We start from the raw sequence: 144179 nt of genomic DNA, 5'->3' as shown, positions 1-144179 counted from the left end.
TCTACAGTATGAGTACGACGGGTACTGTGGTCTGTTGTTTTTGTATGGCCAGACACAGTTTATGCATTATAGTAGAGCACAATTTATGTATTATATTAGAGCACAAGCGGGAGATGGTGCCTTCATTGCATACGACACGAGGAGCTGCAAGCCGGATGTGATTGCAAAAGGAGCAGGGATTTGGTACACCACATTTTTATGCTATAGACCAACCTTGTTTACTTTGAGTAAGAAAATATGATCAAAATGTAGGATATTTATCTCACAAATACAGGATGCAGATTCATATCTCACAATTTTCTTTTGGGATTATTTGTTAGTACAATGAATGCTTCTTTCTTGTCTACAACGTCTGCAGAAAAATAAAAAATTAAAAATTGAGCTTCAGAATTATGGGATGATCATGGCAATCGCATGATAAACTTTTAAGTGTAAACAGTGTCCTTTCATTTTATAAACCACTTTTTTTTAATTTCTTGTATCCTTTACGTTTAATTTTATAACATTGCATTTATGACAATGAGTAGAATTTGATAAGGTTCATGCCTTCTTGTAACAGCCTTATGCATTGCGTCAGAATATTTTGCCAGTAATTCCCTCAATTGTTGGAAATTTGCGGAAGTGTTGATATAATAATTTGATAGAAAAATAACAAAGAAAGATATTATGGGTAAAGAGGAAGCAATATTCATTCACAAAAAAAATCACTACTACATTTGAAGTAAAAGATATGACAGTATATAATGTGGTCTTGAAAACCACACTCACATTTGACACATTTTTTTCGCTCACTCTTTTTTCTTCACACACTTTCCTATTTGTATGAATGAGCTCCTTATATATAGGGCCATTTGGCCATTTGATAGACCACCTTTTAAGCTGGTTAATTTGGCGGTTTTACCACCACCTTTCTACTTAGCTTCATGCACCACCTCTCATACAAAGTAAGCGAAGATTCTAGAGAGAGAAGAGATGAGATGGAGGTGAATGTAGACAAATTATTATTTTAACATCCCTCTTTAATTTGTCACTCTCATATTATCTCTAAATTGGATAAATTTATCAGTTGTAATTGTCTTGGTAAATATGTCTGTAAGCTGGTTATTTGTAATGATGAATTTCGGCTCTATTTCTCTTTTCTCTGTCAGCTCTCTGATGAAATGATGTCGCATTTCTATGTAATTTGATCGGCTATGAAATACTGGATATTTTATCATTGCAATGGCTAACATGTCGTCATAAACAATTGTTGTGGGGGTATCATGCTTTTAATTCTGAGCCAAACTGTTTCATATGCTGCACTTGTTGCTAAAATGTATTCGGCTTCTGCTGACGATAGAGCCACAATATTTTGTTTTCTTGATGATCACGATATCACTTTTGTTCATATGTAGAATATATAGCCGGAAGTGCTTTTTTTATCATCAATAGAACCTCCCAATTACTATCAGAAAATCCAACAAGATTAATATTATTTTTAGAAACATATTTGATATTTTGTTTCTTTGTTCCTTGGATATATCTTAAAATCCTTTTTGTTATTATAAAATGCATTTTACTTGGTTCACTCATAAACCTAGAACTTGTACTGACTGCATACACAATATATGGCCTTGTGTTACTTAGATAAATTAAATATCCAACCAAGCTTCGATAAATCGATGCATCAACATTTTATGCACTATCATATTTTGACAATTTCTCATTCACTGCCATTGGAGTACTCACTGGCTGCAATTTGACATTCTGAATTTTTTCAATAAATCTTAAACATACTTTTCTTGAGTGATAAAAATTTCTCCATCTGATTGTTTTATTTGGATTTCAAGAAAATATTTCATGATTCCTAAATCAGTCATTTCATATCCTTTCATCATGGCTTTCTTAAACTCTTCTACCATTTTTGGTCTGTACTAGTATAAATCAAATCATTCACATAAAGGCATACAATTAGGAAATAATTTCTATTTCTTTTTTTCATAAAATGAAGGTTCACTTCGGCTCCTTTCAAATCCATTTTTTTCGAAAATATTTATCAATTTTGCTATTTCAAGCTCTTGGAACTTGTTTTAGCCCATACAATGCATTTTTTAGATTATAAATTTTTTCTTCATTTCTTTTTTTAACAAAACTCATTGGTTGCTCAATATAAACTTCTTCTTCAAGTTCCCCATTCAAAAAAGCAGATTTTACATCCAACTGAAAAACATGAATTTTTAATTGGGCAGCTATGACCAAAACAGTTTGAATGGTTTCCATTTTAACAACAAGGGCAAAAGTTTCATTGAAATCTATTCCGGGTTGATGTGAATAACCTTTTACCACCAGTCAAGCTTTGTGTTTTTTAATATACCCATCTTCATTATATTTTGTTTTATAAATCCATTTCAAACCAATTACTTCCTTTCCTTTTGGGTGATCAACTAATTCCCATGTATTATTTTTCTTTAAAACAAAAATATCTTCATTCATGGCATTTACCCAAATTTTCTATTTAGCTGCTTCTTCTAAATTTTGTAGTTCACTAAAAAAGAAAGCACGATCACATGATTCATAAATATTTGAAAGAGACCTTACTTGAACTTGAACTTGGACTTTCTTGTTTTAGAATTGAAGGGCTTGGATTTGAACTTGTATTTAAATCATCATTCTCTAAAATTTTTGTTTTATGGCCAGAATTTTAAGTCCAGTTCCATTCATTTTTCTCATCAAATATAACATCTCTGAAAATTACCAATTTATTTGTTTTTAGATTGTAAAGACGATATGTTTTCGAAACTTCGTTGTATCCAACAAAGATATACTTTTCACCATTTTCATCAAAATTTTCTCTATTTTGAGAAGTACTTTTCTAATAAGCAATACATTCAAAAACTCTAAAATAATTTATTTTTGGTTTTCTCTTATACCATGCCTCAAAAGGTGTTTTATTTTGGATAGATTTTGTAGGAGACCCGTTTAGAATATAGACAACAGTATAAATGGCTTCAGCCCAAAATTTATTAGGAAAATTCTTACCTTTCAACAAACTTCGAGGCATTTCAATTATTATTCAGTTTCTTCTCTTTTCTACTCCATTTTGTTTTGTATAGGCTACTGTCAACTCTTTTCTGATTCCATTCTTTTTGCAAAAAATTCAAAAAAAAATTTATGTAAATTTTCCTCCTTGATCTGTTCTCAAGGCTTTCAATGGAAAACCACTTTGCTTTTCTACATCAACTTTAAACTGAGTAAAAACTGAAAATGCTTCTGATTTTTTAGCCAAGAAATATTCCCACATCATTCTTCTATAATCATCAACAATTAAAAGAAAATATCTTCTCTTATTAAAAGTTTATGTTTGATCAGTCCTCATATGTGTGTATGGACCAGTTCTAATGGTGCTCTTGCTCTCCAAGATGACTCTGAAAATAGCAATTTATGTAATTTTCTATCGATACACCCTTCACATATTTTTCTCTCTTCGTTTATTAGGGCTAGTCCGATTACCATACCTTTATGATTCATCAATTTCAAACTTTGAAAATTTAAATACCACAAGCAAGATTTATCAATATTTCCAGAACTCAATGCATAATTTTCACATGATGGCATCACTACAGGAAAGACGTTATTTGGGGTTCACCTTGGCCAGAGTCTATTTATTTATTTTTTATCAAAAATCACACATTCATCTTTATTGAAATTGACTGAATACCCTTTTTTCATCAATTGACCAACACTTAAAAGATTTTGAGTTAAGCCAGAAACATAAAGAACATCATAAATTAATTTAGGATTACCTCTTTTTGGTTTTACTGCAAGAACACCTTTTTCTTCAACATTTTGGAGCTTTCCATCACCTAGCTTGATTTGAGAAGTGATCTTTTCATCTATCTCAACAAAACTATTTCGATTTCCTGTCATATGATTGCTACAGCCACTATCCAGATACCAAATATCATGTGAATTCTGTTGAACATTCATACACAAATAAAACATATGACCTGCATTACTATATTTCATAGAAAAATATACTTCATTTTTCTGTATTTCATTTTTCTATTGAAACCAACAATCTTTTTTAGAATGATTGGGGTTTATATGTTTTTGACATTTATATCGACAATCCCTGGATTCAGGCCCTGATTTTTTGCTAATAATACAGTAAGATTCAGATTTACCTTTTTCATCTGGATTTTTGTGGCTATTGAAATTATTTCTACCTCTTTCTTGGCCTCTAAAAAAAAATTGTCTTACACGACCCCTTTGATAACTTTGAAATGCCCCCTTTTCTTTATTTTCTTCAATATTTTTCATTTCTGAAACTGTCATTTTTACTGAAAAGGTTGTTCTATATTCTGGTTTGAAAATCTGTTCATTCTTTGCTCATGTGCTTCAAGGGACTCATTTAATTCTTGTAGTGAAAATTTAGATAAATCTTTTGATTCTTTTATGGCAGCTACAACATAATTAAATTTTACAAGCAAGCTTCTCAAAAAATTTTGAATAATTTTTTTTCAGGAATATCATCTCCATAACATCTAATATGATTTATTATTCTAGCAACGCTAGTAAAAAATTCCGTAACAACTTTACAATTTTTCATTATCAAATTATCAAATTCCCTTTAGAAATTTTGGAGTTTGATAGAAATCACTTTTCAGATCTCTGAAATTCATTTTTCAAAATATCTCAAGCTTGTTTTGATTTTGAAGTAATTTTTTTCTAGAAAAGATATATTTACTTACAGCGTGCTGAATGAAGAGAAGGGCTTTTGCATATCTCTTTTTATTTTCCTTGAATTCATTCTGCTTTGCCTACGACCACATATCAAGGGTTGCTGCATCTTCTAGTACTGCATAACCTACTTCAACAATATCCCACATATCTTGTGAGATAAAGAGAGTATTTCTTTGGAGACTCCATGAGTAGGATGGGTATTAGAGTTTGGATATAATTCATATGAAAGTTGATGTCTAAGGTAAAGGTGTTGTTTAGGAAGCACAAATCTAGCTATGATACCAAATGTTTTAAAGCGTTGACATAATAATTTGATCGGAAAATAGCAAAAAAAAGATAATAGGGACGAAGAAAAAATAGTATTCACTCACAAAAAATTTCACTACTGCATTTGAAATAAAAGATATGACATATTAGAGTGATATAGCTTGGTCTTGAAGACCACACTCACATTTGAACGTTTTTTTAGCGCTCTTTTCGTCGCACCCACTTTCCTATTTCCATGCGCGAGCTCCTTCTCCTATAGGGCCATTTAATGGACCGCGTTTTAAGCCGGTTAATTTGGCGGTTTTACCGCCGCCTTTCTAGTTAGCTTCATCCACTGCCTCTCATAAATGTAAGAGATGATTCTAGAGAGAGAAGAGATGAGATGGCGGTGAATGCAGACAAATTATTATTTTAACATCAATCAGTTTAAGTTATATGAGACTGCTCCCGTTTGGTTGGTAATTGTTGCTTCAATTGTAAGCATTACTCTTTTTAGGTTGTTTTCCCATTGTTAACAATCACATTTCATTAAGATTAGAATTTAATAAGCACATCCCATTAGGGTGGTAATTGTGGTTCCGAATGTAAACTACCACTCTGTTTAGGTAGTTCTCCCTCATTAAGGATCAAGTTTTAGCAGTTCGCCGACTAGGCACTTGTTATTGATATCTGGATCCTCAGACATAACTTACTGGCTTAGTTCTTCAACCTCTCCCTTTTCCACATGTTTATTTTGTTGCTTGAAACCTAAGATTGAGTAGTGTCTAATTCTGGTACTATTTTATTAGATATTTCAATCACTTGAAAGGGAAATTGGGCTTATTGTAGGAATGATTATATTATTAAAGTGGCAGTATTCTTTTAATTTCTTCTATTCCGCATAGTTGATTTGGCCATTAGTAACTGACACATTTTTTAATACAAGATTCCCTTTGCGAAATCTCTATCTAGTCTACTGTCATCTTCATACGGCTAGTCATTCATGTCTTATGTGCTTCTGCTTTCTTGTGATTGTTAGGGAGCTTATAATGGTCTTTTGTTCATTTTAAAGAACATTTTTATTCTCGATGGTGTCAATTGATCAGGCAAGGAAAAAAAAAAGGAATCCATGCTGACACTTGTGATTGTTATGGAGCTTCTATTGCCCTCTTGTTCATTTTAAAGAGTATTTCTAATCTTGATGGTGTCAATTGATTCAATTGATCAGGCAAAAATAATAATTGTAACTATTGGTCCTAATTAGTTGATTCACTTTTGATGCAATCACTGTTGAAAGATTCGGCCGACTAGGGCACGCCTAAGCGTTTCTAAATAGGCGGCCAGGCAGCTATGATCTTAGGTGGCGCCTAGATGCAACAGTGCTAAAAAAAGTACTTTAAGGCTTGGATGATGATCATTGATAAATAGGTAATAGATACACACATCAAATATAATGATGCCCCACTCCTCTCACCCTAGGAGGTCGCCTCCACTTTTATGAACATTGGTTGCAATGTTTTACTCTAATTCAGTACTTTTTCTCCGAGTATCAAGCGTTTTTAGCATTTACATTTCTTGATTATATTTAACATATTTTGATGTCGGCATTGAAGTCACAAAGCTGCATCTCGTTTTTGGCTAGTGCCATTTTCATATGAAAAATAGAATACCCTCAATAAGGATCTTGCTTGGGATCTAATAATACATCTTTTCATAATGAATTTGCTACATAATGTCGTTAGATAATGGCATGTATTAAAAGGGACAAGTTCACTTCATTTTATTTTTCAACCATACGCCAGTAGTTTGGACAATTTTGACATTTAGATGGCATGTTTTTGAAGACTCATTTTGTTGCCAAGGATTCCATTCCCCAAGTGTTTACATCTTAAAACCCCCTCTGAATATTTTATGGCTTCCTTCTTATATGTGTGTTTGAAGCTCAATTTTCTTAATTACTGGTCATGGCAAATTCTCGCAGGGCAGCTCATTGAATAGTAATTCTTGGTCGTCTTTTTTATCAGTACTAGTCTTTGTGACTCCAGAGCAAAGATTTGCTCAAAAAGAAATGATGACCAAGGTTAACATGAAAGAAATTCACTCAATTGTTGCCAGGGGTTGAGTCTTCATGCCCTTCTTTAATTAAAGAGTCAGCTTATTGTGTGCTTCACATCCAACTTGATACTAACGGAGGCTAATAGCTGTCATGCTCTGCTGGTTGAGATTTCGTTACAATTTATAATCTAAAGGAATTTTCTTATCATTTTATGATTGTCCCTTTCTTTTCCTAAACTAGTTTTAAGGATATTGTCGTATAATTGTCTCTCAGAGAATTCAATTGCATGGTACTATGTCATATTGAAGAGACTAAAATGCATGGTACTGTCATAATTGTTATTAATGATGGAGCTTTTGCTTAGAGAATAGCACACCCTTCATCGAGACTAAAGGAGTAATATCTGCTTTGTCCTTGATTACCTCTTTTAACGTTTTGGATCGAAATGAGCGGTTAGGAAAGCTTGAATGCATTTCCTTGAGAAATAAGTTTGTCAAAAGCATTAGGAGAAGTAGAACTCCAAAACCAAAATTTGAACATTGATGAATTGATGCTTGATACATCAATTTTGATTAAATAGACTCAGTAGCATTCATAAAAGATGAATTTCTGCTTTGGTGATGATCTGATTTAGAACAGGATGTTAATCAACATAATGTTACGTTTCATATTATTAACTCACCAATTGATCAAGGGAGACGTCATGATGTTACTCTAGAGCATTCCTTGTAATATCTAGTGAGGGTGGGTGTTTTTGTGTAATTAACTAGTTTGATGATTACTGACTTTTCCTTTATAACATGCTTGTGTCCTTCATCTAATTGTTCTCATAGGTTGGTTGTCATTAAATATCCAAAGCAATTTACAAGCAATATACTAAGTCCTAATGTGGAGGTCAAATCCATAAAATTCAAAAACTTTTGATGATTATCGTCCTTTGCGATGCCATTTTTTCTTATGCCCTTTAGTGCTTTCTTGCATGTTTACTGAGCAGTTTCTTTTTCTTTTTTGTTGAAATGCATTGGTAAGTGTTCACGTAAATCTTAATTAGTTAAGCTAGAAATTATTGTAAGTTGCTATGAAAACATGAGATTTAACTTATTCCGTGATGAGTCTTATTCTCGACATTGAACTATGGTATTTGAGAACGAATTGTGAACATGACTCTGGCTAATCTAAGCTGGGGGATTGGTCTAGGTGCATGTGCCACCCAAGGAGCACCAGAAGTAAATCTAACTTTGTCACTAGAGAAAAACTTATTTTCTCAGGGTCCTTAATGAAAAGCCCCATTATTTATAGTAATGGGGCCCTGTTGACTTAGACTTGCATGGATCTTCAAAGTGTTTTGGAGTTCAACTTTCGCTATCTAATGGTAAATTACAGATTTAGGTACTCTATTATGATACAAGAGTTTCTATTGGTTAGGCAGCTTGTCCTCTAATGGTTTTGTAACATGCTCAAACGCGTCCATCATCCCATTATTTAATGATATATATGCCCTTTTAGGGTTACACATAGTCCTCAGAAGAATTCTCACTTTGTCATGGTATGAAGCCAATTGAAACCCCTTTTACATTTGTGACTGAGAGATCATCTAGATTCCATTTTCTCTGAAAATCATAGATCTGGACTTACTTTTCAAGGAACACATTGACGTCATTCTTTTCAAGATATGACGAGGTGTTCTAGAGTCAAGGGATGTGTTTGCATTGTCCAATTTTAGGAAGATCGCACTGGTTGAAACTAGTAGGACCAGCTGGTTCACTGTTCAAACTGGTTTTCAAAAAATTTTGTTTTGAAGTAGTTTTTCGATTGTCAAATTTATAAAAAAGACATTGGTTCATTCGTCAAATTCATTAAAAATAATAATTATTCAAACACGGTCCAGAGTGATTAGGGTTAAAATTCCCCCCAAAAAAATAAAAAAAATTTTGTATCTTTGATTTTAAAAGAGTATAACTTTGTTTTGAAAAAAGAAGCTTTAGATATTGTAGATCTTTCAAATAGGACAAGATCACGTGTATTTGGGACTAAAATGACTCAAGAGAAGCAAAGATTGATAAAACGATGGAAAAATCACTTTTTTGGACAAAAAAGGTATTTGTTCGGACACGGGAAATTTTTTGAAAAATCGTTTAGACATGAGGAATCAGCCGAGTTAGACAAGTAAATTGCGTGGTTCAATATAGTGAAGTGGGCAATAGAATTGGATTTGGGCAAATCTCTAGCCGCAATCCAGGAAACCCACTTGTTCCAATTCAAATTGGACAGTTTGGATTCGAATTATTAACCTTTCAACACGAGTTTGAACTGGTTGACTCAACTGGTCCAACTATTGATCCGTTTGTTCAATTCGGTTCAAACTGGTTTTGACCAATCTACCCATTCAATGATTGGGGTGGGCCAGTTATAATTCTGGTTCTTGCTCCATCCTGTTGGACTAGATGACCACACTTGTCTCAATAACATCGATACAGTCACATATTTGCGCTTGACTCCCAAATTTAGTTCGTGGCTTTTGCTCCTCTCGTCGATGCAAATACATGACACCAAACTTGGGTTTTTGGAGTACTTTTTCAGTATGTGTGCTAAACTGCAAAGCTTTTTGCATATGTTGGGGTTTTGCAAGCATCATTTGTGACACTTCAAAACTTTCAAACCAGTGACGACATTAGTTTTCTTTGGCTTACACAACTTATATAAATAAATGGGGTTGGGGCTATGATTCATACTAGTTGAGGTAAAGACTTTTGAGTTTTAGAGGTTGTGGGTGGATTGAGTCATGATCCCTTCAACTTACAAATGCAACGGTAGGATCCTACTAGATTCTTCGACTAGCATGTTTGCTATATGGATGATATAGGATTTTGTGAAGTTTGGCATCAAGATTTTTCTTTGATAAAATTAGAATTCTTATGGATGAAGGTTTGGTTTCTAGATGATATATATTCAGTAGAAGTTGATACATTTAGCCTTGATTGGACAAGTTTGTCCATTTTATAAAACAGGTATTCAATTCTTTCATTTAAAGTTTGTGATCGGGATTAGGGTCATTGATTACTAGATTCTTTTTTTTTATGGCTGCATAGTAGCTTTTCATCAGGTTAGATGGAAAGGATTATTCATTGTGGGCCAGTGATTTAAAATGTTTTCTCTAGGAGTGAATGTTTGTGATAGGGATTAGAGTGAATGTTTGTGAAGGGGATTAGGACCATTGTTTACTTGTTTTTTTTTTTTAATGGCTGCAAAGCATGGAGATACTACCTCAATTATTTTCATCAGGCTAGATGGAAAGAATTATTCATTATGGGCCAATGATTTAAATTCTTTCTCTATGATTGAAAGTAATGGGGTCACCATGATGGAGCAATCCCTATTCGCACATAGTAAAAATTTCAGAACAGTGAGAAGTGGTGGACATTTGCATTATGATGTGGATTTATATTTAGCTGACATTGATGTTAGATGGTGAAACTTCGTAAAGAACCAGAGCATGTTCAGGGAAACTATGATGCACTCTCCATCATCTGGAATGAGTTATCTATGATTGAGTCTTGTGGTTCCTGCCAACACACTTGATGCTGTTAGAAGACAAAACCAGGTTATTTTATTTTTTATGAATTTACATCTATAACTTGAGATTATTTAAGGATCAGAATTGCATCTTATTCATCTTCCATCCTTATGTTTGCTATCTAAAGGAACTCGCTTTTTCGTGCTAGGAAATTTTAAGCTTTCTTTCTCTATCCTGGATCATTCATTTTTTTCATCTACTACTATGACACGTGACTTTAGTAAAGTGCAATGCATGTTTTCTTGGAGTTGAGACATATTGCTTTGAGCTGTATAAAGAAATCCTTATCCAAGTAGTTTAAGATGTATGGATGGAATAATATATAAATAACTCTGCCTTGGCTGGCTACCAGCCGGTTATGTGAGTCCTAAGCCCAGTTAAAGGAGGAGGGTTGTGTTAGGTAGGGAAGCTAGCGTAAAACTTTGCCAAATCTTGCCGTGAATCCTGAACCTATCAACAGAATGGCAGAATAGGGTTCATGTAGCCGACCCCAAATAGTTTAGATGATGATGATGGTACTGTCATAGTGAACCATCATTGTCCAAAATATCTAATTTTCTTATGAACGTGGTTCGGGTAGGTTTATTTTATTTACACTCCATTTGTGACTTTTAGTCATCTGAAAGGCCCTTTTGTTGGTGTATTTGCCACTCTACGAATATGAGGCTCATGATGACTTTGGTTTTGTGGCTCTTTCGTAGAATAGTGAAAGATAATGAACAATATAGGTTGCCCAATTCTGTAATTTACAGTTATTCTTGTTACAAAGGTCAGTATCTTTATTAATTTTGTAGTTGTGTTGGTAGAATATAAGCTAAGCTAGAGAGTGACGTGGAAATTCGAACACAAGGGGATTGACATGTCCCATGTATTATGGGATAAAGGTATAAAATTTAAGGGGCCTCTAGGAAGACATTTGCATACACACCTTGTGTGACAAGTTTCTTTGACCACACACAGACTTTTCATGTTGGTGTTGTGGATAGTAGTTGTTTGGAATGGGATTGGAACGTTCCTTGCTAGAAGTTCCCAAGATGGGGAAGGCCCATACATTAAACCTTTTAGGCAAATAAATACTTTGAAACTATGATAAGCTTTAAATATAATTGAGATATTTTGAGATGTGAGTTGTTTTTCAGATTTGATCTAGAATTTTCTTAAAAACCCAAGACTTACCTTGTAATGCATTTGTGGATCCCACAATGGTGCCTGTCGAAGGAGAGGTGAGGCTTCCTCAACAAATATAGTGGAAAAAATTTCCTAGAAAACCGGGGACGCGATCCCAAAACACTAGGACATGGTCAGATAAAGTTTCTACTCCTAATTAAAGAGTTGTGCTTCAAGTTTGGAGGAACACCTTGGTTGGAAGCTCCCTGTAACCATGTCATTGACCATTATGTTAGTTGTATATTCAAAAGCCCCATATTTTTTTAGTTTATGATTATTCATCCTTCTCATCCTTGATCTTTTCCCCATTCATTGTGTTCCATTTTGTCTCTCTTCACCAAGATTGAGGAAGCCTTTTAGCACTTTCATTCTTATATCGTACATGGATGTACAAACTCCCTTTCCTTTGCCATGTACTGTTCTCTTACCCATATTTACTTCATGAAGATTCTTGCTAAGCGTCGATCTGATTTCTATACTCTTCATCTTGTTTCAAGGCTTTTCTTTTGGACTGTAGTCTCATTTTTACATATTCTCTAGATGATATTCAGTTTGTAATTCTACTATTTTTGGTATATAGCTAGTGGATATTAAATTAGAACTTGATGTATATGGAGCATAATTTGTTGTCTTACTGAAAATAATGCACTTGTGCTAAATAAGATAAGTAAACTACATGCATGATACCATTTCACCTTCCATTTAAACACATTACCAAACAAGGAGAAGCCTCGCATGCAGCTTTTGTCAATTCTAAATTTCCATGTCCTATTTTCTTATTGACAATACTCAAATTCCTTTCAGAAATGTTCCATTTCGATTCACCCGGACAGTTTGTGTTCGCATGCATTTAAGCATTTTTCACTCTGATTTGTTTGCCTTGAACCACCGAGACAATCCAAAGCATGGCAATCTGAGGACATGTTATATTCATGTGATGTTGTTAGCTATATTCTGAGTTGTCCTATATTCTTCCTCTTGACTACTCTCTCTCTCATCTATTTCTATCTATTTATATGTGTGTGTAGTCGCGAGTTCGAGTGGATGATGGTGTCATTGTGCTTGCTAGTGTGGACAATGTTTACTGCTCATTTGCATTTGGGCTTTTATCTGTAGAGGATGCTTAATAATGTGTTCCTACATGCCCACTATCTGCATGGCCTTACATGTTATGACTTGACTGCGTTGATGGACAGGAAACTATGTATCTACATTTCTGTTGTGTGCATTTGCGTACATCCTACCATCGTCGCAATTCATGGTAAGTAGCGTCACTATAGCATATCATGACATATGTGCTGAGACAACAAACTAATGAAATATGAAATACTCGCATATTTACCCAATGAGACATTGCCATACATTAAAGTACAATTTTCAATTATTATTTTGGTTTATCAACATAGTTGTGCTCTAGTGTTGATCTTAGGAATAATGAAAGTGAGTTAACTTTATCTCGTTGTTGTTGTTTACTCAATGTTGTGTCTTTTGCATCTGTTTTTGTGAATCATGTTATTTTACTTTTCAGCTTATGAAGCTTCTTGAGTCAAAGGAAGCAAACCACAATGAATTTTATAGAATAATAAATGCAGTTGACGATGTTATGTACATGCATGGAAATCAGTTGTTAACCCATTCTACAGTCACTGCTAGGTCCGACTTCAGTTGCAACTGGCTTGAAGATCGATTTCGAGTCCCTATTATATTTACGTCTACTTTTGTTGTCTCGGTCCTTTGCAGATGCATTTTAAGTTCTTAAAAGTAGGTGTAACTTTGTGTCGGATTTTTCTACGACTTGCATTTTAATTGTCACAATAAACATCGAGGTTTATACCATTTTAATTTAATAAGTTAGAATTACATGAATCATGTATGCTCTTCTAGTTGAAGAACATCTCAAAGGTGATTTTATTTGCTGCAAGAACCTCCATGATGTCCATAGTTGTGGGAACCATAGGGGTAAGGCCACGGTCCCACCTTAAGAAATTGATTTTGCGGCTCCTCTAAGGAATCTTAAAGAGACCTGGATTTAAAGAAATAGGTATCTTGCTCCCTATAAAATGAGATCTCGGTCTACATGCTTATAGGATCCCTCCAAGGATTGGAGTTATACTATCAATTGAACTACTGCTCCTCTCCTTGGGATTATAGATTTAGTTCTTTAGAAAATGATAAGTTGTGGTGTATACCACATCATAGTATACTACAATTTATGTTTGGGTGTGGTTTTTATAAGGTTGCATCCTTAAACAATCCAATTAAGGCACACCTCCAAATTTATTGTAACATATAATTTCGGTGTAAAATTTTTTTAGGATTATCTAAAAATTTATTTTCATATCTAATTATAAAATTTTAAACTCCAGAAATGGTTAAAATCAAGTAGATCTATGAACACATGAAAATCATGAAAACTGACGGTCTAGATAATGTGTTGCATGATGTGCTATTTTTGGGACTCAAAATCTCTTTTTTTTCATATTCATACATCTCGATGTCGAGATGATCAATTAGAGGGTTTTTCAACATTAAAACAACCTTTTCCGATAGAGGTTTTAGGAGCATATGTATTTATACATTTTAAAGTTGTAACCTTATATTATGTTATTAAAAACTACAGTTTAATATGATAGTAAGCCCATTATGATATTATTAAACTATATTATTATAGTAAATTGGGGAACTATAACTATGACATTGGTAATAGGTTAAGGTGTATGATAATGGATCAAGCAGGTATTGCCTTGATCCTAATTTTATCATATACTTCTAATTGATCTCATTTTATGTACAGTGGTGCTTAAATTCCTCCTAGTACAAACCTCAATTCCTGTGATATGGGATCTCGCTTCCAGATATCCTAGGATCTAGCTGCTTAAATTGTTGAATATACAAACGTCGATCTAACCCTAGGGAGCTTCCACCGTCTGATGGTTCCCTGAACCGATATCGCAATGGCCTCGAACAACTATGATGTTGTCCATATCTCTTTCATTACTATAGTTCTATTGATTATCGTCATTCCAAGAATCTTCATGCCATCCATGCCGCCTGCATTGCAATTATGTATGCTCTCTTCTCTATGGTGGAGGAACTTCTATATATTATATTTACTTAAGAAATGTTTCAACATTATAAGCAATAATGAAAGGTATATAGCCCTTTAATGATGTTCTTTCCATTTGTAGTATTATTTATATGTCCGTTATGTTATTTGTGGGTTCAACGAGATTCTTGTTCCTTTTGTATTCTTTATATGTACTCCATTGTCTTACATATAACCCCTAAGTGCTCTATTTGTCACATTGAATTGTATCTTTTTCTCATTCCTTGCAAATTCACATGATATCTGTCTTTGGTTAAGTTCACATACTTATCAGAAGTAATGCCAATTCTAGAAAACATTGATCTGTCACATTCCTGAGTTTCTGATAATCACCAAACTGTATTCCTTCAAATCCAAATAAATAAATGATCAGTCAGTCAAGTTCCAAAGGCCTAACGGGTGTTTGGAGATACATTCACTTATGTGACAAGGTTGTCATTGGCTTATTTTACCAATAGGTACTTAGTTTATTAAATCTGTTGAGATATGTGAAGCTCTTCATTCAGTTATGGCATATTATGGGAGAGGAATCTTATCAGTGGCCCACCTCGACTAGGTGAGTTCTGGAATTAGAGTTTCGATCAAGCTAGAATTTTATACGAAAAAGTTGCAATATTCAGTCCAAGTCTGACGTATGGGTGGGTTTTGTTTTCTTGGTTAGCTACATATAGGTTATAATCATCTTAGCTGTATGAGTTAATAGAATCCATCACTTTTCATGTGCCTCAGATTTGTAAGCCTAAATCACTTCTATGGATATGCAGCTAAAAGATGTGTTATCGTACTAGTTCAGATGTTATCTTATGAACCTTGTGTTTTAAGCACATGAATTGCTCCAATCCTCTGCTCTTAGTTCCTTGATAGCATCTATTAAAGGGATGACTCTTTCATCAATTGAATTGTGGTTGGATTTTTTTATTACTTGAATGATAATGAAATGTTCGTGTGGATATTTTTATCTTAATTATGCATGTGTGATTTGATGGAAGCACTCATTATCTTGCAGGGTTCTCTCAATATCTATCATTGTTATGCTGCATTTTAACTTGAAGCTTCAATCTTCAGTTTGAAGAGTTGTTTTCTATTTCATAATTTTCATAACAATATTGATTAGTTCTTGCTTCCTGCATTATTCACTTTACTTGACATAGATGTTGACTTTACGTGCATATGTCTCAGGTGAATGAGTGCTTATTGGTTTCACATAGAATAGGTGAAAAGATTTCCTTCCAAGGAGGAATAGATCAAGAAAAAAGTTCTTTCCCTTATATTCCAGGATAATTTTTTGAAGATATTGATCAGGAAAGGATTGTGTGAAGAAAATCCATATAGAAAATGCATTCCAAGAAGTGGAGAGGGCAGCAAAAGACTTATCTTTCATTGTAGGTTGCATTAAATCTTCTTTCTTACAATTCATTTGGAAGATTATTATGTTGTCTCTTATTATGAATTGTGTTTTTAGTTTTAACAACTGTCATGGAAGAAAAAATATTTATAATGTCTACAAAATTTTCTGTGTGCTGAATAATGCATGTTGTGTATCTGATCATCGAGTATAAGCTCCTAGATTGCTGATGTAGGAGCTTAGGAAGTTGTGTATCTGATCATCTGATGATTATGTTTCTGATTTCAATGATAGTTTTGATGATTTGGAGGAGAAAATGGTCCCATCACATGCCATCCAGTTAAAATTGCCCCCTATGTTTGAGCAACCTTTTCCAAACGACTCTATTGTGCAACTGACATCTTGTCTTTAGACTCTCCACGTAAAGAAAGTAAACATCTATAATAAGGAAATTATGGAGTTTCAGATTGAGTTTTAGCTTTATCATGCCACAATTATATAGAAAGTTTTGTGGCATGGTACCAATCCAGGTTGTGTCAAAAGATTTTATAGTCTTTTTTCCCATATAACTTACAGTTTAAAAACAACACTACCATGTAGTTAGTATCACATTTTACTAATTCAAGAGCCTTGCAATTAGGATGCTCATGTGATCGGTTCTGCTTGAGCTTATGGCTTTTGTTGTGGTTGTTGTAATTGCCTTTGGATGCTAAGGTCATAGGGCTTTCTAGTTGCAGACAAGACTCTGCCATTTCTCACTCCTGTTACCCTTATCGGTGGTAGTTTTAAGGGTGACAACTACTACATAATTCTTCAGTGCAACACCTCCCTCTCCCTCTTTATTGTATTTCAATCTCCTCATTCCATATCCCTATCCCTTCTCTGAGTTATGTATCACCTTTTCCTGTAGTTTTGTTTATCTTGTTTCTTCTTCCATCCTCTGTCTCTATGTTCTACCCTTGCTAATATCATGCTTGTCGTTTTTCCCCCTTTTCTTTCTCTTGATCTTACGCCTCTTCTTTTCTGTTGTATTATTTACGAGTTGAATACAAGTCAATGTGTGTTTCAAATGACGTAATAAATTGTTGTGTGTTTCAGCTGAGGTAATAAATTGTCATCCCAAGTAAATGCTAACATCTCAAACTTGCCAATGGTTAACATCCTAAGAGATGCCATTAATTTCTCTCGGGTACCCCTTGGAATCTATATGTGCAGAGATGGACAAATTTTGCAGGGAACCCCTATGCTGATATTTGTTGTGTTCATAACCATACAATTGGTTTGTCTTGTAAATAAATATGTGAGCTGAATTCTGCAGATGTTTAGTATCATTGAGAGTTTGTTTAACCCTAACTCTCCAGTCTGACATTTTGTTATGTTTAAAGTGCTTTACTTGTTGCGTCATTTTATTTTTAACATAGTTCATTTGCAGGCTCTAAAATACTTCTCTATTGTATTGATAATTGGTCATCTCTACATCCCATCTTTGGAGTAACAGCATATCGTGTTTCATTTCCAAGTTGCTGAATACTGATTTCCAATAGTTCAAAGAGTAAAAGTTGTCATGCCTCCACATGGTGGTCTTGGGAGAGGGGGGAGGTGATATAACCTATGCCAGAGAGCAAGAAGCTGTTTGGTTTAAAGGATAGCATTTCATATCATCTGTTTGAGGTGGTACTTCTGGTGAAGAACAAATTAAGAGACTAAAACCTGCCACTGATTCTAAAGGGAAAATTGTTGGAGATGGATGGTTTACAACTTAAAGGGTGGAAGTAGCACTGAATAGGTGATCATTGGACAAATTTGTAAAGAAGATCTTCATGTGTTTTGAATGAAACTTGATGTCTTCTAAATATGTAACCCCATGTAGTTATTAGAAACTATCTTCATTTGAATTTTGTTTGAGGCAATTTCCTTTGTCAAATTTGTTTGAATTTGCAACTAGTTATCATGAGAAAAATGCCTGAGCCAAGTCAATTGTCATGGATATTTTGAGAGGAATTTCTACCAAACTGCAAATTAAGATAAATGTTCTTGTCTACTCATCCATGTTGCCGGTTACTGTGAAGGCATTCTTTGGTCATGTCAGGCCTACTTCATACAGTGAGAGCCACCTTAATTTGTCTTCAAGATTTGAAAGGATTGCAAACAATTTGGCTAGTACCCGTATAGGTTATGGTGTGACTTTTCATTTGAGATGTTATGCTATGCTTGAATTTGCAAACTCATATGGAACTCGATACTAGCATATTATTATTTGTCATAGATTTTGATATCAGAAAGTGGATAATTCATCTCAATCACTATGCAAACAATTTGAAGAACAACACTAGGTCGATCTTATAGTACGATGTGATATGGTTCTGAAGTCCGACATATTGTTTCTAGGCTTCTTTGGCCAAGCATGTCTTAAATTCGGCATTTTACACCCTTATCATCATAATACTAGTTAGTTTCATTTCCTTTCTATCCCTTTTTGGCTTATCTGCATTTGGCTCTAGTAGATTCCATTACCCCTGAAATAGTTCTTATTCATATTTTATTTCCATATAACTTTATTTGGTTTTGTTACCTTAAAAGTTTTGCTTTAAGAAAATGGATATGAAGATATAAGTTTTTTGTTTTTTCTCTACAAGTAAACTGGGTATGAGCTTTCCATGGCAAGGACAACTATAGAGATACAAGCATGCCATTTCAAATATATTTATTTGTTTTGGTAGACATAATTTTGAAGTGCCCCAAGGGACTAAGTCAAAAGTACTCTTGTCTGATGAATCAAGATTTTTCTAGCTAATTCCTGTGATAGTCAAAACTAATGACTTGCTATTGTCATTGGATCAAACTTGAAGTCCTTTTGAATTTTCGGTAGTTAACAGGATGAAATATCTAATGAAATCGAGAGCCTAAGTGAATCACGAATTTTGTTGCTATGAGAGAAGACATGGTAATCCATCATAGGTGAATTAGGTTTAATTCGATGAGGACCCTTAACTCATTTGCTTCGTACTCACAATCACCAAAGTAACTTCTAAGCAGTGAAACTTGCAAACAAATGGGTGTATCCCATGTCTATAAAAAGTTTCTGAAATGTTTTAGATGGAATTGGCACACTTTCAGATGTCATCTCATACACTCATGATGTATCCGATTCTATGTCAATATTTTTTCTCGTATGATGTACATGTTTTTGGCATTTCGTTTACAAAGTTTTTTTAATCCCAAATAATGCAGCACATGCGTCATTTTCTCCAGTAGGCTTTTCTTCTCTAAATGTTGATTTATGTCATGACTAGGGGTATGGGCATGTTATTTTGTGCAAATTATGAGCAGTTTTAGCATTATTTCTAGATATGCTTGTGCAGTAATGTTATTTGTTCCATCTCAGCTCGCACCATTCATAGTGGAAGCCACAAGAACGTCTTCGTTTCAGTTGATATAATTAGGTTAGTTTTTTTGCAAACATTTCCCAATGCAATGCATACTGGTTCTAACTCCCTCTTTGGATTTTGCAACAAAGGGGGGAGGAAAAGGGTCTTCCCCACAGTAAGGAAGTTCTATAAATCTGCAGTAATATGTTAAAATTCACTCATAATTTGATAATAGCACAAAAAACTATTTAATATGAATATTTTCCTATTGAATGGAAAAGTGTCGGTTATCTCAGTTATTTAGAAATTGTTTGAGAAAATTTTTACTTATTTGTAAACAAATATAATTATGCTGGTGGTTATTAATTCGTAGAAATTTTGAGGTCCTAAGGATTGCCAGACATGTTGAATCAGCTATTTTGATTGTTGTGGCTGAACTATATCAAAGATCTCGAGTTTATCTTAGCCAAAGAAGAATTTGATGGTTTCCCCATTCTCATATTTTATATAAGTTCGTCTCATTTTATGAATATGGATATATGGAAGTTGTTTGTCATGGGAAAATGACTACATGGAGATCGCAGGATTATGCAGTTCAAGGAAATGCTATATAAAATACTATCAAATTGCATTCCTTATTTATGTTGATGGGGCCAAATGGTAGTGGTAAATATATTGCTTCCGTCAATTCGTCCTGCAGCATTACTTGGAATTTGTGATTTGATGGTTACCTGAAGCTCTATTATCAAAAGAGCTGAGGAGTTGATCTTACCATCGATGAAGCACATAGAGTCAAAAAAGCTTGATGGTAAAATAGGCATCAAGAAAAACCAACATGGAACTTAATGGATGGGATTAGTAGAGAAAGCCTTGCATTTGCAACAGCACAAAACGAAGGAGTCCCTGAAGCTGAGGAATTGTATCTTACCATTGAAGAAGCACATATAGATTCAGAAAAGATTTATGATGAAAATGGGCATCTAACTCATCAATCAGGCATTACTTGTTTGTATGATCTTAGTGATTGTTTGAGGCCTACATAAGCAATAAATCTGGTTCTTCAGAAAATGGGTTGATTAAGGGAACTGATTTGATGATTCAACTTGTAAAGGAATTTATAGATATGAAGATGATTAAGCCCCACATGATTCTTTGGAATTCCAAAGAGTAGGTGTCGCCAATGAAGGCTGTGGACAAAGTTCAACAAGTTCCTCACATGTGATGTCTCTGTTTGGTGCTATCTTCCAACCAAATGTTTCATACTGTAATATTCTTTCATGCATTCTGAAACTATTTTTGTGCATTTCATACTGTTATATTCTTTCATGCATTATAAAACTATTTTTATGCATTTCACATGTATTTACGTTTATATACAGCAGACTGACAAATTATTGGAGGATGTTGGAAGTATTGTGACCATGTGTCAGAGAAACTTGCACGAACCTTATGCACAGAAATGGATAGCTACACTTGTAGAGATCACTTATGTCCTTGTTAATTCTAAAGAACAATCTTCTCCCTCAAAAATAGGCACTTCAAGTGTATAATGTTAGTCTGACCCGATTGGAAGTTGTATGTTGGATAGGTATCCTCTCTCCTCAAAAATAGGCGTTTCAAGTGTTAGTCCCGATCAAAAGTTGTATGTTGGATAGGTATCCTCTCTCTCTCTCTCTCTTCATGTTCCATGCATGCACACACAAAGACGATTTACATGTTCTCATGGTTAAATGTTTTTAAAAAGGTCAATATCTTTTGGTCATAAAATGTACACCTATCCTCTATTGGAATTCACGTTTAGACAAAACTAGTTATCTAAGAATTCATGTTTAGACAACAGTAGTAGTCATCTGAATTCTCTACAAAGCAAGGGCTGACATTTATTGAGGCTGAAATGCATTAAATTCCTCATGATTATTGACCTTAATGTCATCATCTCCCCAAGAAATAATGAAAATTGTGACGATCCAAAATATATTTGCTATTATAAAGAACCCTGAGTGTGTTACCATTGTTATGGTACTATTGTTGTTGTGTGGCTTGGCAAGTATGTTGTGAAGCAAAGAAATTTGTCTATTGAGTGCAAAATGTAGAGATTTGTGAAGCTTAGGTGCTAAACTTATGGTCGAGTCCGTTCTCACTGTTCATCAGAAGGCATTTTCTTTGTGTTGTGGCCCCAGGGAGGAGTGTGGCTTGCCTATTAGAGAACCTACTCATTAACCAGAGGCTTTCATCTGGCTAACAAACCTAATGATAAACATTGCAACTTGGCAGTACATCTCATCTCCACATTGGAAGGTTGAACTTTGGCTCCCAATGGTGGCTTCTATATTAAGCCGTGCTGTTACGGTTGTATGTAAACAATTTTGGATCCATAATATATACTCTTTGTTCATGTAGAATATGTGATTTGAGCACAGCGAAAGCGCCAATTTTTTAGTTCTCGAGTTCAAGTCTTCTATTATTTATTTCATTATGTGGGAATGAAAGGGGCATAGAATGCAAGAGATATTAAGCTATTCGGCTTTAGTTTGACTTCATTCACTAACACCATGCTTCTTGTGATTGTTGTGTTACTTCTCTAGTTATCTGTCATTATTTTCTTTTCTTTCTTTCTCTTTTTTTGTTTTTTGGAATGTTATCTATCATTGTTTTTGGAGTTCATTGGCCTCGTCATTGATTTGAAGCTTAATTAATGTGCATGATCTACATAAAGGTCAAAACCTAGGGAAGAGAAGAATTACATTCACGATCCCGACATCCATGGTGCTTGTCCTTAAATCCTAGTTCATAAAGTTTTTAGGTTTGACAAGTTACTCAAAATTTGATTACCAAAACCTCTCAGGGAACAGAACGGCCCATCCAAGATCTAATTGGAATCGTTTACCCATAAAAAAAGATGTAATTGGAATTCATATATGAAAGCTAGAAAAATATTTGTAGGGCAACAAAACTAGAGCTCCGGGCACATTTTCTCATGGATCCAAATGGGTAATTTATGGAATAGGAAATCAATTGTCACTAATTTTTATGCAATGTTTTGCTTAAACAAAGTTCATAATCCTAGATTTTTTTTATTTTATTTTTTATATGAGGCCTAGATCACAATGGTTTTTTAGTTGTTGCTTGTGAAATGTGACTACTTAAAGGCTTTGGAATTTGTGCCTAATCAATGGCTCACCCTAATTGCTCATTTTACCTCCAATAGCAATGGATAAGTATGACCTTCTTATCAATTATCTTACTATATATTTTTATTGCTAGATGCCTTGTTGCCAAGGGAGTGTGATAAATTGCACATTCGTGCATAGGATTGACTTAAAAAGAAAGTACATATATATTTTTCTACCTTTTGATGAAGGAAAAAGTTTATACAAGGGTGATGCCCAAAACAATCTAATTAAGGTGCACTTCAAAAATTCACTAGAAAAAGTTTCGATGATGAAAAATTGATGTAAATAAAAAATCAGGTTATTCAGAAATTTTGATTTTGATTTTTTATAGATTTATTTTTTTTACATTTTAAGAGGTGGACGGTTTTTCTCTTGAGGTGAGTCTTTTTTTTCCTAGTGGGTTAATTTTTTCCTCATCGTGGTTATCCTCAAGGGAAGATCTCTTAAAAACTTGGAGAGGATATGTAATTGGAAGGAGAGAGACATGGGGATACGATAAGGAGGAAGCCATGTTGGATATTTTCTAAATCTAAGGATATATTATTTGATAGAGATATAGGGAGATTTACATGAGAAGGAAAGAGGGATAAAGATAAGAAAAAACATGGGTAGGATTGAGGTGAGAAAAAATAAGAAAACTAGGTAGAGATAGGGAGAAACCGTAGGATAGAGAGAGAGATAAGTGGATTTTTTTTTTTATTGCTTCTAATGTATTTCAAAGGGAAAGTTCCTTTTTTTGAAATGAGATTATTTGTGATTGAGTCAAGAGTTTAATATTGTGAATAGATCTTGAGTGCAATCCCTTGTAGATCCAGAGAGAGGGTATAATCTCTCAAATTTTTATTTTTATTGGTATGTTTCTAGTTTATTATGTTTTTTCCTGCATCAGTTGGTATAAGAGCAAAAAAGATCCAACTATTGCAATGCCATTGAAAGCTAATCCTGCTATGGATGATTATCGGGGACAAATTGAAGAAGTCTAGCAAAAGTCATGGAAGATACTTGAATTGAAGTTTGTGAAATGAATCAACGGTTGCAAAAATTGGAATACAACGCTCATCATAACCACATAGATTTTGCACTAGTAGTCCCACAACAAACTCAAGGTGCAAATCTCAACCGTAAAGAGAAAATTTATAGGCAAGATCCACGCCTTATAGAGCACCCATGAGATTTTGGTATTAAATTCAATCTCCCTGAATTTCAATGTAAGTTCCATGTTGAGGCGTTTATTGATTGGTTGAGTGCAGTTGAAATATTTTTTGAATGGAGTAAATTGTCAGAGGAGCGTAAGATTAAACTTGTTGCAACCAAGCTCCACGGGTATGTTACGACTTAGTGGGAGCAAGTTCAACAATCCAGATTTCATAGTGGAAAAGTAAAAATTACTGACTGGCAAAAGATGAAAAAGAAATTGGAAGAAATTTTCTTCTTATTGATCATGAGCAAATTTTTTTCAAGAACTCCAAAAGTTTCAATAGAAAGAAAAGAAAGTGGATGATTATACTGGAAAATTTTATCAATTAGTATATCGAACAATCTTCAAGAGATGGAAGGACAAAAGGTTGCTCGATATGTAAGTGGGCAATTTTTTTTTAAGAACTCCAAAAGTTTCAATAGAATGAAAAGAAAGTGGATGATTATACTAGAAAATTTTATCAATTAGTAAATTGAAACAATCTTCAAGAGATGGAAGGACAAAAGGTTGCTTGATATGTAAGTGAGTTTCAACTAACTATTAAAAACGAGGTTTTCCTGCATAGGCCATGTACTTAAAGTGAAGCTTTACAAATTGCTTTACAAGTAGAGACTAAATACCAATGGAGTACTAATAATCTATTTCACACTCAGAATGAGATTTTGCGCCGAACAAAATTTAATGAAGAAAAAAGAGATACTTTAAAGATTACTTACTGGTGCAACAAAACAGGACACCGTGCATATGAATGACCATAAAAGAAGGCGAAGGTATACTTGGATAAATAAGGGGATGAACTTCAAGAAGAAGATCAAGTTCCAAAAAGAATCATGTATGGTGATAAGGGGTTACGCCTTGAATCAAATTTGACTTCTCAAGCTCGAGATCAAGCTTCACCCAACTGTGGGAGATTGATGCAAATAAAAATTAGGTTATTAAATTATTTTTCTTGGGTCTATTTTTTTACAATTTAGGAGGTGGATGTGTTTTTCTTTTTGGGGTGAATCTTTTTCCTTCTTCTTCATGATCTTGGTTATCATCAAGGGAAGATCTCCTAAAAACTTGGAAAGTATACATAATTGGAAGAAGAGAGATATGGGAGAATGTGATGCATGGGGATAAGGAGGGAGACACGTGGATATTTCATAAATCTAATGAGATAACATTTGATGGAGATTTTAGAGGGATTTACTTGAGAACGAAAAAGGGAGAGATAAAAAAAAAAAAAAAAATGTGGGTAGGATTAAGGTGAGAAAAAATAGGAAAAGTAGGTGGAGATAGGGAGAAAAACTTGTTGGATAGAGAGAGATGTGCCTTTAATTTTTTTAATTTTTTTTGTTTCATATGCATTTAAAAAGGAAATATCCCTTCTTTGAAAAGAGATTATTGGTTATTGAGTTTGATATTGAGAAAAGATCTTGGGGTGGACTCCTTTGCAAACCCGGAGAGAAGGTATAAGCTTTCAAACCTTTATTTTTCTGGTTTATTTCTTTTCTCCCTGCATCAAAATCCCTCAAAAAAATGTGTGCAAATACACATTGGCTGATGGTGGTTCGTGGCAACATCCCTTCAAGGGATTTTTTATCACAAAATGAACCATTAATGGTCAAATGACCTAATCTTCCCATCCTTAGAGGCTCAAACAACTCCCACATAGACATATGGATCACTATAAAACTATTGCATCACAAAGATGCCTCCAAATCACTAAGATCCTCATTAGAGCACAAAGATCATTGGTGCCAAAAAGGCATCCATGCCACAAAGGTGGGTAATATTATAGAAATCATAATTGTCACAGTGGCACCAAGGCTACTCATACAATTTTATAGTCACAAAGATTTATCAACTGGCTCGCCAAGGCTTTAACATACCACTAAGGTAACAATCATGATGATCTATCAATTGATCTAAGCCCCATGACTGCTACACTCATTTTAAATGAGCCTATATTATTGCCATTCATTAATTGATCAGCAACTATCAACTGTGTGGAAGATAATTTAACTTCTACCTTTTTATTTTCCACAAATTTTCTTATAGAGTGATGTTTCTTCGTAATATGCTTTGGCTTGACATGATACACTTGGTATTTAGAAATGACTATTATTGTTTGCTTATTACAATTTATCATCATAAACCCATGCCCATACTTGGCTAAGAAATTGCCTTAAGAATATTGCCTCTCTTGAAATATAATACAATGCAATATACTCTACTTTTATAGCATAATGTGAGATGCACTTTTGCTTCTCACTGCCCCAGGAGACACATGTCCCACCAAAGGCAAATAACCATCCAAACGTTGATTTTAATTCATCAACTTCTCCTAAATTAGCATCGCTACACCCCTCAAGGATTAGATACTTAATGCCATAACATAGGCCATAATCATGTGTCCTCTTAAGATACTTAAAAATTCTCTTAACTAGTTTCTAATGACCAATACTAGAGTTAGTTATATAGCGATTAGGAACCCCTACTGCATAAGCTATATCGGGACTTATACAATTCCTCAAGTAATTAAGTGATCCTACAACTTATGCATAAGGACAATTTCGTATGATTTCTTTTTCCTTATTAGTTGTATGACATATTTTATTTGATTATTTATATTTTTTGTCAATTGGGGTAATTCTCTACACTAAATTTCTGAAGTAGTTTAATATTAGTAGTCTAAGAGTGTAGTGCACCTAGTCAAGATATAACAATTTTTTATTTCTATTTCTAGTAAGTTTATTTTCTAGAATATAGTCAACATGTCTAATATATTTCATTTCAAATTTAGAGGATAACCACACCTTACATTCCTCAATGGCCTTTCCATCGCTTTCGATTATAATTATTTCATCTATTTATAGGACCAAAATTAAATGAATAACCCCACTATCCTTAGTATATACACAATAATATGCAATGATTTTCTTAAATTTATACCCTCTAACTATATATGAGGATATCAAATATGAATCCCTTGAGGATTGTTTTAAACTATATGTTGATTTAATTAATTTTCATACTTTACTTTCTTGATACTTACATTCAAAACCTTCAGGTTGAGTCATATAAATTTATTATTCTAATTCAGTAATTAGAAAGAGTTTTAACATTGTTTATGATGCATATTGGAGAGATTTTCAGAGGAAGATCCCTAGGATCCGAACTATAAACTTATTTTTAAAAGTGATAGAAAGTGAGGACAACTCGAATTCTGATTTAAGGTCAAATTTACTCAGAAATGAGTAAATCTACTCTCAATTCAGTGGTAATATGTCTTGATGTTGAGCCTTTTGTGCCTTGGACCTATGTGTACTATTTGGATTGTTTTATGTAGTTTGGAACTTGTTTGTCCAACAGACTATGGTTATATATATTATGTTTTGTTTTTCTTTTTCTTTGTGGCTGGCTTGATACCGAAAATTCTTTCTTTTTCAAGGTGTTAAGCGCACCCAACCATAGTGGCACTCGCAACCTATGGTCATGGTCCCACGCCCTACGATCCTCAAACGGGCCCGGGCCTGGCCCTTTGTGGGTCAGGTGGGGATGGCAGGGAGTAGGGTCGTGACACAAATGATGCCAACAATAATAATAAAGCAAAATAATTTATTTTTTTAATATTTAATCAAAACATAGCCCTCAAAAGGAGGTTTTTTTTTTTTTTTCGGGATCTAGCTCGAAATGCCCTCCAAACTATTTACGATGCAGATCAGAGAGATCTTCAGAGGAAGATCCCTTGGATCCGATCGACAAACTTGTTTATAAAAGTGATAGAGAGTTGAGACAATTCGAATTCAGATTTAAGGTCAGATCTACTCAATTTAATGTCAGATCTACTCAGAAATAAGCAGATTTGCTCTTAGATCAGTGGTAGAGCCAGCATTGATTATAAACACAAACTATTAAAGTAAAATAGATGAAATAGACCTAAATCTAATAAAAAATAAAATAAATAACTAGAGAAGAGTTATAAACGTACCTGGTCAGGTCAATCGGCCCGATAAACCCGAGGCATCACCCGTATTAGGACCTCGAGTGTAATTTCTATCGTGGATCCTCCATGTCTCTCGTCAATGTTGACCAAGCCTTGGCTTGGTTGAATGGTTATCTTGGATAAGTTTGAAGGTTACAAGCTAGGGTTTAATGGCTTAAGGTTTTTCTCTCTGGGTCTTTGTATCTCTAAAATCTTCCCTGGCATACACGTCAAACCCTAACTATCTGATTATCCTAGCATACCACTATAACCCTAAAAGAGCCACATTAATGTTTTTTTTATAGACTCAAAAATAGTGTAGAATGGATAAATACTAAAAACCATAAGATTTACCAGGATATTGGATCACAAAATGGGAACCATAGATTACGGTGTTTTATGGTTCAAAGATCTTATAGAATAGTATGGTTCTAAGGATTGTCTAAGGTAGGAAAATCATGAATTTTGCCAGCTTTAAAATGGTATGTCTACAAACATTCATATGATGAATCTCAAAATCATAAGGAATCTCAAAATCGTAATGATTCATTATAATTTCATGTCTACAAGTGAACAAGTTTCTTTATAAGCAATGCCTTCTTTTTGGCCAAACCCCTTAGCCACAAATATTGCATTATATCTATTAACACTTCTATCAAAATTAAGTTTTTTAGAATATACCTATTTACAACTAATTGTCTTTCTATTTGTAGGTACTTCTGCTAATGCTCTTAAGAACTTATATTCAGCCTCCATCAAACTTATTGCTTTAGGTGAGTTAATAGCTTCCTTAAAACTACATGATCCTTCATTTATTTCACTATAATAAACATGATCATTTAAATGACTAGGTATTTTAATTTCCTTAGTACTTCTTCTAGGCTCAATTAATTGAGGATATTTTTTAATTTGAGAGGAGCTTCCTACATCAATTATGTTAGGATTGTAGTTCTACTTCTTCACTTTGTTCTAAAATTGTAACTTGTTTTACCTTTGGTGCTTCATAATCTTTAAAGAAGTAAGTCTCTCTACTCTCTAAAATTTCAGTTTCTTCATTTTAAAATTTATATCCCGTAGAGTTACTTGAATACCCAAAAATATGCACTTTGTAGTTTTGGGTCCTAGCTTATCACTCTTCTCAAAATGAATATGAACAGGTCCCATAGAGCCCCATACCTTAATATGGTCTAGAATGGATTTTCTACCAAACTATAGCTAATAGGATGTCACAATAGTTGATTTGTAGGACACTTTATTTAATATATGTTCCCGTTAAAATATTTTTTTTCAAACAATATTTTTGGACAAAAATGTCATTTCCTGTACATCAGAAATCACATTTGGTCAGACATTGACGTGGACAAGAATGCCGGAGCTACAACATGGTATTTTCGGATTGGGGCTGAATACTATCGGGCCCATTGCATGATATTGCCAGATTGGGGCTTCACAATAGTGTTGGACTAGAGACAAATAATGTAGGATCGAAAGGAAAAGTGTTAGATCTAGTGCAAAAAGTGTTGGACGACGTGAAAACTTATCAAGCCATAACTTCCGGACCAAGAAAAAATTATAAGCAAAGTTATCTTCAATCAATTGAGGGAAGTATTAGGGGACCTCATTGATCCTAAGCAAGCAACTTTTTGAAAGGGAAGATTGATCACAAACAATTTGAACAAGTTGTCAGACCCCTTGGTTAGAGTGCCAGACTGCAAACACATCACGTTGAGATGTCAGACCAAGGTAGGTGAATGTCGAACCAAGAGACGAGAGATGGTGCATGGGGCATGGGAGACTTTGGGGTGATAGGTGCATTTTTGTCCTAAAAAATATGACTTTTTGTCTTAGGGGTATTTGCTAGGGTAAAAGTTGTGAACAAAATTTGGTTTGGCAGAGGTTGTTTAGAAAGTCTATTTTGGGGGGAGGGAGAAAGGAAGGGGGGGGGGGAGGGGTGTCTGTAATTTTCCCTACAATTAACCATATCAATTAAAATCCAATTTTTCCACTCGGCCATTCTATTATGTTGAGGGGTGTAATGCAAACAGGTTTGCCTACCTATTCCATTATCATACAAAACTCATTAAATCAATTGGGTTTGTATTCTCCTCCTCTATCACTTCTAAGAACCTTAATTTTAGTACTTAATACCTTTAAAATTTATCTAATACTTTATCTTTATGAGAAATTTAATAAGTTTAAGAGTATCTAAAATAATAATCTATAAAAGTAGTAAAATATTCAAACCTATGCTTTTGGGTTTTAATCTATCGGTTGAATAATTTCAAGTAAATTCTCTTTTGGTTTTTTATGAATGTTTCTTTTAAGGAAATTTTCACATTTGAAAATCCTAGTTTCTTGATAAAGAATGATATTTTATTTTATTAATTTTAATTTTTTATAGCCATTATGACTAAGCATTTTATATCAAATATTAAAATACTCATCTTTTCATTCTATTTTCAAGATGAAGTTTATACATATTGCCAACCATTATAACCTTTACAAGAAAAACATCATTTTTCTTGATAATCATCTTTCAACCTCATATACAAACTTCACCTCCACCCCTATTAATCCTAGAGAGAGAAATTAAAGTATTTCTCATATTTGGAGCATACAAAATACTATAAGAGTCAAATTACCACCGGATAGGAGTGGAAGCTTAATTGTCCATTCTTCAAGAATGTTGATGCTAAACGAGTTGCCTATAAAATGTTTCTTAGCACTATCACCCTTTTCTTAAATTCCACCATGTTGTTCTTAGTATTAGTGATGTGCCTAGTATCTTCGGAGTCTACCACCAATCGTCAGGGAGCTTACCATCAACGACTATTCAATGATAAGTCCTTGGAGCCAGTACTTTATCTAATTTTCCTTTTTTTGGGTTCCTTACAAAATTTAACAATATGGCCAAATTTGTTACAATTATAACATCTCTTAAACATGCATGAATTTTTATGATGGAAAGGCTTCCTAAAATTCATACTAGGAGCTTTGTTCTCATTTTTTTTTGCCATTGCTAAATAAGTTTGGTTTTTAGATCTTTCATCTTTCTCTTTAATTGTGTCATTCTCTTCCATCCTTAAATGTATTCTAAAGTTATCCAAGATATAGATTGCTCCATTATGGTACAAGTTCTTCAATTTAGGATAGCAACTCTACATGAAAATCACCATTTTTCCACTTCGAATATTTTTGTCTCTCTAAGAGTTATAATATCATTAGGTTCACTTAGTTTCTCTTCATAACCACATATAATAATTCCATATTTTGAAGCAAGAAAAATAGTTTACTTTTCCTTGAGAAAAATTAGATCCATCAAGCCTCTCATTTTTTACTAGCTCTGAAAATATGCTTCTTGTAATAGCCATTTAACCTAGGCTTTGATACTAAATGTTGAGATTGATTTCAATTCAGCTACTAATATAAATTAATACAAAATCAGATTTGGATCAAAATCTCCCTTTAAATTTTACTTGAAAATATTATTAAACACTTGATATGCATATAATACAATCACATAAATCATAAGCATACATCTACAGTTAAGGGCCCTTCAAAACTCCAAATCAAATACCCAATTTATCATCCAGCATTTCATGTTTTATTTTAATCATAAATCATATCAAAACGATGAAATATACTATATCGAACGAACTCACCAGTATACACCAATTCGGGCTTGTAGAGTATTGGCAAATCCATACTTTCAAAATGTTAACAACTTGCTAATAACCTATTGGAAATTCTGGAGCATGGAGAGATTAATAGCAATTTAAAGGGAGAAAGTAATAGAGAAGTGATTGGAACAAGATTACTTCACAATAGATGATTAGTGTATCCCTTGCAAGGCTATGGATACACCATTTTGGCTTAAGGCACCTCTATCTGCTTGGTGAGAGAGAAAAGGAACAAGTATGTTGAGAGATAGTGAGTCGTATACCATACCAAACTCCTTAAATCTTACCTCAATAAATATAACTTCTTTGTTGGAAAGAAAACATGAAAGACTTTTAGAAAACATGGAATAAAAGGAACCACATGATAGGATGGTTTGGTCATTAATAAAAGTAATAGTGAAAGCAAAATTTATTATTCCAAAACAATCCACAAAATGGCATGGAGAAAACCTCACGTCCAACCAATGTTCAAAAACACGGAGGAAGCCGCCCAGGTTATTTGTGTTGGTGGTATAAGACCTAGGGACTAGAGATACCAATTTAAAAATTTCGGTTGTATTAAAACAAAAAGTTTTAAAAATACAAAACCTTCATAAGAGACTATAAATAATTGCTTTTAGCACACAAGCTGGACTTAAACACAATTTGAATAATTGAAAATCCAACTCTAATGAGTCCCTTTGCCCAAAATACAAATAAAACCATTGTAAAGTCCAAATATACAAAAGCTTGTCTCTAATACGCATTACATGACATATACAATAACATTCTAATTCTTTCAAAATTACACAGTGACTTCCTCTTCAGTCTTCATCCTGATCGGATGCCATGATAGTACCTATACACCATATAAACATAGTAAATATGATCACGGTTAGCCAATGACAACATCAACTTGCAAAACAATAAAACATGGCATAAAAGCATATACTACAATGTTATAAGAAATATCACATTTTCTCATAGTAAACTCAATTCCTTCAATCATGAATCATTTAATAGCTGTAAATACAGAAAATGAGCATGCAAACAAATTTGGGGGAAGCTATAGTTCGAACTTTATGTGCCCGGGCATGATCGAGCCTTTTAAGGACTTACTTTTGTCTCAAAGACTAGTACAAAACTAGTTCAATTATCTCAAAGGGATCTTATCTAAAAGGAAAGCTCATATACCATTAGAAACACTTCATTAGGTCCATATTCAATTACAAAATTGATGCACAACAATTTGCAAAAAGAACGAGAGATCGGATCAAAAATGTAGGAGATATCGCTAAACTAGATAGGATAGTCCACCGGTCCACTAACACAACTTTTCACGCAAAAGTTATAACTCCAAATGGATATGAAACATCCCTGAATTTCAAGATCAAGTCTAAGAAATACAATAGAAAAATCGAATAGGAAAAAAATCAAGAATAACTATTCACTCATCCCCATCCACATTCCCTTATTGTCCCTAAACTCAAGAACTAGGATCAAGGGATGGGATTTAACACCTTATCACTCACATTAACCCTAAAATCAAGCCACATTCCCTTATTGTCATTAACCCCATATTTTATTTCCAAACTCATCCAAAGTTGTACTTACAAAATAGTCTTTAGTATTTAAAACATACGACTAGAAATTGATAAGGGCAAGGGGTAAATAAGTAATTGGGACAACCCACACATGTGGGAAAATATCTCTTTAAGCAAACCAATCAAAACATAGATCAATTTTCTCAAATTAATCAAATGAAAGTTTATGTGCCCTTCACACATGTGAGATAATTCAAAATATAGAAATGAACTTTCAAACTCAAATTCAATTCAAATTCCAAATTGAAATTCACTTGGCCTCGCACATGCCAAGCATGTCACATGAATAACAAGATTAAATAACAATATAACATAAGGTATTAAATAACAAAACAAGACAACAAATGTCATAGAGATCCCTATTCCTAGAGATCAGCATCCAGCTGGGTGGTGATCAGTGTGTGGGGCATGATCTGCCACATGGCCACCTATGGCCACTCGGGTGCTACATGGCACCTACAGGGATGTCCTCAAATGGAATTGTGGCCAAACAAAATTTAGAAACACATTTTTGGCCATCAAAGAATTTCAAAAAATTCTCTAAAAATTATAATAAATATTTAACCCATTTTTATCATTTATGCATCATTTCTTACTATAATTAATTTGGACAAAGGGTATGCGAGATCTCGTAGCATCGACTCTAGGAATCGGAGCACTCCTTTAGGCAAGTCTCGAATGATGTTCCAATGATATATCAAGCTCACCCAACGAACCTATGTTCTACAGTTTATGGCAATGACACATAATTGGTCACATCAAAATCATTGAGCCAGAGCTTCCCATCATCCGACTCTCAATGGATTACAGGTGCATCTGTGTAGGATATATTCCAACTCAAGTACAAGGATCCTTTCAAAGCATAGGTATACTATCTATTCTAATTCAAATAATTCATTAGAAGAGTAGCTTCCCATGCAACTGTAAATGCATATGTTATGAAACGGTCTCGTATCAGAATACGGCCTCATGTCCCATAAGCCATGATCATTCTATATAGGGCCAATACTATTTTAAATACTCCGGTTCTATTTTACTCAATTGAATTATCCAAACTCTGGCTAATCACATTAACTATGAGGCATTATAATAAGTACAGTCTTGATTTGGAGGCAACCCTTATACCTCCCCGATATATTACTCTCTCCAAATGTGTACTCTCAATGTCTCAAATACTTGAGGCATATGAATCTGGGCTCCAGTGCACCAAGCGCCTAGATTCAGTCTCTCTCTAAATCCCACTGTGTGAAAGACTCTTAGCTTTTAACCCTTGAAAGCCTACATAGCCAACAATTTGAGCTCTGAGCCACCTAAGCAGGCACCCTAAACACAAAGGCCACCCCCCCCCCTCCCGCCCACCCCCCTCCCCCTCCCGCCCACAATTTCATTGCATATAGAAATGATTTTTTTTTATTTAATAAGTTTTGTATATAATATTTTGTTCAAAAGTCAGAAGGACAAATCAAACATAAATATTTATGACTTTAGACTGTAAATTAAATGGTTAAAACTCAAAAATCATACTTGAAAACATTTACAAGAAGTGAAAATTATAAATACATACACAAAAACAAGCAATCAAAAAAAAAATAAATTACAAATAGGAAATGAAGTAAAAAATAATTTTCATATTGACCCTTTAATATATTGAGTTTTTATTAAGACAAAAAATAAATCTAGGTTACACATACACATCAAAGTTGCTATGATATAATACAAAATCGAAAAACCATATTAAATATACAATTATTTAATAAACAATTGTTAGACTAACGAAAAAAAAAAAATCTGAGGACTAATTATTTATGAATTATAAAACTAAACTCATTTCTTAAACCTAAAAAAAAAAAGAGGTACAAATACAATATTCATTCGATTTGGGGGCAAGGGACTTTTTTTATTGAATTGTTTTCCCATAGACCCAAACTACATATCAAAATGGGAAAATAATTATGCAAATAGTCAAATAACATACCAAATATATATCATTAAGTATCAAAAAAAAAAGTACAAATAGCATAGAATATCATCATAAGGCATTGTGAAAAAGAAACAAATACATAACCTAAAAAAAAATTAAAATATACCAAGCTTCATGAAGTGGAATCAATATCGGCCAAATCCAAATGTTTTGGATTCCAAATCTGCTATTTTACGACCACTAAAACCTCAAAAAGATTGGAGATAAATCTCCTTTAATTTCTTGACCTTTCGAGGAGGTCGAAAAAAAATTCGATCTCCCTATAAATCTTCAAAATCTTGTTTTTTTTCTAGTTTTTTCTCGATCTAAATTTCACGAACAATTTTTTTAGGAGCAAAAATGACGCCCAAAACCCTTTTCCCCCTTTTTTTAGGGGGGTAAATTGATGATTTTAGACATTGCCTGAGTTTTATTTTCTGCCATTGGGGGAGGAGGTGTCTAGCATCTTGCCTTTTCTGCTGCCTAGGTGGGTGCCTTGGACGCCTAGGTAAGCGCCTTGAAGGAACCACCTTAAGTAAGCCGCTTAGTCCACGACTAAGCATTTTGGAAAAAACAGCTACCTCAGCAGCAAGGCGGCCGTCTTTTTGTTCATTTCGCCCAACAAATTCAGATTATTTACTAAAAATTACAAAAACCCTGATTTTTCCAAACCAAAGGTACTTGCATTTTTTAGGTGAATAAACTATTTGGAACTTCAAGTTCCAAACTGCTAAATTTTTAAAAAAGCTAGTTCGAAACTTCAAGTTCTTAGCTAATAAACTGCTAAAGAAAATGACTTCGATTTGGAATTTCAAGTTCCAACCTAATTCATCCAAACTCATTGGATAGGAAGGGTAAAGCAACATAATTCAAGGTTTTTTTTTTTTTTTCTCTTTTGGGTAGTGCAGTTGTAGGAATCGAACTTGAGATGTAGCGCTGCTAAACATCACCTACTAGCCACTCAAGCCGAAGCCCAATTTTACTTATTATAACTTATAACTCACTGTTTTCAATAATGTTAATTGGCATATTTAATTATCTGTTGATTGGCGGTGTGCATTACAAAGCCATATGAGATAAAATTGTAGGCAATTTTATATGCAAATTTATGTTTTTTAAAATGTGCTTTTATTTTGTCCAACTTAATTTGTTGGAAAACCATATGTTTTTTGTCCAAAATAGCTAAAAATAACTGAAACTAAAAATTTCGATAATTAAATAATATTATATATAATATTATACCAAACAGCTAACATAATAATATAATGTAAAGTATACTAATTTCAGCTAAAATAGATTATTCTAAATAAAATTAATCATCATCCGAACAGATACTCACAGGTGAAAAGACACTCAGGTGAAAAGAAGTACGAGTCCAAACCAGTGTAAAGCCATAAAAAGACGCACTTCCATGAGATTTTTAGAGAATTGAGAGCAATTAAATTAAGACCTACCTTCAAATGGTATCAAGAAATGTGGTTTCAATACTGAAAATATTTGTGATAGCCTTAAAATATGTTTTCATAATTATTTATAAACTTTAAAACTTCAACAATAGTGTGAATCGATAGATATATGAAAACTTCAAAATCTTGAAATTTGACGGTAAAAAAATACGTTACAAAATACATAATTTTCAAAACTTGAAATCTATTTTTTTCTCATGTTCATGTATCTTGATGTCGAGATGATCAATTTGAAGATATTTAGGCATCAAAACAACCTCTTCTAGTGAAATTTTTGAAATAGGCTCAAATTTAATTGTTTAGAGCCTTGGCTCTATATAAACTTTTCCCTAACTTATATTCCTTCTGTCAAAAGACCTAGTTAGGAGGATTTTTTTAAGTTCGAAATTTTGGAAACCACCTAATAATCATGGAGGATGAGATCGGGAGTTTTTGAGGTTTATCCATGGGTTAAAGAGGTTACATCCAATAAACATTAAGGGTCCAAAAATTGATTCTAGGTGGGCTTTTACTCGAGAAAGTAAAAGGACAATATATTCCCACAGGAGTATAATATAGCATTGACAATAGGAAGTGTCATGCTATTTTGGAAGCCACATCTTCACATATCACATTAAATAAAGGACAAGGTTTCTATGAGCTGGCCAGCTCATCTATTCATACGAGTCTCTCCGAAAGCCCATCTTAGTGACGCATTTTGGATGGGTTAACAATCTATACCATGATGAATGTGAATGTACAATGAAAATGATTTTAAAAATAAAGAATAATATGATTTATGCTTTATCATCCATTAATTTGTAGGTGATGGTAGGACCACCACCTTTTAACATCCATCTTTGAGATGGACGTTAGTTTCATCAGGGAGGCGCACGTGTAGATATGTACCTTGACACATACTACACTTTTTCCTTAAATAAATGGATGTAGCAGCTTGCTTGATTGCGGCCGCTAGGGAAGCCGCCACTCTCGAAATTAGCAGGCGATATGGCCTTGGAAGCTGCATCTTCCATTAACCAAATGCGCCCCATAAGACATTACACAACAGGTAAACAAGATAAAAGACCATTCACATGTGAGAGGACGCATGCACTCATTGAAGTAGTTGCCTGTTTCACCACATCTAGAGCGGAGAGTCTCTTAGAAAGTACAGAAGGGAACTTGTCAATGGTGGAAAGATACTACCAAATGACTCAAATTACACACATACCACTCAACATATTTGGTCCAGAAGATGGGGTGCTCATGCATGCACGCCTTTGCCTTCTAACAAAGACAAATTCTCTCAACTTGAAAAATGCGCAGACCAAAGAACCCTTGTATCTTTCAGCACTGAACTCATTAAACCTTTCAGCACTCAGATGTGATTCACTCTGACCAGAACCTGATGAAGGCATTAATGAATGCTTTCACTAGTTCCCATATTGGATTCCTCTCGGGCTTTGTGACGTCTCCAAACGAACCATCAAATGACACACTGCAAAACAGTAACACCTTAAAAAGAAGCAAATTTCAGTTTGAAAAGAGCTCCAATAAAAAGATTAGCTTTTTATTCTACCTGTGTATTTCATCGAAGATGGCATAGCTTTCTTCTGCCTTTGAGGTGTCATTCATAGGGTCTACTTGACCGCAAATCCCATTTGTTTGCATTGCGGAACTTTGGGGAATCTTATTTGTTTCATCACCTACTTTCATGGTGTTACGAGCACGTGCCGGCTGCAACTGCTAAATTATCATAATATCACATCCTTAAGACAAAAGATCCCTAGATTTTGTGTCGAAGTTAACTAAACTACTTTGGTGGGGAGACAAAAAATGATGACTAGGAAGACAAATATTGAGGAACTGAAAGTAATGTTAAAGAAGCAATTCACATACCAAGCCTAAGATGCGAAGAGCCAACATCGCTATCCAATGCATAAACAGACGGTGAGTTGCCTGGAACAAGAAATTAATTTGTGATGGAAACCACAGGCATGAGGTTGCTTTTCACTTTCCTTTCCTTATTTCTCATTAGATATTAAAGAAGTAATTTATGCACAAATTCTAAGATGCAAAAGGCCAACATAGCAAACCAATGCATAAACAGATATAGCGATGCCAGGACAAGAAAGTAATTAGTGAAAAAACAGTGGGAATGAGGTTTGTTTCTCTCTTTCCTTTTGTTTTCTTTTCCTTAGTAGACAGGGCATCACAAGAAGATTGTCCACATCACAAGAAGATTGTCCATGGAAGAAAATAGATCTTAAAGACCAGCGAAAAAAATGAAAAACTTCAATGTCAACTACTTTTCAAAGCAATGTACGCATTCCAAGCATGTAAAGGAATGAGTACTCTCATCATTCAAAATACATAATTCAGAATGACTTAAATTGTTTGGCATGTTTTCATGTTCATTATATGTTTATGTCAATATGAGGTCACTTACAGATTCATAAGGTGTTTGGATTTCAATACCCTACATAATTGGTATTCTTATTAGTAATTAGGCATTTCAAAAGCCAGAAGCACTTAGAGCAATCATTTCTGGGAGGAAAATGAGGCAAATCAAGAAGATGCGACTTTGATGAAAGAATTGAAATATATAAATACTGCATAAAAATCAACAATTTGTTAAGTGTAGGGTTTCCTCCATATTTTGTGGACTGCTTCGGAATAATAAAATTGTCCTTTATTACCATTTTTCAAATGATCAAACCATCCCCATTTTTACACCATTTGGTCCACATTTTATAAAATTGTTGGAATTATATCCTTTTGTGACCTTAAAATTCCGACATTTGAATAGCTCTCAACTTTAGTTGGAGTAATAGAGAGATACGACTCTAGGGTTTTAGTGCACTAGGACTAAGAGTCACCCGCTTGGGGCGCATAGCCCAAACCCAATCCAAGTCCACAAAAGGGAAATGAAAAAACAATAGTAAATAATGTCGAGCTATTAGAGAAAGTATCTTTTTTACCAAGATGTGAAACCCTCGTTTCAAAATGGAAAGAACCTTCTGTGAGACAAAGGATCCCAAGTGAGTCATGAAGAGGATTTGTATACATGGAAGGTCCCGAGAGAGTTGAGGGTTACATCTATGTCAAAGTTGGTTGTTATGTTTGAGCCTCATGACAGTATGATGGGCAAGGCAAAGCGATTTATATGATTGATGATATAAGCTCGATGATATGGAAAGCTTAGGGCCAATAGAGGGCATTATCTTAAATCCTTGACTCTGAGAACCTTCTCGTAGCATGTGTATAAAACAATCACAATGCATGGGAAGCCACACTTCCAAGGATCCACTGGTAAAAAGTATACAAATGTGCCAAGAGAGGAACCCCCGCACCATGTGCGTGCATGTCCTTTAGGAGGTGCACCTGCAATTCTCTAGTCCTTAGGGATTCAGGATCACTCGTTGATTTGACTTTAATATACTACATTTTGAGCCCTTGAATATATATTGTAGGTCATGAGTTTGTTGGGTCATACCGAAAAGATAGCTTTGAATTCCGGGTCTAGCCGAATGGAGTGCTCCGATTCTTAATTCAACTACATAAGATCCCTTGGAAATGTTTTGAAACAGTGTTAAAATGATTTGTTTTAATGAAAAATGATTAAAATAAGTTCTGTGGATTTTTAGGAATTTTCCCAGATTCTTCTGAACAAGAAAATGAGTTTTCCATAACTGTTTTTGCGAAATGACAAACAAGGAGAGTCCCCCCCAGAACCGACAAGGGACACCCAAATTACCAAGGTGTCCACGTGGTGTCACAAGGATCCCACGTCAACCCCACATGTGGAGGGTGACGTGGGGGTGACATCAATCCCCCATGGGGACCCCCTTGTCCTTTGTGTGTTTGTTGATTTAAGGGCCATTCAAATGTGCTATTTTGTGATACTTTGAGAAATTGGAAAATTAATTTGAGCACATGATAAATGTGAAAAGCATGTGGTTTGTGCACATGTGTGAGCCTTCTTGAAGGGGCATAAGATTTTATACTCCAACTTAAACCCTAAAGGTATATGGTAGTTGTGCACTTAACCAACTAGCTGAAGTGGCATAATTTTATTAGCCCCACATGCTCTTATAAAAAGGAGGGCAATTTCAAATTTGATTTTTGCTTGAATTTTGTCAAATTACCTCTAAGGGTATACCCTCTAACTTGATTTTAAGTTCAATTATATGAAAGAAGCAAGGGTATTTTCATACACGGAATATTGGAGTGAATTATGGTCATTAAAAAATAAGGATAATGGTGTTTAAATTCATACCACACATCTTGATGGCATGATAGTGGACCATAGGCTAGGATCAAGTCTCTCTTTGTAGCCATAGGATGATGACATGGAGGGCCTAAATTCAACTATCTAGAAGCATCTATACACTTGGTGGCTAGAAGACTATAAATACCCCCTTTAGTCATTCATTTCCCACACTTGAGTTCAGTCTCTCTCTAAGTGGCACACCACTCTCACTCTCTCTCGAATCCTCTTAAGTCGTACGCCCTAGGCTATCTCCTCTCTCTTTTGCTCTCTTCCATTAGATCAAAAGTGAGTATTCATTTCAATTGAGAGAAGCTCCATTGAATGCTCCATTGATGATTAATTCAAGTTCAATCAAAGCCATGGATGATCTAGTTTTCAAGACCTTCATCAATTGAGTAAGATATTTTCCTTTGCATTGATTTTAGTCTTTTCATCTCCCTGTGAAATTCTAATTGCAGCAGGGTTCCTTCATCAATTTGATTCTTGAATCTTGATCCTTGAATTCTTGATCTACTTTGATCCATAAAGTTGAAGGAATCATCCATGCGTAATTTGATTGAGTTTTCATGAGCTTTTCTATAAGATTTTATTTAGTTTCCATAAGCTGTCCTAAGAGATTAGGAGATTAATTGATAGATATTTCTCTGAGAATTTCACATTTAGATCAGTCAATTAAATCTCATATTTGGTGGATCAAATTGTTGATTTTCATGAGAGGAGATTATGTTGAATTGTTGTGGCTTGTTCTGTGAACTCTTGAAACCGGTTTTGTGATTTTGTGTCACGATTTCTTCTACGAGCTCCACTTGTATTTTCTATCATTTGATTTTTGCAAATCCTTCCATGTTTCAAATGTGTATCAATAGATGCTTGGCTTCCTACTTATGATATGATGAATTTGGCCGAGTTTTGAGATATGTCATCACATGTCACTCTATAGTACATAGCTAAGACCTAAGGCCATGGACCAGGAAACCGAGAGCTCCAATTGGCTTCCCATGGACATATAACATTATTCACGTGAGCATATGTGTGTTGTAATGCTGGAGATCATGTTTCCTTGAGTTTTGTAAAGTCATTTGATATATAATTTTGCATTGTAAATTTGTATAATGCAGAATTTCGTAATGCACTACATACTTGTCATGTTCGTTGATCTCCATGTGTAGGTTTGCTTAGTGATGGACAAGGGACCCTAATTGAGATGTCTCCTCTTATTTTGAGTGTATAAGGAGTGTTCTGTTCACTGTAATCACAGTTATGTTGTTGTAATTCAAGGTTGTAAGCTCAATTGTATTGAATTGTGCAAGGTTTTGAGTTGTATTGTCATGTATTTGTGACATAGTTCAAGTGCAAACCCATCTAATTTGGTTTCTATACACTAAAAAATTTCCCCACATATTTCTTTCCACCCATTGAAGCAAAGGGGCTATATACTTGGAGGTAGGGTTTGGGGAGTTTGATGTAATAGACCTCTCACTATCTTACAATATCCATGTTCCCTATCTTTCTCTCACTAACCATTTAGAGGTGCCTTGAACCTAAGGGTATATCTATTGCCTTGAAAGGGATACCCCCAATCACTATTGTGAAGCCATCATGTTCTCATAATCTCTCAATCACTTTCTATCTCTATATTGTTACTAATCTCTCTATGTTCGAGAAATTCCAGCAGGGTATTAGCAAGGTGTGTGTTTTTGCCAGTCTCTACAAGCCCTAGTTTGGAGCATCTCGATGAGTTCCTTCCATACATCGTATTTACCTATTTTTGGTATGATTTATAATTACGATAAAACATGAAATGAAGGATAATAGATTAGGCATTGATTCATAGTTTCGATGAGCCCTTACTTTTATGTGAATGGATGTAAGTGTTTGATAAGATGTTCAAGTAGGGTCTAAAAAGAGATATTGGTCCACATCTTATTTCAAATCAGTAGTCGTCCTAAAAATCGATCCATCAGAGTATAGTTGTTGAAAATGCATGTGATTCCAATTCGCTTCAGGAATCGGAATCGCGAAATTGTATGTGCTAGATGATTTGCAATCTTATAATAGTCGGCGTGATTCTCAGTAATCGGAATTGCAATCCAGTAAAACAGAAACCGTGATTCCTATTTGTAGGCATCAGTACCCCATCATGTTGGAATAGAGTTTCCTACCTTTTAGGAATTTCACATGACCCCACACCATTCAATGGTGTCTGGAATCGTGATCTGACGAAAAAAAAATCGCGACTCCTATGGAATTGTTCTCCCCATCGATTTGCATTTGAAATTCCCACAATTCAGGAATCGCACACCAATCCCCTCTAGCATGTGAGAGAAGTAGTTTGCGAGAAAATTTAAATTTTTACAACTTTTGCAAACTTGAAATTTGGAGTCCATAATTTTAGCACAATTGCCAAGGGCAACCATATTATGCAAATCAATATCTTTGTCAGCACTCCCATACAATAGGCTTGGTCTACTGAGCCCTTTAACGCAACTCTCTACACAACTAATGAAAACAAGGTCGAGCTCCCTTTATGTCCTTTTATAGAGTTTATAAAACCAATAACTGAAATGGAAATTCTCAATCTTTATTAACTGTAGTTTTGAAAGGTGAATTATTTCATTATAATTCAATTTCTCCAATTTAAGGATGAATTTAACCCAAAGCACTCATAGGGTATCTTCATACAGTCATTTATCGAACACTATTAAATTTGAAGTAACAAATTTTTTTAATTAATTTTGTGCTAGGTAAATCAATTCAATGATCGGGAATTTGAGTACATGGTTAGAAATAAGAAAATACAGGAAATTAAAATTTCAAATATTCCTCAAATTTACTACAATTTCAATGCTTATGCTCCAACTTCCGATTGTCTTTCTCACACTCCCGATCTCACTCTCACACTCCCGATCTCATTAAGAAGAATTTTATTGATCATCCACCAAACATGCCCCATAGAATCCTTTACTTGGTACAATAAATGACCAACAAGCATTTGGTTATTGCAAGCATCCTATATGAACGTCTTGCTTTAAGGTGGGGCTGCCACCCAAATGTCTTGCCTTGAGGTGAGGCTGCTACCCAGTACTGGATTTATAGATTGATGAATCTGTTGGGTAACTTCGCAGAGGTTATTTTTTTGAGAATGTTAACTTGTATTAAATATATCAAACTTTACAAAAAATTTACAAAAGAAACAAAAAAGCTAGATTGACGGCATACTGAGCCCCCTCCTTAGCCAGTGCATCAGCCAAGAAATTCGATTCCCTAAAAATGTGGTTCCAAGAAATGATGAGGTTTCCAGAAATTTGACCTATCTCCTTGAAGATGTGGTCTAGTCTCCACTGGTAGGAGGGGGGTTTGGAAGCCCATGATATGACATTTCTTGAATCTCCTTCCACAAAAGCCTAGAACTCCGAAGAGGGTTAAACTTGCAAAGGCCTTCTAAAAGAGTTAGACCCTCAGCAAGAGTCGAGTCGGCTATGCCAATCGAGCGGGAGAAAGATAAATGAGTGTTGCTGTCATGCGATCTGAAAATGCTCCCTATACCAGAAGGTTCCAGGTTGCCTAAGGAGCTACCATCAAAGTTAAACTTAATGGTTCCTTCCTCAGGTGGTCTCCAAACGGATGTTAAAGCTTGAGAGAGATAACAAATATTGCCAATTGGAGAAAAGGACAAAGACGGCAACATCTTTGAAGAGTTGGTGGTTCTTGAACCAAAACAGAGAGAAGCCCTTTAAACTTGTCAAACAACCAATCAATGGAAGATGATTCACTTCTGAAAATTCTGTTGTTCCTTTCAATCCACAGTACCCAAACAATGGCCCCAACCGAAGCTTTATACAGAACGCAGCCTCTCTTAGAGAATGATAGGGACATGAAAGCCGTGAAGAGCTGAGGGATGGACTGAGGAAGGACCCAGTACCAATTGAAAAGATGGAGAATAAAGTTCCACAATGCACTTGCGACATCGCAGTGGAGAAAAAGGTGCTCGTTAGATTCTTTGCCTGCTCTCCACATAGTACATCTACATAAACCCTTGTTTTGAATCTGGTCAATGGTTAGGACTATCTTGTTGAGGGCCACCCAGCAGTGCAGTTGGATTCGAGCAGGGATAAATGGAATCCAAGCTTTGGAAGCGATAGGATTGGAAAGGAGAGAATGGCTAGAGTGCGAACTATGAGCACAATAGAAACACGATGCCGAGAACAAGTCCGAAGAAGAGGGAGTCCAGATGATCTTGTCTTCGCCAGCATCTGGGAGGAAAACCGAGTGCATTAGTTCTGCCATATTCGCAAATTGTAGGAGTTCATGGTCGAAAAGGGGCCTCCTATAGATGGGTGTCCAAGATCTAGAAGATCCTGCCGAGGTGAAGCTCTCGGGCACCAGAGATAGAGGGTCAGACGCCAGAGCAAAGAGATAAGAGAATAGATCCTTAAGGGGGCAGAGGCCCAACCAAGTTTCGAGCCAAAATTTAACTTTATTCCCTATCCTTGGCCGAAAGTGAATGTTATGCAGGAAGAGCTCTCTGGTATGGAGTAAAGACCTCCAAAAACCAGAAATGTTTCCACTAAGCCTGCATCTTGGAGTCCAACTGTTGCTGCCAAAACAGTAATTATGTCGAATAACTTCCCTCCAAAGGTGGTTTGGCTGAGTAGCATATTGCCACCACCATTTACCCAACACGGCAGTATTGTGGACTCATAAACTGCGGATTCCAAGTCCTCCAATCGTATTGCAACAAAAACCGGGATATGAAAAAGGGGCATTTGATAAATAGGGTGTTGGCGAGGGTTGACCTCATAAGGGAGAGCCTACCAGCCTTAGAAAGGACACGCCCTTTACAACCCGCAAACCTTCTATCGAATTTGTCCAATAAGTGACTCCAAAGGAATTGGCGAGGCATCCCTACAGGGGGGATCAACGTAAGAAGAGGGAAGAGATTCAACTGAGCAACCCCATTTTGCTGCCATGGCTTGGACAAAGGATGCGTCAGTGCTAACACCCATCAATTTAGATTTGCCAAAGTTAACCTAGAATCGAGTGGCCAACTGAAAGCATCTCAAGAAAAGAAGAAGAATGTCAGCCTGTTGGCTGGTAGCATCACAGAAAACTAAGGTGTCATCTGCATATTGGAGATGCGAGATGACGAGACCAAAGGAGCTAGATTGGAACCCCCTCAAAATCCCAAGATGGTAAAGTCTATAGATGGATTGCTGAAGACTTCAGCAGCAATAACAAACAGGAAGGTTGAGAGTGGATCCCCTTGGGGGATGCCTCTGGAGGCAGGGAAGAAGTCCTTCAGTGATCCATTGATCAAAACTGAAAAGGTAGAACTGGAAATGAAGTCATTCACCCATCTTCTCCACTTAGCCCCAAAAGCCATCCATCCTCCTTAAAAGTCTCATCGAGGATCGACCAATCAACATGGTCATAGGCCTTCTCCCAATCGAGCTTCAGAATAATGCCAATGACTTTGGAAACCGTCCGACTATGAATACACTCGTGAGCAATGGGTGCCCCATCAAGGATTTGACGATCCTTGATAAAAGCTCCCTGAGTTGGAGATAGTACCCAATTAAAAGCCATTGGGTAACCATCCGGTCCAGGGGCACGGTCGGGGCTAAGGACACTTACGGCTGCCACAATTTCGGCCTCCTCGAAGGGGTATTCTAACCAAGTGGATTGGTCAAGAGGAAGAGATAAGAATAAGAAGTCGGTCATAGCAAAACTGGGCCCACGCAGGGTAGAAAAGAGTTGAGAAAAAAATGATTTATTGACGCCTGCTCAATGGACAGAGGTTGGTCTAAGATGACATTCTCAACCTTGAGATGGGGAATAGCAATCTCTTTCCTGCGGCAGTTGGCTATAGTATTCAGGTCAACTGACTTCAATCATTTGATCCTAGCTCTTTGGGCCCAGTAGATCTGTGCTTTGGCTCTTGTTTCCAATTCATTAAGCAAAAGAGTTCTGGTCTCCTCAGCTAGATCCAGCAAACGAATAGAATGAAGGAGATCCTCCTTAAGAACATGGTAATTTCCAGAAATTTGGGAGCTCCATAACTTGAGATGGGACCTAAGCTATTGGAGAAATCTGCAAGCAGAAGCCTGCCCAACCAGAAACGAGGGGAGAGAAGGATTCCCACCAATTTTTGACGAGGAGAAATTAGAGTCTTCCAACCAAACCATGTCGAAGCGAAAGGGTCTCAGCCCACGGGAGACTGGCTGGTTGTCCAGGAGTATAGGTCGATGATCCGAAGGGTAGAGCAATAGAGTGGGAACAAGGAAAATGGTTGTCCCAGTCCAAAGAAATAACACATCTATCTATTTTAGACAGAATGGGATTGGAAGAGTGATTGGACCAGGTGAAGAGAGCACCTTCCAAGGGGAGATCAATCAGCTGATGATTCGAAATGAAATCAGAGAAGAGGATCATGGCGGGGGTGACTGAAGGATTGGAATTCCTAACATGGGACCAACGAGTAACACTGAAGTCCCCTCCAATATGCCAATTAGGGGGAGATGTCGAGCCTAAGGTCTCCAATTCAGCCCAAAAGGCATCCCTCAGGTTATCTTGGTTAGGTCCATACATGGATTCATCTCAAAAGTTTATTATTGCTTTTCGGCTCTCAGAACATCACAGTCCCGAAACCCAGATCACGAGTAGTTAAATTGTACACAAATGCAATATAATACGAAAGGGTTCCTGGAACATAGAATGGGTTTCTAGAGCTCCTCTAGCAACATACAATTTGGGAAAGTATTCCATTCAAAATTTGCTTTGGAATCTTGGTTGTGTCATTAGAATTTGATTCGATGTTGATCGAAACATTGTTCAGTGCATTTATGTATAACACCTTTTGACGGTATGGATCTAGCTTCCAAAATACTTGGATTCGCGATTTTTAAAAAATTGAATCAACATCTCGCACACGTTCAATCACATTGTTGTGTAACAATGAATTGCAAATTCTGCTATATGGAATCTAGATTCCAAGCTTCCGAGAATCGAGATTCAAATAACAATCTAGAATGTATTTCGAAAAACTTGGAAATGTGATTCTTATCTTCCAAAATTATGTTTCATCCTGGGAACCAAGGAATTGTGATCTAGAATCACGACCTCGTACACGATTTGGGTAACTATATATCAGAGCCTACATTAAATGGCTACTACAAGAAACATACTTTTGGATTCGGTAAAAATTGAGAAGCTTGATGGATCTATTTTTCTCTCTATGGAAAAATCAGTTATTTATCTTGCTTCACAATATGGAATTGTTGTTGTATGTGATCAATGAAGAGAAACCAAATGAACCTAATAATAATTCAACTATTAGGGAAAGGCAAAAATATTTTCCTCGTTCTGATAATTTTTCATGTAGATGTGCTATCCTAAATTGTTTGAGTGATAGGTTGCACAAAGTATTTGAAAAGTATGTTAATGCTAAGGACTTATGAGTTGCCATAGAAAAGAGGCATACCGATGATAACTATGTAGCTAAATGTGAGCTATATGAAAGATACAATATGTATAAGATTTAATGAGGATCAATTGGTGTTAGTGCATTTAGATGATATGAATATTATGACTAATGAACTTGCTGGTTATGTGAGCCCATAAGTAACACCAATAAATTATGAAGATTATAGAAAACCTCCCAAACTCTTAGAAAGCTTTGAAGAAAAATTTGCAAACAATCTATACCTTGGAAAACTTTAGAGGACAGCTAAGGATGGAAGAAAATGATAGAATTAAAGAGAAGGATGAAAAAGCTAAAAAAAAAGCCTATTTAGCATGGCCAAGAAAAATAAGAACAAAGCTCCTAAAAATTCCTACTAGTTTAAGAAATGTTTTAGTTGTAACAAATTTGGTCATATTGCTAAATTTTTTAGGGAATTGATGCAGGAAAAATTGAGGGATCAGTAAAATCACCAAGAAACAAAGCCGAACACAAGCACAATTCAAAGAAACCTAGGGTTTTTTCTCCATATCCCAAGCTAAGGTTCCAAAGGCCTAAGCTTTTCTCTCTTTCAATTTTTGAAAATATGTGGAATTGGTCCTCTCGAGGCCCCACACACCTTATATCTTAAATCAATGTTCAAAGACATTACATATCTATACGATGATTAAAATAACTTATATCCTTACTCAAACTTAAATTTCATAATGACAGTTTTACCCTTATGAACAGTACTCGTGAATAGTACTTACAAAGTAAATACAAAAAAGAAAGTCCCTAGAAATAAACCAAAAAACTAAAACTATAATTTACATCCTTTAAAGTTTAATAAAAATAAAAAATAAGAATAATTTTCCCTCCATCAAGAATCCAAGTAGAAGAATGTTGGATGAGGTATTGGCTTGAAAGATTTCTCCTTTGGGTTGACGGTCATTGATCGTGAGCTCCCCTGACAAATGGTGGGTAGACTCTGGAGCTACTAGGCACATCACTAATACTAAGAACAATAGGTGGAGTTCAAAGAGAAGAGTGATGGTGCAGGGAAACTTCTTATGAGCGACTAGTCTAGCGTCAACATTCTTGGAGAAGGAACAATTAAGCTTCCACTCCCATCCCATGGCACTTTGACATTTAATGATGTGTCATATGCTCTAGATATAAGGAAAATTTTAGTTTCTCTCCAGGATTGATAATGGAGGTGAAATTTATGTAAGGAATGGAAAGATGATTATTACGAAAAAATGTGCTTTCATTATAAAGGCCACAATGGTTGGCAATATGTACAAACCTAATCTTGATAATGGAATGAAAAGGTCATTTGCTTATAATGAGTGTTTTAATATTTGGCGTACAAGGCTTGGTCACATTGGCTTTGAAAAATTAAGTAGATTGATGAAAGAAAATGCTATCCCTTATCAAGAGAAGGAAAATTTCAAATGTGAAACTTGCCTAAAAGAAAAAATGCATAGAAAACCATTCCCTAAAGGTAAAAGAGCACAAAATGTAGTTGAAATTGTTCATACAGATATATGTGAAAAATGTTGGGTTTTTGGGCCATTTAAAGGCCTTATGAGAGCATGTAACCAATTCTGATATAGTAGAACAAAGAACTCCAGTGGGAGTATGGTCCAGAGGGACCGAGGTTGGCAATACCATTTGTCGAGACCAGTGTTTCAAAAAGCACTACGCGGGTCATAGGCGGCCTGGGGGGTCCAGGCAGCCCAACGCCTAGGGGGGCGCCCGGAACCTGGGCAGCTCAATCGAATCCAAAAAGGATGCCCATTTGAATAAAAAAAGGATATATAGTATAAAAAATGAAAATTAGGTATTTAAGGCACTTACTTTGAGTTTGATTGTTCAATCTTCAAACTTCCACCTCAAAGATGCTTCTAAGGACACAAAATATTCTAAAAACCCCCCCAATAGCTTTACATAACATCAAAAATTAAATCTAATATCAATGGGTGATGTTTTGATCAATTTTTGTCAACTTTGAGAAACCCTTTGATCCTAAAGAAATCACCAAAAACTAGTTTTTTGGAGGCTTTCTCTCTCTAAAATGGGCTCCAATAAGTTTTAGGTTTCAAATGACCTTTTAAAATATAAAGGGTTAGAATTTTTTCAAATAAGTCTTAACATAGTTGGATCCAAATCTCATCAAATAAATTTAGAATTAATTAATTTGACCTTAAATGATTTTTAGATAAATAAAATGAATTTTTAGCAGTCGCTGGGTATTTTATTTTCTCAAAAAAAAATTATAGATAGGATAAAATTGAATTTACAGTATTTAATAAATCAGAGAAAATAAAATAACAAGCATTTTGTAAAAATTATTTTCACTAATTTAAAATTAGTAGTATACATGGGGGCCCATTGTACTCCATAGGTCCCACCAAATAATGCATATGCGGAGGTGCATGGGGCCCACTCGAGGCTCCATGAGAGGCATGCCTCACTTTGTGCCTATTGCTTTCCTATTTTGTGGCATGCAACTCAGCCACTCAATCAATTTGAAATAAAAGGGAAAGTTTTGCAATTGAAAGATATTTGACTTTTCAAAGAAGCATGTGTAAGAGAAAATATGGAAATTAATAGAAAAGGAAATATATTTTTTATATATTGTATATTTAATGGGATTAGGTTAAAGAAGCTGAAGGATAAAGTTCTAGCACTTTCCTTTATATCATGATGACTGATTTAAGGGTTGTAAGATTAAGATCTCTCACCCCACAGGTTTCCTATGATCAATGGTATGGATCTATTCTTCATGAGGATGGCTAACATTAAAAATCCTAACCCTAAGTGTGAGTCTATAAATAGCCTTTATGGGGGGTCCCAAATCTCTACACATCATAAATTACATATATCTCTCTCTCACACCATGTTAGTTCACACTGTCCAACTTTTAGAAAATTGAAACCCAAAAGCATAGGAGGGAGTGAATATTTTATTACCTTTATAGATGACTATTCTAGATAATCTTATACTTATTTAATTTCTCATAAAGATGAAGCATTAGGCAAATTTAAAAAGTATAAACTACAAGTTGAAATCAACTAAATACTAAATTAAAGTTTTTAGAAGTGATAAGGAGGGGAATATAGATCCAATCAATTTAATGAGTTTTTTAATAAGAATGGAATAGTTATGCAAACCTCTTTGGCTTACACTCCTCAATAAAAATGGAATGGCCGACAGAAAAAATAGTACATTACTTGATATAATCAATTGTATGATACAAGAAGCCGGTGTAGAATATCATTTTTAAGGAGAAGCTATTATGGCAGCTACCCATATACTGAATAGAATGCATTTGAAATCAACTAATATAACACCCTCTAAGCTATGGTTTGCTAGAAAACCCAAACTAGACCATATCAAGGTATGGGGCTCTATGGCACATTTTCATATCAATATATGTGGAAAATTAAAACCCAAAAGCATAGGAGGGAGTGAATATTTTATTACCTTTGTAGATGATTATTCTAGGTACTCTTATACTTATTTAAATTCTCATAAAGATGAAGCATTAGACAAATTTAAAAGGTATAAACTGGAAGTTGAAACCAACTAAATACTAAAATTAAGGTTCTTAGAAGTGATAAGGAGGGGAATATAGATCAAATGCATTTAATGAGTTTTGTAATAAGAATGGAATAGTTAGGCAGACCTCTTTACTTTACACCCCTCAACAAAATGGTATAGCCGAGAGAAAAAATAGCATATTAATAGATACAATCAATTATATGATATGAGAAGGCGGTGTGGAATATCATTTTCGGGAAGACGCTATTATGGCGGCTACCTATATATTGAATAGAGTACCTTCCAAATCAACTAATGTAACACCCTTTGAGCTATGGTTTGGTAGAAAACCCAAACTAGACCATATCAAGGTATGGGGCTCTATATAACATGTTCATATTAGAAGTTAAATAAGCCAAAGACCCAAAACAATAAAGTGCATATTTGTGGGGTACTCAAGTGATTCCAAGGGTTACAGATTTTATAATGAAGAAACTAAAGAAATTGTTGAGAGTAGGGAGGCTTACTTCTTTGAAGATGTTGAAACATCAAAAGGAAAACAAGCTAAAATTTTAGAACAAAGTTAGGAAGAAGGGCCACAAAAACCCCATAATAATAGATGTAGGAGATAGGCTTACTTCTTTGAAGAAGTTGAAACATCAAAAGGAAAACAAGCTAGAATTTTAGAACAAAGGAAGAAGGGCACAAAAACCCCATAATAATAGATGTAGGAAACTCCTCTTAAATTGATAATGATCCTCAATTATTAGAGCCTACAAGAAGTACTAGGAAATACTCATCAGGTGAATTTTAAGTGGATTCTAAAATTTTAGTTCCAAAATATCTTCTTAATTAGCGATTTAAACTTTTTCACTGAAAATGACAAGTGGACATTGAGAGAAAAAATTAGTAGTCTATGCTTCTAGTTCACATTATACACTTGACCTCTTAGACAACAGTCATTTAGAAGATACTATAATTTAAATTTAATTTTTTCAGTTGATTAGTAATATTTCTTATTTTTGAAATTATTCTAATTGTATCTTAAATTTCCAGAAATTTGATATTCTAAATAAAATTTTACCAATTAAAATGAATATTGTGAAATAAAGTCTCTTTCCAAGTTGCATGAAACTAGTAATATATCTTATAAAATAAAATATAATAGTATCATTTGACATTCCTAGAATTGAGATTCCTAAGAAAAACCTTAGTTTGATTTTTAGCTGCGGGAGCAGCAGCACACTGATATTTTTTCTTTTTGGCAGTAGATTTGTTCATGATTAATCATTATGTCGGTCTTCTTCTTTAATATAATATAATATATCAAAATAAATAAATAAACTTATACCCACAATGGGTGATAATTTGCTCATCTGAGCTCGTGTGACATAATGTTGATCCTTTATTCTCAAAAAAAATAATAATAATAATTTAATATATATAATGTAATATAACATAACATAATAATGTAATATAATATAATTCTTATGCAATCGAGATCCTCAACAGTCCAATACTGAATACTAAGTGTACTGAATAGATCTATTCCAATACTAAGGGATTCTTGCTTAAGTTTATTCTACGAGACATGTTTCGTGTTGATTTCTATTGCAGTTCTAAGTTGTTGGGTGTCTGATCCATAAAGGTAAGAATCTCAATTCTAATTGGGACGAAACTCAGTTCTAAAAAGGTATGAATCTTGATTAGAAACGGGTTGGTGTGCGATTCCAACAAGGTAGGAATCGCAAGCCATTTAGCTTGGAGCGCATTTCCCGTAAAGTAGGAATCTTGATTCTTGTAATTAACATTCTATAGCCAGTGATTCCATCTATAGGAATCTTCAAGTGTTCTGGACTTCCGATTCCTAAAATGATTCCGACTCTCAAGCATTTCCATCAACTATAATTGGATTTAGCATGAAGAGGCCAAGCTAGGATGAAAGGCCCCAACTGAACTTATTATATATTTTAAGATATGAAACATAGAGACACGTCAAGGTCCACCCATGTCAACAATAGGTAGACATAGATGTGTGTTGAAAGTCGAAATGTGGAGAAACAAATATGACATAGGAAAACATTTTGAGTGGTATTTCCATTTTTATGAAACATTTTTGCCTTCCCTTTATGTTTCATTTGCTAGGGAATGTCATTCTCCATACAAAGGAGTAATTTCTTTTATAACCAAGTGTGAAAAGTTTTAGGGTTCATGTTGAGTTGAACTTAGCTGCAATAGAGAGATGCAACGGCAAGCGCCGTTTTCATCTTTCAGTTAGGCTGTCAAACCTTATTGGAACATTACCAGAAAATGTATTCTGAGAATCATTGCTTAAATTTTTTTAAATGGAGCTCTTTCCATTTATTTTTGGTGAAATATTGGAGTTTTTTGAGGCCTCATGCTTCAAACTTACATCTCTCTCTCTCTCTCTCTCTCTCTCTCTCTCTCTCTCTCTCTCTCTCTCTCTCTCTCTCTCTCTCTCTCTCTCTCTCTCTCTCTGAGTGTTCGAATGAACAACTTGGGCCGACTACTCAGCTGATGCCCGAGCTGAGTACTCGGCTCGAGTTTGACAAAGTACTGTAGAATCCAAAAAGTGTTTAAAAAAATAAATATAAAAAAACCCAGAAAAAGGAAATATATGTTTAAACTAAGATTAAACATGTTACAAATAGATTTCTAATTTTTTTGAATTTGTTATAATTGTTTTTTGATTTTTTCTAAGATCCCTAAGTTGGATCACCTACTCGGGACTCTTCTTCTCTCTCCCCTTCTCAACCCTTGTTGTCTGAGCACCCAATCTGTGGGATTGCCTTCTTTAGGATTAGTAAGAAATGTAATTTTATCGATTTTAATGCAGTTAACCCTTTTCTCAAAAAAAAAAATCAAGTAAATCTTTGATAATGCACCGTATATTTCTTATGTCTTCCCCAGCTCTAAGTACAAATGGAGATTAAAAGAAAGTCCACCCAAGCTTGAAGTAGTCAAACTTGCAAAAATAATGAGGACTCGCAGTGCCCTTAAATACCATTGAGAAGCAAGGAAAGTTGACAGGAGAAAGTGGAAATTGGGAATCTAAGTGTCTCAAGTGTAACTCATAATACAAAGGATCACATACCAGGCCAAAGCTCATTTAATTTGTCTACCTATTGCTAGAATTAAAAAAATGTCCATGGAAAAATGAGACAAACAATAAAAGAGCCCAAATGAATCAAAAGCCATAAGTCCCATTACCAAGTCCTGAGAGTTCTAAGAATGGATTGAGAAAGGGGGCAGCTTGTTGAAGAAGTTATTCAATGCGTTGGCATGCAATAAGCTAGAAAATTTGATAATGCATGCTCTTTACTCATGGGCTTCCATCTAACATCATCCGAGCTTCTACATTGTCGCATGTTCATCTCCTTTGCTGGTAATAACAATTTAAAGGGATAGGCATACCCTACTGCAAAGGAGTTAAGGACAACATAAAGGCAGAAAAAATTAATGTAGAAGATGTTTTAACCCTGCTGAAGAGCAGTTGGAATTGTTGGTGATGAATGGACTAACACTAGTCACCTACCTATAATAAACATTGTGGCATCTTTCACTTTTGGGTCTACGTTTTTCAAAGCAATAGGGAGCACAAAACTACCAATTCTATGGTGAAACTTTCTTTGGATGCTATTTTTTCTTTTTGAAGTAATTTTTGGATAATAGTCTTGACATGTGGCCATAGTTTCAAAAAGCGGACCGCCCAGCACCTGGCCAGCTGCCTAGGAAGATATCCCTGGGCCCCCGCCTGAACCCACCTAAGCGGCCCCCAAGACCTGCGCCCCACCCAAAGGCGGAAATGCGGCTCTTTGAAGATATTTTTGGGTCATTTTTTTAATACTGAAGGAGCAAAATTATGGGTTTAAGGTTCATTTGAAACCTAAAATCCATTAGAGGCTATTTTAGAGAGAGAAAACCCAAAAAACGGAAAAAAAAAAAAAAAAATTTACTGGGTCGCCCAGGTTCTGGGCGCCCGCCTAGGCACTAGGCGGCCTGGACCCCCCCTATCGCCTAGGTGCCGCTTAGCGCTTTTTGAAACACTTAATTGTGGCCCTCAAATGTGGCACAAATAATTACCTACAATACCCCTGTTTGTAAGGAAAGGGGCTTCATGTCCATTTTAACATTTTTTGGAACCCTTGCATTGTTCCCAGTTCAAATTTACCATTAAAAATTATTTTCCACTCCAAGTAAGATGGAAAAGAAGAAAATGCTGAAGTATTCAACTAGATTTGGGATTTTATGCAATGAAGCCAAAATGCTAAAGATTATGTGGTCAATGACACACACATATTGACCATTTTCGAGAAGTATTTGCTACTAAAGCAATTTACTGTAGCAAATACTCATTTTGCCTCAAATGTTATTGTGATAAAGAGGATACAAGAGGTCAAGTCGGCTTTGGTGCACATGGTTTTTGATGAGGATTGGACAGTTTTTGTAAAGACAATACTAATGTATATTAAGTCTTCTTTTTAGTGAATGATGGTGGCAAAAAAGTAGATTATTTTGTCTTTACCCAAGCCAATACTTGATATGACAGGAATGTGATACTACTAACCAGCGTATGCTACACTTTGTCCATGAAAGTGGGAGAATATGATTACACAAATGCATAATTCTATTGACTCTTTGGAAAAGGATGAAGTGGTCACAGATAAAGTGGTTCTTTATTTGAAGGTCCATTCCATTTTGGTAATGCAGAGGAACAAGAACAACACTCCGCTTTATTGTCGCGCTTACTGTTTGAAACCAAAAATACTACACCAATGAGTGGCTAGCTGAGAGAGGTCAAGGAGAGGGAAGGAACCCTTCAAACTTTATGTTACGTGTTGAGAAGATAGGAAGACTATAGAGCCTAGACCACCTAGTGTTGCATTGCTTGTTTGTCAGGAGGATTTCATGCTTTCTCCTAGATCTTCGAAGGATGAGCTCGATAATACGAAGGGCAAGAGCAATCTTCATTTGGAACTTGTCAAATTCCGAATTCTATCAAAGTCACCATTTGCTTTAGAAGATTATGCCTTTGTCTTCTTTAAATGCACGAGATTAGTATCAGATTTTTTTTTTTTTTTTTACTCGAACTTAGAAGTAAAGGCATCAATAATCACTTGGAAATCCCTGGATTTATAAGAGCTTTGAGCAAGTGACATGATTCAAGAGTTGATGTCAAGGGTATCCACTAAAGTTTGTAGCCTCATAGCATTTCATGATGCCCACATAAAGGAAGCCTCAAAGCTTAACGTTGACATCGATTCAGTTAGAACCCTCGGCCCCAGGTGAAGGACGTATTTTGAGGCATTGAAAGGATAGCATTCCAAAGGATTTTCCAAGCCCAATTGGTCATGTGTGATTAATTTTGTCATGGCTGGTCCCAAGCCAGTGATGCTAGTCCCACGTCCAGAGAAAGGAGGAGGGTAAGTTGGCAGCCAACATAAAACTTTTTCCACATCTATTTCACGAATCCTGAAGTCAACCTCGAATAGTTGGAATAAGGTTCGGATGATGATGATGAATTGGTCTTGTGTGATTCAATACTAAAGGAGACCAAGGATCTCCTCACAGGATTTAGGGTGCTCCATAATTATTCTCCTACATTCATGGGGGCCGAATGTGATTTGGTAATGTAGATGGGCTCAACAAGCGTTGACACACCCTAAGAAAATCATAAAACAATTGATGAGGTTCTCAACCTTGGCATGTCAGATAGAATCCGCTTCAATCTTCATGAGAGAAGCCAACCTTGAAATAATTTCTTCTAACAAGGAAGGAGTTGGGACTGGACAGTAGTTGTTTATGGAGGACTCTCTCCCATTGCTTTAAAGGACCTTTTCTTGATCAATTATAGCCCATTGTACATTATGTTGGTTGTACTACAAATTAAAACAAGTGTACAATCTTAGATTATTAGCGTTTGTGAATTATCATCATCATCATTTTAGCCTTTTCCCAATTAATTGGGGTCGGCTGCATGAATCTCGGTTCTCCATTTTGCTCTATTAAAGGTCATATCGTCAGTGAGGCCAAAAGTCCCCATATCTTTTCGGACTACTTCCAACCACGTCCTTTTGGGACCCTACCATGTGAATTATCACATACATAACATTTCTGCATTTGTTAAATATTCTTCCAAGATTCCTGAAGACTTGGGCATCTTTGGTCTCCTAGCATGTGGCATTACAATGCCTCAATGAGTTTTCAATTAATGGACAAAAAGCTCAGTCAGTGAGCACTTTTCCACCCCAACAATACTTTCAGCAGCTTTCCTAACTGGGATTTACATGTACATTGTCATGGTTGCTAGCTCTCGGGAAAAATTAAAGTGATTTAAAATATTTGTACAAGGTCATCATGTAATCATTCACGTTTCACCCCATAACAACCATTAACGAGTAACAGCAACAACCATCAACCTCAACATAAGAAATTACAAAGACACAGGTATGTGAACAAGTGAAGTAGTAAAAAAATTACCTGAAGATTTGTAAGCAACTGATTTTGATCCGGTTTCTTGCTATCAGAATTATCATCAGATGATAAAATAACCTGCAGATCCTTTCCCATCCGAGAATTATTTGATTCAGAGGCCACAGAGTTATCTGCTACATTGCTGCTAGTTAAGGACTTTTGCGGTATTTCTGTAGTTTTAGAGAGCCCAAGATAAGCGTTCTCTTTCTCACAAGTGTCAAAAGAGAAAGACAGGTCCCCTGATGAGCCCAATATATTCTGGCCAGAATATGAATTGGATGTCACAGATTCTTCAATCTCGTTCTTAGCAGAAAGAGATGCCAGAGATTCTCTGGCATCTTCTTCAACAACACTACGGGTTTCAAGCATTTCTCCAGCACCAGATTCGTTCTCAGTTTCATCAGAGCTGCTATATGACCTCTGACCTGGGATTTTAACTGAAGAAGTCAAAAGAATATCGTCTGTAACTTCCAATTTAACAGCTTGACCCCGTGCTGTAGAAAAATTAGCATTATTTTCCATTCTCACTGACCATTGGTTCTGATGCATTTCAAGCATTTCTCTGACTCCAGGTAGACCATCAGTTTTATCAGAGCTGCTATCTGATTTCAGATTTGGAGTATAAACTGATGAAGTCAATGAAAAATCCTCTTTAACTTCCACTTGAACAGCTTGATCCCACGCTGTGGCCAAATTATCACTATTCCCAGTACTCATCAAACACTGGTTCTGATGTGTTTCACGCATTGCTCTGATTCCAGGTACACGATCAGTTTCATCAGAGCTGCTATATGATCTCAAATCTGGAATTTTAATTGAATGACTCAAAGAAAAATCCTCTCTAACTTCTACTTGAACTGCTTCATCACATGCAGTGGCAAAATTATCTGTACTGCCAGCACTGACCAAACTTTGGGCTTCAGGCAAACTCTCTATTACAACCATTTCATTGATAACATTACCTGCTCTTACAATTGAAGATTCCATAGAATCTTTTGCTCCATCCAGATCTTTGATAACGCCATCACTGTCCAAGTGAGCAGTTTCTATAACTCTTGTTAAAGCTTTCTGCTGTGAAACATGTTCACTTGTGATCCCTAAGTCATATTCTTCTCTGGTGAAACTTTGCTCAAGAGATCCGTTATTAGCAGAGTTCTGATGCATTTTAGCACAAGAGCGATAATCCCCATTAGGTTCCTCGATTAGTCTTGATTGAGATGAAGATGTTATGTGGGATAGGGATTCCACACCCATGAAATTTGCATCTATAGAATGGTCACTTGTAGTCATCAGAACTTCCTCATTTACACATTGAGAACCAGAAGAATGGATGGGGGGAACCTCTCCTTGATCCTGACCTTTCAATTGTCCTTTTTCTCCAGACAAGGACATGAGAAACTGAGATTCGATGGGCAAGGAATCCAGTTCACTTTCCTTTCCATTTGAAATATCACTCTCCTTTGAAGATGAGCTAGAACTACTCATCATATTTTTCTCTTGCACAATTTCACGAATGATATCCCGTATTGTGTAGAACGAGCCACCAACTTCCTTGTGTGTAAGAGTAAGCGAGGGAAAATTCCCATTTTTTGAGTTTCTGTACCTGAAAATAATCCTACAATCAGAAGCACATCCTTCTAATTTTCTGATGACCAAGAAAATATCATTGAAATGGTCAAAAGCACCTAAAGAATAACTCAGGTGGTCATATCAACAAATTTTTAAACAAAGTGGTCACTTTGAAAAGACCATTTCACACAAGTACCCTCTCTATTATTCTGTAAGAATACCTGAAATACCCCTGTTATGGATCTGGAATCCTGAAAAGAGGGCTACTTTGGTAATTTTGCCAAACTTAATTACTCCAGTTTCCAATGATGTAAACTGGAATCACCCATGTTTCTCCGATTTCCAAATCAAACATGTTTTTTATTCAGTAAAATCTCTTGGTCTGAGTGGGGAACATGGAACAAGTAAAGGTATTTACGGTATTTGGCTCGACTTAAGTCGCTGATCCAAATGATAAAACTACTTCAATTTTTTCTAAGTCCCATACCCAAAACATATGTTTTATACATTAAAATCTATTGTTTGGAAATCGGAATCCAGAACAAATGAGGTTATTTTAGTATTTTGGCCACACTCGTGTCATGTGCCAACTTACCAAACTATGCCCACTTGTTCAGGGTTCAAAACCCATGATAGGGGCATTTTGGGCATTTTTACAGAATAGTTTAGAAGTAAATTGAGTGAAATGATCTTATTAAAGTAATCACTTTGTTGAAAATTTGGTTTATTTGACCACATTAGGCGGTCTTTTAAGATGGTTTAACCATTTCAATGATATTTTGTCATATCATAAATAGCAGGACTATTTTAGCACATAAATGGAAAACATAATTAATTAATTAGAAAGCCTTAAGGAAGTGTATTTTGAATGGCCACCGCTGTACACAGCACAACCAAAATCTAGCAAGGAAAATCAATCCCGGTGCCAATAAATCTATAAAACTCTCATCTCCACCTCAACTAACACAGATCTGGAAATAAAAAACAAAAAAAGGATTGATTTCAAGCCCTAAAAATGGTCCACATTTCAACACTTTCTCTAGACCGCCCATTTCAAATCTTCATAGATCTCCTCAATATATATCGTTTTGGAGCTCTGAATTCAACAATTAAGAGTTTAAATAGCCATGTTGTCTACTAGCATAGAATATGAGTTTTCGAGGAGGTAGGTTTGTTAGTGTTGCTTTGTTCTCTTGATGGACAAAGTATTACACTGAAATTCATGACCTCCCTCATGCAAACCATACCAGCTCTATGCAATAAGTTAAAAAATGATTAACAAGTCCTAAAAACCACACAACCACAGTAGACATATGGAAATCCTTCAACTAGATGAAGGATGTTGGGATATGTGGCCTATAAAAGCCTAGAGAGCTTGTAAAGAAAAGCATTTAGTAATTTGTGCACTTCAGTGGGAATGTATTATGGTGACTAACTATGGGTTGGGTGGTATATGGCCCCGGTCATGTCCAAATATCCTTACCCCTAGGCATGCGGTACTACTGTTGAGGGTTTTACTGTAGGTCATCCCTTGTTGAGGTCAAAGAGATGCCCAAGGACGTTGTTTGTAGGCCAAGGGAGTTGTGTAGTCTCATATGTCAAGAGGATGGGCCTATGAGAGTGAGGATCAAATACTTAACAAAACTTCCGCACATAAAGTAATATGATAGCCGCATTTTGGGAAGCAACCCTATATAGAGCGACACGTGTACATGTGCATAAAGAGAGCGCCCCCTTGCACTATGTGTGCATCTGACTTGCTCTTATGGGGGAGCTTATAATCTACACATTGTGATTATGATTCCACTATTTATTGGCTAACTTTGAAAGGCCAGTCATGAGCCCCTACACTTGACTATAGGTCATGGGTTCCATTAGGTAGATTGAGAAGACAATAGTATATCATGGATCCTAGCATGGGTGGAGTCACCCGATATTTATTTTGTTTTTTAGCCATTAGGTACATATCCACTTCTAGGTAGTATTTCTGTGTGTTTTGAATTGTTACGGAACTCCAAAAATATTATTTTCAACTTAAAATGTGTTACTTTGAATTGTGGGAATTTTATAGAATTTTAAAAATGAATTTTAAATGTGTAAAAGCCCAAAAAGGGGGGATTTTAAAATTGCATGGACAATCTGGAAAATTTATAAAATTGTGAGGGATCCACGTGGAGGAGGTAAGGGCTCAGACCCACATGTGTGGACCCCACTAGAGGGTATCACTTGGACACCACTAAGGACCAAATGTCCCATTAATTGGGACGCCCTCTTTTTATGTGGCACATGTTTTTTTTAGTAAATATTTTTGTGGAATATTTTTCTTAGGAAATTATTCTTCTTGAAAAATATTCTTTAAATATTATCTTAGTGATTTTCTTGTTACCTAGTTATCTTTGACCAAATTTAAATTTTTTGAATTCCTAATTATCTCTTTGTTAGAGAAGAGGATTTCTAGATTATCCTAGACTGTTCTAGATAATTCTAGATGATAAGTTTTTTACTGGTCCAAGTTCTAGATGGACTAGAAGTGGATATGGGTCGAATCTCAGGGGATAAGGTTCTTAATGACTCAATCTAGATCATGATAGCGGATCTTGGAGATGAATGGCTCAGATTAGTTTTTCTCTCATCTCACATATCACCTAAATAATTTTAGACCAAGTTGAACTGCGAATTTCACTAGGACATCCTAGCCCTAGAGGCCTACAAATAGATATAGATGCTCCCTTATTTCAGTACAAAGACATCTCTCTCTCTCTCTCTCTCTCTCTCTCTCTCTCTCTCTCTCTCATGAAGGTGGTACACCACCCCATAAGTGTAGGGGTGGCACACACCTCTAGAAGAGGTGAGGGGGGCACGCCCAGCCCTTGTGGTTTAAAATTGGGGAGGCGCCTTTGTGGCATGCCCCATGTTTAAAGGAAGTCTTCTTAGTGAAAACCTAATTATATTTTTGCTCTCTTACCCCAATAAATACAGAAAGGGTGTCCCAGAGTGCTTCCTAGTTCACATTATTGAGTTCAATAATATCCAAAATTTTAAGTGCGCCATTAGTCAGGTAATCAAGTGTGGGGTCTGCTAAGCCCTAGAGGGGTAACCCAAGGCAAAAGTAAGCTTTTCTTGCTCAATTATAAAACATCACAGTTTTCAGTAGGAAGAAAGAAGCTATTGTTACATTCATTGGAACTCTTTTTTGATACATAAATGTTCCCATAATAGGGATGGACAATAATGCCCTTGAACTAAGGTACAATAACAAATAATGGTTTTTAAACATATTTGCATTAAATAATATTAAGTATGTCTTGAACAGTAACCTCTCAAATTATTCTAATTGTCTGACTTTGAAAAGAATCATCCAAAAGACCTTTAATTTCCATGTCTATAGGGCATTGTTGTTTAGCTTTTTGTGGATCCTAAACATGGCACACCATTTAATCCTCTGATTTCAATAATTTTTGACAACTCCGTCATGATATTGATGCTTGAACCACATGTTAAAAAATTTGAAGGCTTCAGTCCCCAATCTATAGGTTGTTCAAATTGTAGGGCAATAGCTTTGTGGTCCGATGAAAATGAAGGTATTGGTAGTCAGGTTACATTAGAGTTAGGGGATGAAGTTACACATTGGTTTGGACAGATATTTTGTTTTGTTTTTCAATGATGGAATTTTCCTACTTGGTTGTTTATCCAGAAACTATGAGCAGGAAATTTTATATAGTGATGTAATTAACTGCTCGTAAGTGCAACATTGTAAGACACAACTAAAAAAACATATGCAACATTCATGATGCTTTGCTGGATAATCAGCAAGCATATAGAACTGAAGGAAAGTTTCCATTAAAATATAGGAGCAACAAGGGGCTCGTATCTATGAAAATAATCTCACATGTGAGCAAAGGGGTATCATTGTCTTCCCATCCACGGGCAATCCATTGTCTTGCCATCCATGAGCAGTGACCACGAAATAAGATCTTCCTCATGCTTTTACTAAGATGGAACATTTCCTCAATGAGAGCAACCAACTTCAGCATGCAGAATAAATTAAAGAAGACAGGAAGTTTCTACAAGAAATTGCGCCTGAATTACCAAGATAAAGTGTAGTAACTGAATTATGGATCACATAAAGGAAGTGCAATATCAAGTTATCAACATAATCATGAAATATGGATGCCACTTAGAGATCTAAGAGAAAGAGAATATCATGATATATAAGCATTCTACCTATCTGTAAGATAACTTTAAACATTTTCTGAAACTAAGATAAAAGAGCCCATTTGGGACCATGAAGCGCCTAATAGAGTGGGTATTAGAGTGAATGATCTTAGGACACTCACACTTGTAGTCACCCAATGTGTTCTAGCCTCTTGGCTTTGGTGATTCCAGAGAACATTTTCCTATAAAAGGCCAGAAGAAATAGAGGATTGAATTACTGAAATTCTGATCTTAAGTCAACCAGTGTTTTGAAAGCCCATTTTGGTAATGATGATCATTAAATTTCTTATAACAATCCATGGTCCATACTTTCTCCCAAAAAAAAATAAAAAATTCATGGTCCATCATAGCTTTTCATTCTGCATGATGTACACATGGTTAAAGAATATTCTTAGACCAAGCTGTCTATTCTAAAGAAAACCCCATTCTCAACTCGATAGTACCAACAATTGAAAAAATAAATAAATAAATAAATAAATATATATATATATATATATATATATATATATATATATATATATCAATGGGAAACGATGCACATATTGCTGCATCTCCTTACCTAGTCAGGTTCTGAACCTTTCTTGAATCTAAGATGTCAAATAGAACCGTTGGGCACTAATCTCTCCAGTTTGAAAGAGACTAATTACCACAAAAATAAAAATAAACATAAATATTAGATATCCATCAGTGTCCCCACTAGCCTCCTTTGGAGCTAGTTATGTGTACATCTATGTAACACAATAACTTCATATCTATAACCTTCTAGTAAGATTAGTGAAAAAAATATAACCTTCTAGTAAGGGCATGCTCATAGAGCACAACCAGATAGCATACCTTCTGTCATCTGGTCCTCACCACGCTACCAAGTCGATTCCCATCTTGTGTTGAACTTAAGGTAAATGAATATCAACAATCCACAAACATTACCACAAAGAAAGAGGTAATTATGTTTGGGAAGACTACCTCATGACAATCCTACATCAAAGGGAGGTGGGTGACTACGAAATAAATAGCTTCTACTGCATATTCCACAAAAGGGAGCAGCACTCTAGAAATTTCCATAACTCCGAGCTGATATGAAATGCTACACTCCAAAGAAGAAATCCTCAACACAGAAATTTGAGGGCCACAGTTCCACACATGGACTGGCATTCACCTATTTTAAGGAAGACCTAATGAAATCAGAAATCCAAAAAGTAGCTCTCCCACCAAAAAGTAATTTTCGTTTCTCATAAGAGTGAATTTTGTTTCTTATAAGATCTTCTCCTCTTGGAGGGTGACACTTATGTAAGGTAATCATGTTCATGCCTAGTTTTGGCTCATGTGAGACTGCAGAGATGGGTAAAAATTTCTCCTTCTTGGCTTGTTGGACATGTCTTTTGGCAAGAAACTCAAAAACGAAAACCTTTCTGATTTTGGCTCTTCCAATATGATATGCTCAGAGAGGTTTAGCACTTCAAAGATCCATCGAGGAATTCTGCTAACCGATTCTCATGTGACAAGACATGACAGGGCACATATTTCGCCCCAAAGCCAAAATATCTAAAAAAAATTCACAGAAGTTATCATTATCTTACATTTTCTGTCCCAAACTAAACATGGAAATCTATTTGTTACCAAAGTAAGTTAGACGCCATGAGGAGTAAGTAAACAGATCCAAGAAATAAATTTTAGTGATCACTATTGAAGCCCTTAGCTCTTTATATCAAGAACTGACTCAAGGGAGAATAACATAAATGCCCCTTCATTTGTATAAATGGCTGCCATACATGGTTAAGTATGCCTCTAGAGAAATACGCCTCAAAACAGACAGCAGCAGAGAATGGAGAGGGAATCCAAATATCCAAACCACATAAAACTTTAAGTTTTATCACTCCAAACTCAGAATAGTAATTGTTCACTGAATACCCTAATTTTAGAGGCATATACAAGAGTATCAATCCAAATGCAAACAGATTTGCATTATAAAAATGTTATGCCAGATCATTATAAAAATGGTACACTAGATTTTCATGATTTTTTCTCACTGGTGGGGGACGGTTTGGTTCAAACTTGGGATGCAGAGTGGTAATCGACAAAACACAATCCAATCAAACTCAAGCCAAAAAGTTGGAAGTTTTGGTTTGAATAGATCAACATGCTCAAAAGTTAAATGAAAGTAAGTAAACATGAGAAGGGAAGACAAAGGGGGACATGCATTGTGTGAGTATAACTATAAACTAATGGCAGCTAAACAGCAATTTCAGGGACGCATATACTTTAAAAATTTGTAAACAATAATTTCAGGGACAAAGGTATCACTAGCATTATTTGGACATATTTATTTTGAATCATTGAAATTGTAAGGTGCATCCTAAGAAAAAGGCCACATAAACTTTTACTGTCAACTTATACATGAAATTGATTGTTGGAAAGAGGTAATACAGAGTAGGCAAGTCAAGTCTTAAATATAGTGAGGAGCAAACACAGGAAGACATTCTTTTGCATTTAATCCATCTGAAGTAAGCATTAGCAATTAACAGTAGAATATATTTGTGAATTGAGCTCTGAACCAGACAACAATAAGAAGAGTGAGTATGCATACTTCTCTATGAAGGACTCAATCATAAGCTTCCTCTCTTCCCTGGTTCGACGCTTGCGTGGCTTCTTTACATGAGAAGCATCGCATGCAGCTAAAGCAAATGTTTGCCCAACCCATCTAACCTTTACTACATGCATGATATTTATAGGAGCTCACCTGAAATGGAGATATCCATACATATTACACAGTGATCATAACTTTCAAACCACAATAAATAATGTGGCTAAATAAGTATTTGGAGTGTTCTCATGACCAGTTTCCCTTCAAATTATATCAATAAAAGTAGGGATTGGTTGTTGTTTTTCTTAATATTGTTACCAGATTACTTGCATCAAAATTGATTAATCAATAAACCAAGTAGCTGAGTTGAATAAATAAATCTATGACAATATAGGCTTTCATAATGTTGCAATTTAATGATAAACCCCAGGATCCAGCTTAAACATATGCTTTTAACAGTGCCCTAAGAAGGAACTAAAAGTTTAAGAAATACAAAGTATAAACATTTAAAGGTGCCAAGACAAATTACAGAAAAAATAATTACACTTTGGGAATGAGGTTATAGATTTCTTGAGATACCTTCTTACAAAGTTTAGTAATAGCGTCTATAATTGCTTCTGGTTTAGGTGGGAAGGGGAGAGTGGCCAAGTGGTCAAAAACGACAGACTGTAAATCTGTTGAAGATTTTCTACGTAGGTTTGAATCCTGCCTCTCCCAATACCAATCAATTCTTTTTTTGAGTTCGATCCGTGCCACCATGAATGTTCAATCGATAGTCACTACGAAAAGTTCAGTGGTCTCACTACAATCGGTTACACTTTGGGAATGAGGAAGAACTAATCCAAATTAAAAACTAATCTCTGAACTTTTACAAGCTAAATGAGAATCCATGATTCTAAATCCTGAAGACTACATTTGAATGAATCAGCTACCTGTCCCCCTCCCCAACTACAATGTCCACTCATCTTTCCAAATGAACCAATTTTTTCAAGAGTTGAATTTGAATTCACAAAAGACCCAATTGTGTCCCAATTCTGATGTTTAAGCTTTCGTTTAACCTATTGCAACCCTTTATGAATCTGTTCCTTCGCTAACGTCAAATACACTTTTACATCAATGTGGTATGCTCATGTCTATATGCCCATCGGCATGTGTTTATGCCTACATATCTATTGGTCTAGTGTATCCACAACTATATCTAAGCATGTATGAATAATGCGAACTTAGGAGCCCCATGGCAAAGGAAAACCTGGCGAAATAGACCTGCAACATGCACATTGCGGCGTCACCTACCTTAAAAAGCTGTAGTGAACATACCACATTTTTGGCCACAAAAATGCTACTTGTAGACTGTGAACACAGTCAATGGGAGACATTTTGTGTATTGCAAGGTACTTCACCCCCTAAAGATGAGATCAAACCACAGGGAAATCATCGCTTCTAAGTTTGAATAGATGGTTTTGATTATGCAACGAATAAGGTACTCTGTATCAAGCAGTATCTTTACCCCACTAGGGTTCACGGCTTAAGAACAATCTTATGGATGTATAGTAATTATCTACATGTTCTCCTCATGTTCAAACAGATTATCTACATCTTCTCATCTAATGGAGACGAACAGCGAAGCACAATTCCAGCTCATACGACATAACATAAAACAAAACAAAAAAAACCGCCACACCCAGCATTCTACTCCTAGTACAACTCAGTCCTTCATCATATGCAAAACCAATAAGAACAATTGCGATAGAGAAAGAAGGGACAGAGAGCATCGGCTGAACCGATGAAAAAGGGAAGCAAGAAACATGCAGTTATAACAGAATAGCACCATATCTGAAACCATAAGGAGCTTGCCAACAATCCAATGCCATTACATTGTGGACGGTGTAAACACTTAATACACATTTGGTAAAATGGAATAGAAGAAGTAATATACCCAAAACGACGAGCAGGGCAGGGCACAAGAAGCAAGTTCCGAGCTAAAAAACCCTTAGCAGGGCAGGGAGAATCAAGTATAGCTACTCTTGCCCCGGGAAATACAGATTACGTCGAGAGAGAGAACCTGTCACACAAGTTAGAGAGAGAGAGAGGGGGCGAGAGTGGAATTAACTTGATAAGCCGTTTTGTCACACTTCGGAGAGGTATCTTATCAGATCTTCGATAAGGAAAGCGCCACTCGCTGCTCTTTTATGCTAACATCTACATTTGTGTTTCCGTCGGCATATATTATGTGTATATGATCCACCACTTAAAACACGTAGTTTTCGTTAATTTTAAAAAATGAATACTGTTATAAGATGTCATAAAAATACATATTTTTAGAGTTTCAAACTTTTTTTTTTTATATATTCACTTTCACTATCGTCTAAAAAAAGTGAGAACTTCAAACTTTCCTTTAACTCGTTCCAAGCCCAAGTAAAAGTGGTGGGTTGCATTAGGCAGGCAACAAGCATAAAACATTTTCATATCTTATCTAGATGACTTTCACCATGACTGAGATTTTCAACCCCTAAAATTTCAGAACCAAAATTCATCTCTAAGATGAATTCCAAAATGGGGATACATGTGCGGACCTACATGGATAACAGTGTGGTTTCTATAAGGTTGAAACTCTAAACAATCCAATTAAGGCACTTGCAAATTTTATTATAATATGTAATTTTGGTGTAAAAAATGATTAGGATTATGTGAAAATCTCTTTTCATATCTAATTATAAAATTTTGAACTTCAAAAATGGTTAAAATGGAATAGATCGATAAATATATGTAAATCTTGAAAATGTATGGTCTAAATAATGTGTTGCAAGATGCATTATTTCTAAGACTCAAAATCTTTCTTTTTTTTTCATATTTACATATCTCCATATCGAGATGATCAATTAGAGGTTTTTTCAATGGTAAAACAACATTTTCCAATGGATTTTTGAAGTGCATCTTTAATTCTGTATTTTATGGTTGCAATCTTATATAAATTTTTTAAATCATATCATGTACATATACAATTTTAAGGAGAATTTACATAAGGGATTGTATACAATGAGACAATTTACCTTTGCTACTAAGAGGTCACGATAACCTGACAGCTTGAGTGTGTCACAAAGTTTGAGAAAATTTCTTTTAACCTTTGAGCTTGGTCAATAGAATAAATGCAACCATCCAATTTCACATCCATTGGTCGAGATTAATTTTGATCACCTGGACGCTTCGAAATGTGAATTGCCGTAAGAAAGGGGTATTTGATGTTTTAAAAAGACAATATAATTTAAAACATGTTGAGACTCCAATTAAATGCTTTATCAGAGGACATCACACTCCGGGCCAAATTAGCCCATATATTCCATATCATAGAAACACGGGTTTTTTGTATTATATATTGGGAACAAAATAATTCCAGGAGTTTAATCCCCTGTTATAATTTATATTGGCCAAATAATGCAGTAAAAAAAAATAAGGCCAACTACCCTTGATTATAACCTTAAGACCTATACTGTCGTTTCTAACAAAACAAGACGTACATACATATAAAATGAGATAACATCAAATGGGATATCAACCCATATACCTGATTTATGGCAAGGTTGCTAATCCTACATCCGTGTCTATTTTAGATAATGGGCATCACATGGTTATTTCAGAGCTCAGAATTAATCTCTTTGACTTTTCTCTCTTTTCTCAGTCTATCTCAACACTGCAATTCATACTTGATCAACCTGTGGCAATAAAGATACATCATCTCAAAGAAAAATATGCAAACCCTTTTCTCATCTGCTCACTCAGTTTTATAATCATTATCAGGTGATAAACTTCAATTTCTCTTTGATAACCACCAAATATCATCTTTACATCTCCATCGTCGATTTCTTGATGATGCTTATGTTGGGTTTATGTGGCATTTAAAGATCTTATGAGTGTTTGTAAAATGAAATAATATAGTACAACATGAACTCAGTGGGAGGGGCCATACTATACAAACGATGTTTGCAAATACTGGACAGTGCTTGAAGATTTAGGCCAATCAATTTGGAAAAACCCATATTACATGGGCATAGAGAACAAATCAAGAAGGGCTAATGGGTCATCCCTTGATGAAGTCGGAGCATATGCCCGAATGAGTAAGCCGAGGGACTGTGTGACTGATGATAGCCTACAAAGACGGGGGTCAAAGCCTCATCCATGTGTCATCACATAACATGCATATTGATAGATCATTCAGGAAAGCAAGTAAGCCACATTCAAGGTGACGTATGCATGTGCGAGATACCGCTATGCGCCATAGAGCTATGGTCGCATCAGGTCGATGTGACATTGACTCGTCTCTAGGGGAGGACCTGAAATCTATAGATTGGGATTGCAAGCCCTTGGCTCATCGACTAGACTTTGGTGACCCGCTAATGAGTCCATGCTTAGACTATAGACCATGGGAAACACTGAGTCGGTCTTATAAAGTAAGTGTGGTCTGTAGTCTACAATTGAAGGTCTAGTGCCCCATGATTGTTGATTCAATTCCTAAACCATATAGATCATTTTCCCATCAAATTAATTTAATTGTGTTTGTTTTATGATATAAATTATTTTAAAATTATTATTTGAATTTTTATGAACCACTGGATATTTTATTTATAATTTTTGGATTTATAAAATTAAAGATGTTGATTTTACAATGATTTAAATATTCAAATAATATTCGAAAATTCTTTTATTAATTTTAAAAATATAAAAATACCATGGAAGCCCCTTGTGCACATGGACCACCATATTTCTAGAAGGTGGGGCCCCATGAGTGCTTCCCTTGGGTGGCACGCTCCACCCTTATTCTCTTTCCTATTTTTGTAGTGATATGACATGTGGCCATATGGTTGGAAGATATTGACTAAATATTTACTTGATATATATTTGAAAGATTTTGTGGAAAAATTAAATAGACTTGTGCTATTTTATAGTATGCAATATTTGGTTTATAATTAATTTATTTAATTTCTATTGATGGAAAATGGTTTAAGAAAGGAGGATAATGATTCATGCACCTTCCATAATGTTGATGGCCCAACTATGGAATGGATGACTCAAATCTCTCATCCCACAAGTCACCCACGATCAATGATTCATATTCAATCTCACAAGAAGAGGCAAGCCAAGGAAAACCCTAAGAAATCCTAATCTTGTTCAAAGCCTATAAAAAAGGATTGTCTCTACCCAAAAATCTCGACACTTTATCTCTTGTACCTAATTCACATCTTTCTCTCTCATATCCCACAAAGGGGCATGCCCCACTTAGAATTTCTCTCTCTCTCTCTTAAGAAAAGTTTTTCTCTCTCTCTTAAGAAAAATTTTTCTCTCTCATGAAAGTCAAAGGGGGCATGCCCCACTCTCTTATCTTTGATCTCTCTCTCCCACATTGTGAAAGAACCTAAGGGTTTAAGTTATGGAGTTTGTCTCTCTCCTATTTCTTAACTATGGATTTATGGCTAAGGGTTATAGGGTTTAGCAAAAAGAGAATTCATCTCTTTCAAACTAGGTTGCTAAGAAAAATCACCTAGGGTTTGAGTTTGTAATCAAATGCGTTCATGTTCTATTGGTGTGGCTTGGCCTAAACTTACTTTCTCGATTAAGATTGAAGGTTGATCATTGATCCCGCAGCATCGGATGATGGTGACTTATTGTGGGGTGTAATAAGCCTGGTTGAGATAATCTCCGACACTCTTCACTTTATTACTTGCAATCTTATCTTTATATTCTCAAGCATAGTGCATAGTTATTCAATGGCATCAAGTTTTAAGATCTTAGTTTTGTTGTTATATTGATTTTATTTTAAAGCATGTGTTATTGTAATAAGACCACTTGTAAGTGATCTTTGCCAAAAGAAAAGAAAAAGAAAAGAAAAGGGGAGAAAAGAAGAAAGGTAAAAAAAATATATTCCTTGGCAAGATCGCATTAGTCTTTCTTTCAGCTTATCCTCTTCCTAACCTTCACACCAGATCCTGACTTTGTCTTTATCTTCTACATGAATTTGAATATGTGAGCTGATCTTCTAGTTCAAATGAGCAAATTTCGTGGATTTGAATTCGAACTCAAAGGCTTCACTCAAGTTTAAATCCATGAGTAAATCTCTTGAGCTCAATCTCAATCACGCATAAACTTGAATTTGTATTTATCATGTGTGGTCAACCATTAACCATACACGAATTCGATTTTCACACTCATCTTATGTAGCCAACCATCACTCTTTTGAATTTTAAATATGCAGTCTTGCGAGTCAGTGGAGTTGTCTGATAAGAAAGACTAGAATATGCTCCCTTCAATACTCGTTGGTTCACTTTTCTGTTCATCCCGCTAATTACGCTTTCTTCATTTGTATAGGACATTTCCACACCTTTTAAGGGTGATTGAACCGAGGATTCGACGGTCCTGATTTCTTGGAAAATTTGTCACATTAAGGGAGACATTACAATATTAGTAGTTGAATGTTGTTATGTCTGGAACATACGAGACATGGAGCTTTAAAGCTCCAACCTTCAAGCTATATGTTCAATGAGCTATCCAACCTCCGAATAAGACAAAACTTCAAGAAGAGGGCCACAGTACTTCAAACATGGTTTCCTGAGAGTCTCAATTCAATCCCATAGGCATCAAGCTTCGCGGTGTCAATTAGAGCATACCCAAACCAACGGTGGATACAGACATAAGTTAAACCAGGTCCAAATATTGCCCAAGTCATATCACCCTTGGACTTTAAGGCATATGAGGCCTTAATATATACATTTTATGAATTCACCCCAATATATCATGACGAGGTTTCTTTTAAGCTCTATCGGTCAAAACCCCATTATTTCAACGTACAACGGATCTTTTAAAGAGTCATATCACATCTCATCCAGAACTCTTCCAATATCCAGCGGAGAGGCATTTATGTGCCAGGGAATATATACATTCCGGAGTTCCATCTCAAATAGAAACGTCTTCATTATCTCTTATCATAGATCATATGTTATAATACATGTGTATAACCAACGATAGATGTCAAGATTAAGTCATATATGTTCCTCCACATATCACATAGATAGACGTACATCGAGTCTTAGGAGTATATGTATCTTAGAACTTAGCTCAAGATGAGATGGATTCACCATTTTATGTCAACCTTGAATATGTTTAGCTGATGGGTTCTTGGCATTATTCATTGTGAGTTAGGACCTTTAAGGGCTAACTGACGAGTCAAGATTCCTCTAGGCATATCAAGCCTTTCATATGATGGATCTTGATCATATCATGGGGCATTTTATTTTCATTGAGCCTCATACGAAGCTTAGCTGACATGTCATTATCAAAATGCATCTAGTCCTCATATGTGACTGAAAACACACCCAATATCACCTTGTACTAAGCACCCCCCTCTCCCCATAACTATGGCCCCACTAAACACCTAAACACCTCAACTGTTCAAACACTACACTTCGCCCCTCACTTTCTTAGTTTCCCATCGCCCAACACCCTCTGTACGGTCTCCAGCAAAGCCAATTTTATTTCAAATATATCTTAAATCATTTTTTGGCTAAAAACCTTACAAATTTCAAAAGATTCATATTAGTGGCATACTGGTATCTCTCTCGATGGGCCAAATGTGTTTTGTTTATGGGAAATTGCATAAATTGGCATGTATCATCGGTCCAAAGGTTATTCTTTCTCCACATGACTAATCAAATGATCACTCAAGTGAATTATTCAAATTATTACTTATTTGGAGATGAGAAATTTTGAAAATGTCACCTACTTTCTGTAGGAATGTAAATGGCATCTCCGCCCACCTCCTATGTGTAGGGCTGACAATGGGCCAATTTGCGAGTCCTTGAAAAACCACGATTCAACCCACTAAAGTTGGCCTTAGAGCCAAGTTGGGGCAGCCTAGGCATTTGATCGCAAATTTTTGTACGACCCAGTTTCTTATCGTTTTCTAAGTTCCTTTCTTGCTAAATCCTTTGAGATTCTACCCTGCTTGAACTGGTCCAAGTTGTAGTCAAGGCTTCTTAACAAGATTGGGCTAGGGCCCCATCAGCCTAGTGTGGGCTAGGGTGAACCAGCCCGTGCCTTTGCCAACCTTACACAAAAAGCTCCTAGGCAAGGAGCACAAGATAGATCACCCGAAAGCTCGAAACCAACATAATTATCACTTCTAGAAGTGGGCATGAGCTCATTTGTGACAAAGAACCATGCACCTACTCTTTGGGAGTTGTTTAGAGTAGTGTTACAAGAATCAGACTGATCATTGAATGGATGATGTGGCCGAAAAGCACATCCCAACTTTGTTTAGCCATCTAGCGAATAAAAATTGACTAAACCAACCAATCAAAACTAGCCAACTGTTAATTTTGGTTAACTTTCAATCAATCCACTTCTTTAGCCTAGGCCAATTAAGGCACTAATCAACAATTCATCAAATCAAATATAATCTTGACAATCTTGGTACACATGGGTTGCTCTGAGGTACAAACTGTTGGGTGTCCCGTCCCATGGTGGGAGGGCACCAATGGAATTGTCCAATATTTAAAAGAGTAGTTTGGGAAAGTGAAAGAGGGTGACTTGTTGACCAAGTCATCATACCACAAAAAATAAGATCTCACGTATGGGTTTGGTATGGGGAGATATTCTTCTTATCTCTTTCCATAAAGGGAGATAGAGATGGACCTCCCTTTAGGAGGTTATGGGATGCACTTCTAAATTTACTTGTTATGCCTTGGCTCATACACAACAAGAAAATACATCGAGACTCTTTGTGTGGTTGACTCTTCTTTGTTGTATTGAGGAAAAATACAGGCATCCTTCTTTTACAGAGAAGAAGAAGAAGAAGAGAGAGAGAAAGTTGCCCTTCTCCTAGAGAGAAGAAGAAAAGATAAGTCTCAAGAAGAAACCAGAGAGCCTAAGAAAACTTGTTTTCTTGGATGACCATTGTAACGTGTGAAGTTTATAGTGGATTTGATCTCCTTTCTCCCATGGACGTAGCCTGAAAAAGTGCCAGTAAGATTTATTCTTTATTTATTTTATTGCATATCTTTTCACTCAACACACATACATCGGTTTTGGCTTAATTTGTTTGACTTATTTCTTGGTTCCGCTGCTTGCATCCGCAATCGTGCGAGAGGGCTCTAACTAGGGGAGCCCAACACAAACTTACCGCTCGAGTGGGTAATCCATGCTTCTTATGTAGGAAAGCATTCGAAACTCAAGATCATATCATCATGTAACACCTTTCATACAAGGAATATTTAACTATGTATGTTGTGCTTGAGATCTAACGCTCTGCTCCATCTAGTCTAGGTTAGAGAGCACAAGAACAAGACTATTTTCCATCCATGGGTAATGTAACAAGTTGGGCCCTGGGTCCTGTAACTCAAGCACTTAGGTCCATGGGCCAGGTTTAGGAAACGCATAACCGGTCTGAGTAACTAGCTCGATTCGGGTAGGTACTAGCTGGGCTAAAATTGATTAATTTTTTTTAAAAAAAAAAAAAAAAAGGAAAAAAGAAAAGGAAAAGTATGTCTAAAGTATAATTAAACAAAATACATCCAAATGAGAGTAAATAAAGTAATGAAAAAATTGATTTGAAAAATCAATTTGGCCTAGGGGTAGTTTAGAAATAATCTAAAAAAGAAGGAAAAATGTAAAACTAAGTATTTACGGCCAAAATACTTCCCAATCATTTTCAAAACTAGCAATTCTAGGTAACTAGGCTGCGTCCGGGTTGACCTGGCCAGTTTTGCAAACACTACTTAGGTCATGATCCCACTATAAATTTTGTCTTTTAAGGCAATAGAAAGGGGTGGGTCCCTTTAAGATCCGTGGCTAACCTAGCCAAAACAAGACATGATTATTGCATATCATTCCTTTTCCTAGAGCTATCATAAGTTAAGAAAGTTGGGAAACGTCAATTTATTTTCACATTTTGAAGAGAAATTAAGGTTTTGATTCATCATCATCTAAATATTATCCCAATTACTTGAGGTTGGCTACATGAATCTTGTTCCTTCATTCTTCTCTATTAATGGTCAAATAGAATTTGAATACAAACCTTAATTATGGTTCAAGATTTCAAAGATATAATGATGAAAAAACAAAAAACAAAAAAAGAGCAAATAAAAGAGGAAAACATATTATCAAAATAATGCTAATAAGGTGGATGAGGTGGATGAGTATCCCTGAGATCAGGTAAGTAGGTTTCTCATATATCTGTTGGAGAAAAAGGAACGTTGGCTTATCGTCTTCCTATAAATATGGGAAGCCAAAGCGAGGAAGACATAACAAAAAAAACATAGAACAAAGAAAATACAAAGCGTATTATGAAAGATAGTTTTTCTTTAATTAAAAGTTTTTCCCCAACTAAGAAAACAAGACGGTGTTTATTGTAATAGATTGTATACAATTAGACTATTTACTTTTGGTTTAGGGAGGTCACAATTGTTTACAATTATTCGATGTGAAATCTGATAGCTTGGGTGTATCACAATGTTCGAGAAAAGTTCGTTTGAACTTTGAGCTTGGTCAATGAAATAAATGTAGCCACCCAATTTCACATCCAATGGTCAAGATTAATTGTGACCACCTTGTACCAAAGATAAATGGTCTCATTATATACTTTTCCTTATTGTAAAGCCTATTCTTTTATCCACAACTCTTTAAAAGATTAGCATGTATATCTTAATTTAAGAGATTGCTTGGAACTTTTCAACGATATGCATGTAGCCTCACTCACTATATCTCAGCCACTTAGGGTTCACAATAAAAAGGGAGAAGATAATTACAATAAGACAATAAAGGAAGGGAGTTTGCTGTTTTTTACTGCAATCACCTAAGTTTTTTGGGTGTAGTCATCCAACAAAAAACGTTTCTTGGGTGTAGTCATTCAACAAAAAAAAAATCCCTCATCACCCAAGTATTGGGGTTTGCAAGATATAGTTTAACTCATATATATTTATGTTATCTGTAATATACAGTAAACAACCAACCTACTGATTCATTTTATTTATTCTCTCCCTTTTCTCTCACTTCTTCCTGTTTGTTGACAATCAACATCTCCCCTTTCTATTTGACTACATTAATTACTATCAATGGTGGTCCGTCTGTGTTGATTTGGTGGTCGCTCACAAGGACTTGGTCTCTGTCTCTTTTGTTGCAATCATACCACCATTTGTTTTATTTTATTTGAGAGATGAATGCATCATTGGCATCCCATACTACAATAGAAGGATTTGCGAGCAGGCGGAAGTTGGGTGAATTTAGAAGACTTATCATTTTTTTATTGTTGCTGATATTGAATGCAATTAATGCATTTACTGTTTTGGTGTGATATAGAAATTGATTTGTCTTCTAATGTGAAACACATACTTGATATTTGTTCTTTTATTGTAAGGGCTCACACACCCTTGATTTGCTCATACGCCCCAAATAATTAAAATAAAAGGGAATTATATATTTATATTTAGTAATTGCAGTACTTGCTTATTGATTGGGAATTTCTCTATTTCATTGAATTTTTAAGGTATTACTTGATAACTGATATTGGTTATGAAGTTAATTGTAGCTCTCTCTGTACAGATATTGACCACATATTAAATAATTTTGGTTCCGTATTTAACTTCTTTTAACAATCTCATTTGTTTAGAACTTAAAAAGAAGTTCAGTTGTTAAAACATAACTTAACAAATGGCCAGTAGAATAGTAATGGTGAACTTTCAATAATTGAAACATTGAATGGAATCAATTTTGGTATGTAGAAGATGAAGATGGAATATCCTCTCATCCAATATACGTACTAAAGGAAGATCCACCAGTAGTTGGTGATAAACCAGCTGAAGAAGAAAATAAAAAGTTTGAAAATTTCTTAGAATATGACCTCATAACTGAAACATCAATGTTAACTTTTATGCAAGATGAACTTATTAACGTTTTTAAACATCATGAAACATCTAAGAATATAATGGATGGAATAAAAACAAAATATGACTCAACCACTGAAACATACATCCAATTATTATTAGAGCAATATAACTCATTTTACAAACATCAAAGTATTATCAGTAAGCAGAAACTCAATCTTACATGTTTACCGTGGCCATAATTCATTGATCTTTGTTTCGCAATGGCCAAATTACAAAAATCACAAAAAACTTAGGCCGTTTGACAAAACACAATATAAATATTCAATTTTTTAAAAATATGAATAAAGGCATTGGCCGTTTTGCATAGTTTTGAATTGTATATTATTCTAATATATCTTCTTTTATACATATTTGGCTATAATTTTCTTAGATAAAAAAATTGCCTTTTCTTTCTCTATCTCCACCTCTCTTTCTCTCTAAAAGCTTAAATAGGGTGTCCTTTTCTACTATGAACTTTTCCCCCTTTTATGAAGGAACAGAGCGCTTACCTCATCTAGATCCTCTCTTGAAGTTGCGAGGATTTCTGCACATTGCTTTCATGAAACCACCATCTACACCTCTCCAACCTCTCTCTCTCTCTCTAAAATTTTGAGGAAAAAATCTCTACCCTTTTGTGGGTTTTCTCTCCCCTATGCCATTGTCACCAAAATCTTCATTTGCATGAATAACTCCCTAGATTTTGTACAACCTGAAATTTCTATAAGAGCTTGAAAAGAGAGAACATGATATGATACTCGATGGCCACAAATGAGGGCTAGGGCTTGAAGAAGAAAGCAAAAACAAGAGGAGAGAGAGGGGCTGGTTACAGAGAGAGACAGAGAGACAACAACAAGAACAAACAGAGATAGGTAGAAAGCGGGTTTACATAGAGAAAAAAGGGTAAGGGCTTGTGAGAGGGACAAGGGCCTAAAGAGAAAAAGGGTTCGGCTCGGCTAGGAGAGAGAGCGAGAAAGAGAGACAGAGAGAGCGAGAGAGAGAGAGAGGGCTTGAGTAGAGAGGATGCTTGGGGTTGCAGAGAGAGATGAGGTGCTACGCTAGGGTTTAGAGAGAGAGAAAGAGAGGGAGCTTAGGTAGAGAGAGAAACCTTGGGATTCCAACACCTTCCTGTTAGTGCCTCCTCAAGAAACCCATGATGCTGCCTATTTTCTTCCATGCTAAAGTCTAATGACTTTATTCTTACTAAGGGGCTTCAAGGGTTCTCTTGCTCTATCTAATCTCAGATCTTGACAAGAACGTCAATGGTGAAGCCATTATGATGTTCCTCTTTCTCTCGTTCCTCTCCCAGTCGTTCATTGCATCATTAGAGAGAGAGATAGTAAGAATAGGAGGGCTTTCATGGGTTCGTGCGAGTGTGAGTGAAGCATAAGCCAAAAACTGACGGAAAAAATGAATCCTGCTAAATTCAAGTAAGACTTGAATTTTGTGGGATCTTAATAATTGACAGCTATTAAGATTTTAAAGAGTATTGTTTTGTATAATGAAACAGTCACAAGCTCTTTCAATATCTTTTAAGATCATTATTATTATGGATTCTACAATATCCCAAAATATTAAGATCTTGCAGGGTCATCAAATATATATATATATATATGAGCAATGATTTCATGCAACGGTTGCAGCATAATATAATGCAACAAGCTTCAAAAATGTTATGCCCATTTGTTTGATCCAAAATTTGAAATATACACTCTTTTCATTTTAATGAACAATCACAAAAAAAAGAAAAATTGAAAACACAACCTAGAAAGTATTTTTTTAGCCCAATTAATATAGGCCGTTCATTTTAATGAGATGCTTAGATCTAGGACTTAGAAGGATTTTTTCATTTCCAATCTTTTTGGATGACTTTATTATCATTAGATGAACAATGTTAAAACAGAAAAAAAAAAAGGATTTTGAGTTTATAAAAGCTAAGATCTTGAAATTCACCAAATGAATGGTCTAGATTCGTTTTTGGAAGGGACTCATTTTGACCATATCTAGGGTTCAAATTGAATTTTTTTTTTTGGGATTGATAATTGAGATGAAGAGAGTGTGTGTGCCAAATTTTGGGCCATACAAATAACACAAACATGGTTTTCTAGAAGTATTGTTGCATTATACTATTATGCAACTATTGCATGAAATCATTGCTATATATATATATATATATATATATATATATATAAACTATTTGAAAAAATAGGTAGGGGCATATCTTTCTCACTGAATTACTCAAAAAATAGAACAATGACTCTTCCTCAGTCATTAATATGAAAGTAAATCCCAATAAAAAATTTCAGAGGCTATCGACTTAACTGTGGCCAACATAAAGAGTTTCAATTCGCTACTACCAAATCAAATAGATGTGTTTCAAGTCCAAATATCGGCACTATGTTATTGCCAATCTGCCGAAATTGAGTTCCTTAGTCTACCAAAGATACAAGTTGCTTCTTAGCTGCCCGAAAACTGAGTTTTGTCCTAGACGGGGTCACATTACCTTATCAAGCACAATGATGGTGACAACAATGAAAACACCAGAAAGTTGCAACTACGCGAAAAAAATAATGAGTAACAAGTTCGCTATAACAACTAAATCTTTAGTCTCAAAACTTTTTTTTTTTGAACTGAATATTTTCTTAGAAGTTTTGAGATACGGATTTAAAAAATTACAGCAGTCAGAAATATTTTACCATTTAGTAAACTAATATTAGGAATTAAATAACAATTGGAACAAATTTTCAATGTCTGCATTATCTTCTCTTTTCTTAAAGCTATAGACAACCTTAGGAAACCCTAAGGAGATCAAAGAAGATGCCAGGGTTAAAAATTTTCGTACTACAAAACCCCTGAAGTTAAGTGGCATGGCCAGAAAATCCAACTCAAGTTTCAAGCTTATGTAACTCATCGACATCTTACGCCGAAAACCCGAAGAGGAAAAATGCCTTAGGTGGGTGAGCTCGATAAGCGTAATGACTTGGAGGGATAGTTGATATGCCCTTTGACCACGTGACCCCAAGAAGAAATCTTTGACGTTCACCTGCCCCTCGAAGGACAGGGAATGCCAGAGTGTCTACTTCATTGCCACTTCCCTCGAAGGACAAGGAGTGCCAAAGAGGGGCAACTGTAGACACTCCATTTTAAATTTGGCAAATTCTATGGTTTCTTGAACCCCTAGTAAACCCAAATCTTGTAGTTCACACAGCCTACCTTTTGACCCAGAACCAATCTGCCAGCCCGGAACCCTATAGAAACCCTGTTTTGACCCAGATTTCTGTAAAAACCATGTTTTACCAAAAAATTCATTAAAAATAGTAAAAAAAATCTGTTTTGGCCCAAATTTTCTCTACGAGCTTCACAAGAGGCTGAGGAAGACACCCAAATTGAAAAACATCACTTTGGACAAGTTTTGTTTTAGGCGACCTGGGCGTGCCGCTCAGGCGACACAGGGCATGTCGCCCAAGTCATCTTACAATTGCTCAGGTTTACCAAAATAATCATTAAAAATAGTAAAAAAATCCATTTTGATCCAAAATTTCTCTGAGAGCTTCACAAAAGGCTGAGGAAAACACCAAAAATAAAAAGTCTCAATTTGGATCACAATTGGTGTGTGCGACACTGGACGTGCCGCTCAGCCTTAAGCGACACAAGGCATGCCACCCCGGCAACACGGGGTGTGCCACCCAGGCAACACGACCCGTGCCGCCAAGGCGACATGACCCGTGCTTCTCGGGTGACACGACCCATGTCACCCAAATCCGTGACTCTCAAAATTTGACATTTTGACTGGGGATTTGCTTGTTACAAGTGCTTATCTTTCCCAATGAGCTTTGACCCCTATAAGGCCTCTTTTTGTGGTCATTTGACAAGAGAGAGAGAGAGAGAGAGAGAGAGAGAGAGAGAAACCCTGAATAAAGAGAAAAACCCTAGGATACATGTAGAAAACTCAAAAATATGAGAAACCCTAGGGATAGCTTCAGGAAACCCCCAGCCTCTTGGAACTTCAACCCTTAAGCTTGAGAGAGCCTATATCTAAGACACCTAGAACCATCTAAAGGGCACAACCACCCTATACTGAAGAGACTTGTTGGCTAATATCCATATCAGAGAGACAAAAGAGGACCGATTATGATATGAGCGAGCTCCAGAAGGCTAGGGAGTCTCGGGCCATCTGGCCCGGTTCGATATCATTTTCTTCCATTTTATCTCTTTTGCTTTTAATGTTTTCATTTTATTTGGATCCGTTGGTTTACTTAAAAATCGTATTTTGTAATGGCTTAGATCATGCTGGCTCTGCCACAGATCTAAGAGTAGATCTGCTCGTTTTTTGGCAGATTTGGCATCAGATCTAAATTCGATTTATCCCACTTTCTTTACCATTTCATTTTCATTAGTTTAAGGTGTCAGACCCGAAAGATCTTCATTGGAAGATCTGTTTGATTTTGCATCATAAACAACTAGCAGTTGAGGCACATTGCAGATGGCAATACAATAATGCACATTGCAGATGGCAATACAATAATGACAAAGGTGTGGTGCAATTATGCTTTTTGCCAAATGCTGTAAGGATAGACAAATGATTTGTAGACCTTTCTATCTCATTAACGGTGGAGACCAGCTGAACACCATCAAGTTTGACGGATGGATGGTGTTGTAGAGACAGTGAGGCAGATCAAGACGTAAAGGAATCGGAGTGGTGGTCTTCCTCTCTTGCCAATAATATCCATCCCTTAAGTCAATGGTGTTAGGCTGGTTTCAACCCCTGTTTAGGTACATTTGGATCGGTTGTCATCCCTATGGACTAATGGAAAATTGTTTCATGCGGGCTGGACCGCATTTGTACATATGTGGTTTGGACTATATTTGTACTTATATGGTCTAGAAATTGCAAAGCATCCATGTTAAAGATGGATGCAAGTAGGTGTTCCATCTAAAAACAATGGAAACTAACGGTCCAAATGTTTTCTAACTAGAATTATTATTTTTAGTTCTTAAAATTTATTTGTTTTTTTCATATTCATGATCTCCATTTTAGAGATTACATGTCTTTAAAAATTAAGTCTTAAAATCTATCTCAAAAATAGATTGATTAAAAGGCCCACATTTCTACATATGCGGGCTTGGCCGCATAGAAAGCGGGTCCTAGACTAACATATGTTTTGTATATTATGAAATAGAAATAGAATGCTAATAAGGTTGTAATTATAAACTAATTGTGTACTTGATTAGCAGGGTCTACACTCTGGCATTGGCGGTATCGGAAAAAATAAAAATACGTGGGTAACTCTCCTCCCCCAATAGAGACTCTAACGCTCTTCTTTTCAACAAGATAAGAGCTTCCTTTCTACAATCCGTATGGGCTTGTCCTTCAAACATATTGTTAAAGCGCACAAATCCTTCAATATGGCCCCATGATTTCTATAAATTTTCACTTTTCTCATTTAATATGCTTATTTTATTTCTTTTTGATAAGTCATAAGATTAATGGGTATTGGTGTGCTAAATTATTTATTTTGGTGGCTTTCTTATTGCACAAGAATCTTCTATGTATTGTGTTCCCCACTTCATTATCAGCAGCTATTTGCTAATTTACTCAATGATTTCATAAAAGCTTTAGGTTATGTTTTATGGTTTATCATGGCATGAATATTTCTCTCTATATCTCCCATAATGGTTTCGTTTCATTGTTGTGGTAGAAATAATAGTGGTAGTTAGTAGTAGTACTAGAAATATTTGGAGAATATTTTTGTTTAAAACAACAAACAAAAGCCATATAAATTAAATTCCATCTTAATACATTATTAGCAATTGTGTTATTTATTTATTGCATCGTAGTTGTGTAACCAGAAAAATGGTAGACATAGTTGTTTGTACTAATTTTCTTTGGAGTACTAATTGTAGAAGAAATTGAACAAACGATAATATCTTGTAAAAAATGAGTTCCATTTGGCTACTATTTTTTGAACTATATTTAACTTATGGTCACAGTTTTCAATTTTTTCAAAGGAACATTTATTTATGTTTTTAATGCTTCTTAAATTTATTAAATACAATTTTTATATTTAGTTAAAGTTACAAATTAAGCATTGTGACAAATTTTTAATTTTCTATACAATTTTTAAATATTAAAAACACTATGTTGTTTAACTAACAAAAATAGGAAACCAACTGTATTTCTTCCCCTTTTCTTTTTAAGAATTTACAATCTAAGTGTAAAGTCTTATGCTTCAAAAATATTTAATGACGAATTTTTTATTATGATTTTTTAGTATTTAAAAAAATTTAGTCAATTGTGTGTTCCTTTTCCAATATTTTTAAAGTTTCCCCCCAGTTGTTCTTTTAGATAGAAAATTAGTTTTCAAATCTATAATCTATATAACATGACGTGGTTTGTGGCACATAAAAATGTGTTACGAGGTTTGGAGATACGCTCATGCAATTATATGCTTCTTAAGGTCTTAAGGTAAATCCCAAAGGTAAGTACGTTATAACGACCTAAAAGTTTTGGAGTTCTAACCCCCTCAATAAAGCCACGAACCTTACAAGAAATAGGTTGCGGTTTTTATAAGGTTGCAACCTTAAGCAATCCAATTAAGGCGCACCTCCAAATTTTATCATCACATGTAATTTTGTTGTAAAAGTTTTTTAGGATTATCTTAAAAACTATTTTCATATCTAATTAGAAATTTTAAACTCCAAAAAATGGTTAAAATCAAGTAGATCTATAAACATATGAAAATCTTGAAAATGGACGGTCTAGATAATGCGTTGCAAGATGCACTATTTTTGGGACTCAAAAAATTGTTTTTTTAATATTCATACATCTCGATGTCGAGATGATCAATTAAAGGGTTTTTCAACATTAAAACAGCCTTTCCGATAGATTTTTGAGGTGCATATGTGATTCTACATTTTAAGGTTGCAACCTTATATAAACGTTTTCCAAAGAAATATAATAGTGGGCATTATGCATTTACTCAAGAAAACTTGATCCTACAAAGTGCCCACGCGGACCACGTGGTGCTCAAGAAATGTGTCAGGAGGTTAGGAGATAGGTTCGCACAATTAACAATGCGCATATAGCATTTCTCCCACAGAAGCGTGTTGTACAATAACTCCCTTAGGCAACATAGCTACTTGGGGCCCTACGATAGCCAGCTTGCCGCCCAGTGCCTAGGCAGATGTACAGAATCTCGGTCATGTCTTGAAAATTCTTCAATATATGCAAATATGTGTTTGTCTAAATACACATATATTCATATATTTGTGTTAATTTTACAACTTCTACATTTATATGTATTATAACTAACTTTTTACCTAGATACAAATCACATTTTAAGATTAAACATGTTCAAAAATTCAAATTATAGGAAATTTAGTAAATAAAAAACTTAAACAAAGTCCATTGTTACTGTATTAGTCTCCAACTCTTCATATTCCATAATCACATGGACTCCTGACCAATTGAAAACCTCATAAATTTAAATAAGAATCCTTTGGATACTTCTTCGAACCTCAAATTTTTTTTTTTTGATTCACAGAAATAGGTATAATCAATTAATGTAAGGCTTATAGCATTTTTTTTTTACTTTCACTTTGGGGGGTTTAAAATACCCCATACTCTTCTAAAACCATGGACTCCTGACCTAGGCGCTAGGCGGATCCTTTTTTTAAATACTGCTGGGGGGATTATTTTTATCCGGAAGTTTGAGATCCAAGTATTTATTACCATGAGAAAAAAAAATGGATCCTTCCTTAATTGTTGGTTTCGGGTGCGTTCCTAAGAATGGGAATTGGTTCAGGCCTACTGAAATGTGGATCGATGAGATCCTTGTGGATAGGGTCATCGTAATGATCCTAGATTAAGAGAGCTTGATCCTTGTCATAGGGAATCTCGATTCCATGTTTTAAGAATCATAACAATGACTTTTAAGGGATCGTGAACCCCATTACTAGGAAACCAAGATTCCATTACCCCCTGAAATACGGATGCGTTGCTTTGGAATCAAGAAATTGAGTGTTATTCACTGAGGTTCACTTAGTAGTGGTAACAACAAGCAGCATAATCGAGATCCTTGACTTTCGTTTCCCGCCTTCATGTGATCAATTCCTCATTGCCTTTCTCCTAACATGTGAAGACACCAATTTATCCTTAATCCTATTCCTACCTCACCTATTTCAACAAAAAGGTGAAAGGTCAAAATAGAGCTCCAACAATCGGGTCATTATTGGGATTTGGGAGAAGAGACATGAAAGAAGTGGCTATGTGGAATTTCTGGCAATAAAATTAATTTTTTTTTCTTTCTATTATTATTATTATTATTGTTATTGTTATTGTTATTGTTATTGTTATTGTTATTGTTATTGTTATTGTTATTATTATTATTATTATTATTATTATTAGATTTAAATTCCACGTACAATTTCCATAATACACTGCTATAAACAAAAATGAAATGCTTAAATACAATCTAGGACATTTGTTTTTACTATCAAATGGAATAGGCGCAATCTATGACTAAAAACAAGTTTCCATTAACAATTTAAGTGCAAATAATGTTCTTGAAAATTAAAGAAAATATGCAAATATGATTAAAAATAAATAAAAGTTAACAGCCAAAAAGACTTATTAGGACTTAGTACACCCCACACCCGATTTCTTGATTGATGGTGCACTTTGATCATTTTGGCTTGTTGAATTTTCTTCCTTAAGCAATACCTCTCAAAACTAGGGTTTTACATAGCATAAACACAATTATGGTTCATTGGAATCCCTTTTGAACAAGGGTGAAGTTGGCATACAAATGCATTCGTAGCTGTAGAGGTAAGGTGCACCTTGAAATTTTATCATGGTATATAATTTTGATGTAAATTTTTTTTAGGATTATCTCAAAATCTATTTTTATATCTAATTGTAAAATTTTAAATTTAAAAAATAGTTAAAATCAAGTAGATCTATAAACATATGAAATCTTGAAAATGGGTGGTGTAGATAATATGTTGTAAAATGCACTATTTTTGAGACTTAAAATCTTTTTATTTTTCATGGTCATACATCTTGATGTCGAGATGATCAATTAAAGGGTTTTTCAACATTAAAACTATCTTTTGCGATAGATTTTTGAGGTGCATCCGTAGCTGTAGAGGTAAGGTTGCAACTTTATATAAACTTTTTCCTTTGAACAATTAGGGCATGCCCCAAGGTACCTCCTTTTTTAGAGTTTGGTGTGCCTCTTTCTCTTCAAACCCTAGGGTTGGGCATGCCTCCCCCTTTAGCCATATGGAAGGGGGGCGTGCCACCTAGAGAGAGTGAGAGAGAGGAGAGAGAGCTAGAGAGATGAGATGAGAGAGAGATTGGATAGTGGAGGAGAGATTGAGTCCAGAGAGAGATAAACATAATATTGGGCCTCATATGGACCCCATAGGCCTGATGTCATATCCATGTGAGGGTAGCACACATGTGGGGATTGGATTCAACGCCCCACATATGCCCTTATTTTGAAAAGTTTGGAAATGCCGTTTATAAGGATTTTACAAAAGAAATAAATTTTAAAAATTATGAATTTTTTTTTAAAATTCATAGAAACATTTTTTGTACCAAAAAAAAAAAAATATTTAAAAATGGACTTGTACCAATGAGTCAAAATAAGTCACTATAAAGGCACTCTACCTGACCCAATAACCACGATCCACAATTGTCTTTTCAAACCAACCCAATAAAGACCCATGACCCATAGTCATATACAGGGCATCATTGGAACCTTTGATTCAAGGCCGTTGTCGATTTGCGATTCTTGAATAAAAAACCCCTTAAAAATAGTAATGATTGTTTATTAAGGAAGTCGACCAATGTATATACAAGAGATGAATTATTTAATACTTCATATGTTTCTTTTGATTTAATTTCAAAAAACTGGTTAAAAGACATTCGTCATGAGTTAGAATAGTTGTCAATAGGTATAATATTGAATAGCTATTATCCTTTAGACATTTTTATAAAAGAAAATTAATTCACGAGAGCCCGCTGACTTACAAATGTCCATCCTAAAGATGGATGTTATCTAAAGTGTATTGTCCATAAATAAGATATGGACGATGCATGAAAAAACACTAAGAAATTATATTTTTCTTTTTATATTTATGATCATCTTGGCTTAGATGATAAATCTACAGTTTTTTTTTTTTTTTTAAATCATCTAAAATGCATTTTAATGAGGGATGCGTATGTACATATGAGTCGGCTAACTCATAGAAACCCCATTCTTTTAAAAATGTGGAAGCAAAACTTTTACTTGTACTCAAAGGACCAAATACTAGACCCACTATTACACTTGAACCAAGTACAAATAAATTTTCTCTTACACTCTTAGTACCATGTATTTAGTTTGTAGTATTGGTACCCGTACCGATAATCACATTAGAGTTAATTTTACTTATTATACTTAGTTGACATTATAAATTATGAGTTCAATAGATCCTGTACAGCAGAAGGACGGATATTCCTTGCTCAATATCAGATAATCAGTTATTCACAAATATTATGTGGAGCTGACGGTTCCCATCCCATCTCATAAAAAAACCCTTTTCGCTCTTCTATCCCATCTAGGGGTATTTTAGTTATAGGTTCTATAGGAACTCGACGATCTTATTTGACCAAATACCTAGCAATCAACTCCTACCTTTCGTCTATTATGGTATCTCCAAACAATTGTGTAGTTACAAACTAACGCGAAACAACTGCTTTATTCTTCAGTATCGGCAGCCGTTCATAATGTCATGGGAACTCTTGCTTATTTTTCACTGCAATTGAGCGGCACTGTGGAGCGTCACTTCTGGGGATCGCTCTTGCTAACCTTGTTCATTTGTCACTATACCCGGGTTTGTACGGCATGTCGCATACTCAGAACTCCCTAACACAAGTAAATGTAGATTTAGGATTCATAGAAATTTTAGCAAAGTTTTACGTTAGTTGCCTGCCTAATACAACCCACCTCCTTTAAAAGAAATACTTATAGTAAAAAAATAGGGAAACTAATCAAAAAATTCTATTAATTTTGGAAATTTAGGGCTTAGTCATACCTTTTTATAGTGAATATTACAATTTAATTTTACTTTTAAATTTTTGGGCTTTTGTGCTTCTTACCATATCTTACGTACAAAAAATATTAAAAATTATAATTAACTTAAATAGATTTAATTTTACTTTTAAAATTTTGGGCTTTTGTGCTTCTTACCATATCTTACTTGCAAAAATTATTAAAAATTATAATTAACTTATAGGTTACTTCTCTAATAACATTTTGGGCATCCCACCACAAGGTTTTCTCGGGCATTTCAGTGAACACCTTTCTCAGCCAATGGGAAAACATACTCTACCACCAACCATGAAAGGTGAAAAGACCAAACAATTGGCTACCACCTCTAGAGGGCATTATCAAGCTCAATTTCGATTGTTGCTCTCTGGGGGAACCCCGGGCCAAGCCGGAGGTGTCTTTAGAGACCATGATCGCAATATTCTCTTCACCTATTATGAGCATCTAAGCCATAAAGATTCTCTATACGCTGAAGCCATGGCCATGTTGTTAGGTCTGAGATGCACACAATATTCTCTCCTAGGCAATCGGGACGACACCACCTCCATGGTACCTAGCTTCGATTTTTGATGAAATTGCTTACATTTGCAGAGATATGGTCATTTCAGGGAAGCATATCTCAAGGACGTCCAACGAGTTCGCCGATCTTCTGGAGAAAGATGGGGCTAGGACCCAGAAGAAGACCACACCCGACCCATCTTATTTTTTGTTCTGGACCACAGAGGACACACAATGTAGAACATCTCATTGTAATCGGGCAATTCTATAAGCCCATTTTTTTGCGAACCTACTGTAAATCCTTTGTATTCAGGCAGGTATATAAGCCTATTTTTTTTATAAGGTACGCTGACCTATTATTTACCTAGAGACCCGCCTAGAGGACTCTCTCAGACTACCACACATTGTGATTTAACTCCTCTTAGCAATAAAAAAGTTAACTTTACTAAAATAAACTTAAATAGATTTGTGACCTAGATACTTATGTAAATTTTGAAATACAAGGGGTATTTTAATTATTTTAAAATTTAAATTATATTTTGAGTATTTTTTATAAATCTAAGACGGTGAGAAAATCAATTCCCTAAATTTGAGCTCATCCAATATATAGAAAATAAAATAAAATTAAAAAAATATACACTTTTGAAAAGTATGAAAATACAAAATGTACATGACAATTTTTTGTAATAACTGATTTTGAATATGTGCTAGTCTAATTTTACAATGCGGTCATTAGGGACCATCACCTCCTTTTCCTCACTTTTCAACCACCTCTTTGACTTGGTGATGCATAATATTTAACTGGAATTTCCCCTTTCTAAAGTTATTTTTTATCTTCCACTTTTATCTTTCCCTTTAATGTGTCACTGTGGCTTATTAAACTATACATTTTATGTATTAATGGACGAATAGGTTTTTATTCCACTCTCTCGAAGGATGCTCTCTCTCTCTCTTTCTCTCCTTTTGAAAAGCCTTACAGAGAGTTGTGATCCAGAACGGAAAGGTGAAAAATTAAATTCATCATTTTTTTAAACATTAAACAAATAAAATCATTTTTTTAAACATTAAACAAATAAAATTATCTATAGGGGACGCTTTCTCTACTTTTCCTACTATATAAAACTTACATACTTCCCCCTATTCAACTGTCCATTCTGAATGGATGGTTGATATGGTCCTAAACTATTTATAAACACTTTTAAACTATTAAAATGTTGAATATATAATATTTTTCAATAAAATAGAATAAAATATCGTATAGATAGTTTTATTTGCATTATAAATATGTATTAATTTTTATTATTAATACATAATGATATATTATAGATAGTTTTATTTGCATTATAAATATCTTTTTATTATTAATACATAATGATATATTCAAATGAATGCCATCATGTGATTGGTTAGGAGCCGCGATCTTGCCATCTGGATTTGGATGATCGGGAGGCACGTGTCTTGGGTTTTGGGGGAGACCCAAGATGTTTGAGATCGCTCTCTCGGGAACCTCATTAAAAAACAGGGGCAGGTATTACCAATCGATGAGAGAGGAATTTAAGGTGGGTTAGGGACTTACTCAAGCTGGCTCACGTGGACGCCCTCTTAGATCACGACGAAAGCCCCCCAGTAATAAAACAGGTTTGGAATCACCTCCCTTGGCTTGTATTCTCATGTTTTTTGCAATCGCACACATATGACAAATATTATAAGGCAGGTGGGTCAACAGACCTCACGTTGCCTCTTTAGTGAACGTACACAAGCATGCACATTTAGAAGAAGAAGAGATGAACGAGAGAAGAAAGATGGGGGAGAGAAGAATTTGATCAGGTGGGGAGATCAACACAATGATTAAGCTGATGAGTAATTGGTTTGACGTGGTAGTAAAACGGGCTCGGTAACTCAGACCAGCTCAACAGGATTACTACTAGACGTCAATTCTTATAGTGACTAGCCAGACACAATAGTTAGTCTGTCGTGGCAATAAAGCGGGCACAATAATTTTGGCACAACGACATTACAGCTAGACGACATGACTACCATGATAGGCTAATCTCAACCCCTCTTTGATCAAATGAAAGAATAAAAAAAATAACAGATATCGTAAATAAAAAAACATAAGAAGAGTAAGATAAGAGAAGAAGAGAAAAGAAAGAAGGACTGGGAATAGAAAGAAAGAAAAAGAAGAATATGAGAAAAAGAAGAATATGAGGGAAGACAGAAAAACACAGGCGATGCTAGGCGTCGCTGACTGTATTAGGCAAATATGAGGAAGAGGACTCACTCGGTGCTGAGCGTCATCGGCTGGGTTAGACAAAGAAGAGAGAGGTAACACAGTCAACGCTGAGCATCGCCAACTGTGCTAGATAGAGAAGAGAGAGAAGATGCAGTCAACGCTAGGCTTCGTTGACTGTGTTGGATAGAGAAGAAAGAGAAGATGCAGCCGACGCCAGAATTTACCGACTGTGTTAGACGAGAAGAGAGAGAAGATGAAGTCGGTGCTAGGCTTCGCCGACTGTGTTAGACGAAGAGTAGAAAGAGAGAAGATGCTGTCGGCGTTAGGCTTCACCGACTGTGTTAGATGAGAAGAGAGAGAGGATGCAGTCAGCACTAGGCTTTACCGACTGTGTTAGACGAGAAGAGAGAGAGGATGTAGTCAGCGTTAGGCTTCGCGACTATGTTAGACAAGAAGAGAGAGAAGATACAGTCGATGCTAGGCTTCACCAACTGTGTTAGACGGAGAGCAGAAAAAGAGATAAAGATGTGAAGAAGAAAGAGAGAGAGATAAAGATGAGAAGAAAAGAGAAAAAGAGAGATAGGGATGAGAAGAAGAGAGAGATAGAGACGAGAGAGAAAGAGAGATATGGATAAGAAGAGAGAGAAAGAGAGATAAAGATGAGAAGAGAAGAAAGAAAGGGAGATAAGAATGAGAAGAAGACAGAGAAAGAGAGATAGAGGTGAGAAAAGAAGAGAGAAAGAGAGATAGGGATGGGAAGAAGAGAGAGAAGGAGAGGAGAAGAGAGAAAGAAAGAAGAGGAGAGAGAAAGAGGGGAGGAGAGAGAAAGTTACCTTACTGAAATGTACCAACCCTTTTCTTCTCTCTCCTTGCTCTCTCTCCAAGACGCACCCATGAGGTCAAGAGGAAATTGAAATTTTATTGATCTTTGTGTGAAATGAACCGAAGGTCCTTTACAATTTGGCTTTGCATGCTTATATAGAATTGGGCTAAAACATGGGTGTACGCCAAAAAGCTACCTAAAATTGAAGATAATTACAATTTAATTGAATTAAAAGAAATTCTAAAAATGGCTGCAAAAGGACTGTTTTGCTTAACAATGTGTGGAATTTCAGAACAATCCCTGCAGCTACCTGAGAACTTGCATGATCTTCCATGACTGATCCGAGGTTATTCTGATGCCTATTTGATCGAAAGATGATTATTTTCTTGTGGGGCTGGGCATGGCGATTGATTTGATACCAACTTCGAGCCATGAATCATGTTTTTAAGCCATGATCATGAAACTTGAAATTTTCTTGAATCTTAAAAACTTTGGATCGGTTGTGTGTTCATTCCTTGATGTTTCATTGTGATTTCTTCGCTGAATCATACTGAACATGCCGTCACAATCACGTTGCCACAAACACAGCTCAATTTCATGTCATGATGAAGATTTCGTCGTCTTGAGTTTTTGGTCGGAATCTTGAAATCAGGCGGTCGAAATTTATAAAAGTTTTGACGCTTTCGTGTGTGAAATCCAACTGTTCATCGTACATGAGGTTTGGAGCAGAGATGGCCACGGACCTTACGCATATAATGCGATTAGTTTCATGCCGATCGGGTACGCGAGCGTCGTGATTTGGCTGTCGGAGTCAGGCATGTTGCTGTTGAATTTTCTGCAACATTTTTCACGGATCAACAACTTCTTTCTAGTTTTTCTCTCTGGTCGGGCATTGTCACGGGGCGTACCACATATCGAATCGCTCGTCTTGACGAGACGAACATGCTCACCAAATTTGATCGCGATTCGACTAGGAACGAGTGAGATATAAGCCCCTAAAGTCACTGCCCGTGACTGTAAAACAACCACCTTTAATGGTGTTTTGGTGCAGGGTGGCTACTCGAGAATAGTGTGCGGCCTACCCCTTTTTGGTATTTTATCCACAACTTTGTCATGGAGTGCCCGATTATGCCAAAACTTGACCCATAGGGATTTTCGACCATACCGGATCCTATGATGGTGGTCCCACAGCTGTTTGACATACCAAAAGTATAGTTCTAGTTACGGGGTGTATTTCTGGGTGTTAGAGGCCTATTTTTTCGAAATTGTTTCTTTGTGTTCACTGCCTTAGACATGTCTGATCATGATAAAACTTGGGAGGTGGCCTTCTGGAGTGATGATAAAGATCTTGACCAATTCTGGTGCAATTCTAAGACTGTCAAAATTTATATTTATTTTGTAGGCTTTATTGACCTGCTTCCTTCTTTATTCTGCATTAGGGACCAAGGTGCTGAAAAATGCGTTCAAACAGCTTACCCTGCCGAATGTTGCACTTCGAGAGAAGCGAGAAGGACAACATTCAGAAAATTACCTTGGACTTTATTACTTTTTTCTTCCTAGCCACAGGACCATGTGAACGTCGAGGAGATTCAAGCAATAGTGCAACTAGGATGCTCAGACGTAGGGATGCATTATTCGTGGATCTGTCCGTAGAGACTTTAGGGGGAGAACAGACTTTTTTGAGGGATATAATCGAAGTCCTCACCCTCGTGTGGACTGTTTGTGATTTTGAAGCTGAGGATTTTGTATGGACCTTGTCAGTCAGAATCAGGCCCGTCTGGCAATTGAGTGCTATGATGAAGGGCATGGTTCCCATTTGGTCTGGGTTTCTTTGTATCCTCTGGTGTTGAGCCACGTTTCGAAGATTATGTGAATGGTATGCTGAAGGGCCTTACGTCGGCGCCATCTACTTTATGTCCCAGTTATTCCTCGACGAGTAGGGTACCTTAATTTGTCGAGGTGACTTGCTTTGGGTACAACCACCCCTAACCACTACTTTGTAGCTACGATAATCATCTGATTATCACTCCAAAGTCATGACTGACCAGTTATTCGTTGATGAGTAGGGTACCTCAGTTTATCTTCTTGGGGCATCTCCAGCATCTTGGAGTGCGTTTCGTGACCTCATGGGAATGATGCTCCTCGTCATGAGACTTGTCTTGCCTTCTTGGCGAGTCTTCTGTCTTTCGAGTCCTTTTTGCAACTGGACTCAAGATGTCGAAATCTTTTCCTTAGAGCTTGTATTTTTGGACCATGGTATTGTAACACGAGGGATTTTTTTCTTTTTTGAGTGAGGGCGAAAGCCGCCTGTTGAGGCGAGTGCTCTATCATCCTGTTTATTGGTCCAAGCGTCCTTTGTGGATTTTCACTTGAACTTGGGACGCGGCGTCATAGAGACGGTTTTCACCAACTTCTTTTTATTTGGGGCTCTTTTACCCATGACCTTATGGCCATGTCCACCCTTATTCTTCCATTTTTACTCACGATGCCCTTTCAGGTTTTCACCGTGCCCGTTTTTTTATTCATGGAACTCTTTTACTCATGGTATTGTGACCATGCCCGTCTGTCATTTTTACTCATGGCATTCCCTTATTAAGGTATACACCATGACCATTATTCAATTTTTTTTTTTTTTGTGAAGGTGTATTGAGGGTCATGCCTTCAAGACCTGTGCAAAGCAGTTTATCGTCATGCGGCCAAGACGTGCACTATGGTTTAAGGTCATATAGCTGGACCATAACAGAGATGGATGATAGTCTGTAGAGGCCATGGAGTGAGCATGGTAGTGGTTTTAACTCACTTTTGGGGAGATGGCACGACGCTACCTATGAAAGATGGATGATGTATGGATGGAATGTGGAAAGTGGTGGCCCACTAGCTTATGACGAGTATAACTGGCAGGATGGTTTGCCGTTTTGTGAGCGCAGGAGAGACAAGCTGGGGAATGATGTAGGATGATGAAAGGAATGGACTCATTGGGGAGGTAGTGAAGGTGGTGCGCGCACACGAATGGGTCGGTTGGGGAAGACATGCTCGAAGATGTATGTAAAAGGTGTGTGGGCGTATGTGGGGTGAGTTTTAAGGTCATACCTCCGAGACCCGTGCAAAGCAGTTTATCGTCATATGGCCAGGACATGTACTGTAGTTTAGGGTCAAACAGTTAGACCATTGTTATGCAGTTTAGAGTCATACAACTAGGACCATGCAGTTTAAGGTCGTGCGACTAGACCTCCACTACTGTTTAAGGTTATATAGTTTGGACCATGGTTATGCAGTTTAGACTCATGCAATTAGGACCGTGCAGTTTAAGGTCGTGCAGCTAGACCTCCGCTACAGTTTAAGGTCATATAGTTTGGACCATGCAGTTTAGGGTCGTGCATCTAGACCACCGCTACAGTTTAAGGTCATATAGTTTGGAACATGGTTATGCAGTTTAGAGTCATACAATTAGGACCATGCAGTTTAAGGTCGTGCAACTAGACGTCCACTATAGTTTAAGGTCATATAGTTTGGACCATGTTATGTAGTTTAGAGTCGTGCATTTAGGACCGTGCAGTTTAAGGTCGTGCAACTAGACCTTTGCTACAGTTTAAGGTCATATAGTTTGGACCATGCAGTTTAGGGTCGTGCATTTAGACCACCACTACAGTTTAATGTCATATAGCTTGGACCGTGCAGTTTAAGGTCGTAAAGTTAGACCTCAGCTATAGTTTATGGTCGTATAGTTTGGGCCATGCAGTTTTAGGGTCGTGCAACTAGACCAGGGCTGTGTAGTTTAAGGTCATGCAGCGCGGACCAGAGCTGTGCAGTTTATGGTTATGCAGCACGGACCAGGGTTGTGCAGTTTAAGGTCATGTAGCGCGAACCATATCCCTATTTCAATTTGTTCAAAAAAAGAAAGATGGAGTGATGACTTTGGCTTGAAAATTTTGGTTTTCTTGATGGTTTTGGTTCATTTTTAAGGTTTCTTAAAAAAAGATTGTGTTTCAATAAAATTACGTTTTTTTTTATAAAAATATATTTTTTGTGATGAATAGGAGAATATATATATATATATATATATATATATATATATATATATATATATTTGTGATAAATATGAGAATATATATATATATATATATATATATATATATATATATATATATATATTTATCACAAATATATATATATATATATATATATATATATACTACAAAATCCCTATAGGCCAAAATGAACAGTGATTTCGCCCACCCTCATCACAGTCCAAAGTTCATTGCACGGTCACAATTGTCCAATAATGTTTCCTTTTTTTTTTTTACAAATTGGAATGACCTAAAATATGGAGGGTTTGTTCATTAAAAAAAGTCGAATCTATGAAAAATATCAAAAAGTTATTTTACATGAAAAATATTTACCAAAATACCCCCAAAATGTTTCAGGGATATTTTGATCAATAGTTTTTTACGAATTATTATTTTTTATATTTTTATTAGGTGTGCCTCACTAAGATGTACATACTCTCCAAATTTCAGGTCATTCTGATTTGCAGAAAGAAATGAAAAATAAAACACTCTCAAACAATCGTGACCGTGCGATAAACTTTGGACGGTGATGAGGGTAGGTGAAATCACTATTCATTTTCACCTATAGGTGTTGGGAAGAATTTTCCTATATATATCTATATATTCTTTCTTTTTAATGTTATATATTTCTTTAAAAAATTAATAATAATAAGTGTGTTGCATAGTGAATGATAATGTTGTTCGATCTTTTTAGTTATTTTTATTAAGTGTATGATGTAGTTATATTTGTAATAATGGAGGAAAATAATGCATCTTTTATCATAGGAATTGAATTTCCTTTATTTTGGGTTAATTCTAGTGTTCTTGATGATTTTGACTCAATCATAGGTTTTCTTAGTAAAATTTTGTTTTTCAATAAAATTATGTTTTTTTATAAAAATATGTTTTTTGTTATGAATATGAGAAAAAGTCTTCCCAAAACCTATTAGCGAAAATGAAGAGTGATTCGCCTATGCTCATCACCGTCAAAAGTTCATCGCACGGTCACGTTTGTCTGATAGTGTTTGAATTTTAGTTTTTTTCTACAAATCAGAATGATTTAAAATTTGGAGAACGTGTACATCTTAGTAAGGCGCACCTAATAAAAATATGAAAAAAATAATTTACAAAATATAAATTGACCATAAAACCCTTATAAATTTTAGGGGTATTTTGATAAATTTATATTTTAAAAATTATTTGTTTTATATTATCTTATTTTTGATGAATAGACACTCCAAAATTCAGATCATTCTGATTTATATAAAAAAAATGAAAATTGAAACACTACCGGACGACTGTGACCGTGCGATGAACTTTGAACAGTTATGAGCATAGGCGAAATCACTGTTCATTTTCGCCTATAGCCATTGCGTAGTATTTTCCTATACATATATATAGTGAGCCCCCTGACCCAGATTGAATCTAGACCGATCTGACGATCATTTGAATTTTACTTTTTTTTCTACAAATTCTAATCACTTAAAATTTTAGGTGTGTATTTTTCTCATCAAGCCACACCTCATAAAAATATAAAAACAAATAATTCACAAAAACAAATGATCAAAATACCCCAAAAATTTTGTAGGGGTATTTTGATCAATTTTTTCATGTAAAATATTTTTTTGATATTTTTCAAAGATTCATCTATTTTTTATGAACACACTCCTGAAATTTCAAGTGATTTGGATTCATAAAAAAAATATTAAAATTCAAACACTATTAGGCATCCGTGATCATCAGATCGGGTCAGATTCAATTTGGGCCATTTGGCCCATTTATACTTTTGAGCCCATTGGTTCACGAGATCATTTTCATATATATATATATGAGCAATGATCCAATGCAACGGTTGTATCATAGCATAATGCAACGACATATCTAAAAAATCATGTTTGTGGTATTTGTATGACCCCAAATTTTGCACACACACTCTTCATCTCAATAATCAATACCCCAAAAGAAAAAGTTCAATTTGAACTCTAGATATCGTCACAATGAGTCCCCTCCAAAAATGAATTTAGACTATTCATTTTGTGAATTTCAAGATCTTAGCCTTTATAAACTCAAAATCAATTTTTTCTTTTTTAACATTGTTCATCTAATGATAATAAATCCATTCAAAAAAATTGGAAATGGAAATGTCCTTTAAAGCCTAGATCTAAGGATCTTACCAAAATGAATGGTCTATGTTAATTGAGCTAAAAAATACTTTCTAGATTATGTTTTCAGTTTTTTCTTTTTTTGTGATTGTTCATTAGAATGAAAAGAGTGTATATTTCAAATTTTGGATCAAACAAATTACCATAAGATGGTTTTTTAAGATTGTTGCATCATATTACTATACAACAGTTGCATGAAATCATTACCTTATATATATATATATATATATATATATATATGTGTGTGTGTGTGTGTGTGTGTGTGTGTGTGTGTGTGTATGTGTGTGTGTGTGTGCGTGTGTGTGTATGTGGAAGATACTACAAAATACTTATAGGCGCGCTTCACTAAGATGTACACATATTCTAAATTTCAGGTTACTCCGATTTGTAGAAAAAAAATAAAAAACGAAACACTACCGAACAATTGTGACCGTGCGATGAACTTTAGACGGTGATGAGAATAGGTGAAATCACTGTTCATTTTTTCCTATAGGCGTTTCGAAGACGTTTCCTCTATATATATATATATATATAGATATATATATAAAAGGACAAGATGGGATTAGCCCACTATCTCATATGAATATATGAGCCCAACGGCCCAGAATGAATCTGGGCCGATCAGACAATCACAAATATCCAATAGTGTTAGAATTTTATTTATTTTTTTACAGATCTAAATTACTTGAAATTTTAGGTGTATATTCTTTTCATCAAAGAACACCTAACAAAAATATAAAAAAAAAATATTTGTAAAAATAAAATGACCAAAATACCTCCCCAAACGTTTTTGGGGGTATTTTGGTCAATTTATTTCATGTAAAATATTTTTTTGATATTTTTCAAAGATTCATATATTTTTGATAAACACATTCCTATAATTTCAAATGATTTGGATTTGTAAAAAAAAAACTAAAATTCAAACATTACCGGACATCCCTGATCGTCAGATCGGCCCAGATTCAATCTGGAACGTTGGGCTCATATTTTCATATGAGCTAGTGAGCTAATCTCATCTTTTCCCATATATATATATATATATATATATATATATACATATAACAAAAAAATAAAGTAAGTGTATGATATAGTTCATGATAATGTTGCTCGATCTTTAGCTGGATTTTTTTTGCTCAATTTTTTTGTTATTTTTATTAAGTGGATGATGCAATTGTATTTATAATAATGGAGGAAAATAGTGCATCTTTTATCATACGAATAAAGAGAAACTTCGTCCTACTTGAATAGTGCAGCTTATCCTGACAAGCTTCGTCCCACTTGCATAAATAGTGCATCTTTTATCTTTTATCATTCCAATAAACAATGCTTCTTTTATTATACCCAAGCTCCCATCTTAGCTCAGCAAGCTTCCTCCCACTTGAATAAATTGAACTTGTGAGACTATATAACACCTCTACACAAGAACTTTCTCCAGAATGTTTCCATAATCTCCCGACTTCTTATCCTAGCAAACTTCCTCCCACTTAAATAAATGGAACTTGTGTCAGAATACCACCTCTACACAAGAACTTTCTCAAGAATGTTTTCATATTATCCACTATTAAACAAGGGATGTGCAACAATGACATGATGATATTGATATGATGTTGGTTAACATGAGTAATCATGGCCCATGTAATCCGATGACGATGACTATTTGATTCTAATCTGGCCCTTGTTCTTTCTGCATACCTGTATACACTGGTTCTTTCTTCTATTTGAACAGTATACACGCATATATTGTTGCATCACCCATAGTTTACTTTTTCTTTTCTTATTTTCTTCTATAGCCTATAAAGAACTAAATATAAATCTTGTTTGCAAATATTTTAATCTTAAAAATGAAATTTTGTTTGCACTTCATGTATTTGTTTATTTATTTTGTGTATTTACTTGTATGTTTAATTACCTTGAGTTGCATTATGCAAAGAGGGATAGATCAATTTGTAAGGCTTTATTTAGTTTTTGGGTTATCAAAAATATAAAGAGCACCTTATTTAAGTAAGCCCAACCTCATCCACTGCGAACTACAGAAAAGCTGGCTTGTTGCTAATTGAGAGAAGACCCAATCCTTATTTGACTCCCTGTGCTACCTATTGTATTATTTGATGCTGAAGGAAATAGGGAAGTTGAAGAGGGTTAAAACTTGTATTTTTAAGTACAAGCTGATTACAAGATTCATACACAAGCACACGTACCTCCATGCTTTGCTGAAGGACCATTGCATGCGAGAGATTGTCAAGAAATCACTACTAGGTTTGCCACAACATTCCTTACTATACAATTAATATTGGAAAACAAGGTAGGATTGAGGTCAATTATATACTCTAATGGAGTCAACATAGAAGGCAGGTTGAAACCAACCAAGTTGTTTATGTAACTGAACCTCTAGTGCGGATGTTGAGGTTAGTTGAATCTGATGATAAACCCACAATGGGATTTGTGATCGATGCAATGAGACACACAAGGGAAGCTGTATTTCATGATAACATATGGACTAATGAGATATTAGAGATCGTTAATCGTAGGTCGAAAGACCAACTGTATCGGGATATCCATGTGGCAGGTAATTTATGATCCATCGTCCCAATTCAATATTCTTTCTCAACTCCGAGTAAATTTACCATAAAGAGCCTCTGCTATATATAAAATTTTCCCTTCTCTAAATGTAGTTATATGTAATTGAGGGTGATTCCCTAAATGCTATACCGTGGTGTAAGAAAGAACTTAGAGTACCTTGGCAGCTATGTCATTACTAGTTGCAAATTGTGGATTTGGCCGATAGGATGGGGTTCCTTTCAACATGTTTATGGAAAAGATGATCTGGCAGATGCCTTCGCTAGAAAAGGTCAAATATTGTCAAAAACAACAACAAGCAAGTGGCAATGAACTGATGTCATTCTCTATCTCTCTGGCGAAACATGATAGATGGAAGCTCCCTTTACTTCTTCAATGAAACTTAACAATCTCATTAAAGAACAAGAAAAATAAACATAAGAGCCCACTTGATAAAGCATTATGCAATGTTCAAAATATCAACTCGTCCAAAGTACACAGATTTTGGCCGAGGCGAGTTATTTGACCGATTTCGAGTAATTCGACGGAGTTCATGTCATGTTAAAAAAGAAAAATAAAATAAAATAAGGTACATATAATATGATAATTATTATCACATGCTCTAGTACCGTGCTGGGTAAGTGGTATGTGCCACTTCAAGACGTTGAGGTATCCAATCATTTCCTTATCCCCGCGTTCAAAAACACTTTATTAAAAAAATAACAGCCAAAAATCCATATTAAATCGTTACATGGTATTCGGCCTCGCACTTAGGCTGAGCCCGAGTCCAAAAACAGTGGCATTATGTATTAGGTTTCATACTTCATACACTCATTAAGGAAAATAGAGCAAACCTTGAGAGCCTCATTGGTAGTTTTGAGATCCAAGCAAATATTCATGTTGTATAGAACATATATCCCAAATCAAAACGACTTCTAGTTGATCCTTTTTGAGATCCAAGCAAATATTCATCTAGCTCTTTCTAAAGACCAAAATTCAATCAATAAACAGAATACTAAAATTATTACTGTATCACAAAAATATAAAGGGAAGTTTCTTAAAAAAAACTAGATTCAAAAAGGGAGAGGGCCCCTTCTTAATTACTCAAGGTCCAAAATAATAGATAGTGAGGAGGGCTGAATTATTTTAATAGGGCTGCAGCCGTATTACACCATTTTTCTTTTTTAAAAATATCCATCTCAAAGATAGACAGTTTGGAACGAAGGCAACAAAATTAGGTGAAAATTGCGGTAAAAAGAAGCCAATAGAAAATCTCATGACTTTGCTTTATGGCACTGTAAAACCCCAAGGCCTCATTCAGAGACCAAGCAAAATATCCCAAATTTTGGGGTAAATAGCTAGACTATCTCCAATTATATTCATATTTTGCTTTATGGCACTGTAAAACCCCAAGGCCTCACTCAAAGGCCAAGTGAAATACCCCAAATTTTGGGGTAAATAGTTAGACTATCCCCAATTACATTCATAAATAGTTTAGGATATGTATATCCCAAATCAAAAAGACTTCGATTTGATCCTATCAAAGATCCAAGCAAATATTCATCTATCTCTTTCAAAAGACCATCATTCAACCATTATGTGGAATACTTGTGAATAAATCCTATCAAAGATCCAACCAAATATTCATCTACCTCTTTCAAATGACCATCATTCAACCGTTATGTGGAATACTTGTGAATAAATGAGATCTGAATAATGAGAGAGAGCAAAACACCTTTACAAAATATGCAACTCTCAAGCCCTGAGATAATCCAACCATACTTACACACTCAAATCACAAAACAATCAAAACATCAAGACTACCAAAATCTACAACGTAAATCAACCCAAATCACCAAAAAATCAAAAAAATCAAGACTACCAAAATCTAGGACGTAAATCAATTAGTTGTATTAACATATGGTTCTAAAACAAAACAATTTGGTGTCCTACAAAAGAGTACTAAAGAAGAAAAGAGGGGACTCATTCAAAAGCCCACTGGTTGTCCTTTCTCACTTGAGCCCCTTCTTCAGGCGAAAAATCATTTTCAATTTCAAAATTCTTCCGGATCTCTTCAACACTCCAATCCTTGACGCGATCCGCGATAGTCCTGCAAGTCTTGTCAAGCAAAGTCTTCACGTTTAGGTAATTTGCCGCCTGCAAAACAACACACAGTAAATTAATCAATATGGAAGAAATAGACACCCCTAGGTTGCTGAGAGAGGCATCATTTGTTTTGTGAAGTCAAGAGAATTCACGGAAACTCGTAACATTCTACTTCAAAAGAGACGGACAATAAGAAATCAACATGGAAAAAAGAAAGGAAGTTGATGAAGGCACAAATAACAATTCAATAAATCCTTATGAGTTCGACTAAGAAAAAACAAAACTAAGTGAGAAAATTTTTTTGTAACATATCAAGCACGAGTTGAGAATAGCATAGATTCACATTTATGTAAACACTTGAGACTTGAGAGAGCAACAACTTATGCATCTTTGTTATAAATGCCATTACCGAAAAAATTCAGGAAGCAAATGAATCCAATGGTCACCTTGCTCTTTGTTATAAACTCCATTACCGACAAAATTCAGGAAGGAAATAAATCCATTGGTCACGATGTAGAGCAAGGACGAATAGAAGTAGTAGCTTGCAAAGGAAAAAGATATACATGTATCATAAATTCAACTCAATGGCTGACTCACCACAAACACCATGGCCATCTCAAGCTGGCAAGACACAAGATTTACAACATCAAGAGACAAGATTTACAATATGCAGAACTAACAAGTTCGAAATTCAACTCGATGTATATATCGTTCTTACTATGTCAAGCACTCAAGCTAGAAGGACAAAAGACTCACAACATGCATTACACAAAGTATTATAAGTAGACTAACCAAAAGTAAATGCTTGTTCCAGATAATTATCATAAACGGCCAGGATTAAGAAATTTGCAATACGACCCAATAAAAGAATATGGGATACCACTACAATGTCTTTAAAATATTTATTTATCCAAAGATTAAAATATTTGTTTCTTGCCAAAATTCCCTTCCATCGAAAGAAAACAAGTCCACCACAAGGAACCAAAATTTATAGCTGCTGCTGCTGCTGTTTTTTTTTCCTTTTGAAAGTTTGATCACCACATTTTGGTAGTCACCAATCAGGGCTTTTGAGTTTTCCTTTTTATTTTTTTATTTTGATATATTAATACTAACCACTCAATGTGATATTTCAAAGAGCAGAACAACAAAGTGCTATTATTAGTTTATCAGTCCCCTGATCAAAGGACAACCTAAGTTATCAACAAGAAAGCTATGATGTATTAAATAATAATAATACAAAGTCCAGAAGGGAATTCACAGCCAAATATATATATATATATATATGCAAAAATCTTAAAAACGCTTGTAAGCGAATTGCTACAGTGTTTGCCCCCATTACGAATATGCTGGTTTAGCCTCAAAACCGCCACAGACCAACAGGAGCCATGGCAGTCCCCATACAATTTTTGCGGGAAAAAATCCCATCATGGACGATCTTTAATCCATGCCTATGAGTGAAAATACTATTCAATTTCGCTCATAGGTGTTTTGTAGTCTCTTCCTATATATATATATATATATATATATATATATGAAAATGACCTTGTGAGACCCTCCCACACTCATGTGTGTAGGACCTCAAAGGATCACCATTAAATTTGTTACAGATCTTTAGAAAAGTCAAGTCTTACACCCATGTGATAACTTTTCTAGAGATCTGTGCCAAATTTAATGGTGATCCGTTGGGGTCCTACACACATGGGTGTGGGAGGGTCTCAGAGGATCATTACTTATATATATATATATATATATATATATATATATATATATATATATATATATATATATATATATGGAAGAGTTTATATAGAGCTGAGGCTCTAAACAATCAAATTCGAGCGCACCTCAAAATTTTCACCAGAAGAGGATGTTTTGAATTGATCATCTCGATATCAAGATGCACGATATGAGAAAAAATTGGATTTCAAGTTTTGGATATATATATATATATATATATATATATATATATATATATATATATATATATATATATATATATTAGTGTTCACAAAATCGAACCGGAACGGTTAGCCGGACATGGGCCTAGAAGCGATTTAACCGGTCTAACCGGTAAACAGGTCAATTCGACCGCTCTAACAGGGCAAGTCCCGAACGATCAAAAAAATATTGAAAAAAATAAAAAAGATACAAAAATAATATACTAAAATATGAAAAACATATAATAAAACAAAACACACTCAAATAGAGTTGAACATTAATGAAAAAAATGGATTTCAACGAATCAATTTGTGCCCAAGGGTATTTTTAAAACTGTTTAAAAAAAATGGAAAACATAAAAGTGAATATCAATGACCAAATTTTTTTAATATTAACCATAATGTAAATAATATTAAAATAGTATTAAAAAAATCAACTTAACCAAAAATTTTTTTTTTAAAAGAAAATGAAGAAGAAATTAAGTTATATATAATATAGGCCCTTCTTTTTGTCAACTAAGTAGTAAATGGCATTAATAGTTTTCGAAAAAGATGGGAAAATATAAAAGTGGGTGTCAATGACCAAAAATATTTTTAATGTAAAAGACGGGAAAATATAAAAAATCTTTACCATAATTTAAAGAATATTAAAATAATGTTAAAAAAATCGACTAGACCAACTCTTTTTTTTAAAAAAAAAATGAAAAAAAAGTAATTTATATATATATAGGCCCTCCTTTTTGCCAATCCAGTAGTAAATGGTGTATTGGTTACTGGGTCTAGTAATAAAAGACTTCTTTATAAAATGTTTCGAGTTTGATTCTGATGGGTAGTTAATATTTGTTTCGAGTTCGATTCCGGTGGGTAGGTAATTTTTTTGAACCAACGAAATAGATTCTTTAAAGAAAAGTATTTTTTTTTTTACCCAAAGAAATGGATTCTTAAAAGAAAAAGTAATCTTTTTGAACCAATGAAAAAGGATTCTTAAAAGAAAAGTAATTTTTTAGAACCAACGAGAAGTAATTTTACTGAACCAAAGATAAATGAATTCTTAAAAGAAAAGCGAGAAATGGATTCTTAAAAGAAAAGCCATTGGTGACAACATTCGAAAGCTAACCAATAAGTCATTCTAATGCATTTGATATGAATTTGACTTAATATTCTATTTAACGTTTAAAATACATTTGATATGAATTTGAAGTAATATTTTAACGTTTAAAAATACATTTTATATGAATTTAAAAGCTAACAAGGCGGTTAGCGGTTAGATCGGCCGGTTTTGTGAACACTGATATATATATATATATATATATATATATATATATATATATATATATATATATATATATATATATATATATATATATATATATATATATATATATATATATATATATATATATATATATATATATATATATATATATATATATATATATATATATATATATATATATATATATATATATAGAAAAAGTTTATATAGAGCCGAGGCTCTGAATAATCAAATTAGAGCTCACCTCAAAAAATTCACTAAAAGATGTTGTTTAGATGCCCAAATATCCTCAAATTGATCATCTCAACATCAAGATGCATGGACATGAGAAAAAAATGGATTTCAAGTTTTGCAAGTAGTGCATCTTGTAACATATTTTTGGATCGTCAATTTTAAAAAATTACATTTTTTTCATAGATATGCTTGATCTACACTATTTTTGAAGCTTTAAATTTTATAATTAAATATGAAAATATATTTTAAGGCTACCACAAAAATTTCCCATATTGAAACAAAATTTCTTGACACTCTTTGAAAGTGGGTTCTAATTTGATTGTTTAGAGCGTCGTCTCTATACAAACCACACTATATATATATATAGAGCATTGATTTCATGCAACGGTTTTATAGTAATATGATGTAACAACTTTAAAAAACCATCTTATGGCCATTTGTTTGATCCAAATTTTGAAATATACACTCTTTTCATTCTAATGAACAATCACAACAAATAAAAATTTGAAAAAACAACCTAGACAGTTTTTTTTTAGACCAATTAACATATGTCGTTCATTTTGGTGAGATGCTTAGATCTAGGCCCTATAAGGATTTTTTCATTTCCAAATTTTTTTGATTGCTTTATTTTTATTAGATAAACAATGTTAAAAAAGAAACAAATGATTTTGAGTTTATAAAGGCTAAGATCTTGAAATTCACAAAATGAATGGTCTATATTTGTTTTTGGAGGGGCCTCATTTTAAACATATCTAAGGTTCAAATTAATCTTTTTTTTTGGGGGATTGATTATTGAGATGAAGAGAGTATGTATACAAAATTTGGGGTCATACAAATACCACAAACATGGTTTTCTAGAAGTGTCATTGCATTATACTATGATACAACCGTTGCATTAGATCATTGCTCATATATATATATATATATATATCTATATATATATATAGTTAACAACCCTCTCAAAATGTAAAGGTTAACATATAAGGGGTTGTGATGGGTGTATTTATCAAAAGATCATTTACTTTTTATTTAAAAAATTAGTTTAATAGATAACTTGACCATTAAGCAATGGCAAATTTGAAATTTTTATAAAAGTACAATGACATTTTGGAAGTTAGTGTCCTGGCATTTTGGAAGTGCCTCAAAACTTTATTTATAGGGTGATTGTCGGAATTTCAACTTTACATTTTATGGAGATGACAAAAGTACCCCTTATCTTGTAGTAATATTTACAAAAATACTTTTACTTAATGAGGAAGATATCATAAAAAAAACAATTTTAAAAAAATTAACCACAAAGTTAGTAAATCGATCATTCACCAGTCACTACATCATTGACCTTTGTAATTTGATGGGATGTGAACTTTTGTATACATATATATGGAAAATGTTGAGATTAGCCCACTAGCTCATTTGAACATATGAGTTCATATGAGCCTAAAGGCCTAGATTGAATCTGGGCCAATCTGACGGTCACGACCTCATTTTATATTTGAATTTTAAATTTTTTTTTACAAATCTAAATGACTTGAAATTTTAAGCGTGTGTTCTTTAAAAATAGAAAACTCTATTAAAAATATCAAAAAAATAATTTGTAAGAAATAAATTGATCAAAATACCCTTAAAACATTTTAGGGGTATTTTGATCAATTTATGTTTTGCAAATTATTTTTTAAATATTTTTATTAGGTGCATCTTGATGAGAAGAATGGATGTCTAAAATTTTAAGTTATTTGGATTTGTAAAAAAAAAATTAAAATTGAAATACAAAATACTGTCGTGACAGTCAGATTGGCCCAGATTGGGCCGTTGGGCTCATATTTTCATATATATATATATATATATATATATATAGCAAAAGCTGGGATTAGCCTACTAGCTTACATGAAAATATGAGCTATGAGCTTATCGTACTTCAAATCACTTGAAATTTTAGATGTGTGTTCAATAAAACTCTATGCAATGTTTTACGAAAATTGGTATAAAAACAAGAAGAATTGGTACAAGAAGCTTCTCAAAGCGCTATGGGCTTATCGTACTACTACAAGAAATTCTACTGATTCCACTCCTTATTCTTTGGTCTATGGGAGTGAAGCAGTTTTACCTCTCAAAATTCAAATCCCTTCACTGCGAGTTTCTATTCACCTAGGAATAACCGAAGATGAGAGAGTCAAGTTTCGGTATCAAGAATTGGATGCGCTCGATGAAAAGAGGCTAGAGGCTCAGCAGAACCTTGAACTCAAACCAAGGGAGAATGAAGAGGGATTTTGATAAGTCCGTCAAGGTCCGCTCATTCACCCGTGGCGATCTAGTTCTAACTGTCAAGATGCCTATTGTTATGCATGGCTAACATAAAGGGAAGTTTGAGCCTAAGTGGGAAGGTCCCTTATAGTAAAAAAGGTCTCACCAAATGGAGCCTACATACTGGCACATCTCGAGGGAGAGGAGGCAATGTCCCCTATCAATGGGTGCTACCAAAAGAAGTACTATCCATGATGCATATTCCAAGGAAAGAGAGTCACTGCAAAAATAAGCAAGACAGTCCAAACAAAGTCTAACTCTTTTTATTGCAACAAAAACGAGTTACAAGTTACAAGCTAAAAATCCCATTATTAGAGGACGGTTACGATTCTCTTGCATCTGAGGATAAGCAGACGGTTACAAACCAAAATCTATAGTTTTGCTCTTGCATTTGAGGATAAGAGGAAGGTTACAGGCCAAAAGACGAAGCGAAACCACTCGGAGAATTTAGCTTCAGTTCATCTGACGTGTATATCAAATATACAAGTCAGAGATCTCATCTGACGTGTATATCAAACATACAAGGAAAAATTTATTTGATGTGTGTATCAAACATACAAAGCACGCCGCTCTGGCAAGGAACTAGCCTATGATGGAGAGCATACCCTGTTCACAGTGGATGCCCTTCTAAATAACAACATGGACTTCACTGTTATGCTGGAGGAATTGGCTTCCAACATGTATTACAAGCCATGCCTTAACATCATTCACCACCCTTTGCCGGTCCATGAACATTGTCGTACGTAGCTCATCGCCGAGCGCCGCAATTCCCGCATGTAACTTACTGCTACATGTGAGCAGCACTGTGCGTGTCATGACGTGCCACATGTGCTGATGAGCACTATCAAAAGCCAGCGCCGGCTGTGTCCTCCAAAGGCCAGCACCGACTGTGCTCCCAACTCCTTGCGTCGGCTGCCTTTCTTGAGGATCAGCGTCGGCTGTGTTAGCACCGGTTATACCTCTGACTATCAGCCCCGATTGTGTCAGTGCCGGCTGTGCCTCTGTCAGCGTCGGCTCTGTCATGACTATTTGCCTCCCTAGACTCCTTGTTTTTAGGGCTTAAGTTCCTTCACCTTCTCAACAGTTGCACGATGTCCAAGCGCAACCGTCCACCTTCTGCGACAGTTCACCTTCTGTGACCGTTAGTCTTCCCCTGACCTTTCGGTTTCCCGTCGGAACTCCTTTTTTGCTGACAAAACACCCTTGCGACGGTCCACCTCTCATGACCGTTCATTCTCTGACCCTTCGATTTCTCATTAGAACTTCTCCTACACGGCCGGAAACCCACTTTGAGACTTTCCCTACCGACGCCTTGGCGGGAAAGCACCCAAAACAATGCCGGGAAAGCCTTTGCAATGCTACCAAATCATCGGTAACACTCACTTAAAACCACCGAAAAACTTCCCAAAACTTGTGGAAATGCCCATTGCTGCACTTCCCGCCTCTTCTACCCTCGAAGACCATAGTCGGAGTTCTCCTGCTTCTTGAAAAACCCCTGCGCTAAACCAAAAATGTCCTGTAACTCCACCAATCTCCTGGAAAAACTTTTCCTTGGCTTGCTGGAACACTTGATCTCCTGCCAGAAACTTGAACCCTTGCCGGAATCTCACTGCTTGCCAGGCCTTCTACCGGGCATCCTCTACTCACCATTAAAATTTTTAAGTTACCTTGGTGAAAAAGTGAAGGAAATGAGGTTTTAACCCGCTATATAGCCAACACTACCCTCAAACGCCCCTCACAAACTGGAATTCCAGTCGTGTCCTGGAAAGCCAAACGACGATGGGCCAGGTCGGGCTTTGACCCGAGACTCGAGGCAACTCTCATGTTCACCTGTAAAATTCCAACAAGCGGGCTGGACCGAGTCGGGCTCGGGTCATGTCTCAAATATCGATCCATACCCAGCACCGGCTATACGGTCGAAGTTACCTAGCACCAGCTGTGTTTCACCAACCACAGCGCCAGCTGTGTGCTCGGCAACTTAGCGCCAGCTATGTCCAAGCGATAGCACAGCGCCGGCTGTGTTCAAGCAATAGCACGGGCCGTCCTCAACGTTGCGTATGTTCTTAACAATCCAGTGCCAGCTGACTGGTTAAGAAGCAGTGTTGGCCGTCTTCAGCGCTAGTTGCGTTTTCGAAGACTTAACGCCGGCTGAGTGCTCAATAAATAATGGTAGCTGCACCTGACGCCGGCTGTATTTTAAACAACCTATTGTCGCCTACTCCAGGCCGAAGCTGTGTGTATTCTATCATTATTATCTGTATTGAAGTTGCACCTTGACTCTGACCTATTATCCCCATAAAAGTGGAACCCAGGTCTATTATACTCAAGTCATGACTTCTCATTCCCAGTAAGAGATCCATATGCATACTATTATCCCCAGTGGAGTTAGGGTCGTTTTTACTGCTGTAATACCCAGTGGTCTGCTTTACACTTAGTTATTACGTCATCAAGGATACAAAAGACCCACATTTGTCAGCTCTTCGCCAATAAGGTCAGTTATCCTCAGGGAGTCAGACTGTTGCCCATAGACCTATTCCCCATAAAGTCTTACCTACATGGTGACCTAGCATCGGTCCGTGCTGCATGACCCTAAACTGCACAGCCCTGGTCTAGATGCATGACCCTAAACTGCATGGTCCAAACTATATGACCTTAAACTGTAGCAGTGGTCAAGATGCATAACCCTAAACTGCATGGTCCAAACTATATGAACTTAAAGTGTAGCGTATGTATGGTCTGTGCTGCCTGACCTTAAACTGCAACGATTCAAATATCCCAAATTTCATGAAGATCCATTAAGTATTGAGAATGTTCCTAAAAAAGTGGCAGAAATTTCAGTTCATAAAATTTTTATAATAAAAATGCCGCAAAAACTTCTACATAAAAAATTTACTTGATAATAAATCAACATACCTATTGTATTTGATAGATGAAGCCTTGATGATCAAACTATATAGCTCAGTTCGATAAAAAACGATCAATAGATCGATCAAAAATAATTTTTTTGAATCGAACACAGTTCTTCGTGTAGTAGCATTTCGGGCCGAAATCAACCTCCAATCTTCCTCTTTTTTACTTCAGTAATAACTCAAAGCCCTCAATTTTCATGAAGATGTGGTATTGAAGCTGGTATTGAGAAAATGAAAAATTTCAAAGCTTTAAAAATCTGCCACTTCAATCCGCAAGAACTCATTCTTTTTCGATTTTTCATTCTAGATTCGATGATTTATAGACATTTTATGGTGTTATACATCAATAAAGCACTGAAAAATATAAAAAATGGTAGAAAATCAAATCTAAAAAGCTGTAAAAGGTGGATTCACAAGTTCCTATTAAATATGACATTCTTGATTCAAAGATCGCATATTATTTTTAAAATGCTCGTATTTTGCGATAAAATGCTCGTTTTAGCGGTTAATCGGTTATGTTAGCAGAAAGCGACCGGTTTGTGATAAAAACCACCAGTTCGAGGTCTAATCGGCCGGTTTGGACCCAAAACTTTTGAGAGATGGGTCTAAGTACTGGTACTACTTAACCGGGGACAGAACCCTAGCTGTTCCAATCTAACCGGCCGGTTTTGCGAACAATGGTCACAGTACACTATTTTATTTATATTTTTTTTTGAATGACATTTTCACACTAATTTTTAGCATCTACTCCTCTCTTGAACTCTGAATTGTAAAAACTATAAAAATATATTCTCAATAATCAAAATGCCCCTGAAAATTTTAGGGGTATTTTGGTCATTGTATTTTATAAAATATATTTGTTTAATATTTTCTTTGCATCGCCCCATTGAGATGATGACACATTCCAAATTTTATATTCACATAATATGTATAAAAAAAATAAAAATAAAATATTTGGAGGTGTCAGATCTTATATCAAACGGTCAGTGGCTCACTCGATCTAAATTGGATGGCTGGATGGAGGAAGTATAGATATCTTCTGTGCAGTAGGGGAAGTATATAAACCATTTCTTTATGAATAATGGAGAAAAAAAATCTCTCAATCAAGCTAAGAGAAGAAGATCCGTCTTCTTTCATGAAACAAAATTCAATTCTCTTTACATGAGCATATTTAATTTTCTTAATCCTCTTAATCTTTCATCTCTTGTGTTTCTAATATTTCTAGTCTTCATTTATATAAGCATATTTAATTTTTTAATCCTCTTAATCTTTCATCTCCTTCATTTCTAACATTCGTAGGCTTTGTTTATATCTCAGGCTTACAGCAACGCATTTCAGAATTTGTTGTAATCATATTTTATTATTTTAATAGATTTTTATCTCCTAGATTTTCTGCAAGATCTTGTCTCGCCATATCTTGTTATCTTCATATCTCTTTTATCATCTGCCAGATTGGTAATCATCTTACTATTTATTCTTTATCTTCAGATTTGCGGCAAACAGCTTTTCATCCTGGTTGGCTTTAGGAAAATGAGATTTTGACGATGTTGACCAATGTTGAGCATTTTTGACAATTTCTAATCCTTACTACTGGCCCCAGTATGAACAAAAAAATAATTATTAATTTGCATTTCTAATCCTTAGTGCTGCCTCCAGTACCAATATAAATATAATTATTAATTAAATTTTTTATATTTTCAAGGTGGAAAAATGATAATGGGAAGATCGTGTAACATGGGTGGAGCAGAAAAACAAATTACCACAATACTCTTACCTGCAAGTGAGAATTGTGATATTGCCTTTTATTTTACTATATATGATGCCATATGTTCATGCTTTTATTTAAAATGCAAAATAATTTTTTAAATGCAAAATACGATAAACTCATTTTCCTTAATTCCTTTATGTAAGTCATGATCATATTATTTATATTATTATTTTCTTTAAAAATACAGCAAAGGACTGAAACCTCATTGCATGTGGATGCATATATTAAATTTCAACCAGTTACAAGGAGGCCAGAGATATGTCACTTTGTTATGTAGACTATATCATGTTACATTCATAGGGTCATACAAAAATGATCTTGATAAATGCTTTCTAAAATTGATAGTCTTTGATGAACATGTATCAAAATTTAGTTCAAATTTATCCATATATATAACAATTATTTCATACTTCCTTAACACTTACAGGCTTAGGAAATTGCTGGTACAATTTTTGACCAACACATTCAACTATTTGCCTCGGAGCTTAAGGAATGATCAATCTATAAAATCCACAATACTACAGTTGGTGTCACTCCTGTGCAATATAGATTGATTCCAAGTGAGCTCAAAATTGAATATATACAGAAACTACAATATCTAAGGCAGAAATAGCAATAAATTTCCCCATAGAAAAGACCTATAATTTTATGGATTTCAATTCTCATTCTCAATACAGGATCCAAGTGAAAGTACTACGTAAAAATAAACATAGTCAAATCTCGTATGTAGGATGTATCCCTGAGTCACATCCCCAGAAGGCTAAACTCGCAAGTTGACGTACTTGTGAAACTCGGTGCTACAATTCAATTATCCTTATCAGGGCCCACGCTTGTCTCGGTGGCAGGATGGAGACATATCGAATTAAGAACCGAGGTTGATGCGGATGACGAGAGAAATATTTTCCCCGAGTGCCCTTCTTATCCATTTGGAGAGCTTCTGTAAGCCAAAGAAGTAATCAAGAATTAATAAGAAATAGCACAGAGTCAAGCTGCTAAGGGTCGAATCCAAGAACCAGAATTCTTTGATCCAATGTGTGCAAAATTTGAGCTTGTAGAAGATTGAAGATGACACATCACCAGTTTCTAGAGCATGGCAGGCTCCCGGAAGATCGTATTGAACGCAACATCATACGACGAATGTTTACAAAGTATACCCTCCTTGAGGGAGATGCTCTCTTCAGATGGTCTTTCTAAGACGATGCGTCGACATCCAAGGAGCAAATAAAGTGCTAAAAGAAGTCTACTCAGGCATCTATGGACTATACTAGTCCGGTCCTAAACTCTATGAATGAATACGTAAGTTGGGATACTATTGGCTTTCCATGATAGCTGATTCCTTAAGCTATGCTAAAAAGTGCCAAGCATGCCAAATACACTCCAGCCTGGTTCACCAGCCTCCAGAGCCCTTACACCCAATGGTTGCATCATGGCCCTTCTCACAATGGGGTATGGACATCGTACGGCCTATTGACCCCCCTTCCGTAATGGGCCATGATTTTATCCTAGCTGCAACAGATTACTTCTCTAAGTGGGCTGAAGCGGTCCCCCTTAAGCAGGTTCCTGGGACAACGGTAGCCTACTTCGTTCGACATCATATCATATATCGCTTCGGAGTGCCCGACAGGATCATATTTGACGACGACCCTAAATTTATGAGTCATGACATTGAACGCTTAGTTAACCAATTCGGCTTCGAATGGAAGTACTCGACTATGTACCACCCTCGGGTGAATGGATTAGCTGAGGCTTTCAATAAGACTCTGTGCAATGTCTTAAGAAATTCAGTATAAAAAACAAGGAAGAACTGGCATGAGAAGCTTCCCGAAGCACTGTGGGCTTATTGTACTACTACACGAAATGCTATCGATTCCACTCCTTATTTTCTGGTCTATGGGGGTGAAGCAGTTTTACCTCTCGAAATACAAATCCCTTCATTGTGAGTCGCTATTCACTAAGGAATAATCGAAAATGAGAGAGTCAAGCTTCAATATCAAGAATTGAATGCACTCGATGGAAAGAGGCTGGAGGCTCAGCAGAACCTTGAGTTCAACCAAGGGAGAATGAAGAGAGCTTTTGACAAGTCTATCAAGATCCGCTCATTCATCCTTGGTGATCTAGTCTTAGTTGTCAAGAGGCCTATTGTTATGCATGGCCGGCGTAAAGGGAAGTTTGAGCCTAAGTGGGAAGGTCCCTTTACAGCCAAAAAGGTCTCTCCCAGCCTGCATATTGGCACATCCTGATGGAAAGGAGACGATGCCCCCTATAAACGGGCGATACCAAAATAAGTACTATCCGTGATGTGTATTCAAAAGAAAGGGACTCAACACGAAAACAAGCATGATAGTCCAAACAAAATGCTAACCTTTTTTTTATTACAGTAAAAATGAGTTACAAGAACTCATTACTAGAGAAGTTACAAGTCTTTTGCGTATGAGGATAAGAGGACGGTTACAAACTAAAACTTGTACTCTTGCTCTTGCATTTGAGAGTAAGAGGACGGTTACAGGCCAAAACAAATACCTGTCCCCATGAAAGGAAAGCATTTCTCATGAAGAAGAAGCAAACCCATCAAAGAAAGGCCCTCCTCACGAAGAAGAAGCGAAACCACTTGGAGAGTTAGCTTTAATTCATCTGAGGCGTAAGAGGATGGTAACAAGCCAGAAGACAAAGCCAAGCCACTCCAAGAAGTTAGCCTCAGTCCATTTGACGTGTATGTCAAACATACAAGCTAGATACCTCATCTGACGTGTATGTCGAACATACGACGTAGGATCCATTCGACGTGTATATCAAACATCCAAGAGGGGCTGCCCTGGCAAGGAGCTGGCCTATGCTGGAAGGCATGCCCCGTTCACAGTGGGTGCTCTTCCACACAACAACATGGACCTCACTGTTGTCCTGGAGGATTTGGTTTCCAACAGCTACCACAAGCCACGCCCCACCTCTAGCCACTTTTTGCCGGCCCATGAACATCGTCGTATGTAGCTCATCGCTAAGCTCCGAGAAACCCACACGTGACTTACAGCCATACGCGAGCGTCTTTCTTAGCATCGTGATAAGTCACATGTGTTGACGAGCGCCGACTAAAGCCAGCGCCGTTTGTGTTCTCCTAAGGCTAGCGCCGGTTGTGCTCCTAGCCCTTAGCGTCGGTTGCCTTTCTTGAGGTTCAGCGTCGGTTGTGTTGGCACTCCAAACCATCAGCACCAGTTGCCTCAGCACCAGTTGCACTTCTGTTAGCGCCGGCTCTGTCGTGACTGTTCGCCTCCTGAGACTCCTCGTTTTTCAAAACTTAAGTTTTCGTGCATCCTTAATGGTCACACGATTTCCAAGGACGAAGGCCAAACCGTCACCAACGGTACGCCTTCCCCACAATGGTTCACCTCCTACAATGGTACGACCCACCTCCCACCTCCTGTGACCGTTCGTCTCCTGCCGAAACTTTTCCTATATGGCCAAAAACCCACTGAAGAACTTTCTCGCCTATGTTTTTGGCTTGAGTGTCACTAGAACCTCACCTGACAACTCTTGCAAACTTCCCTAAGTTCCCGGAAACTTCTGCAACACCACGAGTAGTGCTGAACTTTCCTCTCTTTTGCGGAAAACTTCCCGGAGAATTCTCCTCTCCCTGCTACTCTCTCTGCAACTTCGCCAATTTTGGGCAAAGTCTACATGCCGAAGGTTTTCTCAGCAAGACCCTTGCCACAATCCTGCTGTTTCTCGAAGAGTCTTCCCTGTAAAACTCCTGCTGAAGTCTTACTGCTGGCCGGAACTTCAATCGGGTGCACCCTCTCCTCACTGTTAAAGAAATCTGTTGCTTAAGTTTATACCCTTGGTGAAAAATAAGGGAAAACGAGATTTTTACCCCCTTATATAGACTACGGTGCCCTCAAATGCCCCTCACAAACTTGAAATTCCAGTTGCATCCGAGGGAAGCCAAGCAACGATGAGCTGGGTCGGGCCTCGACTCGAGGCCCGAGGTAACTCTCATCCCCAGCGCCGATTGACTTAGCGCCAGGTGTAAATTTCAAAATGACCCTAGCGCCAGTTGACTTAACGTCGAGTAAGTTTCCAAATACAACCCTAGTGCCGGGTGAATTACCAAATACAACCCTAGCGCCAGGTGAATTACCAAATACAACTCTAGCACCGATTGACTTAGCGTTGGGTGAGTTTCCAAATACAACCATAACGCCAGTTGACTTAACGCCGGGTGTGTTTCCATTAACGACCCTAGCGCCGGTTAACTCAGCGCCAGTTGACTTCAGATAACATCATGGGTCGTTCACAATGCCAGCTGAATCTTTACCAACCTAGTGCTGGTTATGTTGTGAGAACTCAATGGCGGTTGAATATTTGCAATAGAACATTAGCGCTACACATGGTGCCAGTAGTATTTCAAGAAGTGTATGCCCTACCACTATCCCTAGTAAAGTTGCACCCAAGCCATGATGTGTAATCCCCAGTGGAGTTACACACGGGCCGTTGCACCCAAGCCGTGACTTCCCAAATGAAGTCAGGAGCTTTCCCTCATCCCCCAGTAGGAGTCACACGCATACTGCAACCCATTATCCCTAGTGGGGTTAGGGTCATTCTTACCTCTTCAATTCCCAGTGGGTCTGTTTCACACCAAGCTATCTTAGCCTCAGAGAGTCGGGTTATCTTCATAAGCTAATTCTCCAAAGAGTACGCTTACCTCCTTAAACCCTAGTGAAGTCTACCTCTGTTGACCAGCTTTCATCAAGTCACCATTTCCATCTAGGCCTTCAGTTTGTGAATGGCCTTAACCATTTTATCCCCAGGGAGTCGGATCTCCATCCACAGACCTATTCCCCATGGAGCTCCACCTACATGGAGACCCAGCCTCGGTTCGTGTTGCACGACCCTAAACTACACAGTCTTGATCCGTGCTGCACGACCCTAAACTGCATAGCCTTGGTCCATGCTACACGACCCTAAACTGCACAGTCTCAGTCCGTGCTGCATGACCCTAAACTGCACAGCCTCGATCCGTGCTGCACGACCCTAAACTGCACAGCCTCGGTCTATGCTGCACGACCCTAAACTGCACAGCCTTGGTCCATGCTGCACAACCCTAAACTGCATAGCCACGGTCCATGCTGCACGACCCTAAATGGCATAGCCTCGGTTTGTATTGCATGACCCTAAACTGTACAGCCTCGGTCCATGCTGCACGACCCTAAACTGCATAGCCTTGGTCCGTGCTGCATGACCCTAAACTGTACAACCTCGGTCCGTGCTACACGACCCTAAACTGCACAGCCTCGGTTCAAGCTGCATGACCCTAAACTGCACAGCTTTGGTCCCTGCTACACGACCCTAAACTGCACAGCCTTGATCCATGCTGCACGACCTTAAACTGCACAGCTTCGATCCGTGCTGCACGACTCTAAACTGCATAGCCTCGAGCCGTGTTGCGCGATCCTAAATTGCATAACACCACGGTCCAAACTATATGACTTTCAACTGTAGCTGCGGTCTAGTTGCACGACCTTAAACTGCATGGTCCTAGTCGTATGACTACAAACTACATAACCACAGTCTAGTTGTGTGACCTTAAACCATAGCACTCATCCTAACCGCATGACGTTAAAAGGCTCAGCAACCATGGTCCAACTGTATGACCTTAAACCATAGTGCATGTCCTATTGGCATGACAAAAGACTGCTTACCCAGGTCACAGAGGCAAGACCATAAACTCACCCCCACATACGCGCACACGCCTTTACGTACACTTTCACGCATGCCTTTCCTAACTTACCCGATAGTGTGCGCACACCACCTTCATTACCTCCATAGTGAGTTCATTCATTTCATCACCATATCTCATTCCCCAGTGAGTCTCACCCATGCTCACAAAACGGCTAGCCATCCATACTCGTTGTAAGTTAGTGGGTCACCATCGTCCACTCGCATTTCATACATCATCCATCTCTCATAGGTAACCCCGAGCCATCTCCCCAAGTGAGCCAAACCACCACCATACTCACTCCATGAATTTCATAGACTGCCATCAGTCACCATCACGATCCAACTGTATGACATTAAACCATAGTGCACGTCCTGGCCGCATGATGTTAAGCTGTTTCGCACAGGTCTCGGAGGCGTGACCTTAAACACGCCTTCACAAAGAAAAAGAGAAAAGAATAACGAGCATAATGTCGACCTGAACAAAGGAACGCTATGACTAAAACTGACGGACGGGCATGGTCACGAAACCATGAGTAAAAGAGTTTCGTGAATAAAAAACCGGGCACGGTGAAAACCCGAAAGGGCATCGTGAGCCAGAATGAAAAAAAAGGGGGTGGACATGACCAGAAGGTCATGGGTAAAAGAACCCCATAAAAATAAGTTTGTGAAAACCGTCTCTACGGCACCGCTTGCTCAGACCAAGCGAAAATCCGCAAAGGACGCTTGGATCAATAAATAGTTTGATGCAGCGCTCGCCTCAACAGGTTGCTTCAATCCTCACTCAAAGAAGAAAATCCCTGGTGACATAAAAACCAAGAACCCAAAAACATGAGCTTCAAGGAAAAGATTATGACAGTCTGAGTCCAGCTGTAAAAGGATTTGAAAGACAGAAGACTCGCTAAGACGGCAAGACAAGTCTCATGAGGAAGAAAATTATTCTCACAAGGTCACAATTACACTCTAAGAAACAAGCATTACAAAGGCAGGAAACTGACAAAGCAAGGGGAGAACCTGCCGGAGACTTTTGCTCGCCTCGCCGACAGGCCCAAACCATCGGGACCGGCTAACACTGCCCCCGACTAGATTCAGTAGTCGAGACCTAAAGTGGTCCTCTGAATGTCAAAAGCAAACCTGGTGTAGCAGCAAACAACGCCTATAAAAGCAAACCAACGAACCCAAACCAAATGGGAACAATGCCCTTCGTCGTGACACTCAATTGCCAAATGGGCCCGATTCTGACTGACGGGGTCCGTACAAAATCCTCAGATTCATAATCCTAAACAGTCCGCATGAGGGTGATGAATTGAACAAGATCCATCAAAAAAGTCTCTTCTCCCCCTAAAGTCTCCACGGATGGACCCGCGAACAATGCATCCCTATATCAGAGCAGCCTAGTTACATCATTACGTCGGCATCCACGTGGTTCTGTGGCTAGGAAGGAAAAAAGTAAAATATGAAGGAAAATTTCCAAATGATTGTTGTTATCGCTTCTCTTGAAGCACAACATTCGGTGGGACAAGCTGTTTGAACATATTTTTCAGCACCTTGGTCCCTGGTAGGAAGCAGGTCAATGAAGACTACAAAACAGTGAAAATCCTAGATAGTCTTAGAATGACACCAGAATTGGTCAACATCATTATCAGAACTCTAAAAGACCACCTTCCAAGTTTCTTCGCATTCCGGCAAGTCTAAGGTAGTAAACACAAAGGAACAAGTTTTGGAAAAATGGCCTCTAGCACCTTGAAACGGACCTTATAACTAGAACTACATTTTTAGTATCTCAAATAACTATGAAACTACTACCATTAGATCTTGTATAGTTGAAAACCCCTATGGGACAAGTTTCGACTTAATCGGACACTCCATAATAAAGATATGAGCAAAACATTGAAACAGGAGGGGCTGCACACTATTCCCGTGTGGCCTCACTGCACCAAAACACTTTCGATATGTGGCATGCCCCGAGACGATGTCCGAGCAGGGAGTAAAGCTGGAGAAAAGTTGTCGATCTGTGAAGAAATTACAGAAAATTCAGCAGCGACACGGCTCGCTCGATGGACCAAATCACGACTCTCGTACAACGGATCAATGTGAAACCAATTCCATTGTGTGTGTAAGGTCCAGAGCTATCATTGGTCCCAACTCCGTATATGAAGAATGGTCAGATTTCATTCACGAAGCCAATGAAGTAGCTGAAATTCCGGTCGTCGGATTCTAGATTCCGGCCAAAACTCAAAAGTTGTGAAATCCTCATTCGGGCTCCGAATCGCATTCCGTTTGTAGCCACGTGATCGTGATGTCATGCTTAGTACACTACAATGAAAAAATTATAGAAAAACATTAAGGAACAAGTGCACTATTGATCCAAAATTTTCAAGATTCAAACAAATTTCAAGTCTCGTGATCATGGGTCAAAAACATGATTCATGGCTCGAAGTTGTTATCACAACGATCGCCATGTCGAGGCCTACAAGAAAACAATTGTCTTTCGATCATATGGGCATCAGAGTAACCTCGGGTCAGCCATAGAAGATCACGCAAGTTCTTGGGCAGCAGTAGAGACTGTTCTGAAATTCCACATATTGTTAGGCAGGGGCAAAATAGTCATTTTGTACCCACTTTTAAAATTTCTTTTAGTTCAATTAAATCTTAATTTTCAGCAATTAGATCTAATTTTGATCAATCCACTCATGTTTGAGCACAATTCTATATAAACAGGCATTACCTCATTGTAAATAGACCCCTCGGCCTTCAGTTGATGGTTTGAAGATTGAATAAAAATTTCGATTCTTTGCTTGAACCTGTGAGTACATCTTGGAGAGAGAGAGAGGAGAGAGAAGAAAAGGGCTGGTACCTTCAGGCAAGCAACTTTCTCTCTCGTCCCTCTCTCTCTCCTTCTTTTCTCTCTCTTTCTCTCTCATCTCTCTTTCTCTCTCTTTTCTCTCTTTCTCTTTCTTCTCTCTCTTTCTTCTCTTCTTGTCTTTGTCTCTCTCTCTCTCTCTCTCATCCTCTCTTCTCATCTTTATCTCCATTTGTCCCCTTTGGATGCGACCGGTGAGGCTTAGCACCGGTTGGTCTCTTATCTCTCTGTAAGTCGGTGAGATCTAAAGCTGACTGTGCCTTCTCTCTCTTCCTCTATCAGTCGATGAGATATAGCACTGGTTGGTATTCTCTCTCTTCTTCTATCGATCGATGAGACCTAGCACCGATTGGTTTTTTCTCTCTTCCTCTGTCAGTCGGTGACACCAAGCACCATTTGAGTTTCTCTCTCTTCCACTACCCGTCGATGAGACCTAGCACCGACCGGCCTTCTCTCTCTTCCTCTATCGGTCGATGAGACCTAGCACCGACTAGTTTTCTCTTTGTTCCTTTGTCAGTCGGTGAGACGTAGTGCCGATTGAGTTTCTCTCTCTTCCTCTTTCAGTCGACGAGACCTACTGCAGACTAATCTTCTCTCTCTTCCTCGGTCAGTTGACGAGACCTAGCACTGATTGGGTTTCTCACTCTTCCTCTATCAGTCAGTGAGACCTAGCGTCGACTGAGTCTCTCTCTTCCTCTATCAGTCGGTGAGACTTAGCACCGACTGGTTTTCTCTCTCTCCCTCTATCAGTCGGTGAGACCTTACGTCGACTGGTTCTCTCTCTCTTTCTTTGTTAGTCGGTGAGACCTAACGTCAACTGGTTTTGTCTCTCTCTTCTTGTGTCAGTTGGTGAGACTTAGCGCTGACAACTTCCTCTCTCTCTCATCTCCTAAAACAGTCGGTAATATCTAGCAGCGACTGCATCTTCTCTCCTTCGTCTCCCTCTTCTCTTCCTTCTTCTCTCTCCTTCAATCTATTCCCTTCTTCTCTTCAACCATTCCTCTGCTACTCTTGCGTTCGACCAAGTGGGGATTGAGGTTAGCATCTAATGGTAGGCCTGTCGTCTAGCTATAATATTGTTGCGTCAGGATCACTTAGCCCGCTTTACTGCCATGACAGACCGACCATTGTGCTTAGATGGTCGATATTGGTAATAACGTCTAGTGGTGATCCCGTGAGCCGGTCTTCGTTACCGAGCCCTTTCGGCTACCACGTTAGGCCAATTATCAACCAACCTAGTCACTGCTTTGATCTTCTCACTTGATCGAATTCTTCTCTCCCCCCCATCTTTCTTCTTCTTTTTGAATGCACATGCTCGTGTACGTTCATCAGAGAGGAAAAGGGTGAGGTCTGACCCACCCGTCCCATAACCTTTGCCATACATGTGTGTGATTGTTGAAAAGCAGAAAATAAGAAGAATACGAGCTAAGGGAGGCGATTTTGAACCAATTTTATTACTAGAGATCTTTCTTCGTGATCTAAGAGGGCGCCCACGCGAGTCAGTCCGAGTAAGTCCCAAACCCACCTTGAAAATTCATCTCTCACTGGTTGGTAACACATGCCCTCTTTTTTCGAACGAGGTTCCCGAGAGAGAGATCTCATAAACGTCTTGGGTCTCCCTAAAAACCTGAGACGCGCGCCTCCCAATCCTCTAGGATCCGGAGGGCGAGATCAAGGCACCTAACCACCTTCCTTTTCTTTTTATTATTATTATACTTCTTTCAACTCATAACCAACTCTTTCTCTTTCATCCAAATAAGCAAACCTACTTTCCCTCCTAACAAATTCATTTATTTTATTCAAACAATCTCTCTCTCTCTCTCTCTCTTAATCAACTCGCTTTATTGTATGCTTGTCTTCCCTCATTCAAACATAATAACCCAAAAATACTTTCACTTCCTTAACCAATTTATAACTTTCTTTATTTTATTCTACTCAACCTCACCCATTTCACATTACCTTTGTTTATTTTTGTTTTTTTTCATCTCACCTTAGTTATTTATTTTTATTTTATTTACCCCCATTCATTTTATTTTATTTATCTCTTTTTCATCAACCCATCTTATTTCATTTCATTTTCTTTTATCCCTTTTATTTTGTTTTCCTTCACTTCATTTTATTTTAATTCATTTTATTCTTATTTCATCCTAACTCCATCTTCTAATCTTATTTTATTTCAATTCATCTCTTTCATTTTCATTTTATCTCATTCCACTTTACTTTTTATTTAACTTTATTTTATTTTATTTTATCTTCGACGAGTCAAGGTCCCCAGACCCACTTGTTGGGATGTCGTACGTGTGTGTATGTTTGACGGAAAGGAGAAATAGGTCATAGGAGGCGATTCCAAACCGGCCATAAGCCAGGGGGCTTTCCAACATGATCTAAGAGGGCGCCCACACGAGCCAGCCCGAGTGTATCATGGACCCACGTGAGGTAAGTCCTGCCTCATGATCCAAATTCCTCTCTCACTAGTTGGACACTTGCCCTTGTTCTGTGAACAAGGCTCTCGAGAGAGGCATCTCAGGTCTTGGGTCTTCCGAACCCGAGACACGTATCACCCAATCACCTAGATCCGGAGTGGCGAGATGGAGGCACCTAACTAGCTTAGCGACTCCACTGGGCACACGCTACCCCATCAGTGGATCTTTCTTGTTTGACTTTCCTTTCACTTTATTCCTGCTCATTTTACACACACCTGTCTTTGGGGTTGCTCAACCCCTTCAACCAAGTCGGGGGTTTCATAATCCTCGCACTCGTGAGTCTTCATAGGGAACAGGTTCCTCGAACCTCATGCCCGACCTTTCTCCTGAGCATCGACCCTATGTCGTGCTCCCAAGTCATCACCTGGATAAAAGGCAAGGATGAACGAACAAGTCCCTCACTCCCTGGCTCCTTGTAATGGTGGACCTTCTGTCAATGCACTTTGCATTGGTCGCACACATGCCACCACACACAGCATGCACCCTGCTACCGGCAACTCACTTGTCGGTCCCATTGCTTGGGGCAGCCCGAAGGCCACCCCCTCCCTCTCTTTTGACTGACTGTTCATCTATCGTTGCTCCTGTGGGTTGCCGTGGGGTTACCCCCCATTCTTTCTCACTTTGAGCCCTTGTAACATGATGCTCGACACCAGGAGAAGGTGGCTCTAAAGCCACCGCCTCGCACACACACACCAAAGCTAGTGAACCACCCATTCTAGCTACACCTCGGGGCAACCCTCAGGTTACCTCGGGACACGGTCAAGGATCCGGTCCTCTTGGACTTGACCCTACAGATCTTTTGCATGCATACTCCACCACTTGGGGCAACCCTCTGGTTACCTCGATACACGGTCAGGGTTCGAGTCTTCTTGGACCTAGCCCTGCACCCCTTTCACATGCATATTGTACCACATTAGGCAATCCTCAGGTTACGTTGGGATACTGTCATGGGTCTTCTTGGACTTGGCCTTGTACATCCTCGGGGCAACCTTCAGGTTACCTCAGAACACTATCAAGGTTCAGCTCTTCTTCGGACAGGCAATGCACAACCCTTGCATATGCACTGCATCGCTCGGGGACAACCTTGTTGCTATATTTGCCCGAGCACACGAGGGGGAACCTCTTAGTGCCCCCTCCCAACACATGCTTGCTCACCTTGTGAGCGATGGTCACACAACCATTCCATCACACACACATGCTCATGACATCGGGCCTCTTAAGGCCAGACACGCTACTGGAGTTCGGGTTGACCACCAGGTCATCCGAAGTCCTTCTGCAGAGGCTGTCCATGAGCCAATCCCCTTGCACGCCCAAGGCACGTCTTTACACTCTGCACGCACACATGGATCTAGCTTTTCACCCGGTTCCAAGGGTAACCATATCAATGGGTTGGAAGAACAGTTCGCCTTTGCTCAAAGGCAGTACTACCTCGCTCTGAAGAAGGGAAATCATGGTCAAGCCCAGAAATGGGGTAGGAATACCAAGACATTGAAAGCCCAGCTCTGGGGCAAAGAAGAAAAAATGATTGAAGAATTACCTCTCAAAGATGAGAGCCCTTTTCCCCCTCTCATTCCCCTTGATGCGGAGATTGATCGGGGCATGATGAAGTCGGTTATCTATGAAAATCCAAGCTTGAATCTGGGCAAAGGCGAGCCTCCAAATGGGGAAGAGAGCCAGTTTGACCCCAGTGACCTCAAACTCCCGAGCCCCTCTCAAGTCAGGGCACCGTGAGCAAAGCCTTCTTTGAGTAGATTGAACTCGAGGCACCTCATAGACCTGAATCACTTTCCCCTAGACTCATGATGAGCCGAAAGGAGCCGTTGTGGGATAGTTCCAGTGACTCAAGTGAGATAGAAGCCGAGCCCACCAAGGGCGTTGCCCATGATCTCGGTGGTGGAAAGTTTGAATTATGAAGGGACTGGTCTTCTTCCCATGATGCAAGAAAATTGTCCACCAGCTCCTCCCAAAGTCTGCCTCAACATCCCAACTCCCCAAGATGAAACTAAAAAGAGAACCAATATTGTTGAGCTGCTTCAGAGGGCTGAAAAGCTCATCGTTGAGATCATTCTCATAAACAAGAATGGGACTTTATCGTTGCTCACCCTTGGTTAGGTGCTAGGTGATTGGGTGGCACGTGTCTCGAGTCTCTGGTGGACCCAGGACTTGAGATCGCTCTCTCGAAACCTTGCTCGAGGGCAAGGGCAGGTATACCAATCAATGAGAGAGGAATTTTATATGGGTTCGGTACTTACTCAAGCTGGCTCACGTGGGTGCCCTCTTAGATCACGAAGAAAGCCCCAGTTGCTTGAGCTGGTTCGGAATTGCCTTGCTTGACATGTAATCCTCATGTTTTTCTGCACAACACTTCTACGATTAATTTGTAAGACAAGTGGGTCGAAAAGGAGCCACCCTTGTCTTGGGGTAATGCACGTTCATGGGAGAAGGCGATGAAATGCAAGGTTAGACGAAAGGTAGAAAGGAGAAGAGAACTTGATGGAAGGGCAAGACTAGCATGACGGCCAGAAGTTGTCGACTCGAAGCGGTAGCTAGACGGGCATGGTTCAAGGACCAGCATAGCGACAATACTACTCGGAATCGAGTTCGACGCAACAGTGCTTATCTAAGCCCAACTTTAGTAAAGTGAGAAGAGAAAGAGGTGGAGAGGAAAGAATGAGACAGTGAAGAGAAGGGGAAAGCCGGATGTCGATAGACATTGCGGTGGGCAATGTAAGGAGGCAGTGCATCCCTTGTGAACGGTGCTAGCTCCGGACAAGGCACACAACGATGGTTTCTCTTAGGTCGCACAATAATAGGTGTGGGATGCAGGGGGAACGACGATAGGCATCGGACGCACAGAGGAATCTAGCAGACGGTGATGGGTATTGCCAGGGCCTCTAGCGGGCGGTGATAGGTATCGCTGTCTACGTTAGACATGCAATAGAGGAAGACTCCTGCAGGTCAACACACTTCACTGTCTAGGTTCTTCATCGAGACATCAAAGCTACATCTGTAGGTGGCTATGGGTAGCGCCGTGTTGTCTACATACTTCACTGATAAAAAGAGACAGATGAGAAGGAGGGAAGGGAGACTCGCGCATGGTGCTGCCATCGCCATGCGCGACCTGTGAGACCAATGGAGAGGCATCCACAGCACTACCACTGCCGTGCAGGCCTCCACGAGGGACTCAGACGAAGAAGTGGGAGAAGAGAGGGGAGAAGGGAGAGAGAAGAAGAAAAGAAAAAGAAGAGAGAGAAGATTTACCTCAATGTTAGGGGTACCAGTCGAAAGTTTCTCTCACCTCACCCTCTCTCTCAAGCGTAACACCACAATAGTAAGAAAGAGAAACTTGTATCAAGTGAAAATTTTCTCTTGTGTGTGTATGTGTTTGCCTTTTCTGCATACAATGGTGGCACATATATATAGAAGTGTTCCCCAAATATGGGTGGATGATCAAAAGTAACCCTAATTGTTGGAAATTAAGATTAAATTGATTTAAAAGAAATTAGAAAATAGGGTGCAAAATGATAGATTTGCCCCTTCTTAACAATTTGTGGAATTCCAGAACAGTCCATGTGTTGCCCTAGAACTTGCCTGTTCTTGCATGGCTGATCCGGGGTCGTTCTAATGCCCTGTTGATCATAAGATGATTGTCTTCTTGTAGGGCTCGGCATGGCGATTGATTTGATACCAACTTCAAGCCATGGATGTTTTTTTGGTGTGCGATCATGTGACTTGAATTTTGAGTAGATGTTGAAATTTCGAATCGATAGTGTGTTCGTTTCTCGATGTTTTTTTGTGTTTTCTTTGCTGAATCACACTAAGCATGCCGCTATGATCACGGGGCACCAACCATAGCTCGATTCCATGGCTGAACGAAGATTTTGCAAGTTTGGAATTTTGGCCGGAATCAAGGATTCCGGCAACATAATTTGCAGTCTGTTTGTCGGCTTTGTGTGTAGAATTCAACCGTTCATCATGTAGGGGGTTCGGGTTAGAGATGGCCCGAGATCTTATACCCGTAATGGAATTAGTTTCGTGTCGATCGGGCTCTCGAGCGGTGTGATTGGCCACTTGAGCAAGGCACGACACTGCTGAATTTTCTACACTTTCTTCACAGATTAACAACTTCTCTCTAGCTTTTCTTCACGCTTGGGTATCGTCACGGGGCGTGCCAGATATCGAATCGCTCTTCTTGACTAGATGAATATGCTCACCAAATTTGAGCATGATCAGACGTGGGACGACCGATATATGAGCATAAGAAATCTCTGGTCGTGACTGTCCCTGTAATGGTGTAGTGTTGCAGGTGGCCGGATGGGAATAGCGTGTGGCTCCTCCAGTTTCACTCTTCTGCTTATAACGTCTTCCTGGAGTGTCTGTTTGGGCTGAAACTTGACCCGTGGGGGTTTCAACCGTGCTGAATCTAATGGTGGTTGTCCCATAACAATTTGAGATGCTGAAAATATAGCTCTAGATATAGAGGTCCGTTTCAGGGTGCTAGAGGTCGATTTGTCTGGAACTGTTTCTCAGTCTGCACTGCCTTAAACATGTCGAAATACAACGAAACTTGGCAAGAGGCTTTTGAGAGACCTCATGAAGATCCAAGCCAGTTTTAGGGCTGTTCTGAGACTGTCGAAATTTCCACTGCTTGCTAGCCCTTTATTGAGCGAGGTTCGCATGTTGATGAGAAATACCTTCCAACAACCCTGTCTCATCTAGATATTCTTACCTTTGATGAGAGTTCGTCACTCTCATTCGAGGAAATCCACTCCCCAGTACTGGACCGGACGAGTTGCACTTCCCCTGTTGGCCACCCCACTGATATGGCTCCTCCATGCACTGAAGGCACCATGATTCCCCTCAAAGCCATCCGCATGCTTCCCCCATGTCATGCATGCTACATGTGCGCTCTTGACAATGATAGTAAGGCATCGTCCTATGAGGGTTTCACATTCCCGTTAGGTGATGAAGAGCTTGATTTTGATGGGGCGACATCCCTCGTCCTCATCCACCCAATGACTCCTACCTCTGACGAAAGCTCGTCACTCTCATTGTAGGAAAATCATTCCCTAATAGAGGATGAGATGGTCAACATTCCCTTTGTTGACCACCCCAATGAAATAGTGCCTCCAGCTACCAAAGATGCCATGATTCTTTATGAGGCTGACCATGTATGGGCTCCATGTCTTGAAGTGTTGTGGCTCCTTATAATGACGATCTCATGTTCTTCCGATATCTTGAGAAATTCTCCCTCAATGATGATGATGTGCCCTCATTGTCTTTTGAGAGTTTCACATTTTCATTAGATGATGAGGATACCCAAGCCTTAGAAAATGATGTAAGCTTGAGGGAAGGCTCAATGACCCCCCACCAATGATGTTGTTGAAGCAGCAGCAGTCGAATCCAAGATTGTAAGCTCCGAGGCATGTAATGGGCAAACAAAAGAAGAGTCCTCAAATATGGCAGCTGTTGAAGCTATAGTGATCGACGAAGTACTAAATCCTATGGAGATGAGATTGCGCAACTCAAAGCCACGTTAAGGCAATTACAAGCTGAGATGAGGTCAAAAGATGGAACAATGGAAAATTTCAGCCAAGAGGTATTGGTGTCTCATACCCCCTTGGGATACCAAGCTCTCTTTACCGTCTCTCAACCACCTTGCCTGGTCATCGAAACGACACTATCAAAAGAAGAGCCACTCCCACCCTCGCCTTCCTCATTACCTGTCTCTTCTCCACTGACTCAAGTTGGGAGCGAAGAATTAGTGAAAGGCATGGTACATGAAGCATTGAAAAAGTACAGTATCCCAGTGATGGAAGAGATGAATTGCTATCAAAAGCCTTACCCAGTGTATGTTGACCAAACTCCATTTCCACTAAGCTATCAAAGACTCGACTTCCCCAAATTTGACGGTACTGGCTCATCGCAGCAACACATAGCCCATTTCATTGCAGCCTGTGGCAATACAACGAACAATAAGCACTTACTGCTTCGGCAATTTGTGGGAACCCTTATAGGAGCAACACTCAAATGGTTCTCTCGGTTACTACCAAGGTCAATCTCATCACGGACACAAATGGAGGAAGAGTTCCTTAAGCGCGTTTGGGACACAGAAAAGAAAGTGCAACTCTTTGAGGTGAAGCAAAAGCCACACGAACCAGTGATCGAGTACATCGAAAGGTGGCGCAATCTAGCCATAAATCTGGCCACACCGATAGGTGAGCTGCAAGAGATAGAGTACTGCATAGACGAGATGCACCTAGAATTGGTTCCTTATGTCACTTCATCATGGCTCAATACATTCACTAAGATTGTCTATAAGGCAAATCAAATTGAAGGTTTGATCAAACACCACGGTCTAGATGCACGACCCTAAACTGCATGGTCCAAACTATACGGCGTTAAACTGTAGCGGAGGTCTAGTTGCATAACCTTAAACTACAAGGTCCAAGCTATATGACCCTAAACTATAAACATGTGTTAGTGACATGACGTTAAATTGCACAATGTATAGTCTCAGAGGCATGACCTTAAATATGCCCTCAGGTCTTGGCGGATGACCTTAAAACATGCCAAATTGATGGTCACGGTGGCATGACCTTAAACATGCTTCCCAAAAAAAATAGAGACGGGCATAGTGAAAACCCGCAGGCACTATGGGTAAGATTGTCAAAATAAAGGGGGTGTGGTGAAAACTCATCGGGGCACTCACTCAAATGAAGAGCGTGTTGATCCTCTCCTAAGGGTCATCATGAGTAAAAATGTCAAACGTCCCCATAGCAAGACGTTAAACTGCACGATATATAGTCCATTTGCAAGACTATAAACTGCTTCCTACATGTTTTCATGGGGTTACCGCATGACACCCCCCCAAAACATTCCCTACTACATCCTTCTTCACAAGCCCCCGGTGAAAGGACACCACCCCTCCGACGTGTCCTCCCTAATCAAGGTGTACTTTGGTTGTGACTGTGTGGCCTCGAAGCAAAGCATGCACTTCATAGCATGCGCCCATTGCTACAAAGCCATATCACAAAGAGGTGTACCACAGTTTCGACTGTGAGGCTTCGAAGCAAATCATGCACTTCAAAGCATGCGCCCGCCTCTACAGGCCATATATCAAAGAGGTGTACCACAGTTCCAGCTGTGAGGCTTCGAAGCATAGCATGCAACCGTCAAAGCATGCGCCTGCTTCTACAAAGCCATATATCAAAGAGGTGTACCATAGTTCCAGCTATGAGGCTTCGAAGCATAGCATGCAACTGTCAAAGCTTGCGCCCGCCTCTATAAAGCTATATGTCAAAGAGGTGTACCACAGTTCCAGCTGTGAGGCTTCGAAGCATAGCATGCAACCGTCAAAGCATGTGCCCGCCTCTATAAATCCACATATCAAAGAGGTGTACCACAGTTCCAGCTGTGAGGCTTCGAAGCATAGTATGCAACTATTAAAGCATGCACCGCCACTATAAAGCCATACATCAAAGAGGTGTACCGCAATTTCAATTGTGAGGCTTTGAAGCATAGCATGCAATTGCTAAGGCATGCGACCACCTCTACGTTGCCATATCACAAAGAGATGTACCACAGTTTCGACTGTGAGACTTCAAAGCAAAGCATGCAAGACATGTGTCTGCCTCTACAAAGAAATATCTAAAAGAGGCGTACTGCAATCTTAGCCATATATCCCTACACCTGATAAGGCGCTTTCGCCACCCATTGTACCCTTTCCACGCATCACCATTACCTCAAGACTCTCCTGGCCTCCATTCCAGTTGAGTCACATCACTCATAGAGCTCTTAAGTCACCATCATACACGCTAACTACATATGGCCCCACTTCTTGTCATGCGTGCCCTTATGTTAGACCCCATTACTGTCAAGCGTGTTCTACCACTATTCCTAGTGGGGTTACACCTGTGCTCCGGCCTATCATCCCCAATGAAGTTAGGCGTATTCCATCAACTTCTCTAGTGGAGTTAGGTGTATGAAAAATAAAAAGAGGGTCACCTTACCCCTCCAATCCCCGATGGGTCTTTTCACACCAATAACCCCAGTAGGAGTCACACCCTATTGCGACCCACTATCCCCTAGTGGGGTTGCATCTATACTCTGGCCTGTCATTCTCAGCAGAGTTACATGCATACTATTACTCATCATCCCCATGGAGTCATACTTACGCTCTTAATCCCCCATGAAGTCCACTTTCGCTCTCCATTCCTAGTTGGGCCACCATCTTCATCTAAATCTCTCCACTTGTGTATAGCCTCAACTATCTTTATCCTCAAGGAGTCAGATTGCTATCCACAGACCTATCCCCCATGCAACTTCACCTACATGGCGACCCACACAATGGTTCGTGCTGCATGACCCTAAACTACACAGCCTTGGTCCTAGCCGCATGACCCTAAACTGCACAGCCGTGGTCCGTGCTGCTTGACCCTAAACTGCATAGCCTTGGTCCGCACTGCATGACCCTAAACTGCACAACCATGGTCCAAACTATATGACCTTAAACTATAGTAGCGGTCTAGTTGCACGACCTTAAACTACCTAGTTCTAGCTCCACGACTGTAAACTGCATAACCATGGTCCAAACTATATAACCTTAAAATATAGCAGAGATCTAGTTGCATGACCTTAAACTGCCTAGTCCTAAATGCATTACTTTAAGCTACATAGCCACGGTCCGAACTATATGACCATAAATCATAGTGTACGTCCTAGCTGCATGACAATAAAAGGCTTAATATCACGGTCTAAACTATACGACCTTAAACTGTATTGGAGGTCTAGTTGCATGACCTTAAACTGTCTGATCCTAGTTGCATGACTTTAAATTGCATAACCACAGTCCAAGCTATATGACCTTAAACCATGGTACACATCTTGTTCGTATGATGTTAAACTGCTTTGCACAGGTCCCGGAGGCACGACCTTAAACTTGCCCCCACATACACGCATACCCCCTTTACGTGCATTTTCATGCACGCTTTCCCTAACCAACCCATTTGTGTGCGCACACCACCTTCATTGCTTCTCCAGTGAACCCATTCACTTCACTATCACTATTCATCATTCTCCAGTGAGTCTCACCCATGCTCACAAAATGGCGAACCATCTTGCCATCCATACTCGTCATCAACTAGTGGATCACCATTTTTCACCCACCATTCATACACCATCTCCCCAAAGTGAGTCAAGGCCATCACCATACTCACTTTATGGCCTCCTTAGACTGCCATTCATCATCACTATGATCCAGCTATATGACCCTAAACTATAGTGCACGTGCTGGCCACATGACGTTAAAAGGCTTCGCACACGTCTTGAAGGCGTGATCGTAAACATGCCTTCACAAAAAATGGGCATGATGTACACTTGGACAAGGGAACGCGAAGAGTAAAATTGAAAGATGGGCATGGTCACGAAACCATGAGTAAGAGAGTTCCGTGAAATCAAAACCCAGGCACGGTGAAAACCCCAAAGGGCACCGTGAGTAAAAACGGATGAAAAGGGTGGACATGGCCACAAGGTCATGGGTAAAAGAGCCCAAAAATAAAGAAAGTTGGTGAAAACTATCTTCACGGCACCACTTCCCCTGTTTAAGTGAAAACTCGCAAAGGGCGCGTGGGCCAATAAAATGAGTTGATGCAGTACCACAGCCTCAGCCGACATCCAATTACCAAACAATCATAATCCTAGCTAATGAGGTCTACCTAAAATTCTCAACTGCCAGCATCCACTCACAACACAAAATGGCTCACCATGGAGTGAGAGCCTCATAAGATCTCCCACTCTTCAACATAAAAAACAACAAAAGTCCTAGAGGGTGAGGACGATGGCCAAAAGATCCCTCCAAAATGCTAAAGACCATCTTGAAGGCAAGAAACTAACAAAGCCAGGGCCTAACCTACCAGAAACTTTAGGGTTATTCCTCATCAAAATTCCCCTAGCTAATGGGCTCAAACTTTCGGGATAGGTCAGAAGCCCCCGATTGGACCCTGCTTGACGGGACTTATAGAGATACCCTGATCATCAAAAGAAAACCTGGTGTATCAACAAACAATGCTGGCCAAAGGTTCATAGTACTTGGCCATATAGGCCTAATTCTGAAAAATGACGTCCCTACAAAATCCTCAAGCTATCAGAATCGTAAATAGTCCCTCGAGGGTGAGGACTTCGATAGGATGCCTCAAAAGTCTCTTCTCCCCCTAAAGCCTCCACGGATGGACCTGCACCTTGCATCCAAACGTCTGAGCACCCTGGTTACAGCATTACGTGGATATCCTCAGTATTCATGTAATCCTGTGGCTAGCCGGGGGAAATTTCCCTATTGATTGTACTTCTCGCTTCTCTTGAAGCACAACATTCGATGGGGCATGCTGTTGGAAGACATTTTTCATCATCATGGGTCCCCGATCAATAAAGCCTAATAAACAGTGGAAATTTTGATAGTCTTAGAATAGCCTCAGAACTGGCCAAGATCTTCATAAGACAGAAACAGCCTCTAACACCTTGAAACGGACCCTATAACTAGAGCTATATTTTTGGTAACTCAATTTACTGTGGAACCATCTCCATTAGATCCGGCATGGTTGAAAACCCCTATGGGGCAAATTTTAGCTTAAACGAATACTCCAAGAAGAAGTTATAGGTGAAAGAGCAAAACAAGAGTAGTCGTACGCCCGTGCAGCCACTCTGCAACTCAACTCCATTAAAGGGACAGTCATGAACAATGACTTGAGATGCTTATATCTCTCTCGTCTAAGATTGAATCGCACTCAAACTTGATGGAGCGTGTTCGTCTTGTCGAGACAAGCGTTTCGATATGTGGCACGCCTTGTGATGACATTCGAGAGTGAAAAAAAACTAGAGAGAAGTTGTTGATTCGTGAAGAAAGTGCAGGAAAATCAGCAGCATCGTGCCTCGCTTGAGCTGTGAAATCACGTCGCTCGCAAGCCTGATCAACGAAGCCTAATTCCATCACTTGCGTAAGGTCTCGGGCTATCGCTGGCCCGAACCCCGTACATGATGAACAGCTGGATTCCGTACACAAAGACGATGAAGCGACTGCAAATTCTATCACCGGAATTCCAGATTTTGGCCAAAACTCCAAGGTTGCAAAAGCTTCGTCCGGGCACTGAATCGAGCTGTATTTGTTGTCCCACGATCGTGACGCATGCTCAGTGTGATCAAGTGATGAAATCATAGAAAAACATCAAGGAACAAGCACACAATCGATCGAAAGTTTCAAGATTCATTCAAATTTCAAATCACATGATTGTGCCCCAAAAACATGATCCATGGCTCAAAGTTGATATCAAATCGATCGCTAAGGCGAGCCCTACAAGAAAATAATTATCTTTCGATCAACAGGGCATCAAAACAACCCTGGATCATCCAAAAAAGATCATGCAATTTCTAGGGCAGCATAGGGACTGTTTTGGAATTTCAAAAATTGTTAAGAAGGGGCAAATCTGTCATTCTGCACACTAGTTTCTAATTTCTTTAAATTCAGTTAAATCTTAATTTTCAGAAATTTTTAATTTTGATCAATCCATCTATGTTTGAGCACACTTCTTTATATACCACGTACTTTCATTGTACGCAGACCCTTCACTTGCTTAATACAATTTTTTAATCTTGCCTATTATTGGGTCACGTCTTGGGCAAGAGAGGAAAGAGAGAAATTTTTGAGTCGCTACCCTTGGGCTTAGTGTTTCTCTTTCTCTCTCTTCTCCTTCTCTTTTTCTCTCTGTCTCTCTTCTCCTTCTCTTTTTCTCTCTTTCTCTCTTCTCTCTCTCTTCTCTTTCTCTCTCTTCTTCTCTTTCTCTCTCCCTTTTCATAGACGGCGGGGCCTATCGCCGTCTGTGTCACTCTTTTTGCCTTTCTTATTCTCTCCTTCCCTCTCGACGGTCCCTCGTAACCACCACCTTTCCCTTTTCTTCCTCTTTTATTCCCTGCATGACCATCTCCTCCATGTGGACCCTCGAGTCCACCTTCTCCTTCTTTCTTTGGTAGTCCCTCACCTCCATCTTCCCTTCTCTTCCTTTTTTTGCACCCCTTACAATGCCCTTTGTTTAGTGCACCCTCGTGGTGACTTTCTCCTCTCTCACATCCTGTGGTCCCACGAGACCACCTTTGCCCATTTCCCTACCTATCACCGCGCGACCATTTTCCCCCTCTCACTATGCGACCCTCCAAACTATCACCATGCAACCCTCCAACCTATTGTCGTGTGCCCCTTTCCATAGCCTTATCGCCGTGCGCCCCTTTTCCTAACCCTATCGTCCTGCACCCCTTTTCCTAACCCTATCACCATGTGCTCCTTTCCTAACCCTATCGCCGCATGCCTCTACTCTTCCCAACTCCATTGCCGTCTCCTTACTCCCACCCCTTTTTCTCTCTTCAATCCATTACAATTACAGCAAACCACCCAACTACCATTCTTCTCCTCATTCTTTCAGCGACCCTTCTCAACCAAGTACAGGTAGCCATAGTCGTTGCCCTCCCTTCCTCGCGTCCTAAGCCTGCTCTTCTGTCTCTCGGATCCTCTATTCCCATTCACCAGGTAGTAGCTATCTGTTACCTCCTTCCTCTCTCTTCGTCTTCCTCTTAGCCTCCCGTGCCGGGCAACAACCAAATTGAGAGCTCCTTCTCTCCACCTCTGCGACCCACCTGCAACCGCGGCACTCCCAACTTCTTTTCTGCCATTTCCTTGCTGCAATTGACCTCCGACCTGCTACAACCACCAGCAGCTCTCACCTTGTCCCCTTCTTTGTTCCCTGTGACTAAGAGCCAACCATCTCCTCTCCACTCAGTTGCGGCTTAGTGCCTCTTCTCTCCTCTACTGCCCGTAAACCTGTCCTCACTGACTCTCTCTACACTCACCCAAGCTAAGCGATTGCACAATTATCGCCCTCGCCACCCATTTCCACCACCTTGCTACTCCTTCTTTCTGACTCCCTTGCTCACTTCTCCCTGCCCTCAACTTCTCTTCTACGCCATCGTCTTATTCTTCAACCCATGCAGCCACCCTCTTTTCCGACTTCACCGCCTTCTCTCACTCTAACTCTTTCACCGGCCTCTATTCTGTTCACAATTTCCTGCAAGCTCTCCTATCACCTTTAGCTGCGCTTTCTCTCACTAAAACCTTCTAAACAAAAAACCCAATAACTAATTAGCTTCTTTGTCTCACCTCACCCCACTTCATTTCTTTTACCTCAAGTTTTCCTCTTTCTCTCAGTCTACGTTTTGTCCTATTATCCAACACACTCCTCTTTCATTTATATAAAAACCCAATAATGCCCTCTTTTAATACTATTTTATGTTACCTTCACCCACATGTCAATTTCAAATCTCTCCCTCTCTTATCACCAAAGAGTAATGATCCTATAGGGCCCTCCCCCATCCATGTGTGTAGGACCTCAATAGATCACCATTTAAGTTGACACGGATCTCTAAAAAAGTTATCACATGGGTGTGGGACTTGACTTTTATATAAATCCATACCAAATTAATGGTGATCCTTTGGGGTCCTACACACATGGGTGGGGAAGGGTCCTATAGGATCATTTCTCATAACCAAAATGTTTCTTTTATTTATTCTATCCTCTTCCAAGTGTCAAATCCTCCATTCCTTTCTCTTAACTAAATCATTCCTTTTCTTTTTATTATTATTATACTTCCTTCAACCCATAACCCACTCTTTCTCTCTCATCCAAACAGCTCATGTTTAACTCTCTCTCTCTCTAAAAGAATTTTTTTTTTTAAGAAAACCAAATAAGAAAACCTACTTTCCTTCCTAACAAATTCATTTATTTTATTCAAACAATCTCTCTCTCTCTCTCTCTCTTAATCAACTCGCTTTATTGTATGCTTTGTCTTCCCTTTTTCAAACATAATAGCCTAAAAATAATTTCTCTTTCATAACCAATTTATAACTTTCTTTATTTTATTCTACTCAACCTCACCCATTTCACATTACCTTAGTTTATTTTCATTTATTTCATCTCACCTTATTTTATTTATTTTTATTTTCTTTATTTTATATACCCCATTCATTTTATTTTATTTATCTATTTTTGATCAACCCATCTTATTTCATTTCATTTTCTTTTATCCCTTTTATTTTATTTTCCTTTACTTCACTTTATTTTAATTCATTTTATTCTTATTTCATCCTAAATCCATCTTCTAATCTTATTTTATTTCAATTCATCTCTTTCATTTTCATTTCAGCTCATTCCACTTTACTTTTCGTTTCACTTTATTTTATTTTATTTTATCTTTGACAAGTCAGGGTCCCCAGACCCACTTGTTGGGATGTATTACGTGTGTATGTGTTTGCTGGAAAGGAAAAATAGGTCAAGGGAGGCGATTCCAAACCAGCCATAAACCAGGGGGCTTTCTAATGTGATCTAAGAGGATGCCCATACGAGCCAGTCTGAGTGTATCACGGACCCACGTAAGGTTAATCCCGCCTCACGACTCAAATTCCTCTCTCACTAATTAGACACTTGCCCTTGTTTTGTGAACAAGGTTATCGAGAGAGCAATCTCAGGTCCAGGGTCTTTCGAATCCGAGACACGTGTCACCCGATCACCTAGATCCGGGGAGGCGAGATCGAGGCACCTAACCACTGTCGAATAGGGAGGGGTTTGACGAGATGGCCTCTTGGTGAGGCTTGACCCTAAAGTTTTGAAAGGTTTTGACCTTGCTTGACAGTCAGGAGCCTTTGGGGAGCGTCTTTGGCTTGCCGTCACACTTTTCTTCTTTTTGGTTGACATATTGAGAATGTGGTCCTTAATTTTGGAACCCCTATTTTCCATCCAAGCGATTTTTTTTAATTCTTGAGTCACTTTACGAATGGTCTCAGGCAGTTGAAGTTTTTCTTTAAAGCTGTTTTTGGGTCCCGGTAACAGGGTATTTAGTGTCAAGGGATTTCTTGAAACGTCGGTTGAAGCCGGCTATGGAGGCAAGCGCTGCATCAACCTGCTTACTGGTTCAAGCCCCCTTTTGGGTTTTCACCTGAAGGGGAAGTGGCACCGTAAAATGGTTTTCGCCAACTCCCTTCTTTTTTATTGGGCTCTTTTACCCATTACCTTGCCGTCATGTCCGCCCTTGTCCATGTTTACTCACAGTTCCCTTTCGAGTTTACACTGCGCCCAATTTTTATTTATGGAACACTCTTACTCATGGCTTCATGGCAATGCCCATCCATCATTTTTACTCATGGTGCCCCTTCGGGTTTTCACCATGCCCATTTTTTTTGTTTGGTGGGGGCATGTTCATGGTCATGCCGTTGGGACATGTACGAAGCAGTTTCTTGTCATGCGGCTAGGACGTTCACTATAGTTTAGGATCATATAGCTTGGATCATGGCTAGTCAGTTTAAGGTCTTGTAGCTTGGACCATGGTTAGGCAATTTAAGATCTTGCAACACAGACCATGGCTAGGCAGTTTAAGGCCTTACAGCACAGACCATGGCTAGGTAGTTTAAGGTCTTGCAACACAGACCATGGCTAGGAAGTTTAGGGTCATGTAGTATGGACCACAACTAGGCAGTTTAAGGTCTTGCAGCACAGACCATGGCTAGGCAGTTTAAGGTCTTGCAATAAGGACCATGGCTAGGCAATTTAAGGTCTTGCAGAATAGACCATGAATAGGCAGTTTAAGGTCTTTGCAGCATGGACCATGGCTAGGCAGTTTAAGGTCTTGCAGCACGAACCATGGCTAGGTAGTTTAAGGTCTTGCAGCACGGACCATGGCTAGGTAGTTTAAGGTCTTGCAGCATGACCATGGCTAGGCAGTTTAAGGTATTATAGCACGAACCATGGCTAGGTAGTTTAAGGTCTTGCAGCACGGACCATGATGAACGTGCATACACCTTTGTGGCAGCACATGGCAGAGTGGGCTTTCATCTGGTGTGCATGGCAGCCTGAAAGAAGGATGCACGGGTGGCAGCTTAAGAAAGACAGGGACATATGGTAGCTCACAGGGGGCTGCGGTCCGCAGCCAGAACAAGATGGACCCTGGCGGTGGCTTAAGTAGGGTAGGCATGCTTGACAGCTTGCGGATGGCAGCCCAAATAAGATGGCCCTGGTGGCAGCTTCTTGCACGTGCGAGGGAGGAAATCTTTCAAGCTGCAATGCGTGTATGGTGTCACGCGTGTGCTTGGGATAGCTCTGCTTGAGATCTCAGGTTTGTCCTTCAGGCAATAGGCCCGGTCCAACCCAACTTGTGGTTGTAGTGGGTTTACTCGATCTTAGTTTGTGCCCCGACCCAACTCGGCTCATTGTGGTTTTGAATTTCTGCCATGCCTTGATTCCCAAAGTGCCATCGGCATTTTCAGTAATGACGCAATGTCATTCGTGACCTTAGGTGACTTTTATCCTTTTGTGACGGGCACGATTGCTAAAAATGCATTTTACCGAGGGAATAAAAAGAGGGACAAACCCTATTTTCACCTTCATCCTTAGTGAAAAACTTGGACTTTTTCAAGAGTAAGGGTTTTTGGCTAAGGAGTGCGTAAGGGCTTCCAGTTGGGAACTTGATGAATTTTTGATAGGAAGGCTCAGGGAAGGTGCTGGCCAGGAGCATAGGAGAGACTCGTCAGAAGGGTACAACAGGTTTTTCGGTGAGGAGCGTGCCGGTGAAGTGCTCAGAGAAAGGATTTTCGGCCATGGTTGCACAACGATACTCTGACAGGGGAACCACAGGGGTGAAGGGTTTTTTGATGTCAGTCTACCAGCGAGAGGACTCCTGCTGGGAGAGGGGATGACTTCACAGTGAGGAGGGAACGAGCCCATAGTAGTGCTTTGAGCATTTTTGGTGAGCAGCGAATCGAAGACAGAGGGTTTTTCGGGTGGTTTCGAAGGATAGGCGATGATTCTCCTGGCAGGAAGTTGGGGAGTCGCTCAGAAAACGAAGGGTCAGAAGGGAGGCTAGAGGTCGTACGTGCAGGGAGGACACGTGGAATGCTATGGCCACACACAGTAACCGAGGAATCGCATGTAGAGGATGGCCAATGACGAGCCTCCACGTGGGTGCATGGGTCACCGTTTATCGATGACATGCTTTTAATAGCCAACCTGTGGTGGCTTATAAAGCGCAAGCCCTCAGGTTTCGCCAAGGCCATTTTTCCTCATGAAAGAAGTTTTTTTTTGTTTTCGTACTCCTTGTCTTGTGAGAAAAAAAGGAGGGGTCCCTTCTTTGCAGCCCTTGGTCAGGTAGCCATGCCCTTAACAGGGGTTGGTGTTTGTCCCCTTGATTCTATTGGGTGTTCTTCCCTTTCCTGCCTTGGTTGTGGTCCTCATGGGGACACAGGTGTAGAGCTTAGGCTAGATGGCGGGCTGGTGCTTGTTTGAACACATTTTTTAGCAACTTAGGTACTCGATGCTGAATAAAAGAGAAGCCATTCAAGAAAGCCCTGACTTACAATTTAATTTTCGACAGTCTTAGAATTACCCTAGAATGGGTTAAAATCTTTATAAGAACTCTAAAAGGCCACCTGCCAAGTTTTGTCACAATTCGACATGTCTAACGTAGTGCAGACCAAGAAACAATTTCGAAAAAATCAGCCTCTAGCACCCTGAAATGGACCTCGTAATTAGAACTATATCTTTGGAGTGTCCAACAGCTGTGGGACCACTGCCATTAGATTCAACACGGTCGAAAACCCCTATAGGTCAAGTTTCAGCTCAAATAGACTGTCCAGGACAAAGTTATGGGTAAAAGACCAAAAAGGCGTAAGCGACATGCTATTTCTGTGTGGCCTCCCTGCACCAATCTCCATTAAAGGAGAATGGTTTTCACAGTCACAAGCAGCAACTTCAGAGACTCATATCTCCCTCGTTACTAGTTGGGTCATGCTCAAATTTTGTGAGTGTGTTCGTCTCGTCAAGATGAGCGTTTTGATATGTGGCATGTCCCGTGACAATGCTCGAGCAGGGAAAAATGCTAGAGAGAAGTAGGTGATTCGTGAAGATAGTTACAGGAAAATCAACAATAGCAAAACCCACTCGAGCAGCCATATCAAGGTGCTCATGTACCCAATCGACGCGAAACCAGTTGCATTACGAATGTAAGGTTTAGGGCTATGTTTGGTCCGAACCCTGTGAGTGATGAACAGATGGATTTGGCGCACGAAGACGTCGAAGTTGCTGCAGATTCCAGTTGTCGAAATTCAAGATCCAGCCAAAAACCCAAGACGATAAAATCTTCATTCCAGCATGAAATCAAGCTGCGTTTGTTGCAACACGATCGTGACAGCATGCTCAGTGCCACTAACTAAGAAATCATGAAAAAAACATTAAGAAATGAGCTCACTATGGATCAGAAGTTTTCAAGATGCATACAAATTTTGAGTTGCATGATTGTGGCTTAAAACACTTCCGTGGCTCGAGTTGATATCAAATGGATTGTCATGCCAAGCCTAATAAGAAAGTAGTCATCTTTTGGCCAAACCAGGGCCGAAGCAACCCCGAATCATCCATGGAAGATCACACACGTTCTAGGGCAGCAGCAGGGACTGTTTTGGAATTTCATGTATTGTTGAGCAGGGG

At 37.4% G+C, this 144179-nt stretch overlaps 1 protein-coding gene, 1 long non-coding RNA gene and 1 pseudogene across 32 annotated transcripts; 1 reads left to right on the top strand and 2 right to left on the bottom strand.

The window, feature by feature from the left end:
• The first annotated feature begins 5302 nt into the window (after positions 1-5302).
• LOC110007133 (uncharacterized) lies at positions 5303-18123 on the top strand. Of its 6 annotated transcripts, XR_016059777.1 has the most exons (6): positions 5303-5465; positions 10490-10625; positions 12962-13026; positions 15330-15427; positions 16051-16253; positions 17649-18123. It is a non-coding gene; the product is annotated as an uncharacterized LOC110007133 (long non-coding RNA). The 6 variants fall into 6 exon arrangements; XR_016059779.1 differs by lacking the exon at positions 15330-15427 and having other exon boundaries at positions 5303-5447; XR_016059775.1 differs by lacking the exon at positions 15330-15427 and having other exon boundaries at positions 16174-16253.
• A 19565-nt stretch (positions 18124-37688) lies between these two features.
• Positions 37689-79781, bottom strand: LOC18432812 (uncharacterized). Of its 26 annotated transcripts, none has more exons than XM_088872662.1 (9): positions 79129-79781; positions 69764-69908; positions 68650-68775; positions 66717-66869; positions 63807-63997; positions 58355-59951; positions 38493-38552; positions 38173-38339; positions 37689-38091 (listed from the first exon to the last, which is right to left on the bottom strand). In XM_088872662.1, coding segments are annotated over exons 5-9 (1935 nt in total). In that variant the 5' UTR covers positions 63809-63997; positions 66717-66869; positions 68650-68775; positions 69764-69908; positions 79129-79781; the 3' UTR covers positions 37689-37982. The 26 variants fall into 26 exon arrangements, with proteins under 26 accessions (XP_088728788.1, XP_088728791.1, XP_088728771.1 ...); XM_088872665.1 differs by having other exon boundaries at positions 38173-38336; XM_088872645.1 differs by lacking the exon at positions 63807-63997 and having other exon boundaries at positions 58355-59963.
• Positions 79782-104013: 24232 nt separating this feature from the next.
• Positions 104014-130489, bottom strand: LOC148781308 (SKP1-like protein 11 pseudogene; annotated as a pseudogene).
• Between the last annotated feature and the right edge of the window lie 13690 nt (positions 130490-144179).

This window comes from Amborella trichopoda, chromosome 7 (assembly GCF_054954075.1).
Source record: "Amborella trichopoda isolate Santa Cruz 75 chromosome 7, AtrichopodaSantaCruz75HAP2 v2.0, whole genome shotgun sequence".
Classification (NCBI taxonomy): domain Eukaryota; kingdom Viridiplantae; phylum Streptophyta; class Magnoliopsida; order Amborellales; family Amborellaceae; genus Amborella; species Amborella trichopoda.
This window is presented reverse-complemented; position numbering and strand designations above follow the sequence as displayed.

Bases quoted from the DNA above. Each gene is read 5' to 3' on its own strand.
- LOC18432812 (XM_088872645.1), bottom strand. From the start codon at position 66,850: ATGCATGTAGTAAAGGTTAGATGGGTTGGGCAAACATTTGCTTTAGCT. The intron at 38,553-58,354 runs GTAATTTTTTTA...TTCTTGTTCCAG, and splicing joins AGTTGCTTACAAATCTTCAG to GCAACTCACCGTCTGTTTAT. The intron at 38,092-38,172 runs GTAGAATAAAAA...ACTGTTTTGCAG, and splicing joins ATCTTCGATGAAATACACAG to TGTGTCATTTGATGGTTCGT.